This window comes from Xenopus tropicalis, chromosome 7 (genome assembly GCF_000004195.4).
Source record: "Xenopus tropicalis strain Nigerian chromosome 7, UCB_Xtro_10.0, whole genome shotgun sequence".
Classification (NCBI taxonomy): domain Eukaryota; kingdom Metazoa; phylum Chordata; class Amphibia; order Anura; family Pipidae; genus Xenopus; species Xenopus tropicalis.
The window spans coordinates 41,518,220-41,662,398 of NC_030683.2; the positions used below are offsets into that span (position 1 = coordinate 41,518,220).

General features: G+C 38.6%; 1 protein-coding gene across 1 annotated transcript; it reads right to left on the bottom strand.

The window, feature by feature from the left end:
* Positions 1-7,894: 7,894 nt before the first annotated feature.
* npffr1.1 (neuropeptide FF receptor 1, gene 1) lies at positions 7,895-111,561 on the bottom strand. The gene is made up of 4 exons (XM_004915786.4): positions 110,964-111,561; positions 83,598-83,897; positions 31,179-31,278; positions 7,895-10,906 (listed from the first exon to the last, which is right to left on the bottom strand). The coding sequence occupies exons 1-4, from the start codon at positions 110,968-110,970 to the stop codon at positions 10,021-10,023; spliced, it is 1,293 nt and encodes a 430-aa protein (XP_004915843.2). The 5' UTR covers positions 110,971-111,561; the 3' UTR covers positions 7,895-10,020.
* Between the last annotated feature and the right edge of the window lie 32,618 nt (positions 111,562-144,179).

Genomic DNA, 144,179 nt, shown 5'->3' on the forward strand with positions numbered 1-144,179 from the left:
AATCCTATTGGTTTTAATTACTGTTTAATTGATTACAGAATGATCTCTTATCTGAAAAACCCCAGGTCCCACACATTCTGGATAACAGGGCCCCATACGTGCACAGATTTACATTACATTACAAAGAATCTCATAATTTTTAACAATATCCTGCAGAATGCTCTTTTGAGAGAAACATATCCAGCAACATTTTCTTCACAGACTGTATCATTTGCTCTGAGAGATTCTCTTGGAGAAATCAGAACTCCTCTTAGGACCATTAGGAGGTTTAATGGGAGAGAAGTGTAAATCTAGAGCTTTTTGTGAATGACCTTGTACTGTACAGGTAGTCTGTGTAAATCCTAATAAGTATAATATATTGTTAAAATAATGGCAAGTGTAATTGTTATACACTACCACTCATTACAGAAAAGTATTTTTGTTTCCTGTGAAATATAGAACATCCAACAGTCAAAGTAGCCATTTTGCTGCTCTGCAGAAACCAACATACTGTAACTTCATCCATGTCTCTACCTGCATATAATATGATGTATTTGCTCACTAATGGGGAATAAGCCCAATTGAGTTTTCTAATAGAACACAATAGATCTCATTTATTAAGAAAGAGCTGCAAGAGCCAGACCAACTAATGTGGGAAGAGCCTGGGAAGGAAAACCTTGTTGCTTGTGCCTATTTTTGCACTTACAGTAATGCAGCTTTTATTTTTTTTTTAAAGAACTTACATTTGCAAAAAATAGAACACAAGTCCTGTTCATGTGGTTTAAAATTATAGAGGTTTTTATACTGTGTAAAAAATCATTTTGTTTATGCCATCTTGTATAAAGGAACAAAACCTAAATTGCAGTAGACAAAACTTTAGACTAAACAATATGATTCATTACAATAAATTAGGAATGCACCAAATCCCAGGTTCGCTTTAGGATTTGGCCAAATCCAAGCCTTTTTTGGTGGATTTAGATTTGTTAGGAAGTGATTCTGACACCCTTAATGGAGAAGAAAAGGCTAAGTCACTTGGGGGTGCCAAAATGTTAGACACCCCCAAGTGACTTTAATCGCTTACCTTTTACCCCGAGCTGGTGCTCCTGTTAGGAGAAAACCGCACCAGCCCGGGGTACCTGTAGCGAGTGCTTTCTTGTTCTGCATTTCTTCTGTGGCGAAATCCCTGGGCCGGCGCATGCACATTAGAGTGATAAGTCGACTTTCTTTTTAAAGTTTGGCTTTTCACTCTACTGTGCATGTGCAATGCGCCAATGCGGAAAAAGGAAGCGCTTGTAGCAACCCGGGGCTGGTGCTGTTCTCTCTTAACAGGGGCACCAGCCCGGGGTACAAGGTAAGCTATTAAAGTCACTTGGGGGTGTCTAACATTTTGGCACCTCCAAGTGACTTAGCCTTTCCTTCTCCTTTATAATCATATGATTTTTGGTCACACTACAAAGGATTTTAGTACATTTCTTGTCCTCGGTCCTTCCTGAAAGGATTTAGGATTTGTCTGAATCATAAAATAGTGATTTTGGTGCATCCTTATATAAATACAATACATGCACATGTAAAACAAATACTTACTTGCCAGTTATATCAACACACTGTATATGCAGGTATGCCCAGATGTATTTTTGCATTGCTTTGTCTCTCTCACAAAGATGAGAATTAGCATTTTAACTGGAAAAGAAACTATAAATCTTTCTGGATGAAACTCAGTGCAATAAAACTGCATCTGTTTAAGTAAAAGAAAGTAATGGCAGCCACTGTTCTACATAAAAATGTTCTTTTGCACTCGTAAATACTTTGTATTTCTTGGCACTTTGTATTGTACAAAAAAAACCTGCAAATAAAAATAAACTTTTAAACCATTGAAACCTTGTTATTACTGTAATTTTTTCCATATGGGATTCAGAAAGTCTTTGTTTCCATGTTTTACAGGGCCACAATACTAACTCAGGCCATGTTAAAACAAAGCTGTCCAGTTTAAGCTATTTAAAGGGCCAATTATAGCTAGATGAAATTGTCATAAAAATAATTCTCTGGGGCAGCTGGGAACACTGTAGCCCAAAATAAAAAGCTTGATCCACAAAAATACACAAACAAGCTACAGGTATATATAGAGAGAAAATACAATAATCCATTTAATATAACCATAAGGGAATACCAATGTATACAGGTGTGAGATCTGTTTTCCAGAAAGCTCTAAAATATGACAATGCTTTTCTTCATAGTGTTCTATTTAAACTTTTTTTTTTAAAAATTTGGCCAGATTTTCTTTTGTCTGTATTAAAAATACTTATGCTAGAAAGAAAGCTAGCATAAGTCCCCATCGATGTAAGAACAGTTAGTTCTGACTGTCCCCCATTGGTCCCCCAAACCAGTGGGGATTAGTCATATGTTCCCCATTGATTGAATGTATTGAACTAGCCTGCCTCCTTCCATGACAAACATTTTTTATACAGGATCTATCTATCATCTATCTATTCTAGCAGTCTGTCTATCATCTATCTATATTCTTTGTTATTTAAGCCAATGGTGCCTAATAAATGAGTTATACTTTGATTATTTATGCAGAATTTTAAATGGCATGCTTTCAATAACAAAAAGATGAAGGTGAGAAATCATCACAGGGCAGATTTATTAAAGGTCAAGCCATTTCTCCCTGAGACTTTTTCTAATATTTATCAATTCCCATTTTTGCCCAAATATCTCAGAAGCTCTGAGACAAATCCACACAACCATATGAAAACTGAGGAGAGAAATAGTACATACATTAGACCAAAAAAAAAAAGCAATCAGGTAACGGTACTCAAGACTTTTTTATGGTGAGATTAGGTGAGAAAAATATAGAAACTTTGAGATTTGTAGATTCTGTAGTATTTTTTCACTAAACCTTTGCTGCAACTTTTTTGTGTAATTAACAAAATGCAGTTTTGTATCATTATAACAGATAATGTAGAAACGAATCAATCTCTGATACCTATGTATTCACCAACATAGGAAACAGTTTAGAATACAGTGTGTAAGAAAGCAATTGTAGTAATGCTGCACCATTCTATCCCACCGACAGTTATCAGCAGGCTGCGCTGGTAAAATGACAGGATTTCACGCAAACGGAACGGAACGGAGTTTCTAAAATTGCTTGTTAATATCATCACCTGGCTTTTTAATATTTAACAGAATATCTTGCAGAATAGAGAAAGGAAATTTTAAAGAATCTTATACTTTGAAATGTCAGATGTGCTTTATAAATAGACTTTTGGAAGCTTAATCAGTTACATTAAGTGATCTGCAAAGTGAGTCTATTGTTTAAGTCTACAGTAGCGTAAGTGCCGGCAAATGATTTAAAGCTAGTTATCATCAAAGCTACTGAATAAAGGAACACAAAAGAAAGATATATTTTGCAAATCTGCCTTGCATGCTCAGGCATTACTGGTCATGATCTCTGCCCTGCTAAGTAGGTCATTTTACTACCCCCCAAATGTACATTTTTACTAGCCTTAGAAACATTAAAGGAACAGTAACACCAAAAAAATGAAAGAGCTTTAAAGTAATAAAAATATAATGCACTGTTGCCCTGTGCTGGTAAAACTGGTGTGTTTGCACTAACACTACTATAATTTATATAATAAGCTGCTGTGTAGCCATGGGGGCAGCCATTCAAGCTGGAAAAAAGGAGAAAAGGCACAGGTTACATAGCAGATAACAGATAAGTTCTGTAGAATACAATAGTCTTTTATCTGTTATCTGCTATGTGCCTGTGCCTTTTCTCCTTTGAATGGCTGCCTCCATGGCTACATAGCAGCTTATTTATATAAATTATAGTAGACTTTCTGAAGTAAACACACAGCTTTTACCAGTTCAGGGCAGCAGCACATTATATTTTAGTTACTTTTATCCACTTTCATTTTTTGGTGTTACTGTTCCTTTAAAGTGAGATTTAAAAGTATGTATGGGTTAAATAAGGGCAAAACATGGAGATGACAAGTTGATGTTATCCCTTTCAGTAATGTGTTATTATATTTACAGCTTCTATGGGAAGGTGGCATTATAGTTATTAGGGAAACACATTTATTCTAAAGTCTCTGCTTCCTGGAACACAATAGCAAGGTGTTTATCCTCCTGTCTAGTTTCTCAGCTCAGCGAAATAGGAATTATATTCATTTTTTTCAACACAAGAGGTGTGGAGGTATAAAGTTCTTTATATCAAACTAAACAAAATAAGACTTTATTATAATAAGAAATATTGGGGCCATGGGAGCTAATTTAACTGAGCAATTAGTATGAAACAACCCACTGGATGTTGGGTGGGTGCAAATACCCTGGACATACCCCACTTATACTGCACAACCATGTGTTCCAGAAAAAGAAAGTTTCACCATGTTTCTTTAAATGTTGACAATCAAACTACCTGCAGAGACATGGCACTTATATGGGTGCAAATTTAATACCCACCTATGATTATGGAGTTAGAACTTGGTGGGAGGAGTACCACAACTTTGTCTTTATCTAACAGCAGGTAGTCTGGGGGTTTATAGATGACCTCTTTAATCCAGGAAGAGAATGATACAGTGTTCATAAATCTGGTTGATATGTTTAATGGCCATGACTGAAACCTTTGATTTACCTAGTCATTTCATAAAGTTATAATTTTTTTTTTTCACCCAGTTTACAAACACTAGTGGCTTTATTTAGACTGCTTTATTTATGCTGTAGTTTAGAGTAGAGCAAGAGGGATTCAGCATTCAAAAATTGAACCTAAAGGCTTCTTTCAGAGTTGATTGAAAAAGTTGGAACATACCTGTGATATTGGTGAAGGCATCTTAGTTAATGAAGGCTCACAGCGAAAGCTGGTGATATTTTACGCGTGTCTGCATGGGTACACCATTTTCTTACCATACTCCAAAATGTTACCGTCAGGTTAAGTGCCTCTTGATAAAGCTGACCCTAGTGTGTGTTTGTGTGTTATGTGAGTGTAATAAGGAAGTTATAACTTTAAGGTCAACTGATGCACAGACCAATGTGAATGATACACTCCCTATAGGGGAGTTTGGCTGCTCAAACAATCAAACATTCTGACAAAGTGACACCCTGATTTATAGGGAGTGCATCATACACATCGGTCCATGCAAAAGTGTCAGTTTGTTTGAAACTTTCAGGACTGTCAGGAAAAAGAATCCATATTAACCCTTCCAACCATTAACTAAAGCATGTAATAGTAAATCAAGTAGTAAACAAGTATTTACAGAATGATTCTAATGCTTAATGTGATATCCAGACAGAAGATTAATACATTTGGCTAAAGGTGAAGAAATTTATGGAAAACTGGCCATACTCTTAAGGGCACATTTATCAAAGTACGCCAGGTCCGAAATACAAAAAAAATCTTATTTTTTTTAAAGGTTACAATTTTCTGCAACTTTTTCATACATTAGTGCAACTTTTCCGTACTTTGCGACAAAAAGCATGACCAAAAAGCCGAGTACAAAAGTTTCGGATTCATTCAAGCTTCGGTGTCGTGACTTTCCTTGGGCCAGGTTGGAGCTGCACAGTGCCATTGAGTCCTATGGGAGACTTTCCTTGGGCCAGGTTGGAGCTGCAGAGTGCCATTGAGCCCTATGGGAGACTTTCCTTGGGCCAGGTTGGAGCTGCAGAGTGCCATTGAGCCCTATGGGAGACTTTCCTTGGGCCAGGCTGGAGCTGCAGAGTGCCATTGAGCCCTATGGGAGACTTTCCTTGGGCCAGGTTGGAGCTGCAGAGTGCCATTGAGCCCTATGGGAGACTTTCCTTGGGCCAGGTTGGAGCTGCAGAGTGCCATTGAGCCCTATGGGAGACTTTCCTTGGGCCGGGTTGGAGCTGCAGAGTGCCATTGAGCCCTATGGGAGACTTTCCTTGGGCCAGGTTGGAGCTGCAGAGTGCCATTGAGCCCTATGGGAGGCTTTCCTTGGGCCAGGTTGGAGCTGCAGAGTGCCATTGAGCCCTATGGGAGACATTCCTTGGGCCAGGTTGGAGCTGCAGAGTGCCATTGAGCCCTATGGGAGACTTTCCTTGGGCCAGGTTGGAGCTGCAGAGTGCCATTGAGCCCTATGGGAGACTTTCCTTGGGCCGGGTTGGAGCTGCAGAGTGCCATTGAGCCCTATGGGAGACATTCCTTGGGCCAGGTTGGAGCTGCAGAGTGCCATTGAGCCCTATGGGAGACTTTCCTTGGGCCGGGTTGGAGCTGCAGAGTGCCATTGAGCCCTATGGGAGACATTCCTTGGGCCAGGTTGGAGCTGCAGAGTGCCATTGAGCCCTATGGGAGACATTCCTTGGGCCAGGTTGGAGCTGCAGAGTGCCATTGAGCCCTATGGGAGACTTTCCTTGGGCCGGGTTGGAGCTGCAGAGTGCCATTGAGCCCTATGGGAGACTTTCCTTGGGCCGGGTTGGAGCTGCAGAGTGCCATTGAGCCCTATGGGAGACTTTCCTTGGGCCAGGTTGGAGCTGCAGAGTGCCATTGAGCCCTATGGGAGACTTTCCTTGGGCCAGGTTGGAGCTGCAGAGTGCCATTGAGTCCTATGGGAGGCTTCCAAAATCATGCACAGAAGGATCAAATTCAGAAAGGTTTTCCTGACGTTTCCGATCGTTTGGATATGAAAATTTTGTGACTTTCAGATCGCCAATACGATATTATCGTGACTAATACGATTTTTTCGTAAGCATTTTCGTGATATTTGCGATCATCAGAAATCCCACCTTGAGCCAGGCGACATCAGGCTGATCTGATTGTTTGGTATATGAGGACCACAACGGCTTGTTAATGCGAATATCAACCTGACAGGATTTTTAAACCTGCCTGATCGACATCTGGGAATTTTTGCCAAGATAACATTTGGGCCAATAGGCTGTTAACTTGGTCTGGAAGGACTGTGTCACCTATATTAATCAGCCAGTATATGGCCACCTTAGCTATCCTATTATTTGTTGTTTTTTTCCTGTCTGTAATGACCTTCCTCAAAATTGTGAACACTAATGTCTATATTCTTGTGTTGCTGCAATGTAGTGCTATGCGCAGTGAGTTTCCTATTTAATAAAAAATAAATAATTAAATAATATTTAATAAAATAACTATGGGTTATATTTTTGCTTGCTTTAACTTCAATTGCCTCAACATTCTTGCACTACTTTTAACTTCCCCTCGTTCTTTTTTACCTCTTCTCACTATCAGGCTCCCTGTAGGGTAGTGAACTGCCTATGACTAAGTACCGTTGGAGTACGAAACGCACAAGGATTCGTATTTTGGGGTGCGTATATGTTTTTAATATGGATTTTCAAATAAAAATGTGATTTTATTTTTGAATTTCCTTTTTTTATTTTTTTGTAAAGTTTGGGATACAACTGGTATATTATTTGTTGTTTTTTTCCTGTCTGTAATTACCTTCCTCAAAATTCTGAACACTAATGTCTATATGCTTGTGTTGCTGCAATGTAGTGCTATGTGCAGTGAGTTTCCTATTTAATAAATAATAAATCATTAAATGTTTAATAAAATGACTATGGGTTATAATTTTGCTTGCTTTAACTTCAATTGCCTCAACATTCTTGCATTCTTGATTATTTTGGGATACAACTGGTATATTATTTGATTTGCCCTTTAATCTGGGGGCTGTGGCCCTGTAGGGGAAAGCCAAACATTCCAAGCTCCATCTGGTCCCTGTACAAACCTCCCAATGGGTCCCTGTTTGTAAGTTCTGCTGCACTTCCCCTGCTTTTAAAACCTGTAAGTTTAGACAACAATGGTGCCCTGCAACATGCATTGATGATTTAGTATTTAGTGATGCTGAATGTTCCATTGCTGACCACATACACAATCACAATCAGGCACAGTTGACAATATGTTGTGCCAGAAACAATAGCCAGAGCTTCAATACACAGGGCCAATACACAGTTTGTTTTACTGGTTATAAAAAGAGACATATGATAAATTAAACAGCTAAGAAACATCAATTGAAGTCACATATTTTAGGTATACTGTCGTATTAACATTTGCATTGACAACTAGATAGTAACGCTTTGTTTGTTACTTACATGCAGTTAGTTCAAGTGATCAGTAACAATAACAAGTAGCAACAATATTTAGAGAAAAATATACTCTATTAATGGGTATCATTTACCTTCCATTTACTTGCCATACCACAATAATTCAACACATTTTTTTTACATATAAATGGTACAGCAGACAAATGCAAGGCATGTGCCAGTATTTAAACCTTAGTTATAACTGACAGTTATTGTCAAATGTTGGATTTTATGAATATAACATACACAGGCCCTATTTCATATTAACATGTAACCACCAAGTGATAAACAAAGACATACACCCTAAAATAGTAAAGGCCTGCCATAGCATGGGGATGGGTGCCTGCATCAGGTAGAGACAACCTGTTGTTATTTTAGTATCTGGTGCTGGTACCCAGGGTCGGACAGGGCCACAGGGACACGGGGAAAAAAACCTGGTGGGTCCCAGCAGCCCAGACCTGATCCCTGTTGCCGTTTCCCCTGGCGGCCGATGTCCTACCCTGATGCAGTTCACTTATGCATGCTCAGGAGAGGACATCAGGCGGGTGCCCCTGCAGAGGGTTAGGGGGGGGCACAGTCTGACCCTGCTGGTACCCACTTAAGCTGTGGCAATGCCACCTTAACCTTTACAGGTAACAGCCGCCAGCGGCCATGTATTTGGGCAAGCAAGAATGCATACAGCCTGAATAGAGGGCAATATGTCTATACTGACATATCCTGAAAGGGAAGCCATCACTATAAAAATATAGTAAACTGTACTGGATTTGTTATATACCTGTTTCATGAACAATTATTTTTTTCGCATAGTTATGCAATTTCCTTTTGAAGAAAAGAAAAATACAATCTGTGAAAATAGGTGTAACTAAAGTTTGGGTGCACTGCAACAGTGAAATATAAAATATAACTGGGAAATTAGCTGATAATTTCTGCTGATTCATGTAAAAAAAGATGCTGTTTTCTTAACGAAAATGAGGGTATTGCAAATCGGCACAAGATCTCACCCCCACACTTCCTAGACTACATACATAGAAAAATGCTCTTAGCAATGCTCTAAGCATTTAGTGAGTGATGTCTCTGGAGTTTTAAATAGTCAATAACTGAAAAATAAATCATTCATTGACACTTTCAAATAATTTGGTAAGCAGACAACAAATCCCAGTTGTTTCTTGTTATATTTTTTTTTTATCTCTACAGTGCCTGAAGCTATTCCTGTAGATTCATGCACTGGACAAATCAACAGCAGAATCCTTTTCTGAAAACAGCAAAGCTGTATTAATGCAGTACTAACATTTTCATATACTGACATAGCACTTTTAAAATCACTATACAATGTGATGCAAGAGAACTTCTACTGTATGTCCATTGCGTGTGATTATTCTTGACTTTGACTTTGGTTCCCCAAGACTGTTGGCAGTTTTTTTGGATACTGTAAATAGCTTTTTTAATCATTTGAGGAATTCTGAAAAATAATGAAAATATTTTACTGCAGTAAAAAAAAATGAATATCATTGTATATTGACCATTCATGTCCTCTTTATAAATATAATAGCCATTAAATATAAATGATGCATCCTGTCCCTTTATGTACTGTTGATTATCCTCTCTAAAATATGCATTTTTATTCCTCATCCTTTATAAAAAATAAATGTGAAATAGGCAGTTGAAATTCGTTAAGTAACTGTCCACCTTATCAATGCCTTCGCATATATGTAGAGAAAATAGTGACTTTTCAATTCACAAAAATGTTTATTCCTAGTTTTAAAAGTGTTGTTCTCTGCTAATAATTTAATGTCACAGACAGTATGAATTTCATATTTTTGAAGCTTGATATCCAGGGAACAAGTAGGTGCTAAGTGGACAATCTGCGCAGAGTGGATGAGGAGTCTTTTTAGACTACACATAGTAAAATAAGAACTAATGTAGTATCCTTTGCTACATGTTTCCACTTTTCATTCAGTGACAAAATTCAAGGGCACATTTACTCTAGATTTCCCATGCTGGGACACTGACAGTATTATTAGAGCTTTTATTGTCTACATCTTCAACTACAAGGCCATGGTGAGCAATCCTCCCGCTCCTCAAAGAGAACATCCCACCCTTTGCAGTACTGTTGCAGGAATCTGATCCTTGGCCAGAGTCACTTGGCTGTACTTCAACAAAAATCCTGTTGCGAACGCCAAAAAGGAACCCACTGTTCTTCCTCTCTGAATACGTTTCTCTGTGCTCTCTTTTCATGGAGCAGACCTGGACTTTAAAAGCTTCCTGAAAACCTCTGCGGAAGTTTTCATTGAAATATCCATAAATAATTGGATTGACACTACTATTGAAAAAGGCTAACCAATGAGCAAAGGGAAACACATAAACAGCAATCAAATTGAGCTGATAATCACTGAGATGGCCGTAGTCAGTGAGGAGCATTAATGTCCAAAGTGGCAGCCAAGATAGTGAAAAGAATAGCGCTACAATAATAAGCATGTAGATCACTCTGACTTTCCTCTTGGAAACCCTCCGCCCTTCATTCTCTTCTGACACTGATCCTCTAATGGGAGCAGACGACTTGAACAGCTTGAAGGCAATGCGGGCATACATGATAACAATTAGCGTGAGAGGTGCAAGGTAGATGTGGGAAAAAAGAACAGTGGTGTATATCTTCCTCATTTCCGTATCGGGCCACTCCTCCCAACATGAATATAGAGGATAGTAATTGTTGTAGTCATCCACCATAAAGTGAAAGTCATCTTTTGTTACAGTTAGTGTAACAGCTGAGGGGCACATAATAATCAGAGCAAGAACCCAAATGATGATGATGGTGATTATAGCTTTCCTTAGGGTGAGCTTCTGTCTGAAGGGATATACAATACAGCGGAACCTGGGGGAGAAAAAGACAACACAAATTACTTGGAGTAACATTCATATAAAAGGCAATATTTATGTGCTGAAAAATATACAAAGAAAGATGGAAAATAATTAAGAAAAATACTTTACACAAAATAAAACATACTGGAATCCGCATCAGTCATAATATAGTAAAAATGCGTGTGACAGTATCTTCACTTACGTCTTACCTACAACTATATTACTGCCATTTATTAAAATCTATGAGAGATCTGGTGGCTAATTTGCCTCTGGGCGGTAACTCTGGCAACCAATCAAATGTTTGCTTTCTTTGGTTATCCTGCAGCTGCCTGAAAACAAACATTTACTGACTGGTTACTATGGGTTACTGCCCAAACTGCAAATTTGCCCATTGTTTAAAAATGAGCCCCAATGTCTGTTCTCCATAGCCCCCTCCATAAAGTTTCTCTTGAACATCCATTAAGTTTTCTCCATGATGTCTTAAGCATTTTTGGATGGGCACTTACATTGGCACCAGGTACCTGCCCTGCAGGACATTGCTCTGCATGGCCACTTAACATATGGTGGAGGGGTAGTGTACCACAAGGAGAAAGAGCCAAAGGTCAATAAGAAAATTATGAATTTAATTTCTCCTAAACAGAACCCAAAATAGGCTGTCATGACAGCAGACGAATGTATAGGGTTTTATAAGGTTTTCCATATTTATTTATTAATTTTTATTTTTTTGTCCTCCACTGCATAGAAAACACCCCTTAACAGAGGTATATAAAGTCTGCAATTATTCTTAAGAAACTCTCAGGCACAAGAAGGTGTCTTGTTTGTTTTCTATTTATTGATGTTTCAGAATATACACATACAATTTGCACATATGAGATATGTCTGCAGAAATCTATAGTAATAGGTCAAATCAACTGGACTTGCTGTGTTTTTTCTCTTGAAGGCGTTTCACTAGTCATCCGACTGGCTTTCTCAATTCAGAATGACTTGTACAAAGATCTTTCTGGAGTTAAAGACCCTGGAATATTGATCCAATCAGCATAATCTGTTTAGCATAACCAGCCCAACACATATGAAGTTCTAAGAAGGGACTCAAAAAACAGTTACAAGAAAAAGGTCATTGGCTGATAACATCTGAGTCTTTTTTGAGGGATGTCAGAGTCTCCTTTCCTGTAACATAAAGTTCGATGGAGGTGGTCTGGCACTGGCCACAGAAGAAACTATTTCCTACTGTTTCCTAAGATATTAAATCCAATGTAATGTGCATACCCATTGCAGAGGCAGCTGAAAAGGTGAGAAAACAGTTGCTACAAGACAATACCCTTGGCAACAGAACAGAACTTTACTCAGATCAAGTGTGTTCTTTCTTGGAGCTATGCCTGAGTACCACCTATTTCAAGTACAAGGATAAGTTCTACAGGCAGAAGCATGGCTGTGCCATGGGATCACCAGTTTTTCCCATTGTGGCAAACCAGTACATGAAGGAAATAAAAAGAAAGGCTCTGTATACCTTCAAAGAAATCACAGACAATCATTGGTTCAGAATCATGGATAACACCTGGGTTAAGATACACACACAAGAGGTAAAGATTTTCACTGAACACATCAACACAGTGGACCACTACTTAAAATCAGAGAGGATGAAAAGCTGGAAATAGAGGCCTACAGGAACCCAAGCCACATGCACCAGTGCCTGCAATTTGAATCCTTCTATCCAGTAGACCACAAACTGGGGGTTATCAGAACCCATACACCACAGAGCAGACAAGATCCCCACCAGCACAGGGACTAAGGCAAAAGAGTTGGAACATCTCAAAGGGGTACTTAAAACTTATAGTTATCCAGATTGGGCCTTTGTTAAATCCAGAAAAAGGAGATGCAATAACACCAAAACTACTGGTGTAGCTGGGAAGGGGGGGGGGGGGGCAGAAAAACTTTTTTTTTTAATAAAAACTGCATTCCAGTATACATTAAACCCAGCAATACACTAAGGCAGCAACTGGTTCACCAAAAAGACCCAATCCCAAAGCATAAGAAGAGTAACATCATATATACAGTGCAGTGTAGTGCAGTTACACCAATGTATAGCTCTGGTCAGGACTCTGTGTACCTACATGTAAAGGAAAAAGGACACATGTTGGAAAACTGTTCTCACATTCTGGACAGGGAGGATGCCTGGTTCAAAGAGGTGTTAAAGAAGCCAGGGCTTCATGTGTATATGTAAAAAAAGGGAAAAACCAAGCTTGAATATAGTGTGACATCTATTCTCTGCCACATAATATTTTGGCACCTCTCCCTGGAAGGTTTAATAACACCTCAAAGCTCCATTCAGCTAATACAATTAAAACTTTTCCTCCATGAGATCCATGATCCCATGCTGGGCATGCTAGACAGATTATGCTGATTGGAGCAACATTTCAGGGTATTTAAAATACAGTAAGTCCAGTTGATTTGACTTATTACTATAAATATACAATTGCCTGGATGAATGAAAATCTTCACAGACAATTCAGAAATCATTATTTAATAACACAATGTATATATAACAGAGATACTGCAAATTGTTTTCACTTTATTTTTTAAAGATTATTTACAGAAAATGTAATTATTAAACAGTCTCCTACTTTTTTCTCAATTTTTGTTTAATAAACTAAGAAGGGAGCTCAAAAACTTTGTCGTACGGCCTGAAGTATACATTTATAATGTTAAAATATGTGCAAAGGCTAATGATTCCTTGTTTGTTTTTTTTTCTGAAAAACAATAAAAATTGTCATATTTAAAAAAAAAAAAAATTATACACGCAATATAAACACCTTTCAATTGCAGTGTTTATCAGTAAAATAAAATGTACAAACAAAAAAAACAAAAAAACAAAAAAAAAAAGTAAACTTTGTCCTACCTACGTCATTGCTTAGTGTCAATGTGCGTTGTTAAGGAAAATGGCATGGGAATGTACGGGTTATCCTTGTAAATGCATAGCGTTGAATTCTTGTGGTTATTTAGCCATTATTTTGTTCTTTAAGGAATATACTGGTGCTAAATAAATACCTTAATAATAATATTGATGTTTTCTGTGTATTTTCCTGCATTTTGTACAGTTATATTTTGTTTATTGTTTCACGCTCTTGTTGCTGTTCAATGTCATTGCCATTGTTTTGCAAGAGAAAATATACTCCTGTTTGTGGAAATTGCCTTTCAGAAAAATGTCAGGTATTGTCCAAGCTGTTCTTAATTGTGATTGATAACAAACATTCAAGCATTCGTTGAAGGTTAGAGACAATCACGGTTTCTTGTTCCTGTGGTTTAATGGTTAGCTTCCTATAAAGAGTGGGATTTATTATTGTAAACAACTGTTACACTATTAGCTCCCTTTGTATGAGATACCAGCAGAAAATTCCTGGTGTCGATTTGGTTTGTGTGTATGTTTTAAAAAAGGGCAGTATGAAGCTGAGCAAGTGAAGTAAAATGAATGATAATAATAACGTTAAACATACATAATACAGGTATGGGATCTGTTATGTATGTATGTATGTATATCTTTATTTATAAAGCGCTACTTATGTACGCAGCGCTGTACAGTACAATACATTAATACAAACAGGGGGTTATTAAGATAATAGATAAATACAAAGTATTACAATTAACACAAATAAATAAAAGATATAGTTGCAATAAGATAAGAGTCACAGAGTCAAGAGACACAAGAGGATGGAGGTCTGGAAACCCATTATCCAGAAAGCTCTGAATTACAAAAAGGCCATCTCCCATAGACTCTATTTTAATCAAATAATTCATATGTTTAAAACTAAGTTCTTTTTCTTTCTGTAATAATAGAACAGTAGCTTGTAATTGATGATAACTAAGCTGCATGAATCCATATTGGAGGCAAAACAATCCTACTGGGTTTATTTCATGTTTAAATTATTTTTCAGGAAACTAAAGGTATGGAGATCAAAATTATGGACAGACCCCATATGCGGAAAACCCTAGGTCCTGAGCATTCTGGATAATGGATCCCATACATGTATATCAAAATTTAGACTCATATATAACTTTGAAGGGGACATTTACTAAGATTACACACATTTTCACAGCTGAATAACCAATTAAACATATCTGTACAGGTATGGGACCTGTTTTCCAGAATGCTCGGGACCAGGGGTATTCTGAATAAGAGATATTTCAATAATTTAGATCTCCATACTTTCTCTACTAAGAAATCATTTAAACATTAAATAAACCCAATAAGGATTAATTAAAATTAATTGGGATTAAGTTCAAGGTACAGGTATCGGACCCCTTATCTGGAAACCCATTATCCAGAAAGTTCCGAATTACGGAAAGGCCATCTCCCAAAGACTCCATTGTAATCAAACAATTCACATTTTTAAAAATGATTTCCTTTTTCTCTGTAATAATAAAACAGTACCTTGTATTTGATCCTAAGATATTATGAATCCCTGTTGGAGCCAAAACAATCCCTTTGGGTTTAATTACTGTTTAAATATTTTTTTTAGTAGGCTTAAGGTAGGTGATCCGATTTACAAAAAGACCCCTGATGCGGAAAACCCCGGGTCCCAAGCATTTTGTATAACGGGTTCCATACCTGTACTGTTTTATTATTGCAGAGAAAAAGGAAATGATTTAAAAAAAATCTTTTTTTCTGGATAATGGGTTTCCAGATAAATTGATCCCATACCTGCACTATTTTATTTATTTGTATTATTCTAAGATTCTAACATTTTCCATCTATTCATGAACTTCAGTGCTGTGTAACTATTTACACATAGTAGGAGAATTACCTGTCATAACACAGAATCTAGCCTGATTATATTAAAATGGTTTGTATAAAAAATTAAATGAAGCCATGAGAAAACTGCCACCATAAAAATCCTACTAAGGGATGTATCTGGCCCCAAATGAGCAGCTCTTATCTACTCAAAAGGTTGTGGTTTGTGTGTCCTTGGATTAAACAGGTTGTTCTACACCTTTTACTATCCAAATATTTTGTCAAATTTGTATTTAGGGTTGGTGCCGCTTGCTCAGCAAGCCTGCTCAGATCAGCGGACAGTCGTCTGTGACAGTTATATAGGCATATAGACCAAGCCTAGCCAGAGATTTAAGTTTGGTGCCAGGTAAAGCATTATTTTCTTGGAAACTGTATTTTATTCATATAACTTATCATATAAATTAGCTACAGTGTAGAATCAGTTGGATGTGTATTTTACCAGCCCACATGGTACCTGCAGATGTGCTCTTCAGTTTATGGAAAATAGAGCACAAAATAGAGACAATAAACACCAACCATGTCAGTAATAGGAAGATAGCTTGGCTTAGATCAACACACCAATTTTGATAAAGCCTCAGTAGCAGCAGGATAATATGAGATGCATTGCTTTCTTCTGTTATCTGAACTGCAATTGAGATTCTTATTAAATTAAGCTTTTACAACTGTTTAGTGGCAACAAAGCACATCAAATCTTGTTTTTACAAAATAAAGCAAATTCTTTTGTGTAGAACCAGCATGGGAAAAACATCATATTCCTTCCCAGACATGCTGCATTCCATAAGCAAAGTGAGTGAAACGGGAGCACTGCTTTGTGGCAAAGTCAGCATATGATGGAACATATGTTAGAGATGCAGTACATATAGGAAGAGACCACATTACCTTATGTTAATGAAAATTTTTACTGTAAAATTGGATCTGAGAGAGAGAAATTACATATAGATATCATACGATATGACTTCTTTGAATGCAAAAAGACCCATAGGCAGGGGTTGGAATATGTAAATAAAACATTGGTTTTGGAAGCGGTAACCATAAAATTGAGAATTTTTTTCATAAACCTCTTTCAACCTTCCTGCAAGCTTTCAATGAGCTCCATGAGAATTATGGCTTTAAAAAATGAATTATGTAAATGTGACATATTACACAGCTAGAAAGGAACTACATGGTGCTATGCTTCAGCAACATACAATTTACATATCATTTTTGAAAGTTTTTCTTTATTTCAAAAGGTAGGGGGAAGGGACAGTATAAGGGCCGTGGCAGAAGGGGAGATTAGTTGCCTGCGACAAATCTCTATTGTCACGGGCGACTAATCTCCCCGATATGCCATCCCACCGGCTTGAATGTAAATTGCAGGTGGGATGGCATGTGCGGCACTGCGATTTCCTGAGATTGCGGAAGTTGCCATGAGAGGAATCTTACGCGATTTTGGGAAATCGCGGCGCCGCGTATGCTATCCCACCAGCGATTTACATTCAAGCCAGTGGGATGGCATATAAGGGAGATAAGGAGAAGGGGGAATAAAACCATAAAAACAAACAAACAAAAGAAACATATCACAATGTTATTCGTTGTCTGTGTTCCATTAAAGGTATGGGAGCTGTTATCCAGAATGCTCGGGACTTGGGGTTTTCTGGATAAGGGATCTTTCCGTAATTTGGATCTCCATAACTTAAGTCTGCTAAAAATCATTTAAATATCGAGTCAACCCAATAGGATTGTTTTGCCTCCAATAAGGACTCATTATACCTTAGTTGGGATCAAGTACAAAACAAAGAAAAAAACAATTTGAATTATTTGCTTATAATGGAGTCTATGGGAGATGGCCTTTCCATAATTCAGAACTTTCTGAATAACGGGTTTCTGGATAAGGGATCCCATACCTGTAGTTGATAGTATACACAGATGCCCAGAAGTCACGTAGAAGCACTTGTCAGGAGAGCCAAATATCATTTATACCCATATATTTAGCCTACTCTAATGATAAATATGGGCAACAAGAATTTAGATTACTTGCATAGTGGCAACGTCTGGCTAATTACTAGGTCTGCTTTAGATCTGCACTTAGAATGGGGACTGGGCTTCGTTAGCTTTATTACATTTTAATTTGTTCATTGTGTAGGACAGCCCATACCCATAAATATCTAAATCTACACACATAATTGGCAATATATTATTTAAAGGATTAGTAAACTATCTGTTCATTATACTGCAGCACTTACAGTATGCCCAGAGAGTCACAAAATTCATTGGTGTAAAAGCTGGTATAGACCTTCCCTAAACCTTAACTCTTCAAAGTAGCATCTCCGTGTCAATTACAGATGCAAAAGGATTCTCCAGTGAGAATCTTCTCTACTACAACTATCAACCAACCTGCTTTTATCTATCAAAGTGAGATCATCATGCAATTTTTATTGCCAACATTACTCTATAATCAAACATCAAAAAGAATAAAGTTGTGCTTATTAGGTTTTTAGAGTTAAATAAATGTGTTTAAAGAGAATTTAAAAACTGTAGCTCAGCCATACTTATATACACACATATATATATATATAGTTATATACACATATATGTATCTAGCCAGGTACCCCATGCAGCATTGAATTTCTCCTGGCAGCCCCCATTTCGTTGCGCTCGCCAACCCAACCCCCCCCCCGAGCATGCATGCGCGAACAGCAGTCCGCACCACCCACCTCCAGAAGCCTACACTCGCATACGGAACAGTGGGTAGAGGTCCCCATTGCTCCGTATGGGAGCAAAATTTTAACATTTTGGTGCGGTAGGAGCGCCATGCTGCCCCCAAATTTGTGCTGCCCTAGGCTCGGGCCTTTGTGGCCTCTCCACAAATCCGGGCCAGCCTAGAGTAAGAAGCTGTAGGGCACTTGCTAATCCTAGCAAGCACAGTTCTGGGGAGCAATTATTAGGAAGTATGAGTTTAGGGTAGTGTATTTAAAGAAATGTTTTTACCAGCTGAGGGACTAGGTGATCTAACATCTAGTTAAAGGAATACCTTTTTTTTTTAAACACATCAGTTAATAGAGCTTCTCCAGCAGAATCCTGTATTGAAATAACACAAATCTTTTTATATTTAATTTTGATAGGGTTAGGCATATTGTTCTTTTCCCAGGGTGCCACAGCCACGTGACCTGTGCTCTTATAAACTTTAGTTACACTTTACTGCTGCGCTGCAAGTGAGAGTGATATCACTCCCCTCCCAGCAGCCGATCAGCAGAACAATAAGAAGGGGGCAAGATAGCAGCTCCCAGTAGATATCAGAATAGCACTCAATAGTAAGAAATCCAAGTCCGGCTTGGGACTCCTCCAGTTACATGGGAGTAGGAGAAACAGGTTACCTAAAAGCAGTTATAATGTGTAGCACTGGCTCCTTCTGAAAGCTCAGACTCAGGCACAATGCACTGAGATGGCTGCCTACACACCAATATTACAGCTAAAAAATGGTTAAAGTATAAAAATGTGTAGAGTGAATTATTTGTAAACAGTGTAATTTAGAAATAAAAATCAAAACAGGATCCCTTGTGACTATGTGACTCTGTCTCTGGCATGGGCAAACTGGGGCACAACCTTTTGGTCATCTACATTTGAGAAATATTGGAACACTTTGTCTTTATAAGGAGTACATAAAAATAAAACACCACATGATTAAGGATTAAAAACACCCATTATAAATAGAAGGTATTGTGCTTTGCTTTACAGCATGAGCACAATGTATGATAAAGGGTAATATATAATGGCTGTCACAATGATGCATACAGAAAATTCAAGAGAATAATTAAAGTAATCTTATCACCTCAAACACAAGGTTAATCCTGTACATTGGGTAGCAAGATAAAATTCATTTAAAGTTACAGGAGATAGACATGTCAACTTGCTTTACCCGTTTAAGAACAGAACTTCCATACCAGCTGACCCTATTTATACCACAGAGTTCTATGACAGTGGCTATTCTGTCACTCAATACAATGCCTTATTCACAGGGTTCCTTCCCCCACCTCCACTAAAGTGTTCTCCATACCCTAAACACCTGCCTTAGGTTTTCCAACAATAACCCCATGGAGTCCAGAGAGGAATTCTTAGGGGATGCCTCCTCTTTTAAGATTAGGGAATACCCATAACACACCCGGGGCAATAGAATCACATCCTTCCTATAAGGCCTAGGTTACACTACACAGGGAACATCATACACTAACTCTTTACTCCCCTACATTATTTGAAAAATATTAATGATTTTCAAGGACAAGGAAACGCACAGCAACCATTTCGCCCATCTGTTAGAATACCTAAAAATTGTCTATAGCCACTTGCCAAGCCCTAAAAATATGCGCTTAAATAACTATTCCACTACTTTTTAATTGCATGCGCACAAACATTCATCCTAATTTGCACATGTGAATAAAACTTCCTGTGCGCCTTTACATAGTTACATATAGTTACATAGTTACATAGGGTTGAAAAAAAAACCAGTGTCCATCAAGTTCAACCCATCCAAGTAAACCCAGCACCCACAACCTATACTTACCTATCTATACACTCACATACATAAACTATATATACAACAACTAATACTAACTGTAGATATTAGTATCACAATAGCCTTGGATATTCTGCTTGTTCAAAAACTTATCCAGGCCCCTCTTAAAGGCATTAACAGAATCGCCCATTACCACATCACTAGGAAGGGCATTCCACAGCCTCACTGCCTTCACCGTGAAAAACCACCTACGCTGCTTCAAATGGAAGCTCCTTTCCTCTAATCTAAAGGGGTGACCTCTGGTGCGTTGATCGTTTTTATGGGAAAAAAGAACATCCCCATCTGCCTATAATCCCCTCTAATGTACTTGTACAGAGTAATCATGTCCCCTCGCAAGCGCCTCTTTTCCAGAGAAAACAACCCCAACCTCGACAGTCTCACCTCACAGCTTAAACCTGCCATCCCCTTTACCAGTTTAGTTGCACGTCTCTGCACTCTCTCCAGCTCATTAATATCCTACTTAAGGACTGGAGCCCAAAACTGCACTGCATACTCAAGGTGAGGCCTTACCAGGGACCTATAAAGAGGCAAAATTATGTTTTTATAATTCAATGCCCTTTTTTATACAAGACAGGATCTTATTTGCTTTAGTAGCCACAGAATGACACTGCCTGGAATTAGACCTTGTTATCTACAAAAAAAACCCAGATCCTTATCCATTAAGGATACCCCCAACAAACTACCAATTAGTAGATAGTTGCATTAATAGATAAATGCATAACTTTGCACTTGTCAACATTGAACCTCATTTTCCAGTTTGCTGCCCAGTTTTCCAATTTTGTCAAATCGCTCTGCAAAGCGGCAGCATCCTGCATGGAACTTATAGAATATTTAAATAATCATTAAAGGACAGGGCTAATGATTTTGCCCATCAGATACAAAGCCCTTTAATGCACTTAATCTCCAAGTTTATATTTCTGAAAAGCGCTTCCTTCACTTACATTATGCTGCATACCTCCATAGGCGGAGGGTGACTTTTTTGTTTGGGGAGGCTAAAGACGGGTCATATACTGACCTACAGCTAATGTGAGACTTAGTGGATTATCTGCTGGTGTAAAAAATTAACCTTCCAACAACCTATTGCGGTTCCCACTGACTTCCAGGGATTCTGCACAAAAGTGCGCAAAAATGCTTAGGATGTAAAAGTATTTATTCATGCACTTCTGTGAGGGGTTCTCCATCCATTTGGCTTTGTGATCAGTTAACTTAAAGGGGTAGTTCACCTTTAAATTAACTTTTAATATAATGTAGACATTGATATTCTGAGACATTTTGCAGTTGGTCCTCTTTTATTTGTAATGGGTTTTCAGTTATTTAGCTTTTTGTGCAGTAGCTCTCCATTTGGCATTTCAGCAGGTATCTGATTGCTAAGGTCTGGCTGCTAGCAACCAGGTAGTGGTTTAAACAAGAGATGGGAATATGAATAGTTAGGGGCCTGCATGGAAAAATACGTAATAATAACAAATTACAGTAATAATACTATCACTGTCAGTGATTCCCATTTGAAAGCTGAAAAGAGGCAGAAGGGAAAGGCAAACTATAAAAAAAATTAATTAGGAAGACCAATTGCAAAGTTGCTAGGAATAGGCCATTCTAGTTAATACTAAACGTTAACTTAAAAGTGAACCACCCCTTTAGATGTATTTGTTAGGTTTTATAGAGAGAGAGGCAGTGGGTACTGACATCCCAGGCACATTATATACAGTGTAAATACAGACTGTTTTTACAAAACCAGCACATTATTTGCAGTGAGAAGCAGTGGGTACTGATGGCAGATATTCAGGCCCTGGCACTATAACACTGGCACCGATACACAACATTGGCCCCACTGTAACTAGAAATAAACAAAACAATAACAAAAGTAAAAAAAAAAAAATAGTAAGTGCAAAAAAACAACAACAGATGAACAGATGAAGATTTCCAGGACAGTTCAGAAACAGAGTGAGGGTTTTTTTTGTTTTTTTAAGGTGCCCAGCAGGTTTGGGGAGGCTTAGCCTCCCGTAGCCTTAGCCTCCCGTAGCCTTATTGAAAATCCACCCATGCATACCTCTAATCCTTTCCACGCTGCCATGATTTATGTGGTGATGTCATCAAGATGGCTGTCTGTGCGCGTGCGCCATCATAACCCAGCCTGCAGTATTACCCTCTCTGTATCAGCAGCTGATGTACTAATGAAATTATATGCAGCAGTAGTTATATTATATTTGTATATATAATATTTGTCTGATCCTTCTCCTATATCTGGTTATTTTTTTCTATCATACAAGTAAAAGTGAAGCTGTATGTATGTACTGTATCAGTTAAAGATTTTTTTTTGGAAAGTACTGTAGGTATTCATTAAATATTTGGGCCTGGACTGTTTGTTTGAACTATGCGGCAGAATGAGGTTTGGAAGCACCAAGAAAAGGGAAGTTAAAAAAATCATCAATAGTGTAGTGCTTAATTAGCTGCTGAACGCGGGGCTTGTTTGGAAATCATTTTCTTTGAACTCAGCCATTAGCCCTGGACATGGATGGTTTATTAGTTGGCCTCAGCTACAGAATAATATAACCTATCACTGACAACAGACACATCCTTTTGAGCTGAAACATTTTAAGACATGGAAATTAAATCAGCTTTACAATTTTTTTTACCTTTATTTATATAGTGAGCCAAAAAAACTCAAAGGAAACATAACCTTGTCTAAAACTGACCCTATGGATAAAAATCATTAAAGAGGAACTTTGGCTTCCAAAATTTGTTAAAGAGCCACACAGAAACCCCTAATATACATATCACTGAAATCTGACCCTTCAAAAAGTATTAATAAATACCAATTTTATATGCTGAAATCCAACTGCACAACAGTTAATCATTTTCTGCGTCATTAGAAATCCTGGCAGGGGAGGAGCGACTAAAACATTGATGTTCTAGATGTAACAACTTCTCCACAGCTTACAGACTGCATGCAGGAAATATGTAATTGTAAATTGGAAATGTAATTGTGTATATTGTAAGGTTGCACATTGTAGCATTTTATAAATAACTTACAAATACAGGTATATATATAAAAAAATCTGTTTATTTAATCACCGCATCTACGCGTTTCGATCCCCACAGGATAGGGGAGGAATGCCGTGAGTGCTCTCTATAAATGTGCTTTCTATTTTTCTAGTCAGCACCCGACGAGTGTTTTTGATGTGGTGAGTGCCGATTGTTGTGTACTATATATATATGTATATATATACAGTATATATATATATGTATATAGGTATATTGTGTTAAATTATATTATCCTACATATAATATATTGCCAATTACAAGGTATAATGTGTAAGTTCATCACATGTATCTTTGCAAAGGGGAAGAAGCACTCCAGTCTGTCTGCAATGCCTTTAAATCATTTATTTGCAGAAATGGACAAACAGCACAAGCTTTCGGGGGTGACCCCTTCTTCAGGTGCAATACACACAAGTGAACAATTTACTCACTAAATACCTTAACAGACCATGTGACACTACCATGTGACCCATTAACCCCATCTCGGCTGCAATGCATGGAAAAAAGGCTTGGAAGCGGCTGTGGAAGTTAAGCACCCTCTGAGAACATGTATGTAAGTGGTGTGCTGAAGATTTTTGTTTAAGTTCATCACATAACACTCTATACAACAGAAACTTGTAGAAAAATGGAATTAAGATAATTTCTGAGATGCTGCTATTTTATGAGGAATGAAGTAAAACCCAGCAGAAACCCAGAAAGTTTCCCTTTCTGCATCCCATTAGAGAGAGGGTAGGGCTGGCGAGGGCACAACCAGGGCCCAACCAAGAATTAATCATCCCCTTTTGAGATGTATTGCACACTTTATTAATAAATAAAAGGTGGGCAGTGGGATCTGACCTCAACTTATTTTAAAATTATAAATAATTCCGGTAATAACTATTTTTATTTCCTTACCCTGCACCTAATGGTAGGTAAATATCAAATACTGGGGTAGATTCCTAACCAGTGGTTAATAGATGTTTAACAGACATATTTAATAACCTGCAGTAAGTGACTTTCCATACACACAAAAAACAACTTGAATGGCCTTTTATATATTAAGCAGCTCACAATCTCATTTGGATCACAGACTGGACAAACATATCGACACATATATACATTAAGTATAAAGAAAAATATGCCTGGATCTTCACTGCAATGGTATCTTACAGCATGTGACCAGGATGAGAAATGTATCTGACTATTCACTGCAATAGTATCTAACAGCCTGTGCCCAGGACAAGAAATGTACCTGGCTCTTCACTGCAATAGTGTTTTACAGCCTGTGCCCAGGATGTATTTAGGGGTTAAGGCCCTGATCCTTTGTGCAAGAAACCCTGTACTAACTTTTTGTCTTTTGTTGCACAGTGCCACTATATTCTATTACAGTGACCCACAAGCATGTAATGGTACCGACACCCTCAACGTAGAGTAATATTATATTGTAATATTATAGTGTAGTGGATATATATATATATATGTATATATATATTATAGTGGAATATATGTAAAGTAACCCCTTATTATTGTCACTTCTTTGCTATTCATTGCCATTCAAGTGTTTATTTCCCCTTCCTGGTAAGAAATTAGTATATTCACAGTAGAAACCAAGTAATGATGCCTTTTGAGGACATATATACATACAACAAGTGTTGAAACATTGTGGACTCCATCGTATCATATTACCGAGACATCATCCATATGTGACAATACAGATTTTTAGTGATGAGTGAATCTGTATGGTTTTGGTTCCCCAGAGAAAAATTTAGGAAGTGGTGAAAATAATGCATGCTCCTGCTTCGCAAAAAAATCCACCAATGGCGAAACATGGAAATTTGCCGCCAATCTATTCCTGCCGAAAAATTTCACTCATCGATACGGATTTTATGTGTTTCTACTCATGCAGCTCTTATTGGGTCACATGTATTTCTCACTGAACTCAGTACACACTACCTGTATGGCATGTGTAGAAGGGGCCATTTTGCACTCAAGTGATTTTTTTCTCCTTCAAGATTCTGCAGGAATTGCAATACGACGCAGCAGTCGACTGGTGGTCATTGGGCATCACCATCTGCGAGATGGCCACCAGAAAGGTCCCGTTTGACAAAAATGACAGAGACAAGCTCATTCATTCGATCATCTCGTGTGAGCCTGAAATTCCTCATGGGCTGGATAAACATCTAAAAATCTTTTGACAAAGGTGAGTAGCTAAAGTGGGAGAGAGCAGAGGGGAACAGTATTGTAACGCAAATATGTTTATGCCCCATGTTTTGATACACTGGAGATCTGCCTCTGTCATTTATCGAGCCCCAGAAGGATAACAATTTCACCAGGAAACTGAAACATTGTTTCCTGCTTTACGCCTTTACGTCCCTCCTGGCTGCAGTAGGTATGTATTTGTATTTGTAATCCAGCCAGTAATAATAACATGCTGTTCCATCTTGCATAGGCAAATAAGATCAGAGGACAGGGGCATATTTGGGGACTTCATATCATCACCACCACCAGCTGCACAAGATCACCTTCTCTCCTTCCTTTAACATCAGGCTTAGGCACTCATCTGGGCTCAGGGTAAGTATAAGGTAAGTATAAGGTAAGTATTATATGTGAGCGAATGTGCGCGCGACTGTGTGAGAGAATGTGAGATACGAAAGGCCAAGGGTGTAACTAGAAAGCAACAGGTGCTAAGATCGCAGCCTGCTTTGCCTTCCTGCACATCTTGTCTATAGAACCCATACCTGTTAGTTATGTATATAGTTTTGTAATTTTTCCAGGTCAAGGTTTTTTCCCCCAGTTTTTGTTTTTTTTCCCTTCTCCTGGAAGTTAAACGAGCAAAGGGTGGGACTTCATAGACATGTGCATTTTAAGCCTCTTTTGTGTTTGTATTTGTTTGTGTCATGTTTGTCATGTTTTGTGTTCCATGTGAAATGACATCTCACTGAGGGGAACCAATGGCAAATTATTCACATTGGATCTCCCCTGAGGTGTTACACCCGGTGTGAATGGTGTGTGAATGCCAGTAACAGGGTTGAAGCCTTGACGTGGCGTTACTGCTCACATGTAGAAACATGTGCTAATTCAACCAATGGTGAGACTGTGAGTGAAGTGTTTTACTGGCAAATTTTGTTAAGAATTAGATTTATTACTAAGGCTGAACCATGTTTTAGATTTGGGACTGATTTTCTTACAGCATGTGACCAGGATGAGAAATGTATCTGACTATTCACTGCAATGGTATCTAACAGCCTGTGCCCAGGACAAGAAATGTACCTGGCTCTTCATTGCAATAGTGTTTTACAGCCTGTGCCCAGGATGATATGAAAAGGTACAACAACATGCAACACAATGTATTTAGGGGTTAAGGCCCTGATCCTTTGTGCAAGAAACCCTGTACTAACTTTTTGTTTTTTGTTGCACAGTGCCACTATATTCTATTACAGTGACCCACAAGCATGTAATGAACTATTTTCGTGAGGTATTCGATGCAATGCGCACTAATTAACGCAGTGCGCTACTTCTCGCGCGTGCTAATTAACGCACGACGCGCACGCCATATTAACCATACACACCATTACGTTTGTAAAACTACTTTTTTTGAAAATGACCATTTGGAAACTGGAGGCTACATCACTCTAGGGCCAACACATACTTGAAAAAAATCACACTGCAAAGTCCATATTGTTTTGCCAAAAGCTCATGAACTGTAGTTTTCTATAATTACCGCCTGCCCCAAGTAGGTGTTAATTTTCGCACAGACTAATGCGATATTTAGAGCGTCTAAGTGTTTGTGAATCATGCGTTAGTAATATTCCTGCGCGCTAATTAACGCAATGCGGTTGCGCGCTAATTAATGCACGCGATATGTGACTTAACGCATGGGATAATACTTTAGCGCATCGCACGTTTTTTTTCCCCACATCAATTTTACCGCAAAAAAGCATGCGGTATGCGTTATCGCACTTTAGTGAATCAAGCATAGGGTCTTCAAAGTGCTGATTTATAGAAAAACCTTTTGCACTAAGTAGCACCTATGTACAGAAAATCAATGCACTGTGATGTTCTGCAGTGAGACTCCATAAGGTGTTGCACTCCATCCAAACATCAGCTTTAAAATGGTCCCCCTTTGAAAAAGAAGAGATATCTAAATCATCTAAATATTCCTATCTATCTTTTCACTCCTAGAGCGACTATAACAATTGCTAACTGTGCTAGCTATTCTGAACTAAATCCTGCAGCCACCTCTCAGTGAGGTGAAGTCCCAGGGAAGACCTTATGCACAAACCAGTTCTCTCTTTTATACACTAACATATTGCCACCTAGTGGGCATTTCTAAGACAACTATCCAATTATGGTAACATTAAATCAGGAAGTATTTCCCACACATAGGATATGGGGTCACTTTAGGCGTCTACTCTAATTTATGGTCTACTTCGCTGGCTATGGCTTTCTAGGGGGACCTAAGTAAGGGGAGTTAAATCCTAGGATCCCTACATGTGTACAAATATAACATTTCTGACCCATATGAAGAAACCCCTATCAATATCTATAGCTTGGACATAGTAAGAGTGTCACCCTTTTTAGATGCTATGCTATTCACAGGGGGTTGCCAATGTGTTAGGCAAGTGCCCCCAAAAATATTACTAAACTGGCCCAGCATTCCTGTCTGCTAAGAAGTGCACTGGCCCAGGGTACTTGTCTGATGGCTTAGTCCTCCAATGGTTCTCTTCTTTCCTGGCTGGCAGAACACAACAGGTAGCCTTGGGGCCTTTCCAGTCAAACCCTGTACCACTAAAATATGGCGTGCCCCAGGGCTCAATACTATCCCCTTTGCTGTTTACCATATACATGCTGCCACTCGGAAAATCATTCAAAAACACAGTCTGACATACCACTGCTATGCTGATGACACCCAGCTATATATGTCATTTAAACCTGACATGACAGATCCTATCCCAAAAATAAACACATGCCTAGCTGAAACTGGCTCAAACTAAATGCTGACAAGACTGAGGTGGCCAGCGCCTAACAGCAAAGATCTTGCTAGCTCCAACACTGTGCGCAGCTTGGGTTTACTAATTGATGGGGAATTAAACTTCAGGAGCCAAATTTCAGCTGTGGTGAAACATTCCTTCTTTCACCTAAGGAATATTGCAAAAATTAAGCACCTCATTCCTTCTGAGGCTCTTCCAACCCTAGTTCACGCCTTCATCACATAACTGGACTATTGCAATGCCCTCTATGCAGGCCTTCCAAATAAAGACCTACACCGCCTGCAGCTAGTACAGAATGCTGCCGCAAGATTGCTTACAAGCCAACCCTGCCATTGCCACATAACACCAATCCTTTGCTCACTACACTGGCTACCCATAAAATGGAGAATCCTTTTCAAAATTGGCATGCTAACATTCAAATCCCTACATGGCCTAGGCCCCGGATACCTGAAGGACTTGGTGCAACTACGTCACACCTCCCACAACCTTAGATCAAATGGATCCAATAACTTGACCACCCCCAGAGTTCAACTGAAAACCTTTGGATCCAGAGCTTTCTGTCATGCTGCCCCTACCCTGTGGAATGCCTTGCCAAACGGGATCAAGACAGGTCCAACCCTGGACACGTTTAAATCAAAACTGAAAAGCCACCTGTTTAGTCTGGCATTTACGTCCACATAACTTTTCCTCTGCACACATAGATATGTACTGATCTGAGACAAGCTTATGCGCTTTGGGTCCAACGGGAGAAAATCGCTTTACAAATGTTTTGTTGTTGTTGATGCCCCACAGTTCCCCCAGTGAAAAACGCCTGATATCATCATCCATAGAAATAACTTGAAAAGACGTGAAGCAAACCACACAATGCGGAAATACGCTAGAAAACGCCTTAGCACGGATTTTTCAAGCGTTGGCCGAAATACGCCAGTATTTGCAAAGCAAGCTATTCCTATGTATACGCAAAGGCAGCTGCCAGACCTAGCGGAAATACGAAATACGCTGCGTTTTTTGCTATTTCGCACTATTAGCACCATGGAAACAGGATTTGCTTACGTCAACAGTACTAGGCTGAAAAACGCCATAGTCAGGGGCTGTGTGGCTTGTGCTGCGTTTTTAAGCTGAGAAAAAACGCAGAGGAAAAACGCCACGTGTGGCATCAGCCTTAGGTAAGAACACTTATGGTAAATAAATGAAAGACTGAGTGTTGCCCTGAAGTAAGGCATTTGCTTATGTAAAAATAACTGTATTACTCTATAGGAAAACAACGTGCATCTCATCTTCTGTCCAGAAAATTCTTCAATGCATAGTATGTCATACAACGAACAACTGTAAAACAACAGGTAAACACAAGAATTTGTTTCCCAACACAACAGTGTCTGTGCGGCCTCACAAAGGATTGGCGATCCCTACCTGAATTGGTTACAGAAAAAAAAAAATTGTAAATGGGCACCTAAACTTTAGGTTATACAGTAAACATTATTAGCTTCCCTAGAACAAAGAAGACTTCCATGTGGCAGGCAAGAATCAGAGGTAAAAGACAAATAACTGCTTTAATAGCTTTTAAGCAATAAAACGTTTGCATAATGTGGCCCTCAAATATCCCACCCTCTCTTTGAGGAAGCCTCTGGAGATGGTAATTGCAGAGTTTGCACTATTTCCCCCCTTGTAATTTGTAAAAAGATCATCCCAGGATTTCTTGTCCAGAAAGCATTATGGGAGTAAAGTAGTAAGAGTTTGCTCTAGTAACTCACAGCAACCAGGCAACAAACTGGTAAATGTTATATGTGATTGGTTGCTATGGGTTGCTAGACCTAGAACAAATTTTAAACCTATTATATTACATTTTCCCCAATATATAGTTGAATAGTTCTACTAATACATATATGCTTATTTAAAAATATTATTGCCAACTGACAATTTTTTCGTGAGTGTTTCTAATTATTATACTGTACTTGCATTCTTGTAGCAATTGCAGCAGTACAGGTATTGGAACTATTATCAAGAATGCTTGGGTCCTGGGATTTTCCATATAAGTCTACTTTCCTTAAATGAGAACTACAACCCACCCCAGATATAAAAGCCCCCTTGACTGACCTGCCTCGACCCCAAATCACCTCATGGTGCCCAGGTACGCAGCTGTGCTGCTCTGCATTTTTAGGTTGGGGTTTGCAACAGGGGCTGTTTTTTAAATTACAGAGTGTGCAATAAGGGAAAGGTAAGGAGGGGTCGAGGCAGGTCAGTTAGGGGGGGCTTTTATAGCTTAGGGGTGTAGTTCTTTAAGTCTACTATAGATCATTAAAACATCAATTACATGCAATAGAATTGCTTTGCCTCCAGTAAGGATTAATTATAGCTCAGTTAGGATCAAGTACAAGGAAATCATTTTTAAAAATAAGAATTATTTGCTTGTATTCAAATCTATGGGAGATGGCCTTCACTTAATTTGGAACTTTCTGAATAATGGGTTTCCAGATAACCAATCCCATACCTGTATATCGTTTTTTGTCAGATTAATTTAATAAGTACACATTTCAGAAACCTTTACTTGAATCCATAACTTAAAGCCACAATTCTGGGTGATTCTGCTGGTTGCAAAGAGTAGGAGTTATTCTCCTATAGAATGGCAGTTTGGAAAGTGCAAAATATTGGGGCAATTGGCTTGGTTTGAAAGAATAAAAAGTTCCCCTTTGACACTGTGTTTTTAATTATGTATAGAATCAATTTAAGGATGATAGGTGCCCTTTAAGCTGTAAGTCTGAATGTGGCCTCTCCTCCTACTCCATGCGCACTGAGGTAGTAGCGGTGTAAGAAACAATATAAAAGTATTAGGAATTCAGCATCGTAAAAATGAAGCTCCCCCTTCTAATCGCTGTAAGTCATTAGTTCACAGAAGAAGCAAAAGTAAGATGACAATTTGAGGAACTATAAGTGATCATCCTACCTCTCCACTGCAATAGCCACAAGGGTGAAAACTGAAGCAGATACGGACATGCCTTGTACCAGACCACTCATTTTGCACATGATGTTGTCAAAAGGCCACCCTGAAAATGAAAAGATAACATAATGTTAATGATCATTAAAGACGGATTCTTCTTGACCCCCATATATTAAATTATTTACAAGTTTTTTTTTTTAATAGGTTTTCTAGTCACAGTTGTATGATAATATTTGTTTAGAAAACATACCCATACATGGTGCTTTGGACTCTTTATATTTTGTCATATTTTTAATAGGTTTTCTAGTCACAGTTGTATGATAATATTTGCTTAGCCAACATACCCATACATGGTGCTTTGGACTCTTTATATTTTGTCATATTTTTAATAGGCTGGCCCCTAGCTGCAATTCACTGGGAAATATCTCTTGGCCAAAGCACTGGTAGGACTTTCGCTCCAAGGCCAACACAGGCTAACTTATAAAGCCTCATTTATGACCAGAAGTTCAACTGCAGCATGCACAAATGGATTCAATTTCGTGTTCATGTTGATGCCATTCATAAAAAGTACTTTCCAGTCTGCTCTGATGAATAGCGTGCCAGAGTGCATACTGATGCATAATGATGATGTGTTGTAGAACACCAAACAAGTCAGGATTTCAAATTTGTATTAGAGCTGCTGTGATTTTACAGCCACCTAAGAGTGTGTGAAGTGCGTGTCTGATTTGTGCTGATTCTTTTGGACTTTCCCCCTGATGTGGGTTTTGGCCGATGTACCCAGACCACTGACTGAGATCAGTGAGTGACCCATAATATGATGTACCAGTAACTGATTGAAGCAAAATGTTTGGGCATGGGCACCCAAACCAATTCTGAAATTTGATGAGCCCTTTGTATAAAGAGATTTATTTAAACTGAATCTTGAATACAAATGTTTATACTTATAGAATAGTTAGGTTTAACAGCACCCAAAGGCTTTTTCCAGGATTTGAATGTTGATATTAATGCTGAAGGCACTGGCATGCCAGAAGAAATGCATCCACACTCTTGTTGAGCTAGCCATAACTTGAGCATGATTCCTGAAAATGTGCATGTGTTGGTGTATCCAGCGCAACTGTGATGGATGTAGCTTGGCGTGCAGCTTCTAAAACTCTGGTTACTCACTACTCTTTCCTAAAAAATGGAACATGCCAATATATAGAATACCTGTTGTCACTACTGGATGATGAAATGCCCTAAGGCACCATTAGGACTGGATGTATTACTTTCTAGAATCCATGTGGTTAGATCATAGTGCAAGTGCTGCTCATAGGTAACTAATAGCCTTTGTTTCAATGTTTATTCATGATTCCTGTTGAACTGTCACAAAATAATTAAGTTTGAAAACAATAAAAAGCTATGTGAATTCATCAAAGCTGACCTTGCCCCAGTGCTTTCTTATGCTACAATCGATTCTGAGTTGAAAAAATAAGCAACAACAAATACAAACAAAGTAAAATCAAGCAATTTTCAGTGTTTCCTTGAACAGATGCAGCTTGCAAATAACCTTCTGCTTTATTATACCCTAAGTGATGTGAAATTCAGGTCTTGTACTCCTTGTGGGACAACAAATATGGAAGAACTAGAAAGAAAAGGGAAGGTGGAATATATGTTAATTCAACCATTTACGGCGGTGGTACTGCAGCCCCTATAATCAGAACTCAGCATGCATAACAGAGCTGAGATAAATAAATGGTGGACTGCTATGTATTTAGAAGGGCACATTAGTTTTATTGTGATAATAGCTCTGTGCAAATTTGCTACAGTCTAAATGATTTTACCCTGAACGGCACAGAAATAATAATTATATAGAATAATAATAAATAATGATGCAGAGAAGGCAGCAATCCTAACTTTTTCATAAAGACTCTTACATTTATACAGGTGAGGTCTTTATCTATGTCTTTCCTTCTCTGTGCTATGAAAGAATCCATGAAATTCTGTACCTACAAACATTTCTCCTTCTCCTGCTGGCACATACTCAGAAATGAAATCACTGTGCAGTGTCCAATTGCTCATGTAAGGTATTATGCAGGGTAGGACTGGGCTGCCGGGACACCGGGAAAAAAAACTGTGTGCCCCAGCGGCCCAGACCTGATCCACCAGTCTCCCTCTCCTGACGTGCTCCTTACTTACGCACGATCGGGGATCGGAAGGGTGGTGGGGTCGTTGTGAAGGCTGCTGCGAGGGCCCATTGGGGGGTGCTGGGGCCCCTGAAGCCATAGCCCCAGTGGGCCCTGCACCCACAGTCTGACCCTGGTGCTATGAATTAGCAGGAGTAAAGTTTTACCCTGATCTAAGAACCTATGGGAAACATACATACATTTTTTTACTAGTCTGGTGCAGTTAAAATAGCTTCTACTTTTATTTTACTATTATATAAATTATCTAACAGAGACATAGCCGTTTTCTCCTACTGAAGGAAATCCTGCACTGATTTCCAATTTTTGGCATCAGGGCCAGATTTCTACTGAGAGCGCCGGGAGGCTGGAATTGTTGCACCCCCCTCCTCCTACAGGATCACGCGCATGCACATCCTTTGTTCCTACATCCGGAGCACAGGGGGCAGGGCATGGGTAGATTCCCATAACATGATAAAAAAATGTGACAGGTTCCCCTTTAACCCATGATTATATACTGCAAAGTTAAGTTATACTGTATGTGCTCTTGCACAGCAGCGCACAGTGTGCAACAATGAATGGGAGCCCTTGAAGCAACTTAAGTAGCTGTTACCACCAGGCCAGGTTCTTGTTGTGTGTTGTATCTGTACACACAACTGACTTGCAACTATGAATCCCTTGCTATTTCCAGCTCCATGAGCACCACTGTGCCCCAAATTATATAATTTTCACCCACAATGACACAATCAAATCACAACTTTAACTTGCTTGTGATTTACTAATGTGGATGCAAAATGATGTGGAAGATACAGGTATGGGATCTGTTATTCAGAAACCTGTTACCATAAAGTTCTGAATTACTGGAAGGCCATCTTCCATAGACTCCATTATAAGCAAATACTTTTATTATTTAAAATTGATTTCCTTTTTCTCTGTAGTAATAAATAAGTACCTTGTACTTGATCCCAACTAAGATATAACAAATCCTAATTGGGGGCAAAACAATCCTATTGGGTTTAATTAATGTTTGGAGCATAGGATAAACATTTTCTTCAATTAGTTTTCTAATTAGTAACACTGTACATGAACCTACAATATCAGTGTAAATATTGGAAAATGTAGTGATTAACGAAAAATACAGTAAAAAAAAGCACAAATAAATCTATAGTGCCAATGAATACTTAGATTTATTTGTGCTTTTTTCATATGAATGAAGGTGAGCAGATGGCATATAATCTAATGAAAAAAGGTCAGATTAAATTGTCATATGCAACATTGTGCTGATGCATGCATAGATCTTTATGAAGCTCTAGGAAATGTAGAAATGTACAGGAGTGCCAGCCATATAAAAGCTAAAAGATTGAAGAGCCACAGACTGCCCGGCTGGATCTGATTTGCTTCAGGAGACTAAAACGTAAGGCTTAAAACCCTATCTAGTCAGTCTCACAATGAGAGATACTAGGGGAGTGAGAAAGAAACACCAGAGAAAGGTCTGCAAACTATACATACAAAAGTCTATGTAGCTGTACACACTGTTACCTGATGAGAGGTCTGTAAATCAGCTTCATTTTTTGTGTTATCCTACTGATGAAAGGTGTCTTTTCTTTTTTAACTGCCATTATTTTATGCATATTGCTGCTGGCTGGTGTTCTGTCAATTGCTCTGTGGAAACCTGCCACACATACATTAAAGGAGAAGGAAAGGTAAAAACTAAGTAAGCTTTATCACAAAGGTCTATGTAAATACAGCCATAAGCACTCACAGAAACGCTGCACTGAGTCACCTGTCAAAAGATTTGTTGTCTTTGTTTTCCTGTGCCAGAGACACACAGCTCTCTGCTCTCTCCACTTTCCTGCTTCCCCCTCCCTCAAGAATGCTAATAACTCACCCCCCCCCTTAGGAATGTGGATCTGAGCCAATCAGCAGGAAGCTTCCTCATAGTCTACAACTAACTGAGCATGTACACTGGTCTGGGTCTCGGTGCAGGAGTGAGGCATTATGGGAGCTTTCTTTACACAGCTCAGCATCTGAATGCAGAAATGTGGGGGGACTTAAGGACACTATTGAGAGAACTGAAGGTATGCCTGCAGCTTGAAATTAACTCTTTATTAGCTTTTCCTTCTCCTTTAAAACAGCAGGCCCTCTTGTGACTCCAATTACATTAGAGTTCTGGGAAAACACTGCATAGTGGAAAAACCATGGCACTTGTGCTCAAAAATGTACTTTGCTTACTGCACTTGTGGATGTACATGTACACTAAGCTGTTTTATCCGTGGCCCAGCAGTTGTGCTGTTCTATTGTAGCTTATGGGAAAACTTGCCTTCTAGCTCAACAGTTGAAAAAATGGCGTGTGTATTGAAGCAGTCCTTTTTAAAGTGTTTAAAAAGTGTTAAAGTGTTTAAAAGTGTTAAAGTGTTAGCCATTACATTGCTAGAGATGCTCTATTTTTCTTCCCAAAAAAATCAAAAAATTACAGAACGGATAAAACCTAATAATAACTACCACAATAATGACCTACTTATTATCTTAATTTCACTTTAAAGACCAATGTATATAACAGAAACACAAGATCCTGATTGAACATGTCTACATATATTTTACACACAGGCCTACATATCTGCTTTTTATATTTCATTATTATGATTGCCTAATGTGCAATAAACAATAAAATACCATACATTTTCTCAATATAATTATGCAGGACATAACATTTAATTCAATGATGCTGTATGGCACGTAGCATCAATTTTAGTAGAAAAAAGTTCTACATTTATGATGGCCCATAAGTTGCTTACTTGGGTAAGACCCAAGTTTGGGCCCAACAAATGATTTTTCTTGTGAACCTGTTATTATAGGCAGCTGATCAGCATTTACTAAGAAAGGTCTGAACGCTATTTTCTGCTTACATAGCAAATACTGATATTTAAAATGACATGTCAGCTGTACTTCCATACCCACCAAATGAATGCATTGTATAAATACTGTAATTATGGTCAATGTACAACTAGAACAATGATTATAGCACCGGAATCTGAATACAGAGACATTATAATGCAAATTGCTTTGAGTTTAGTATGTTTCCTGAAATTTGCAATTCGTTGCATTCTTGAATGTTAGTTTGGGCACATAGAAAGAATCAGCAATACTGAACAGCCTTACTATGATAGAAATAACTGTGCAAGGCCTGACACTGTAGCCTAACATTACCATGTTTCAGTTTGGGATCTAAAATTACAAAATAAAATTTTTTCATAATTATTCATTCTACTTACATAAAATACTTATATAAAATAAACAGCAAAATATATTAAGTCAGACTACACCAATAAAATTTTATATACATGTCTGGGATAAAGATAATTATTTCACAATAAATTCATTATATTTGATGAATACTGATACTAGTGCAGCCCCCCCTGAGCATTTGCAGTTACAGCGTGTACCAACTATAACTCACTGAGTACTGTTATTGACACATATTATATGGCAGAAGTAACGAACAGGACCATAAAGCTGACATTCTAATCCTGTACATGTCATTAGAAGCTTGCACTGTACTTAGTTTTTTAGGCCTAAAAAACAATTTTTGAACCTCTAGCCCCCCCATTTGTTACTATGAAGATGTGGTTAATAAGAGACATGGAGGCAGATTTACTAAAACTCTAAATTTGTCTAATTTTTTTTAAAAGTTGGAAACTCTTTCCCATGAATGTTTGACATTTATCAAAAAAGCTGAACAGAAAAAGGATGTGCGGGAAAAAGTTGTGGAAAAGCTGCAAAAATTTCAACTTTTTCTTCTTGTCACACAATAACCACAACTTTTTCGTCTAAAATCTGCAATCCTTTAAAGATTCATAGCAAAGAAAGATCTTCCAGGAAAGGTACCATAAGCCATTGACTTCTACATGATCTCGATAGGTTTTAGATGGAGTATTTTTGGATTCAGAATTTTCACAGCTCTGTTGCAAAATAAATCTCAAAAACGTTGTGATTTTTTTTTGGTGATGTTTAGCACTAAAAAATCCAAAAAGATGGAAAAAAAAACCCAACCATTAGTAAATGGCCCCCCATAAATTATCTAATTTGACTAGGAATTTCTTTTTTTTCTGCAGACTGATACTAGAGTGTGCTCTTCATAGAGTTGAGGTTCCTGGTCTCTGTATAAAAATCCAAGGTAAGCTGATTATGATATTGAAGATGATATGCCCATGTATGGGCCCTCCGACAGGCCACCCTCACTGATATCTGGCAGAAAATTGGTCAGATGTCGATTGGGCAAGTTCAATATTTCTACCCGACCAAGGACTACATTGGCTCATTGATGCAGTCCTCGCTTTTACTTTTCGTATCCCCTTCATTGTTAAAAGATCGTTTGGCCCTAGGGTAAAGTGATCACATTAGAACGAAATCACCCACCAATGGTGGGCATATCGGGGAATGATTTGCTTATTTGGCGACTTTGCCAAATGAGCTAATCTAACGTGTAAGACCACCTTAATCTAAGTAAACTTACTACATCCCATACTTTATGTATCTGTTTAACTTCATCACGGTTCCCATATCCTATTTGTTTTAATGCTTGGCACAGAAATTACCTTCATACCGATAAAGAGTATTCAGACATATCCTGGATGCTGGGAAAGTAGGTCAAGAGTTAGTTGTTCTGCTCTTCAGCTTCATTATGCATTAATATATGTCAGAATTGGTACTGGATATATAACGATTAATTAGACCAACTGTGCCATCCACTCAATTGCAGTAAGAATCTTATTTAGAAATATGATATGAAACTCATAAAATGTGTATAGGAAGGATTATGTCCATGTGCATTTCTTCCTTTATTTACAAATGACTGTATTAATGGTTGGTGAGAATATTATCCACAGTTAGGAATCTAATATCAAGGGCAACATCTGGCAGGTCCCAATGAGTCAGCAGTTAGCATTTACTGATCTATTTAATTCTGGATAATAAACACAATATTTGATTGGTTGTTCAAAACTCTTTGACACAGTATCTAGAGAATTTAAATATTAAAAAGCAACTATATATTACATTTTCCCACAGAATGGTAATTCATTCCAGGGACAACTGTATATACATAGGCTGTGCACGACCTGAAAGTGGGTGCTTGTGGGCAAATAAAAGCTGCCAACAGACCACGTCCTACCACGTCCTAGCTTATCAGCCCTCCAACAGACCTACCCAAATGATATCTGGGCAAAAATCTTATAGATACAGATTGGTCAGGATTAAAACATCCCATCAGGGCAAGGAGTGCATCACGTCAAGGTGAGCATATTGGGGAACAATCCACTCATTTGGAGGACCTTGCCAAATGAGTTGATCTTTCAACATCAACCCTGGAGAATTCTGAGTGGCCACAATATGTCTCATATAATATTCACGTCCCCTTAGTCACTAGGATGAGTTATTTGCTAGCCAACAAGCCTAATAGAGTGGTAACTTAGAAAGGGCTAAGATAGTAGCACATTCAGAGTAGCTGGGGAATACAACACCAATGAGGAAAATAAGGACACATTTAGCTCTAATATTTATATCAGAGAAATAAAAGGGACACCATCCCTTTGAAAATTCGTAAGATAAAATACCATTACAAAAAAACCTGAGAACATTTCCATGGCCATATCACTGTTTCAACACATATGTTTACTCATATTTAATGTAGCATTGTGATACTGTGATCTTGCTGAACCAGCAGCGCTGGATTTCTTGCAAAGGCGCCCAGAGGCCACCATCATTCTCTGCCCCCTTCCCCTTAGAATCACGCATGCGGAGCACTGGGGATTTTTTTTTTCATTAAAAAATTAGCATATGCTAATTTATGCTAATTCAGATTCCGTTTGGCCAGGACCGTGGATTTGGCCGAATCCGAACCCTGCCCAAAAAGGCCAAATGCTGGCCGATTACCAAATCGAATCCTGGATTCGGTGCATCCCTAGTCTGAATACTTTTGTCATGCACTATATTTTTACATTTTGTTTCTTATGAACTATAGAAATTTTAAAGCTTACCAAATCATTTTGCTGAAAATTTGAGTCCATTTTGAAAATGACCCTGAGTTAAAAGCACAACTTTGCAATCTTGAAATTTGCCATTTTAGACCTGTGATGATAGTGCCTCTTCCTGGGATGACAGGACTTTTGCTTTTGTTGTGCTTTCTGTTGATATTTTATCATCTGCAGCAGGGAATGAGCAGCTTTGTAATGGAACATGCAAAGTACAACCCTCTCCCTCTCCCCTTTATATATAAGAGCATATCAAAAGCACTGGACACTCTAGTAATCAATATGCTCAGCAAAGGGTCCTGCCAGTACACTGAAGTTTAGAGAAATCATTAGGCTACACACAGAGAGGACACTGGCACAGGCTGTGCAATACATAGCATGTAATTGACTAAACATGAAAAACAGTAGGTTTGATAAACAATAAATCCTGAATTTGAGCTATTTATTATCAATTTATACTCTGTGGGAGATTAGAACTGCAGAAGTCCCAAAAACATTTAGAATGTATTGATATTGCAATCTAACCGAAAAAGAGCAAATTAATAGTGTGTCTGACATACAGGCTTATAATCAACAAAGAAAATAGGAGGAAGCCAAGTTTCCTAACACATGCAGTCATGTATATTACTTCATTTTTGTTAAATGGTTTAAGCTAAACAATAGTAATGCAATACTTTTTTTAGATGTCAATGGAGGCATTTAATAATCAATGTTCCTTTTAATTGTTAAAGTTATAGTAAATAAGCTGCAAATGGGCTATCCCCTACCTACATAGTATACAGATAAGGTTACTGGATACGCAAAACAAAGTTGTCTAACGTACAGGAACAAGGTCTTCTATATATCATATCATGTACATTTTGGAGAGACAGTCTTATACACTGTTTTAACTGGATTGAATTAGAAACTGTAGAAGGAAAAGAGGGCACTAAAGACCAAAAAATAAACATTCACCTAGTAGAAAAGGTGATCCAGATGCATCAGACCCTCAGCATAGGAAAATGAAAATGAGAAAAGTGTTTGCATTTAGGCACTCAATGGATTTGACCTTTGTGAAATCCACACCTGACAGCCAACACTGTTCTCGTTTTTATATTAGAAATTGCAGTAATCATTTTGCTTCTCAGCATCCCCTAGAATGAGAGAACCATTTGCATGCCATCCTTGCTAGACAAATAGTCCCTCTGACACTCACAGATCTAAAATAGCAATAGCTACAAAGGAATACTGTCATGGGAAATCAGGTTTTTTTCCAAAATGCATCAGTTAATAGAGCTTCTCCAGCAGAATACTGCATTAAAATCCTTTTTTAAAAGCTAGACAGATTTTTTAAAATTAAGTTGGAATGATTTCACAACCCCCCCAACACTTCCCCCAGCAGCCGATCAGCAAACAGGCAGGTAACAAGTTAACAGCTACAACAACAACAACAAACATTTGTAAAGCGCTTTTCTCCCGTGGGACCCACAGCTCCCTGACACCTCTGCTAAAGGATTCAGCTGCCTGAAATGAAAGTGTCTACATTAGCTAATAGCACTGCTGGTACTGTCCTGAATTTTAGCAAGAGGGTAAGCAAGGCAAATTTGCTTATATTGTCCTAGTGGCTTCAGGCATTTCTCTGCCAGCTAAAATACACTATGCCATTAGCCCCAATTAACTTGTACAGTAAAGAATATATATATCTGTGCACAAAGTATGCACTTATAAATAATGTTACATCAATTTCTATGAAAAATAACTCCAGATCCTAAATACATTATACAGTGAGTGGCAGAAGTAGTGGCACCCAAAACACAATAAACACAGTAAGAACCAGTGGGAATTTCACCCAAATACAATGAATGCAAAAATCAGGTTTCCTGAGGGCTGGAGAAGATTTCAGCATTATAGAGATGAAAAAAATATCAAGAAACATTTGCACTAGTCTCACCTAGTGGTACACATGAGAATAACTATTATGCAATTTGGGTCCAATTGAAAGTATACTGAGCAGGAGAGACAGTTGGTTATCTGAAAGCAGTTCTAATGTGTAGCGCTGGTCCTTTTCTGAAAGCTCAGACTCAGGCATAAAATATGCGCCTACACACCAATATTACAACTACAAAAAAAAAATTGTTTGTTCAAGAATAAAGTATAAGCCTAGTTTTTCAGCACCCAAAATGTGCTGAAAAAGTCACCCTCGGCTTATACTCGAGTCGGTTGCCATGGGTCCCTCAAGACTAGCACCCTCTGTCCTTTGTGTGCAAATTAGGCCACCTGCAACCAGACCCTCCAGTGCCCTGGCCTAGGCTCCCACTAGCAATACTTATTTCCCCTTACATCCCTCCAGGACCGGGTCTGCTGCCAGTTTGCCAATGTGCAATGAGTGCGGGGTAGTACTCATATTGTTTTTGTTGACCCTCTTCTCCGCTTACAGAGCTAGTTTACTGTTTTTCTTTGAAATAAATATTGAAAAACATATACCCCACTGATGCCTCAATTAATGTAATTTTTATAGGTATTTATTTTGATTATTAAAACTTAAAACTAAAGCTGCATTTCCCACCCTATAGGCTTATACTCGAGTTTTTCCAGTTTTCTTAGGTAAAATTAGGTACCTCGGCTTATATTCAGATCGGCTTATACTCGAGTATATACGGTAGTAGAATAAATGATTTGCTATGTAAACAGTGTAATTTAGAAATAAAAAGTACACCATGAAAATCATGACAAAATCCCTTTAAGATACTTTTGGTGAAAAAAGAAAGAGAGAACCTTGCTCTAACACATATCAATAGATTTCAAGCTGCAAAACTTCTATTGTCTACCCATTTGTAGTTTCATAGAAGCTTCTCTAGGGTGAGAAGGAAGCAAAGGAATGGACTCCCCCAACTTTATTATGATCTGCTACTTTACTGGTGGTATACTGGAGGTATAAATCTTGTAGAAAGCATGATGCATATGCAATTTATATGATTGTAAGCAGTCAAAAAAATTATTTATTAAGCGGATTGCACTAAATATTGGCTGAAAAGTTAACTTCTTCTTTCAGTTTGAAAGCTGCGGGATGCTAAATGGTAATGTTACAAGCATTTTTTATCATTTTGCTTGACTAAACCTGTTTTTTACCTTTTTATAATCACAGGTGCACAGATGATTTCTCCGGTCTCCAGAAAATTGCATTTAGAAATTCTAGGCTTTGGCATTTGGGAGATGTATAATTTAACACCACTTAACATTAATAACTGGAAATGTATTTTACTTAGAAAGCTAGTGTTGCTGGTTTAAATGCCATGTATCCATAAATGAATGGGGATTGCAGCTTAATTAATCTTTTTCATAAGGCTTTTTTTACTTAGAGTTATTGGTTTATGTTATTTATAATCATAGGGAAAATATAAACAACCAACATATTATGTATACATAATGTAATGCAAATAGGTACAAATGCATTAACCCTTTAAGTGCCAGCCGAATTCGTCATTTCGGTTCCCCCCAGTGCCAGACGTTTTTTAAGCATTTTGTACTCATTCACTTTAACAATGTTTTTTGGTAGGAAAACCTCCACGAAACTAGGGAAATTATATATCGTTTTTTTCGTCACTAATTGGGCTTCGACATACATACCAAATTTTATAACTTTTCTGGAGATATGATGTGTATTTTGGGTGAAATATGTAAAAAAAAAAAAAAAATTATGAAAAATTTCTGTATATTTTGAGGTTTTTTTCCATAGAAAAGTTAATTTTACTCACTTTTTTTTATTGTTTGTAAAAGCCCTGATACTCCCAATTCCAACGATACCAAATATGTGGTGGTACCCCACAGTTCCTGTCCAGAAGTAACCCCCAAACTAAAGCAATACTTAGTACAATATCACACCAGAACAAAGCGGAAAAGCGCTTGTAACAGTTAATGCAGCATAACTTATATGTAAATCTAAAATATCCCCTCATGTTTGGTATCTTTAGAAACTACAGACCTTCAGGTTTCTAGGTGCAATGTAGTTTTCACTCAAAAGCCAAATACCTTTTGTCAGTGCATTGTGAAATTTGGAACTTTTTATGACATTTTTTTTTTTTTCTAAAACGTAAACTTGGACGCATGATCAAATGTGGATTTGACAAAAAAAAATCTCATAAAAATTTTCTAACAAAGGCATATTTGAAAGACAAACTTCTCCTGAATAAAATGATGCCCCATATGTATGGGTGCACATAAAGACATGGGCACCAAACACTCCAAAGCAGGGGCAATGCACAAGGGCAATTACAGCTAAAAATGTGGGGGCTGCGCTCTATGTGCACTTCCTGCAGTTTTTCAGTGTTAACCCCCCCTACCTGTGAAATAACCCCCACAAACTATATATTTCTGAAAAGTGCACACCTTCAGCTATTCAGAGACACCACTCTTCTCTTTCTACATGGAAAATTGTGGCCGCAGTCCCTTGCAGAAGTAAGCGCTTTGGTCAGAAATCAAGGAAAAACCAGATAAAAAACCTAGATTTCTCCCCAAAATCTCCATGGCAACTACCAAAAACTTACTAAACATCGATCTGCAAGTTCCCCTGAATAAAACGATACCCCATATGTATGGGTGCACATAAAGACGTGGCCACCAAATGCCCCAAAACAGGGGCAATGCATAAGGGCAATTTCAGTTGAAATTTTGGGGGCTGCGCTCTATGTGCACTACCTGCAGTTTTTCATTGATAACCCCCCCTACCTGTGAGATAACCCCCACAATCTATATATTTCCGAAAAGTGCACACCTTCAGCTATTCAGAGACACCACTCTTCTCTTTCTACATGGAAAATTGTGGCCGCAGTCCCTTGCAGAAGTTAGCGCTTTGGTCAGAAATCAAGGAAAAACTAGATACAAACCTAGATTTCTCCCCAAAATCTCCATGGCAACTACCAAAAACTTACTAACCATCAATCTGCAAGTTCCCCTGAATAAAACGATACCCCATATGTATGGGTGCACATAAAGACGTGGCCACCAAATGCCCCAAAACAGGGGCAATGCATAAGGGCAATTTCAGTTGAAATTTTGGAGGCTGCGCTCTATGTGCACTACCTGCAGTTTTTCAGTGATAACCCCCCCTACCTGTGAGATAACCCCCACAATCTATATATTTACGAAAAGTGCACACCTTCAGCTATTCAGAGACACCATTCTTCTCTTTCTACATGGAAAATTGTGGCCGCAGTCCCTTGCAGAAGTCAGCGCTTTGGTCAGAAATCAAGGAAAAACCAGATACAACCCTAGATTTTGGTCAGAAATCAAGGAAAAACCAGATAAAAACCTAGATTTCTCCCCAAAATCTCCATGGCAACTACCAAAAACTTACTAAACCTCAATCTGCAAGTTCCCCTGAATAAAACGATACCCCATATGTATGGGTGCACATAAAGACGTGGCCACCAAATGCCCCAAAACAGGGGCAATGCATAAGGGCAATTTCAGTTGAAATTTTGGGGGCTGCGCTCTATGTGCACTACCTGCAGTTTTTCATTGATAACCCCCCCTACCTGTGAGATAACCCCCACAATCTATATATTTCCGAAAAGTGCACACCTTCAGCTATTCAGAGACACCACTCTTCTCTTTCTACATGGACAATTGTGGCCGCAGTCCCTTGCAGAAGTCAGCGCTTTGGTCAGAAATCAAGGAAAAACCAGATAAAAACCTAGATTTCTCCCCAAAATCTCCATGGCAACTACCAAAAACTTACTAAACCTCAATCTGCAAGTTCCCCTGAATAAAATGATACCCCATATGTATGGGTACACATAAAGACGTGGCCACCAAATGCCCCCAAACAGGGGCAATGCATAAGGGGGGGCTGTGCTCTATGTGCTCTACCTGCAGTTATTTAGTCTAAACACCCCCATACCTGTGAAATAACCCCCGCAAACTATATATTTCTGAAAAGTGCACACCTTCAGCTATTCAGAGACGCCACTCTCCTCTTTCTACATGGAAAATTGTGGCCGCAGTGCCTTGCAGAAGTCAGTGCTTTGGTCAGAAATCAAGGAAAAACCAGATACAAACCTAGATTTCTCCCCAAAATCTCCATGGCAACTACCAAAAACTTACTAAACCTCAATCTGCAAGTTCCCCTGAATAAAACGATACCCCATATGTATGGGTACACATAAAGACGTGGCCACCAAATGCCCCCAAACAGGGGCAATGCATAAGGGGGGGCTGTGCTCTATGTGCTCTACCTGCAGTTATTTAGTCTAAACACCCCCATACCTGTGAAATAACCCCCGCAAACTATATATTTCTGAAAAGTGCACACCTTCAGCTATTCAGAGACGCCACTCTCCTCTTTCTACATGGAAAATTGTGGCCGCAGTGCCTTGCAGAAGTCAGCGCTTTGGTCAGAAATCAAGGAAAAACCAGATACAACCCTAGATTTTGGTCAGAAATCAAGGAAAAACCAGATAAAAACCTAGATTTCTCCCCAAAATCTCCATGGCAACTACCAAAAACTTACTAAACCTCAATCTGCAAGTTCCCCTGAATAAAACGATACCCCATATGTATGGGTACACATAAAGACGTGGCCACCAAATGCCCCCAAACAGGGGCAATGCATAAGGGGGGGCTGTGCTCTATGTGCTCTACCTGCAGTTATTTAGTCTAAACACCCCCATACCTGTGAAATAACCCCCGCAAACTATATATTTCTGAAAAGTGCACACCTTCAGCTATTCAGAGACGCCACTCTCCTCTTTCTACATGGAAAATTGTGGCCGCAGTCCCTTGCAGAAGTCAGCGCTTTGGTCAGAAATCAAGGAAAAACCAGATACAAACCTAGATTTCTCCCCAAAATCTCCATGGCAACTACCAAAAACTTACTAAACCTCAATCTGCAAGTTCCCCTGAATAAAACGATACCCCATATGTATGGGTACACATAAAGACGTGGCCACCAAATGCCCCCAAACCGGGGCAATGCATAAGGGGGGGCTGTGCTCTATCTGCAGTTATTTAGTCTAAACACCCCCATACCTGTGAAATAACCCCCGCAAACTATATATTTCTGAAAAGTGCACACCTTCAGCTATTCAGAGACGCCACTCTCCTCTTTCTACATGAAAAATTGTGGCCCCAGTCCCTTGCAGAAGTCAGCGCTTTGGTCAGAAATCAAGGAAAAACCAGATAAAAAACCTAGATTTCTCCCCAAAATCTCCATGGCAACTACCAAAAACTTACTAAACCTCAATTTGCAAGTTCCCCTGAATAAAACGATACCCCATATGTATGGGTGCACATAAAGACGTGGCCACCAAATGCCCCAAAACAGGGGCAATGCATAAGGGCAATTTCAGTTGAAATTTTGGGGGCTGCGCTCTATGTGCACTACCTGCAGTTTTTCAGTGTTAACCCCCCCTACCTGTGAGATAACCCCCACAATCTATATATTTACGAAAAGTGCACACCTTCAGCTATTCAGAGACACCATTCTTCTCTTTCTACATGGAAAATTGTGGCCGCAGTCCCTTGCAGAAGTCAGCGCTTTGGTCAGAAATCAAGGAAAAACCAGATACAACCCTAGATTTTGGTCAGAAATCAAGGAAAAACCAGATAAAAAAACCTAGATTTCTCCCCAAAATCTCCATGGCAACTACCAAAAACTTACTAACCATCAATCTGCAAGTTCCCCTGAATAAAACGATACCTATGTCTGGTTGCGCATAAGTACATGGCCACCAAACCTGAAAATGCATAATATTGGGGCTGCAATCTATGCACCCCTTTTTTTTTGCCTGCACCCGAATGAATGGAATACGCTCGGGTGCAGGCACATGTAGCCGATATACGCATGAAAACGCGTGAGAATGCAAAGTCTCGCGTTTTCATGCGTATATCGGCTACATGTGCCTGCACCCGAGCGTATCCCATTCATTCGGGTGCAGGCACAAGTAGCAAGCGTAGGGCTGAATTTTCGGCAAGCGTTTTTCCACTTGCTGAAAAAATCAGCCCTACGCCATGTGTGGCATCAGCCTAACCCTTGGCAATAGAAACTACCAGAACAATCTTAGCACCTCTGGACCTTTCTAGAACAACTGAAATCAAATGAAGTTAAAATGGAATAAAACCACTAAAAGCAATCAAAGAACAATAGTTGCAATGAAATCGGTAAGAGCCCTGGATCCACCAATGTCACTGCAAAAGCAACCTTTTTGGGGGCACTAAACACACAAAGAACAATGCAAAGATAAAACACCATAAAATCAGTAAAATCCAATAAAACCACCTAAACCAACAGAAGAACAATAATTGCAATGAAATCGGTGGTCAGAGCCCTGGATCCACCAACGTCACTGCAAATTCAGCACCCAATAGCAATAAAAAAGTTACAGTGCAATAGAATAATTCAAAAACAGAAATCAATTATGAAAATGCCAAAAAAACACTAAAATGCAACCAAATAAATCAGATAATTATAGAGCAAGATCAGAAATAAAGTTTTAGTAAAAAAAAAAGACTGCCAAAGAAAGCAAAGAAAGAAAGAAAAGAAAAGAAAGAAAAAAAAAAAAAAAGTGTAAGTGTAAGTGTGTGTGTAAAGGTGGCCATACACGCACCGATATTATCGTACGAAACCTCGTTTCGTACGATAATCGGTGCGTGTATGGCATGTCAGCGAGCCGACCGATATCGCAGGAAGCTGCTGATATCGGTCGACTCGCCGATCGGCCAGGTTAGAAAATTTTGATCGGGCGCCATAGAAGGCGCCTGACCAAAATTCTCCCTTCAGAGCTGAATCGGCAGAAGGAGGTAGAAATCCTATTGTTTCTACCTCCTTACCTGCCGATTCAGCCCTGAATGGTGTGTGGCGGATCTGACGATGTTTCGTGCGACCGACGGTCGTACGAAACATCGTGAGATCGCCACGTGTATGGCCAGCTTTAGTGTCTGTGTGTGCTTGGGAAAGTTGTAAATAAGTGTGTATGTGTACAAAAGTGTAATAATGACAAAGATAGAAGAAAAAATTGAAAAAAAAAAAAATTTTTAGACAGTTGAGATAGAAATAAGCAAAATAAACAGTGGTAGAGAGTTGTAGTTCAGCTTACCCAAGGCAGGCAGGCGATCAGAGGCGATCAGGGGCGATAAATCCAGCAGGAAGGCAGCAGGGAAGCTCCATCCGGTCCAATGTGCGCAGCAGGAGTGAGGGAGCCGACAGTAGGCGGCGACTTTTAAAGGGACAGCAGTGGACACGTCATCAATGCGTGTCCACTGCTGTCATTGGCTGGAGCGACGATCGGTGCGGCTGGGGGACCCGGATCGGTGAGTATGCTTAGCTTTGCTCGTTGCCTAGGGGGATCTGAGGGGTTTACAAGCGCTGCGCTGCTTTAAAAGCGAGCGCAGCGCTTGTAAACCCGACAGTGCCATTGGACGTAGATTCTACGTCCCATGGCACTTTGGTCCCTTGTTACCTAGGACGTAGAATCTACGTCCCTTGGCACTTAAAGGGTTAATGGCAAAGTTCCAAAAGTGCAGAAAAACATAATTGTGTATACTCTTAGGCAAAAAAACCCCAACATTTCCTGCAAGAATACTGGGCAAATCTGTACTTGGACAGTTAAGAACAAGTCACATCAGGTCTTGACTGGGATTTAAAATAGGCCCTGGTACACAGAGGCCCAAACAGCCCCCCACAGGCCTACAAATAGTGAATGTATATGGCATCTTACTGCAGCTCCTCTGGCATTTGCCAGAATCCACAGATTGTCTGTATGGGCAAGAGTCAAATGTTGGACTCATTGTTCTACCTGCAGTTGGCTGAAAAAGTTACTTCCCTTCTCCTTTAAGTCAATTTCATCTAACTCTACATATAAAAAAAAGTAACCATACGTACAATTCAACTATAAAATAAAATAGATCTACACTACAAGATAAGTCAGTTTATTCAGGACTGTTCTGATATCTTGAAGATGAAAATGTCAAAACAGGCATTGGTTGGATCTTGAAAGATGACAAACCATTCTGTGTACACTGGATAAGCAGGTTATTGCTATAGCAAGCTTTCTTTGCAAACACACATCTGGATTTAGAAAATAAAGTCAAACATGAAAAAATAGTGTTTACATTTGTACTAGATGGGGTTGAGAATGACATTTTTTGTACTAGAAGGGGTCGCTTTATCATGGTTTGTACAGTATAATGATTAAAAGCATAAGATAAAATTTAAAATAAATGGCAGCTCTATAAATCCGTGTATTTCGTTTTATGATGCCCAATCACTGTATTTATTGGCATTAAATTAATGGCAATGTCCATTCAAGTCAATTGGAAAAATTCAAGTGGCAAGTGCATTTTTGCTGTTTTTGTATTTTGGAAGATTGCTGTTTTTCAGATAGCTTTTCAAATATTTACTGCTTTTTATGCTGGAAGTTTGTGGTGAAAAATATAAATTACGCCATACACAGCAATGTCTGGCAACCAGACTGTAATGTGTGCTGTATTTGGTCACCGTTTTTTTTACACACTTTTATAAATAGACCCCAAGGATAACAGATATATTTAATAGGGAAGTCTTGTACCCCTAACACACATTTGAAAGTGAAAGTTTCACAGTTTTTGCAAGCTCCCTGACCCTAATCACCTCATTAGGCCTTTATAGCTATAAGAAGTTGTCACCTGTTGACAACTGCAGAGCTTAGTTACATAGTTACACAGCTATAGTTCCTCTAAGCAACTGCGTGGGGATCTGAAAATGAAGCTAACTGATGTCTACAGAACAGACAAAAGCTATAAAATGATTGCAAAACACTTCCAGCTGGCCATTTCCATTGTCTGTAATGTTATCAATAAATGGCAGTTGAGGGGATAATTACTGTAGGTAAAGGCAAGATCTGGAAGACTGCAAAGAATGTGCAGGAAGGTTTGGTTGACACAGGAGTGGTGTTGCACCATTTCACAATGCAGTGTTAGTTGCACAACCATGATCTGCATTGAGGAGTCATCAGGAAGAAGCCTGACATGCACCTTCATCACAAACATCAAAATCTGAGGAATGCCGAACAGTAGCTACACAAGCAAGAGGCCTTTTGGAAACAAGTACTCTGGGACTGATTAAGTAAACACTGAAGTCTTTGGCCACAATTACCAAAGGTTTGTTTGAAGAAAAGAAAGAAACATTTTTCGATGAAATAAACACTTTGCCAACTGTTTAACATGGGTGTGGATCGATTATGCTTTTGGGCTTTGTGGCAGCCAGTGGCACAGGATACATTGTTCATGTAGAGGGGAGAATGGATTACACTAAGTATGAATTAATTCTGGATGGCAGTGTGAAACAGTCAGCCAAAAAACTGAAGCTGAGAAGGGGATCACGCTTCTACAGCAAAACGATAATCCTAAACATACTTCAAAAGCCACCATGACCTTCATAGTCTCCTGATTTAAATGTTGAAAATTTGTCTGTAGATCTTTAACCTGCAAGACACTGGCCCAAAAAGAACTTACAAGTAGTGACATTCAAAGGAGAGTGGGCACAATCCCTGCAACAAGAATGTAAAGGCTCCTATCTGCATACAAATATATTTACAAGCTGTGGTCTTTGCCAAAGCTTGGGTTACTAAATACTGATTTAGTAGGATGCCCAAACTGCCACAATTACTGTTTTCTTTTTTCAAGATCTTATAACATAATCTAGAGTTTCCAATATTGTAAAAGTTCTATCTATATCTGCCTGTTTTATCCAAACAAAGCCATCATTCTGAAATTGCTGGATTACGAAATGTTCAGACTTAGTAAGGCTGTTATTAGTATATTTCCAAAGTTGTTAATTCAATTTTTAAGCCTGAAATATATCAATAGCTTAAAAGCTTAACACAATGAACAGATAAAAATAAGAACTTCCTCCGAGTCAAATATTATTGCATTATTATTAATAAAAATATATAAGACCATCAGATCTACTTCTGTAAGAAGGGATTCTATAAGACAGCCAATTGCTGCTTCCCTAAAGTAGAATACAAAGGTAGAACTCTATTGGACTAACCCATGAGGGCACAGGGACTGCAGATCTGTAAGTGCTAAAAGCAATTTTAAGTGCAATAGCTATGTTTTTTACCCCATAATGCAGTATTTGTTTTCCCTAAATTCCAGCATCATTGTGGTCCCAAAGGGACGTTTGGCCTGGTGCAACTGCACAACGCTATCACTGGAACTGGGGTGCGCATGTCATCACAAAATCAAGCACAATTGTGCAAAAGTCTGTCTGGCGTAATTTCTGTTTGCCATGCAAGTGACTTCTGCCTAGTGCCACTGGATGCAAAGGGAACCCTGGAGCTACCACCTGGTTAGGAGGTGGTGGTAGCTCCAGGGTTCCCCGGGTCAGTAGGTCAGATGTGGAATGGAAGGTAGGAAGGACAACTATATGGAAGTGCATGGAGCACATTTTGACAGAAGTAATTTTAATGAATTCACTATGGTCTTGCACCATCAAGACAAAGAAATTTGCAATTACAAAAACCACATTTCTATGAACTGTGAGTATTTAGCCCATCTTTTATCAAACCTCTTTTTTTCCCTTCTTTTTCACTTGTGACATTTTAAATTTGATTCAAACAAAACGAATATTAAGTAAATTATTTTAATAAAATATACACCAGGCCGATCTGGTATTCCTCCTAACTGCTTTGGAGACAACACATTTATGAGAAATTGTTTATTAAAAATATTGATTTTATTTACACCAAAAAACACTGTCAGGTTTGCTGCAAAAGAAATGCATTTTTGCACCAAAATACGCTTTTGTATCTGCAAACAGGCTGACTCCATGCCTAAAGGGTTCTATAATCACATGCTTTTTTTCTCTAATAATAAAAGGCTGTCTAATATCTTGCACATATAGGTTTTTGGTACAAAAAAAAAATTTAAAAGAATGACCATGTTAGTAGCCTTGTTATGTGTCCGGGTCCTTAGAAATCTGTATGAGCTCACCTGTATTCCCCTTTATGGATTGACCAGCGTAACTGAAAATGTCAAGGCCAGAAGAAAATGAGCCTCCACTGTCAGCCTCATCAAACGGAAATGGAACTTTTATCACTTTTAATAGCAAAGTCATTTTCAGCCCCTTGTTGTGCTAACAAGAGGTCATCTGTAACTCAAACAATGCTCCTGGCTTCAAATGGAAAAATAAGACCTTATCACCTCATAGGTTGTTCATTTCTCATCTTAAAGACTGAGGCTAAAGAGGCTATATTGTTAATATTCAAGAAGGTCAGATCCAAATTACCAATGTCTACTGCTAGCTCTAGTATCACCTATACATATGCTTTTCTACTGTTCTGTCTCATCCTTATCTGTCCTACTTTTGCAAGTAATTTGGATATTGTCAATAGTGCTAATGATTTTGTATGTGGGCATTTGCTTTTTGTCTCCTATTTTTCTTGCCAATTTTTGTATCTCTTTATTTTTACATTTCCCAAACAAATAACAAGAGTCTTCATAGATAATTAATGTTTATGATAAGCATCTTTTGCAAGACATGGTAAATAACATAAGGTAAGGAAAGTTAGTGTGGGGGTATAAAATACAAAGATGTCATGCACAGGGCAAGTAGGTGGTTGGTTTAGAGAATTTCAATAAACAGACTATGGTGGCCATATTTCTGTGTACTTATTAACTGAATCATCCAATATCCAAGTATCTGACTTATAATGAATACTAATACTATTTTGCAGGAAACATTTAGCCAAATTAATTCTTGCTGCTGCCATTATTTGAGTAAGAATTTATTTTCCGTTGCCTTCTTGTTTCTTCTTCTCCCCCCCCCTTTTCTTTCTTCCCAGTTTATAAAACAATAAAAGAGATACTTTTTTATTTTCATGTTTATTCAAGGACTTAGATGGGAATCCTAGAAGTGCTAAATGGATGTCTATTAGTATTTTATAGTATGTTGCCACCACAGAATATATGTAAGTAATCCCCAATGTCTAGGCAGGGGAAAAGTTATGTTTCTTTTTGGAGTGATATGCCACCTTAAATGTGGATTCTTTGGTGGCAGTTTCTGGGGAAATCTTACAATGCATGTCACATTATGGGGCCGATTTACTAAAGGTCGATAAAACGAGCACTATGTATAGCATGCGCTAAAAATGTCATCACTTCTTATTTTTTGCGACTTAACGCTCGATTCACTATAAGGACACTTGCGATAATTAAGAATCATCATTATCTCAATGCGTTATTTAGCGCATGCGATATGTGCGTTAACACATGCAAAATGACAAATTGTGAATCAGTACTTATTTATCGCATGCTTTTTAACGCAAAAAAACATGCGATAAGCGTTATCGACCATTAGTGAATCAGCCCCTATGTTACTAATGGGCCTTTTCCCAAACAATCTATATTACTTAAAAAAATATTTTAGTGGAGATTCTTGAGTTAATAATAGTTTGTACAATAGAGGGACAACCCTTGATTCTGCCAGATTGATGCCAAAACCTTTCTAAAATGTATGTAGTTGTGCATAGTTACATAGTTACATAGGGTTGAAAAAAGACCAGAGTCCATCAAGTTCAACCCATCCAAGTAAACCCAGCACACACAACCTATACTTACCAATCTATACACTCACATACATAAACTATATATACAACCACTAATACTAACTTTAGATATTAGTATCACAATAGCCTTGGATATTCTGCTTGTTCAAAAACTCATATAGGCCCCTCTTATAGGCATTAACAGAATCTGCCATTACCACATCTCTAGGAAGGGCATTCCTCAACCTCACTGCCCTCACCATGAAAACCCCCTCCTACACTGCTTCAAATGGAAGGTCTGTTCCCCTAATCTAAAGGGGTGACCTCTGGTGCGTTGATCGTTTTTATGGGAAAAAAGAACACCCCCTATCTACCTATAATCCCCTCTAATGTACTTGTACATACTTATAGTTTTGCACAATTTAGTGTCATCAGCAAAAATAGATACAGTACTGTCTATGCCCACCTCCAGGTCACTAATAAACAAGTTAAAAAGCAAAGGACCAAGGACTGACCCCTGCGGTACTCCACTAACCACACTGCTCCAATTAGAAAATGTTCCATTTACCACCACTCTTTGTAATCTATCCTTCAGCCAATTCTCTATCCAATTACAAATATTATGTTCTAGGCCAATATTCCTCAATTTGATCATTAACCTTCTGTGAGGTACTGTATCAAATGCTTTAGCAAAGTCCAAGTAGATGACATCAACTGCCATTCCAGCATCAAGGTTCCTGCTCACCTCCTCATAAAGGCGACTAAATTAGTCTGGCAAGATCTGTTACGCAATGTATTCAAGTATGCTATCCCTTATTACCCCTTCCAAAAGCTTTCCTACTACTGATGTCAGACTAACAGGCCTATAGTTTTCAGGCTGAGAACGGGAACCCTTTTTAAATAACGGCACCACATTAGCAATTCGCCAGTCTCTGGGCACCATGCCAAACCTCAACGAATCCTGAAAAATTATGTGAAGAGGCTTGGCAATCACAGCGCTCAGCTCATTTAATACCCTGGGATGAATCCCATCTGGCCCTGGACCTTTGTTTACCTTTACATGTTCAAGTCCTTTTGAATCTCCTCCCGAGTGACCCATGCGTCAGTAGCTAAATTACTAGAACTGGGCATATTAAAAGGGAAGCCTTCATTAGCTGGCTCCTCAGATGTATAGACAGATGAAAAATAAGAGTTCAAAATTTCAGCTTTTTCCCCATTCTCATCAACCAACTTACCCCCCCGTGATAATAAGGTTCCCACCCCTTCTTGCTTAATTTTTTTACTATTCACATAATTAAAAAATAATTTTGGATTATTTTTACTCCTAGCTGCAATATCCCTTTCCATCTCTACTTTAGCTTGCCTGATAGCTTTTTTGCATGCTTTATTTGCTTCCTTGTACCTGCTGAAAGTTTCCACTGTCCCTGCTAACTTGAATCCTTTAAAAGCACGTTTTTTCTTACCAACCTCGACACTAAGGGGCCCATTTACTTACTCACGAACGAGCCGAATGCGTCCGATTGCGTTTTTTTCGTAATGATCGGTATTTTGCGATTTTTTCGGAAAATTATCGTGACTTTTTCGTTACCAATACGATTTTTGCGGAAAAACGCGAGTTTTTCGTAGCCATTCCGAAAGTTGTGATTTTTTCGTAGCGTTAAAACTTGCGCAAAAAGTTGCGATTTTTTCGTAGTGTTAAAACTTGCGCAAAATGTCGCGCCTTTTAAGTTTTAACGCTACGAAAAAAGCGCAACTTTTCGCGCAAGTTTTAACGCTATGAAAAAATCGCAACTTTCGGAATGGCTACGAAAAACTCGCGTTTTTTCGCGCAAATCGTATTGGTAACGAAAAAGTCGCGATAATTTCCGAAAAGTCGTAAAGGCGCCGAAAAAATACGAAAAAGTCGCAAAATGTTCGTTTTCCAATCGGAATTTTTCCAATTCGGTCAGAATTCGTGTCTTAGTAAATCAGCCCCTAACACTTTTATTCAGCCATAAAGGTTTTGCTTTGCGATGCCTCTCCTTGCTTACAAGGGGAATATACTGTTGTGTATACCTGCAAAGCAATGTTTTAAAGATGTGTCTGTGTCTAACCCTATGAAAAGCCTTTCCCAGTTGACACATTGCAGAGATGTCCTTATACTGGCATACTTTCTAAAAATGTATGTGGATGGGTAGGATCAATAGCTCTAAAAATAATAGGTTGTAGTTGTTTAGAATGTTGTGGGTGGTGGATTGTAAATGGATTTTAAGTATGAAACTATACTAATACTAATATAAATGTCACAAGGAGATATTTGATCAATGCTGACTGGTCAGTGTATTAACAGCATTACTTTCTGATAGCAATTCTAATTAGACATGCCAGATATAAAAAGACAATGAGGCATTTAAATTATTTAAAAAAATACTGGGATAACCTTCTGGGCTGACTTAAGGGACAAAGAAAGTCCAATTCACTGGGACACCAATATGTTTTTATGTATATATATGATGCCAATATGCCCAGGACAGTTTTCGAGAATAAAGCAATGGCCAAGGGAAAATAGTAGCACAGTGCCACTCTGCCATTATATTTACCTTTTACAGGCATCACTAACACAGACTTGCACATGTGTAGTAGATTAAAAACTTTCTGACTTTGAACCTTCAGTGCATGATTTTGGAAGCCTCCCATAGGACTCAATGGCACTCTGCAGCTCCAACCTGGCCCAAGGAAAGTCTCCCATAGGGCTCAATGGCACTCTGCAGCTCCAACCTGGCCCAAGGAAAGTCTCCCATAGGGCTCAATGGCACTCTGCAGCTCCAACCTGGCCCAAGGAAAGTCTCCCATAGGGCTCAATGGCACTCTGCAGCTCCAACCTGGCCCAAGGAAAGTCTCCCATAGGGCTCAATGGCACTCTGCAGCTCCAACCCGGCCCAAGGAAAGTCTCCCATAGGGCTCAATGGCACTCTGCAGCTCCAACCTGGCCCAAGGAAAGTCTCCCATAGGGCTCAATGGCACTCTGCAGCTCCAACCTGGCCCAAGGAAAGTCTCCCATAGGGCTCAATGGCACTCTGCAGCTCCAACCTGGCCCAAGGAAAGTCTCCCATAGGGCTCAATGGTACTCTGCAGCTCCAACCTGGCCCAAGGAAAGTCACAATACCGAAGCTTGAATGAATTCTGAAACTTTCGTACTTGTTGTGACAAATACGATTTTGTCGGCCAAATTGTAGCAAAGCACAAAAAAGTTGCGTAATATGCACGGAAAACCAAAAATACGCAAAAGTTCTAAACTTTTTGTAATCCGACCTGTTGTACTTTAATGAATGGGACCCTAAGTCTAGGGATGACAGGAAAAGGTATGGTGGCTGTGCTGCACTGCATTACTTACAGATCCAGTAGAGGTTTTTCCTAAAAGGAGCACCAGCCTAGGGACAAAACATTAAGATACACTGATGGTTGCTGACATATTGGCACCCACTCAGTGAATCAACTTTCCTTGTCCTTTAATAAGTTGACCTTTAAAAGAGTATCAATATCCCTTTAAGTTTGCACTTACACATTGCATATATGTGTGAACTTCTTTCAAACTGTATCATTTTTTTTGTGGCTCCCTTTTTTTTTTTTATTAAACTGTAGTAATCTCAGTCTTGCTTTTATGGAGTCTTCATTGGAAACTTTGGGGTGAGGAACTCAGAAAATCACCTAATGCATTCATTCCACTCTGCTTTATTCTTTAACTAATCATTTGTGAGGAATCTCTACTCAATGAAATAGTTCAGTACGTGCTTTGGATACCATGTTTTTTGTTAGAACATAATGTAGCTTCCAGAGAGAAATCTGATATCACTATGGAGACTGCCTTTGATTTAAAATATGGGTATTAGAAATATGGACCTTTCAAGGTTATGCGTTGCTGGAGCGCCTCATATTTAATAACAAAATAAATAATTAAGATGGTACATAAGAGTACACATTGATCTGAAAATAAAATAAATAACCTAGGGAAGTCATCCCATTATTATTTTTATTATTTATTATTTGTATAAAAGGGATATTCATTAACATTAATGTTGGCTTCCAAATGAAATGCCAACGAAATAAGTCTAAATTGGCATTTAATAATGATCATTTCTACAATATCATTTCTTATTCATGTTAGATTTTTTTAATGAGCAACAGTTAATTTAAGGCAATAATTCAATAGTTTTTGCACACACGAGTTCAAATCCCGAATGGGAAAAATTCGGATTGGAAACGAAAATTTCTGAAGATCGCATATATCATGAAAATACTAACGAAAAAATCGTATTAGTCACTAAAACATCGCATTGGCGATCCGAAAGTCACAAAATTTTCGTACGGAACAATTGTAAACGGCGGCAAAACCGATCCCATTTTTTGCGCTAAAAATACGAAAAAGTTGCGAAAGCGCCAAAAAAGTCGCGCAAGGTACGAAAAAGTCACGGAAAATACGACTGGACCGATCGAACGAACGATCAGAGCGTTCGTGGATAAGTAAATGTGCCCCATAGTCTCAAAAAAAATCACTTCTGGCTGAAAAGTAGGCTTTCTACCTCAGAGGAAAAAAAGAGACGCAATGTGCAAGCCCTAACTAAACATATTTTGTCCGTGAATCTAGTTCTGCAGAGCTGTACAATAGACTGGTGTATATCACACCAATACTAATTGATACAGGAAGTTTAATAGAGTTAAAGTCTTTATTAAATAGTGTTGGCACTCTTTGATTAATTTACGTCTTTGCATTAGTAAATTCCTTCTGTTCAAATACACTAGGCTCCCTGTTATTGAAGGTATCCTTACCAGTCCTTACAAAGAGATACAGTATGTCTCACTTATGATCTTGACCAACAAAGAATTAGGCTAGAAATTATGCACATTTTGCACAGGTACATGGTACCAGCTATTTTAAAAAAAATGAGTTAGTTAATCTATGTAATTACACATCTGTACCCCTTCTTCTTTTTTCTGTGAAGACATAATGCTGCACAGGCTTTTAATGCCATCAGTATTTTTCATATAATAAAAGAATATTGAGCTGGGCATACCAGAGCTGTTTATATTTTCACTGGAGGATCCTCTTGAATTAACTGGGTCACTAGCTCAGGACAATGGTAAACGTTTTACTGAACATTATTTATTGCTTTAAAGAGGATCTCAAAACTTTTGCCCAGTCACACATTAATAAATTATGTCTGGGCTACAAAGTCCAGAATACTTTAAAGAAGACACATAGCTTCTGTTACTCCATCCAAATGCTGCTGGACTACAGCTTCCAGCATTTACAGCATATTATTAAGAATAAAGTCCTGTAGTCCAGCAATATCAGGGTTATATTAAGCAATATTGTTTGGTAAAACTTTTTTTAACATGGCCAGGAGCTCCATATAACAGAAACAAATCCATCAGTGAGAATCCCTAGTGATCCGTGTAAACCATGGTTCTGTATTCTCTGTTCTGCAAATTCTCTGTTCTGGAAAATGTTACCACTGTTTTTTGATTACAGCCACTGTCTAGCAGTATGTTGTCTAATATTTGATTAGAATGTAATATCTAATAATAATCTATAAGTAAAATAACAGAAAGTTGACTTTCTTACTGGTGAACTATCTTGCAACTATTTCAGTCATATATGTAAAAGAATTAGTAGAATTAATGGGACAGTTTTAGGGGAGCATTTACATCCCCTTTGGAAGGGACATTAACTTGCTGTAGCAGTGTTTCTCTATTCAACCATTGCTGGACTGCAACTCCTAGCATTCTGTCACATTTTATCAAGGGTTGAAGCATAATAGGGGCTGTAGTCCAGCAACCACAAAGATAGATTCATAAAGAAGTCAAATACCTTCCTTAAAGGAGAAGGAAAGTCACAATCACTTGGGGGTGCCAAACCCAGTGATTGTATTCATTTCCAAGACCAAAAGCAAAACAGAGTGCACTTGTCGGACTCCAATGAAGCAGATAAAAAATTCAAAAACTGTATTGGTGGTCTAGGCCTTGATCACCAATAAAGTTTTTGAATTTTTTTATCCGCTTCATTGGAGTCCGACAAGTGCATACTGTTTTGCCTTTGGTCTTGGAAAATACGTCTTCCTTTGCTGCGGGCCTGGGGCATGGCACCTGGGCCATCCCAATGAAGCGGTGAGTGAAACCTGTATCGTGTAACAGTGTATGGATATATTTTGTTTTGAATACGGAGTGAGAAAGTAATAAAGCGAGGGGTTCAGGGCATAAACACCCAAACCTACCATTTAATCCGGTGAGTGCGCAAATTAAGATATTTACTTGCTCCTCTTTTGTGGCTGCAACGCGAAGGATTGTGAGCCCCCGTACACATTATTAACTACTTAATCAGAGTGTATTCATTTACCTGATACCCCAGGCCGGTGCTTCACTTAGCAGAAAGCTGCCCCAGCCTAGGAGTTTTCATAGCAATCACCACACAGCGATCCTGTTCTTCCACTTTTTCATTCTTTAAAATCCTTGGGCAGACACAAGCAGTAGAGGGAAAAGCCAGCTTTGTTGTTAAAGTTCAGCTTTTTACTCTGCAGCACATGTGCACCTGCGCGAAGAAAGAGAAAACAGAAAAAGGATCGCTCCATGGTATTCACTGGAAGTACTATATCAGTCTCAGGTAAGTGAATACAATTCCTGGGGGAGGCTAAATTTGGCACCCCCCAGTGATTGTTGACTTATCATCTCCTTTAAGACTCTTTTGCTTCCCAATACAATACTGTAATCAACCTTCAGAAGAGAGAATATAGTGTTTAGGCATTTATAGGCAAGAGAAACATATATAATGCCTTTGGTTATGACCGTATAAAACAAGAAAAGACAAATTTAAACAGAGCAGGCAGTATTCTCATTGGAAGATCTATTGTTGTTCAGTATTGCTTTAAGAATCCAGCTTAATGGTTCCCGCACTGCAGCCCCCATCATGTTTTAATCTACTATAATCTAAAAATTAATGAGAGTTTTAGTCTAGCAGCATTTGGATGGAACAATAGTGCTTGGAAGGTACATCTCAAACTAGTACCAGGAAAGTTTTTAGTGGTACATGAAACAGAGAGATATTATGTCCTTCCACAATTACATTGTATTGTTACATATCCACATTAAAAGCATTTTGTGTTGAGTGGTGGTCTCAAGGGAGGATAAGCAATGCCTCTTGATGCTCTACTCTTATTGCTTCTTCTCAATGTGAATTTACTTGTCAACTTAGAGTGTAATTTCCATTGCAGATGCTAAGATATGGATTGTGAGGGAAATGTCAAGAACAGCACACCGTCAAATTGTTTCATCAATAGCTGTCAATCACAAATTAATGTGTGGCTTCATGTGCTGATTTATGTGTTGCTGGATAAACAGAGAGAATTCATGGAGGAATGAAAATAATTTGTTTTTTTTTTAAACTAATACATGGCCAAACCAATGTTTTAATAACATTTCCACCTTTTCACTAAGTCACTGGCCTTTGCATAAGTTTTTTATCATCGATGCAGCAGTGCTTCTGTAAACACCACTTTAGCAGGTACAGGTGTGAGATCCATCATTTGGAAACCCATTATCCAAGTTTCAAATATTGGGAAGGTAATCTCCCATAGACTTCATTTTAATCAAAATTTTAAAACATATTTCCCTTTTCTCTGTAATAATAAAACAGTACCTTGTCCTTGATCCCAACTAAGATATAATTAATCCTTATTGGAGACAAAACAAACCTATTGGGTTTATTTCATGTTTAAATTATTTTTTAGCAGACTTAAAGTATGGAGATACATATATATATATATATATATATATATATATATATATATATATATATATTTAGCACTTAACATAGTTGTTTAAAATTATTTGTTGGATTAATGGTTATCACTTAGCTTATAGATTTATTGTGTTATCAGGTTATCGTTCAGTATTTAAAGATAAGCAGTGTCAATTGTATGTACACTGTGACGTGACTTTCCTTATTGACATCACATGTGAAGGGAATTGTGGGAATTGGAGGATGCAGGCTGAGGTCAACTGACTAGCATTAGATTTTTTTTTTGGAGTCTCAAAGTAGTCAGTCAGATCAGCAGAACAGGGGGCTAGGTTCAGGTAACTGTTCCAAACAATACTATTACATTAAAAATTCATGATAAGGATATATATTTTTTAATTGATGTACATTGCAACTTGTTACTTGAAATTAAGCTTACTTTTCAAAATGTTTAAACACAACTTTTTGATGGTGTTCCCCTTTAAAAAAATAGAATTTTTCCTAATTTTCTGACATAATGCACTAATGAAAAAATCATTTGTTTTTTTTAGGGAACTCATTCACCCCTTTTCCCCACGTGAACAAGGTAATAAGCTGATATGTAGCCTTTATTAGAGTTTGTAAGGGGGATTATTTGTGGACTAGTAATTTGTTTCATCAACAAACCCAGAAAGTCATTTATTCTCTAACAAGAATTTAAAAAGTGTAAGTGGTTTCTGTTTCAGTTTGATCTTCCGTCATTAAACACACACAATTTTTTTCCTGTATGAAACATCTGTATTAGTACTAAGTCAATACATTTCATGTTCTCCAACGAGACATAGTCAGGTCTAAACAGAGCAGGCAGGATTCTAAACAGAAGATCCTCTTGTTTACCAATTGGGCCACTGGCCCTGGAGGATATAACAATGTGTATTCTATAGGAATTCAGGCTGGAAGTATATTTATTGTCATACCAAAACAATGTTAAGGGTTTTTGTGACGAAACAAAGTATACATAGGTCTTCATCTATATTTCAGAAAACCATAGTGACAATTAGCTTTAATTCATATGAATCCACACTAAATTGATGATGATCAATCAATAAAAGCACTGTATGGCAGCATAACCCCATTAGAAGTGACATTTATTCCAAATGTGCACTAACCCCATATGTAATGTAATGCGGTAACCCATAGCAAATAATCAAATGATTACTGTTAAATAGGTGATCAAGAAATGCTACCTGCTAATTGGTTACCGTAGGTGACTAGGCCTGTAGCAGACACTGCATATTTTACATGACCCCCTAAGAATTTTAGTGCTGGTTTACAAGCCTCCCACTATCGAGTGTTATATTGGTATGTCTGATATACTGCGGTCTTGTGGACTAGTCTGTAGGTTTTTTTAGTTCAACTTTTCTTGCGCTGATTGCCCTTTAGTCATCTAGCTAAATACCTTTATACAAGCCTGGTACAAGATTACAGCTTCCACCATCCATTGTTACTTTGACATCTCTGTACAACAGATCTCCACCTCTTACACAATATGCATACTTAGAATAGCTTTCTACATTCTTTCACACCAGATTACTGCATTGCTTGTAACCTATTGTTGAGTAATAGATGGGTACAATAGATAATGTTGGTGCAAACTGCAGCATTGACATTTAGTCTGCCTATGATGAATGCCTTGTGTGGGTGATAGATGTAGAATGGTAATGTAATGTCCTACTGGTGGAGATCATGCCTATTCAACATAAGGTTCTTAGATCTTACTAGAATGCAACTCCAACAACAAATAAAGCTAATAGGCACACAGATATCTTTGTGGGGTATAATAAAGAATGTACAGGTATGGATCTGTTATCCAGAAAGCACTGAATTACCGGAAGGCCATCTCCCATAGACTTAATTTTAAGCAAATAACTAAAAGTTTTAAAAGTAATTTCGTTTTTTCTCTCAGTGGCATGTAATTGCTCTAAACTAAGCTGCATGACTCTATCTCTATATTGATGGCAATAGAATTCTTTAGGGCTTATTTAAGGTTTACATTATTTTTTGCAGACTTTAGATATGGAGATCCAAATTACATAGAGATCCTGTAACCCTTTCTTGGCACACTCTGCAGAAATTGTACACCCACTTATCTGGGCTGTATTTACTTGATTAGTTCAGAAGATTTCCTGAATTTTCCTGCAAAAGGATACTGGGAAATGGGATTTACAGCACAGTGCCTCCATCTAGTGGACACTGAGCAGCACACCTTGGGGGGGGATTCCACTAGGAAAATAATCACACACAGTTTTGCAGCAAAGATAAACTTTATATTGTTTAACTAGCAGTTAGGCAGGTTATATATAGGCATCATGGTTGGACATGATGGACATGCGTCTTTTTTCAACCTGACTTACTATGTTACTATATAACAGTTTGAAAATGCAATAACTGTAAGATGAAAATAGTAATAAAACCTGCTTTGGGAAACCTGTGTGGTTTTAGCTAAACCTGTAGCTCAGTCTCACGCAGGACACAGTCCTGCACTCCCCTTCTGGAGGAAATACCCTTTCCCAGTTCAGTCCTGGCAAAGTCCCTTCCCCAGAGATCTTTAGTTTCCCCAGGTAGCGCCACCTGCTCCAAAGTACCTCTCCCTTTGGATAGACAGTTGCTCCCACGTAGCAGGCACACAATCAACACTTGTCCTCACACAGGGGACATACACTGGAGCCTTTCAGTACCTCTCCCTCAGATGGATCACTCCTATCCATTCTGGATAACAGATCCTATACCTATATTAAGAAGCTTAAAGGAAAACTATACCCCAAACAATGTAGCTGCCATTTCAAAGGCATACTGTCATGGCATTTTTTTTCAAAATGCAGCTTCTCCTGCAGAATTCTGCAGATTTTTTGAATTTAATTTTGAAATTTCCCATGGGGCTAGCCATATTCTTCATTTCCCAGGGTGCTACAGTCATGTGACCTGTGCTCTGATAAACTTCAATCATACTTTACTGCCACTTCTTCCTGTTACAGTTAGAGCTGCAATATTTCCTTTCAGGTGATCTCTAAAAGAGCATACAGCCCATCACTAAATAGTGGCTCATGGTAAAAGATGTAAAAGCACAAAAATTGCTGCTATTTATACTCCAGTTTGCTAAGATTCTTTAATAGGCCACTAAATATGGTATAAACTGTTAGTATAATATAAGGTATTGTTTTCCTTTAAAAGTTAAGTATGCAAAATTAGTTTGTGGTGTGCTAAAGTTTGATTGTGTTTGTGCAAATCCAACAAGCCCTTACGCTAGTCCTTGTGATTAGATCTCTACTGGGAAAATAAGTTGAGATTCGGAAACAGAATTTACCAACACATAGAAAGACTTATCATACCTGTGGAGAGGGGTGACAATAGAAGGAAAACCAGTTCCCCATCATGGCAGCAACCCATGGACACAGAAATAAATGTATAATTTACACGTACCTCATTTGTGTTTTATTAAAGAAATTGTGTTTCATAACAATTAGGCTTACATATCTATCTCCTATAAACCAGCACAGGGCTTGGGGCAACAAAACTGCTTCAGAAAACTTTATCCAATCTCTTAGCAGCCGGCAGCCAAGTTGATACAAGAAAACCTCCAGTGGGAAGTCTGCCTATTTCCCAACCAGCTGTGTATTCACTGTTCCTGCCTTCATCCCTGGAAGCAGTAGACATGTTTTTCTCTAGCAACGAACATTTAAAAGCACTATATACACGTTTATTATGTTTAATTAGTTGTATATTGACAAACAAAATCGCACATGAACCTCGCTATGTCTTATAACCCCATGATAATTGAAATAGCCCTCCAGTTATTCAGTAAGTAATGCTTGCACCAGCCTAAAAAAAGATCTAATTAGTTAAAGAGGAAGTATTGTCAAACATATGTCTATGAAAGTGTCTTTTTTTTTAAAAAACAGATTAGTGGTGCAATTTTTCAAGAAAAAAGTCCAATTGCTTCTGACTTAATTCCACTAGATAACAGTTTTTAAGGAACTAAAATCCAACAAAATAATCATTATGTATTCTGATGCTGATAGCTTCTGATGAAGTGGCCTTGAGCCATGAAACGCGTCAAGCTGGGGGGTTTCAGTTCTTCTATTTTTGTGATATGTTTTTAATTGAAGCTAGAAATAAAAGTTTATTTTATTTTTACTAACATAGCTGTCCTGGCGTGCTCCATCCTATTATACCTATTGTGTTGCATCCTACCACGCCTGGATCAGGGGCATTTTTGGATGTGTTAGCACGGGACACTATGTACGCGGAACCTATCTGGTGAGTGCTCCCTGTTTTTGTGCTTAGGATTATGTATTCAACACCTGAGTAATTGGGAGACATATGACCGATTGCACATGTGGTGGAATATCGGCCCATATTATAGGAGATTTTCCACTTTGAACTCACGGCAAGGGGACTGGAGAAGGAACAACAGGACAAGGTAGTAAAATGAAATTTCAGAATTCCCATATTTCATGTATTGCCAAAAGTCCAGAAAGGTTTAGAACATGTGGAGACCAATTAGCTCTGGCCCAGATAGTCTGAATAAAAATTTGTCTTGTCTTGTGCCTAGGGCAGCACCAGATCCAAATACACCCCTGATAGTAGACACATTACTATAACCTATTGCAAAAGCCCTGCCGTCATGTTTGAGGAACATGGGACACTATATACAAACTGATGAGGAAGGAGAGTGGGAGAAACATTATATATGGCATACCATGTATGTAACCAAGGTATACCTCTTATAGAATGTGTGCAGTGCCTTTTATAATAATTTGCAATCTGTGGAACTATGGGTAGGCAGAAGAGGCACATCAGTGAAGGGGTGCTAGGCAGGTACCTCTGTTACCAACCCATAGTCTGCACATTGTCATGCACATTGGGCACCCCTGATCTGATTTTTGTTAGTTCAATATATTTTTATTATTAATTTCTTTTTTTTACCAAGAGATTATAGAGTTTATGTTATGATATATAATTCCAGTGTTCATATTCAAAGCCATTTTTGTTACCTGCATACATTTAAATCAATAAACTAATACATGCAACCATTAGTTCTCAATCTTATTAGAGTTGCTGCAATGTTAAAAGCATGCAGCCTGCTTAACATATGTGTGTATTAAATAACATTTTAATCCATTTATGGAATATTTATTGAGATGTGAAAAATGGGTCTTTTAATTTTCTCACAGGAGAAAGTAGTTGTTAATCAAACTGTGAAATGAAAATTTGAAAGCAGCATGGATTAGCAATGTGTCTGGAACAAGAGCTTTATTAGGAGTAGGAATGCTTTACTTTGTACATATAGTTAAATATATTAGCAAGGCAAAAATGTAGTTTCCATAAAAACAAATTTACAGTCATATGACTGCCAGACTGTGAAATGAACATATGAATTCAGAATGGATTAGCAATTTGTCTGGAAATTGTCTTTGCACATTTCAGAAAAATTATAGTTATACATATTAGCGGGGCACAAATGTGAAGTTTCCAAAAAAAATAATTTACAGTCATCTGAATGCTATTTTCAATCATCTGAAACTATTGAAGGAGTAAAAAGAGATAAGATACCAAGATACATTTCAAATTACAATACTACAGGGCAGATTTGTATTTTACTTTTTACTGCGATTCAAAGTTTGAACTGTAATTTCAAGCTATTTTTTAATTTAGATTAATTTGGAACATGGTGGCCATTTAAAATAAAGGGCAGTGTATTTAAGTTGTTTTTTCATGTCTTCAAGATTTCAAAAGTCTTTTTAATAAATAAGCACAACAAAAACTCAAAAAGTAACATTTTTGCTAAAGCCAAGTTTGTGTCAGCATGATTTTATGTGCAACAGATCTTGCCATACAAATGAGGAGGTAAGCAGAAACCTAGACCCTGGTATGGCAGTGGATGTGGTATAATTAGATCTTCCTAAACCATTTGATACAGTAGCATACTGAACTTTAAATTAAGGAATATTGGCCTAAAAGATAATATTTGTACTTCTACTTTGTATAGAAAAGGGAGCTGATCAGTACTCAACATTGCAAAGAAACTATTTGGCTACATAGTAAATCCACAGTGCTTATCCATAAGGCCAGTTATATACATGAGTGGTGCTTCCATAGTGAGGGCAAGAAAGTATGCCTAACTGGTCTGTCACCTACAAGAGAACATTTTTTCATTCACAGTGAAGCCTTGAATCTACAAGGTCACTACTTTATATCATGGGACTGTTACTGCTGTTGCAGAAAGAACCTTTTATGCTATTTAATATCATTCAATTATCTATTATCATGCATTCTGGGAACTCATTTAATCTAATTTGATGGACTGCAACATTTTCTCAGTTACATATTACTGAGCTATACATTAAACGGCCCTTGACGTAGGCCATTATATATGGACAGAATTATATGGTGTTATAGGTAGCTTGATTCTGCAATACTATAAGAACTGCATAGTGCTGCTACTTATTTTATTTTACTTATTGGTTAATTATTTTTGGATTCTATACATTTTTTTTATTTGCAATACAATAATTATATTGGATTCCACTCCAGAATTATTTATTATACAGTAGTGGGCACTATTTTTTATGGCCTTTTATTAGCTGTAGCCTGTGAAATTCTACAGCAGCCCCTTTGCATTTTCCAGGTCCCACAGATTGCCAGTCTGGACTGGCCTAAGACCTCCACAGGTGTCACTTGAGAAACAACCCAAGGCAGTAGAGCTGGGATGTTAAATATACAGGTATATTAAATAATATAGAAACTTTATATAACAATACAGATATACAGTACAAGCTATCCTAGTATTCTAGTATTCTGGTATAAATTTACTATGTGCCGAAACGGCTAAAAATCTGAATTTGACAATTTGCCAGATTAAACTTGCCGAGTTCATGTAGTGTAAAAGTCAATGGCAAATGTCTGTTCCCTTTCCTTGAAGTTCTTTTTTTGTCTCAAAAAATTAGAGATTTTTTTGGGTTTTCTCCAAAAACTCAACTTTTTTGAATTGTTGTTGCAACAATTCAATACGTTGGGATTTTCACAAATAGAAAAAGTTGAGTTTTTGCGTTTTTTTAGTAAATACTAGACATTTGGGGAAACAAATTTAGTCGAACTTAAAAATAAGAAAATTTTTTAAAATTATGGAGTTTTAGTAAATATGCTCCTTAATGTATGGTGTTCCAAATTAAGGAAAGACCTCTTATCTGGAAAACCCCAGGTCCCAAGCATTTTCTTGGTCCCATACCTGTAAAATACCCCAGAGCAGGATAAAGAGCCAACTCCGTGTATAATACTCCAGTATACATGGCTGGATAAATACAGTGCTAATTTCATGTATAAAACCCCATGGGATGGAAGGATAAATGCGGAATAAAGGCACTGAAATGTGCCTTATCCAGAATGTTAATATGGCAGAATGTTTTATGTTTTATGAAAATATTTTCTAAAATATTTATGGAAAGAGGTCTTACAGAAACTAAAACAATGGTTATAAAAATAAAATGCAAAAAGGAGTAAAAGAAATGTATAAGGCAGGGGAATATCTTTCGGATCCAAGGGTGCCCCATCCCTTGCACAACCTTGCTTGTGCTCAGGGACACGACTCAGTGCAATACTTGAAGTGTGCTAAGCGTTCTTTGATTATTGGAGAGGCTCTCATTCAAAAGATCTTCTCTAGGGTTTCTTCTGAGCACAATCTATAGAGCCCTTGAGGGGTCAGATATCACTTAAGGAGAAGTTTGAATGAAACATTAAAGAGGACTGTATTTCTACCATTCCTTGGGATCACTTTGTTTCCCATATCTGTTTCTCATTTCCTCACACAGAAGCCATCCTCCGGCAGTTCATTGGAATTCAGGTCTCTGTATAAATTATAACTCTCTATGCAAATGGAAAAGAGAGGCATTTCACCTCAAGATAAAAAGCACCTGCAGATAATTTTTAGTGCCTTTGCGGTTCGTTGAGATTAAAATGGAGGATGTACAAGAGCCTGATAGGTTCAGCTCAGATATTTGATTACAGGGTAATATTAGGAAGGCAAACATGCACAGTAATCTCCTTATGTTTGATAACAGCAAGATGTCTTATGTTGTGCTTGTAAGCAGGACTTCCACTGGGGATTCATTTTACTTACATAATTAGTTTTGTGAAACTGCCCTGTTACTTCGCCTAAAATTCATGAAACCAGAATTTCTGTGAAATGTTAACAAATGCATTGAGTCAACAAGTGTTTTTCTTGTGCCAAATGTATTGGAGTTAGTGGATGTTTTTATTACTGCCAATTGCTTTGGAGTAAATAGACATTTTCTCTTGTGCCAAATGCTTTTGTGTCAGTGGGTGTATTTTTTCTTGTACCTAATCATGGGTGGATTTTCAATAAGGCTACGGGAGGCTAAGCCTCCCCAAACCTGCTGGGCACCTTAAAAAAACAAAACAAAAAAACCCTCACTCTTCTTTCTGCACTGTCCTGGAAATCTTCATCTGTTCATCTGTTGTTGTTTTTTTGCACTTACTATTTTTTTTTTTACTTTTGTTATTGTTTTGTTTATTTCTAGTTAGTTACAGTGGGGCCAATGTTGTGTATCAGTGCCAGTGTTATAGTGCCAGGGCCTGAATATCTGCCATCAGTACCCACTGCTTCTCACTGCAAATAATGTGCTGGTTTTGTAAATACAGTCTGTATTTACACTGTATATAATGTGCCTGGGATGTCAGCACCCACTGCCTCTCTCTCTATAAAACTAACAAATACATCTAAAGGGGTGGTTCACTTTTAAGTTAACTTTTAGTATTATATATAGCAGTGCTGTCCAACTTCTACGGTGTCGAGGGCCGGAATTTCTCTAGCGTACATGGTGGAGGGCCGCTAATGGAAGCCAGTTTTGACCACTCCCCTTTTTGAAACCACACCCACTTCAAACCACACCTATTTTATCACAATGGTGGTAGCACAGCAAAATCCCAAATGCTTGGTCCTTACTGTGGGGATATCAACCATCATTCATATGCGAAAGAATTCTCATATTAAGATATACATATATAATTCCATATGCCTCCTCCTCCCCTGTGGATAGCAGAGCAACCCCCAGTACATAATTACACACCTTAGGGACCATCCAACTGCTAACAAACTCCCACAAAAAACCCCTGCCAGGTTCACCTCCCACAAGCAGCATAGGGCAAGCAGAGTATGGCACACACAGGCAGCACTCTGCCTGTCCTATGCTGTCTGTGTGTGCCATACTCTGCCTGCCCTACCCTGCCTGTGTGTGCCATACTCTGCCTTCCCTATGCTGCCTCTGTGTGTCATACTCTGCCTGCCCTACCCTGCCTGTGTGTGCCATACTCTGCCTGCCCTACCCTGACTGTGTGTGCCATACTCTGCCTGCACTACCCTTCCTGTGTGTGCCATACCCTCTCTGACATATGCTGCCTGTGTGTGCCATATTCTACCTGCCCTATGCTGGCTGTATGTGCCATACTCTGCCTACAGTACCTATGTCTGAGGTGTGAAGAAGTGAACAATGGGAGTGATTACAGCCTGAGGCTGAGGTGTGAACACTGCAGGGGGTGAACAATGCAGAGATTAAAAGGTGTGAACAGTACAGGGGATTACATATTTAAACAATACAGCCTGATTACAGCCTGAATCTGAGGTGAGAACCATGCAGGGGGCCAGTTAATCTCAGTACTGATACCATTTAAAGCTTACTCAAAGGTAAGTCATCAAAGCAGCCAGACAGGTGGGGGGCCACACAGAGGGGGGTCGCGGGCCGCATGCGGCCCGCGGGCCGCCAGTTGGACAGCACTGATATATAGTATATATAGTAACTAGAATGGTCTATTCCTAGCAACTTTGCAATTGGTGTTCCTAATTAATTTTTTTTTATAGTTCTTGAATAATTTGCCTTTCCCTTCTGCCTCTTTCCAGCTTTCAAATGGGGATCACTGACAAAAAGCTCTGCGAGGCTACAATTTTATTATTACTGTAATTTGTTATTATTACGTATTTTTCCATGCAGGCCCCTAACTATTCATATTCCCATCTCTTGTTTAAACCACTACCTGGTTGCTAGCAACCAGACCTTAGCAATCAGATATCTGCTGAAATGCCAAATGGAGAGCTACTGCACAAAAAACTAAATAACTGAAAACCCATTACAAATAAAAGAGGACCAATTGCAAAATGTCTCAGAATATCAATGTCTACATTATATTAAAAGTTAATTTAAAGGTGAACTACCCCTTTAAGTTAACTGATCACAAAGACAAATGGATGGAGAACCCCTCACAGAAGTGCATGAATAAATACTTTTACATCCTAAGCATTTTTGCGCACTTTTGTGCAGAATCCCTGGAAGTCAGTGGGAACCGCAATAGGTTGTTGGAAGGTTAATTTTTTACACCAGCAGAGAATCCACTAAGTCTCACATTAGCTGTAGGTCAGTATATGAACCGTCTTTTGCCTCCCCAAACAAAAAAGTCACCGCCGCCTATGTGCATAATGTATGGGAATCAATGGGTATTTTTTCTCTTGTGCCAAATGTTTTTGGGTCATTGGGTGTAATTTTTCTTGCCAAATGTATGGAAGTGTATGGATATTTTTTCTGCCTCCAAATACATTGGAGTCAATGGGTGTTTTTTCAGTTTTTTTCCGGCGAGAAAAAAAGCTATTTTTTTCTGGCAAATCAAAATGCATGCCAAAATTCTTTTAGAAAAATGCGAGGTGCAAAAGGGGTCAGTTTATGTACCCTTAAAAATATTTTTTTTTTTTGGTTTATTTAATATTTATTCATTTTAATATTACAAAACATCTAGATGCACTCCACATTTCTTCAAAATCAATAACATAATGGAATTAGGTCATCTTATAAAACAGTTGGCATCTTGATGCCGAAAAAACATTTAAGGGAAAGAAATTAAAGAAAAGTTTAAAATTACAGTTGGAAAGAAGGGATTGTCTATAGTTGTGTAAAATTGGTGACTAATGTATAGAATTCAATACCAAATTGGGATGTCAGAATATGTTAAACCTGTTAATTAACCCTTTGTGGGTTATCAGATTTCCCTGAAACATTTACAATATATTCTCTCCAAGGTAACCAAGTGGTTATGTAATCCATATATTTATCATGTATTGATGCTGTAATTTCTTTCATGACATACATTTTGTGCACAATCGGATACCATCTATATGAATGCTTTAGCAGCCAACAGTAACTGGAATAAGAGATCACATTTGGTAGTGTTAGTAGGTTCAAATGTATGAAAAAACATTACTGATTGGGCATCTTACTTCACATGACAGCCATTTATCTCTGTACATATAGTAGAAATATGTAACCAAATATCTTGCCGTTTTGGACATGAATATCAAATATTACCTAAATTAGATTTCAACAGTCATTACAAGAGATTCAGTTCCATTTTTAGGTACAACAGATGTTTGATACCTTCTTGATAGTAATTTATAACAGTAAAATTACTTATAACAAATGAAAACATACAGTACTTATCATGTACTTATCATGTTTAACTGAATTGGTCAGCAAAATGGGACAGAAAAGTGGGTCAAAATGCTTAGGCTACATAGCACCATATCTTCCTTCTGCAGCTTAATCACAGTGTTATATTGAGTAAATATAGCACTGTAATTATAATATGTTAGATCATTCCCTTCCTCTTACATTTGTAATTAAGGTTTAATGCATATTTTAAACTAGCCAAGTTGTGTAAAAGAATCAGTTGTAGGGCAGAATTAATTTTTAAAGGGTCGACAGAGGTTCCTTTAAAGGGGACCCCTGGCTTCCGAACCAAAACCATTAAAAAGCCCCACTGTAATCTGTTCCTTCAACATACCTCCCAACATTTCATTAAGAGAAAGGACAAAAATTTGTGGCGTGGGTAGTGCGGCAAAATGTTTTGGCCACGCTTGCTTTGTGACCACACCCCCACATGCCACACCTACTTTAAATACCCCAGATGTGCCAGTATAATCACTAAATAAAAAGAATAAAGGACATATTAACTTCAAAGGTGCCAGTATGACTTCATTAAATTGATAAAGGTCATATTTACCCCAGACATGCCAGTAAAATTACTAAATGAAACTGATAAAGGGCATATAAACTTCAGACATGCCAACAGTTTCCAAAGTTATAAACAGGGCCAATTCCAGTGGTACATAAATCTATGTTATTTACTTCAATTCTTAATCAGTTGAAAGCAATACAATATTAAAGTACCACTAGAATTTCTAGCCCTATTAATAAGGCCAGCCTAAGGTTCCCAAACTTATAAGGGCCCCTTTTAAATGTCTGCTATATTTTATGAACGGATCAGCGATACCCCTGTTTTCTATTGTGCATGCTGTGCTCTGCCAGAGATTCCCAGGAGTGAGAGATATATGTTAGGGGTGGAAAGGTGAAACTGTCCAGCACACAAATAAAGACAGCAGCCTCTTCTGCCTGATAAAAGACAGAGCGCACTCCCAGCCCCTGACCCGGTGAGTAGGAGCAAGGAGAGGATAGTTGACCCTTGCCTGTCACAAATGTTCCTCCCAGGACAATTATACATCAAGGTAAACCTGTGAGCTTGAGGAAGTAGGGGAGATTCAAGAGTTGAGGGGGTGGGATTTTTTTCCCGGAGCAGAGCAGGCACACCAATCAATTAAATGGCAATGCTGAGAAGTGGGACATCTAACAATGAATCCGGGACAGCGGGCAGTGCTATAAATATCATGTCTGTCCCGCTGAAAGCGGGACGGTTGGGAGGTATGCTTCAAGTATGACTAAATTCCATTTTTATATGCTGAAATACAGCTGCAAAACTTTCTGCATCATTTGAAATTCTGGCAGGGGAGGAGGGCCTAAAGATTTGATCTTACAACTTGTAACAAATTCTCCACAGCTTACAGACAGCATGCAGGAACTACATAACCCATTTTCCTTTTCTTATTGACATTTTGTGTGCAGGGAATTATGGGATTTGGAGGCAGGTTGAGGACACTGTTACATTTTTTTTGAGTCTCAGCCAGTAGTCAGCCAGATCAGCAGGAGAACAGGGGGCCAGGCTTAGGTAACTGTTCCAAACTATATTATTACATTAAAAATCATGACAAAGCTGCATATTTTTTACTGGATGTATATTGCATAGTTCTTAAATGTTTGTTTACTTTAACAAGGTACATACAGTAGTTACCTATGTGCTTGCAAATCCAAACAGGACAAAAACAACCCAGCAAAACATTCTTTATTAGGGATTTTATCGCGACTTTTTCGTTACCAATACGATTTGCGCGAAAGAACGCGAGTTTTTCGTAGCCATTCCGAAAGTTGTGCAAAATCTGGCGATTTTTTCGTAGCGTTAAAACTTGCGCGAAAAGTCGCAATTTTTTCGTAGCGTTAAAACTTGCGCGAAAAGTCGCGATTTTTTCGTAGAGTTAAAACTTGCGCGAAACGTCGCGCCTTTTAAGTTTTAACGCTACAAAAAAGGCGCGACTTTTCGCGCAAGTTTTAGCGCTACGTAAAAATCGCCAGATTTTGCGCAACTTTTGGAATGGCTACGAAAAACTCGCGTTTTTTCGTGCAAGTCGTTATGGCTACGAAAAAATTTCCGAAAAGTCGTAAAGGCGCCGAAAAAATCGCAAAAAATACGAAAAAGTCGCAAAATGTTCGTTTTCCAATCGGAATTTTTCAAATTCGGATTGGAATTCGTGTCTTAGTAAATCAGCCCCTTAGACTCAATTATACACTTATACTACAATTATACTGCCACCTAGGGGCCAACCCATAAAGATGTATTATAACAAATTTCCCCTTTAACATTACAGTTTAGTCTTAAATTGTTCAAAAGTCTGGGTGACAGGTTTTACTGCATATGATTGCTATGTGTTCAATTTCAAAAGGTAGCTATGAGCATTAGAAATTAGAAATGTTGTAAGGGTCATTTACAACCACAAGTGCAGTAGACAGTGTTATTTCAAGTACAATTACTATGTTTTGTTCTTATAACAGAGTCACTGTGGTACCAAAGGGGCAGAGTACCTGATGCAGTTGCGGCTGATGTGCATGTATTAACACAATTGCTCTTGCACTTTGTTTTAAATCGGACACAATTGCGCTGAAAGTTTTCCATGTCCGGTATTCGGGGTGAGAGTGAGCATGCACTTGTTTCTTTAGATGCGCGTGTGCTGCACATGTGGATGCATGGTGCTGAGGAAACCCTGCAGCTATATCCCCTGGCCTGGCAGCGGTAGCACCAGGGTTCCTCTACATCACTACGTGCAGCAGCTCTCGATTCAGAATTAATGGCAAGAAGGACTAAGTGGTGCCAAGTGCAACAATACAAAAGTGAAAAGTAATGAATGGGGTTTTATTTACTGTAGGGTAATTTGCGGGACCACAACTGCACTTGTGGTTGTCAATGACCCCTAGTATCTCTTTAAATAGGACATTTATGCTGCACTAAACAGAGTGTCACTTTCAAGGTTATCCCAGATTGCCACCTCGTAATGGAGTTCATATGTAAACATTTAGGTTCCTGGATGTGAGCAACTGTTCTCTGTGTACTGGGGGAACTCACCATCTGCTCAGGCTTTTGATCGGAACAGCTAACAGCAGGTTATTACCAGCCTAGAAGTCTTTATTTGAGAACAGGGAATTAACAGAATACATTACAGGGAAATTAGTACAATCTGAATTAAATATGCTAAAAGGAAACAGAGTTGGATAAGAGTGAGCACATTGTATAATCTGTTTAGACTGAGAACAACAGAAACTCCAGGAAACAAACAAAAAGGAACAAGGATAAAAGATTTATAAAAGGATATATATACAGTATGTGTGTGTATGTGTGTGAAACATAAAGGACCAGCACTCCTTAGTTACATCAAATCTTCAAGTGAACACTTAAATAAGCTTGTTGTATATAAATACATAGATAATCATATAGTAGTCACCTCTAAGGGTCCGATTCCCTAAGGTACAAATCCGAATCAAGAAATCCGATCATTTCTGATGATCGCAAATGTCACGAAAATTGTTTTAGTTTGAATACGAAAATTTCGTACTTACGATCCAAAAAGGTGAACATATGAACGATTAACAGGGTGACTATCACAGATATGATATTTATGGCTAGTTATTTTAATATATAAGATTGGACTGAAGCAGTTTGAACTTTGACACAGAAAATGTGTCAGTAACTAAGTGGCAGCTAAGAGGGGAGCTGGCTGTAGAGGTAAAATGGGTGTGCTCCCACACCTATGGGTCCTTCCTTAGACATCTGATGGAGACAGGTCTATCCTGTGTTCAGGGTCTCACACCCCCCCAAGGGGCCCCTGCTGTGGTCCCCACATACACTCCCCTGGCCCCTACCGCCCACCCAACTCATTCCCCAGAGCTCGCACATTAGGCGTGTCAGGAGAGGGGGACATGGGGCAGGGATCGGTTCTTGGCCGGTGTGAAAACTACTTATCTCATGTGTGAGAGACTGTTCTATTTTTTATGCCAAATAAGAACAAGCACTTAGTCAATCTTTTTAGTGTTTAATTAAAGGCAATGCATTGTTTTTCCTGCATTTTTGGTGTCACTGTCTCATTCTCTGCATAAGAAATCCATTTGCCTACAATTATAAAAGCTAATCTTCTTACAAAAAACTATTCTTACTACAATATATATATATATATATAGCAATAAATATTGGACTGAAATATATATATACAGTGGCTTGCAAAAGTATTCGGCCCCCTTGAACTTTTCCACATTTTGTCACATTACAGCCACAAACATGAATCAATTTTATTGGAATTCCACGTGAAAGACCAATACAAAGTGGTGTACACGTAAGAAGTGGAACGAAAATCATACATGATTCCAAACATTTTTTACAAATAAATAACTGCAAAGTGGGGTGTGCGTAATTATTCAGCCCCTTTGGTCTGAGTGCAGTCAGTTGCCCATAGACATTGCCTGATGAGTGCTAATGGCTAAATAGAGTGCCCCTGTGTATAATCTAATGTCAGTACAAATACAGCTGCTCTGTGACGGCCTCAGAGGTTGTCTAAGAGAATATTGGGAGCAACAACACCATGAAGTCCAAAGAACACACCAGACAGGTCAGGGATAAAGTTATTGAGAAATTTAAAGCAGGCTTGGGCTACAAAAAGATTTCCAAAGCCTTGAACATCCCACGGAGCACTGTTCAAGCGATCATTCAGAAATGGAAGGAGTATGGCACAACTGTAAACCTACCAAGACAAGGCCGTCCACCTAAACTCACAGGCCGCACAAGGAGAGCGCTGATCAGAAATGCAGCCAAGAGGCCCATGGTGACTCTGGACGAGCTGCAGAGATCTACAGCTCAGGTGGGGGAATCTGTCCATAGGACAACTATTAGTCGTGCACTGCACAAAGTTGGCCTTTATGGAAGAGTGGCAAGAAGAAAGCCAATGTTAACAGAAAACCATAAGAAGTCCAGTTTGCAGTTTGCCACAAGCCATGTGGGGGACACAGCAAACATGTGGAAGAAGGTGCTCTGGTCAGATGAGACCAAAATGGAACTTTTTGGCCAAAATGCAAAACGCTATGTGTGGCGGAAAACTAACACCGCACATCACTCTGAACACAATCCCCACTGTCAAATATGGTGGTGGCAGCATCATGCTCTGGGGGTGCTTCTTTTCAGCAGGGACAGGGAAGCTGGTCAGAGGTCAAATACAGGGCAATCTTGGAAGAAAACCTCTTGGAGTCTGCAAAAGACTTGAGACTGGGGTGGAGGTTCACCTTCCAGCAGGACAAGGACCATAAACATAAAGCCAGGGCAACAATGGAATGGTTTAAAACAAAACATATCCATGTGTTAGAATGGCCCGGTCAAAGTCCAGATCTAAATCCAATCGAGAATCTGTGGCAAGATCTGAAAACTGCTGTTCACAAACGCTGTCCATCTAATCTGACTGAGCTGGAGCTGTTTTGCAAAGAAGAATGGGCAAGGATTTCAGTCTGTAGATGTGCAAAGCTGGTAGAGACATACCCTAAAAGACTGGCAGCTGTAATTGCAGCAAAAGGTGGTTCTACAAAGTATTGACTCAGGGGGCTGAATAATTACGCACACCCCACTTTGCAGTTATTTATTTGTAAAAAATGTTTGGAATCATGTATGATTTTCGTTCCACTTCTCACGTGTACACCACTTTGTATTGGTCTTTCACGTGGAATTCCAATAAAATTGATTCATGTTTGTGGCTGTAATGTGACAAAATGTGGAAAAGTTCAAGGGGGCCGAATACTTTGCAAGCCACTGTATACACACACACACACATACATACATACACACTTAGGAAGCCATGCTGAATTAGTTTAATATACTCATACATTTTATAAGAAGGCTGTGCTGTTTCTTTTAGGATCAGATAAGAAATATGAGATTATCATGTCAGCGGTTTTCTTACAGTTACAATATAATGAAGTGAGTTGCTAAAAATAATAGGTATGGGCAACTGATAAATACACTACAGCTAGGCAGCTAGTGCACTTGTCATAGAGATAATCCATTCTCTTTTGTCGACATTTCCAGAGAAGACAGCGGGGTAGTGCTTACTGAGATCTTGCATACTGTGTATTTGTATCATTTGCTTTCAGTGGCTACACAAACTGTATTTGTGTATGTTATAAGTGTTCCTCCTGCATCACTTAGAGTTGTGCATCACTAAATGTTGTTATTACATATAAGCAAACCAAGACAATATCATTTAGCTCCATCGTTTGCATCGGTATTTAAAATAATTCCCTGTTGAAATGTTTTCAAACACCTTTTTGCATAAGGAAACCTTTCCAAATATATTTGCTATTAAATCTTAAGACCAACATTACAAATTGGAAAGAGAAAGAATATCACAGGTAGCCTAACCCTTCTAATACTTATCTTTGTGGGTTATGTAATAAAAAGCAAGTTTGCCCAGGGGCAGTCACCCATAGCAACCAATCAGCAAGGAAGCATTTACTGGTCAGCTGTTGTATTGTATTGGTTACTATGGGTTACTGCTCCTGGGCAAACTTATTGCATTTTATTGCACATGGGGGTTTGTCTCCTTACATTGTTTTTGTCTATGTTTTTTGCCCTGTCACCATGAAACTTTTTTGCCCTGCGTGTTACTAACCAGTGTGTTGTAGCAAATGGCACAAATGGTAAATAGCACAATAATTTGTGCTCTGGTTCAGACTGGTAGGCAAATACTATAGCCTGGTCAAAGCGCAATATGTAGGACTATATATTTGTTTTGTGCTTTATAGAGAAAAAGGGAATATAATATAGGGAGGCACTATATTAACTAGCTTTGCTCTTCTTCTGACTAATTATTTATTTCCTGGTTGTTTAATAAATCCTTATTATACTTGTTCAATATGTTTTTACTGTGTTCAAGAATGATTGGCACTCAACAAATACATCAGAATCAGAAACTATAGATAAAAAGAGAGACATTAACTAACACAAACCTTTTTTATGACCTCATGTTCATATGTTCATATATGTTACCATATATTGCCATTTAAAATTCCACTGCATATATTGTTCTGTTTCACCATCTTTAATGTTATTTGTTGGGGCAGCACTAACTGTAAAAGGTTAAGGTAAAATCCAGTCCTTTACTGTATATCCAGTGGGTTTTAAAAATAAAACATTTTATCAATAATATATTTTTCAAAGGATGGAAAAATGTATTGTCCACAATGTTCTACTAGAATTACAGTATGTCTGCATCCATTTTACTTAATTATGCCCTTTGTACATAATTATCTTTTCACCCTTCAAATACTGTGTATCAAAATAGACAATGGGCACACTCTCATAGTGAAGATCAGAGGTAAGATTAAGTAAAGAACATGTTGAGAATCTATTATCCAGAATGCTTGGGAACTGGGTTTTCTAATTTCTATAAATGCATCACAATACCTTAATGGAAAACTATACCCCAAACAATGTAGGTTTCTATAAAAAGATATTACATAAACCAATTCATATGTAAAACCCTGCTTCATCTAAATAAACCATTTTTATAAAAGTAAACATTTGAGTAGTTTGTGCTATTGGGTAATCCTAAATAGAAAATTGCCATTTTAGGTACTAATGCCCGCCCCCTGGGATCATAGGATTCACAGTGCAAACAAATAAGCCAAGGCACACATACATGCTAGGCCCCATCAGCCAATGAATGGACAGAGTTCTGTCTTTTGCTTGCACATTACTTCCTGTTACAGCTGCATCATTTCCTGTCAGGTGATCTCTGAGGGAGCACACAGCCCATTACTAAATGGTGGATCAAGGGAAAAGATATAAAAGGGCAATATTTACTGATACATATATATATATATATATTCCAGTTTGGCGAGATTCTTTGATAAGTCACTTAACATAATATAAACTATCTGTTGGTTAAGTATTCATTCTGGGGGGTCCAGTTTTCCTTTAAGGGGTAAACTGTATGTATACATGCTGTGTAAAAAGTGGAGTGCAACATTACTGGTGATGTTGCTCAGAGCAGCCAATCAAATGCTTTGCTTTGGTTTTCTAACTGTTGAAATCTAATTGTTAATTGGCTGCTATGAGCAACATCACAGGCAATGCTTTACTCACATTTTACACAGCATGATAAATATACCCCTAAGTCTACTAAAAATAATTTATAAATTAAATAAACCCAAAAGTCCAGGGGGTACGCCAGTTTGGTCTTGGTGGATGGTAATCTGGGGTAACAGGTCCCTCCCACACTTTACTACACTTCCAGAAATCAATAGCTGGGCTATACTGGGAATAAAACATCTGCAGGACAAAGTAGATAACAGTGACTCAAGTCACTTCTAGGCCCCAAGAGAAAGTCACCAACTGCCACAGACTCAGCAACAATTCTGGGTTTGCTGAGCACTGAACGCTGTTAATCAATGTATAGTGAAAGGTTGCCTGGAATTACATTTTCATTAACTGCCGTCGTTTTCTATTCTGCAATTGTCAACTTATCAACATGTATGTATGAATATTTTTTATTTATAAAGCAGTTCTTGTGCAAGTAGCACTGTCCAGAAGTCATCATTCCTGCAATGCAATTTGCAATTTTATTGGCACACGTGAATGGTTTTAAAATTTCAATTTGTGTTCATTACAAAGAAAAGATAACTTGATAAAGAATAGCTCCTAATACTAGATGAAGAATATTTTTTTAATATTATTAACCTCCAGCTAATTACATAGCTACCATTCATTTTACTTTCATTAATCTATTATCCTCCTCCTGTTCTTAAGAACAGAATTTCTAATCCGATCCCTACTCACCATCTACTTATCAGCGTCACTCACTATTATAATCCTTTATTTATATTAAGTGCTCTTCTCATCTTCTTCATTTCCTGTCTCTAAAGCCCAAACTTTCATGTCCTTGTGTATTCTCTTGTTCCTTCTCCCCTTGTCTTAATCTTGTACATGCCCTGTGTTAACTTGCCTTTCCTCCAATAACTTCTATTTTGTAAATGAACACCCTTAACATACTGACATTAAACCCTCTATATGCTATGCCAATGGAAACAAACCTTTTGCAAAACAATACTAGTATAATGTATCTGTATTTTACCAGAAACATTATTATACAGTCTTCCTATTGAGTAATGTGGGATATAGACTAATTCAGTGCTGTCCAACTGAATTGTACAACTCTGAGTGGCCCCCCACCTGTCTGGCTGCTTTGATGGCTTAACCTTGTGTAAGATTGTGTGTGCCTGTGTGTGCCATACCCTGTCTGCCCTATGCTGCCTGCGTGTGCCATTCTCTGCCTGCCTTATGCTGCCTGTGTGTGCCATACTCTGCCTGCCCTATGCTGCCTGTGTGTGCCATACTCTGCCTGCCCTATGCTGCCTGTGTGTGCCATACTCTGCCTGCCCTAAGGGAGGTGAACCTGGCAGGGGTTTGTTCTGGGAGTTTGTTAGCAGTTGGAAATAGCCATTAAATAGTCCCTAAGTTGTGTAATATTGTGCTGGAGGTTGCTGTGCTATCCACAGGGGAGGAGGAGGCATATGGATTTAAGGGTATGTCCTAATATGACATAATATAATTCTTTCACATAGGAATGAAGGTTGATATCCCCATAGTGCACCAAGCATTTGGGTTTTTGCTGTGCTACCACCATTAATGTGGGTATGGTCTTAAAAGCTCTTGAGATAACATGGGTGTGGTTTGAAGTGGGTGCAGTTTAAAAATGGGGAGTGGTCAAAAATGGCTTCCATTAGTGGCCCTCCACAATGTATGCTAGAGAAATCCTGGCCCTCGGCATACTACCAATAGATTTGCCACATTAGTGCCACCTAGAACACTATATTTACTCTCCAGAAAGCATTACCATACCATACCTGAGTAAAGGGCCCTAGAAGCTTTCTCTGTTTGCTTAAGACTGCAGCTGCCATTTTAGATTGGTCTTCATAGCTTCCTGCGGTATAGTTCTATTATAGCTGAGATCACACATTCCTAAGCGAGGGGAGAGGATGTTCTTAGGGGTGGGGGAGCAGGAGAGGGGAGTGAGGAGAAAAGTGCGCAGACTCTGGCCCCAGGAATGAAGAGAGAAAATCAGACACCCAAAGAAATCCAGAGGACTCAGTGCAGCTTTTCTGTGAGTGAGTGCTTATGTCTGTATTTACATAGACCTTTCTGATACAGCTTACTTAGTTTTTAACCTTTCCTTCTCCTTTAAAAACCAATCTAGCAAAACAGATACTTTAGAGAACAGGACAGAGAAGTATATCTAGTGGAGCATATTGAGTTTTTACTTGAAGTAGGCTGGAGTTTAGATTCTTGACAGGAACACTATTGTGTCATATATTCTAGGTAGAATATTATAAGCTATGAGAAGCTTCCTTGAAAATGTTACTCTAGCAAAAGCAGCAGAGATATTTAAGATAGCTTACCTGTAATGAGGTTGTCCACTAAAGTAGTTGGCATACAGAATATTCCCACCAGCAAGTCGCTGATTGCCAGGTTCAGAATGAACATGTTTGTCACAGTTCTCATCTGTCTGTTCTTTAAGACAATGAAACACACCAACATATTTCCAATCATGCACATGAGAAAAATGAAAGTGTACGCCAGGATAAACATGGCGGCAATGGATGTGGAGTGCTGGTAGTACAAAGAGAATGTAAAGTTGTCTCTGGAGGCTTGAGTCGTGTTCCCATGTCCTGGGGAGCTGATGTTGAAAGGTAAGGGACCTGAGAAACAAATAAATATAGACCATGAGAAGTGAAGTGACATTGACTTCTTTAAAGCAAGGCATACAAAAAGAAAAAACCCTTAACAAAAGTCTTTATTCACTGATGCTTTCTTTTCCCCAAAGGAGTGGGTAGAGAGGTTTTGAAGATAAAAGACTGGGGTCTCTCTTTTATTCCTTTTCAGTAATACAGTTGTGAATATCTAATATTTATCCATTTATTTCATAAATATCTTGTGGCACAATAAGACTATTCTGTATATAGTAACAGAACACTTCACTGCATAAAACCCATTAAGGACTAAAGGGTCACCTTTCAATAAAGGACTTATAGCAAAGCCCAAATGTACAAACACCTTAGATTGGAGGGAAAACAACAATATAGAAGTACTATGTAAAGGCTCAGAACACTTAACAGAAAAACTGATGTATATTATTTTGTGTCATGTTTTCTCAAAACCAAATCCGTAAATGGATACTGTCATGATTTTTATGGTGTACTTTTTTATTTCTAAATTATACTGTTTACATAGCAAATAATGCACTCTACACTAAAAATGTTATTCTTGATCCAACAAATTTATTTTTTTTTCAGTTGTAATATTGGTGTGTAGGCGCCATCTCAGTGCATTGTGCACTACACCCTGTTATAAAAGTACAGTACCTAAGTGCCATAGGACGTAGATTCTATGTCCTGCTGCACCAGGTTTGGGAGCGGAGGAGCGGCTTTTCAAGACCACTCCTTCACTCCCCGCCCGTTCCCCAGCCAATAGGCAACGAGCACATGGGGAGAATGAGTGGCCCCTGGAGCGCAATCGCCCATGCGCCCCATAGCAAAAGCCAAACAATGCACATGGCTTTCACTGCTTTCCCTCTCCCTTTCTCTGCTCCCCCCTCCCTTCCTGCACCGCCCACTGACAGATCCGACTGAACATTTTCTGTGATTTTGGTGCATTTTTAGGTATTTTATTGCATTTTTAGCCATTTTATTGCATTTTCAGTTATGCATTGTTGTTATTCACTTGACTTTGTCTGTAAAACTTAGTTGCCCAAGCAACCCGTGGAAGCTCAAGGGTTCTCTAAGCACCCTGCGTCAATTGCTGCAGTTCAAGTGAACAAAAAGATTAGGGTGCATGTGACTTGCAAATGACTCAGAGGAAACACCCAAATCGATGCCAAGCAGACTTGCACTCGATTTGCAACAAGATGCACAAGCAATAGAGCCCCCCCTCCACTTTGCAACTGTGATGATGCTGGAATTCTGGGAAGAAATTGCACTTTGCTCACTGCACTTGTGGATGTGAATTAGCCCTTTTATCATTTTTTATTTGCATCTTTTCAAAAAGTGGGTACAATTTTCCTTTAACATGCATCTAAACCCTCCATAAAACTGTCCCGCCACCCATAGGCGGAGGGTGACTTTTTTGTTTGGGGAGGCTAAAGACAGGTCATACATAGACTGACCTAAAGCTAATGTGAGACTTAGTGGATTCTCTGCTGGTGTAAAAAATTAATCTCCCAACAACCTATTGCGGTTCCCACTGACTTCCAGGGATACCGCACAAAAGAGTGCAAAAATGCTTAGGATGTAAAAGTATTCATACCTGCACTTCTGTGAGGGGTTCTCCATCCATTTGTCTTTGTGATCAGTTAACATTGATATTCTGAGACAATATGCAATTGGTCCTCTTTTATTTGTAATGGTTTTTCAGTTATTTAGCTTTTTGTGCAGCAGCTCTCCATTTGGTATTTCAGCAGCTATCTGGGTGCTAGGGTCTGGTTGCTAGCAACCAGGTAGTTGTTTAAACAAGAGATGGGAATATGAATAGTTAGGGGCCTGCATGGAAAAATACGTAATAATAAAAAATTACAATAATAATAAAATTGTAGCCTCGCAGAGCAATACTTTTTGTCAGTGATCCCTATTTGAAAGCTGGAAAGAGGCAGAAGGGAAAGGCAAATTATTCAAGAACTATAAAAAAAAAATTAATTAGGAAGACCAATTGCAAAGTTGCTAGGAATAGGCGATTCTAGTTAATACTAAAACTTAACTTAAAAGTGAACCACCCCTTTAGATGTATTTGTTAGTTTTATAGAGAGAGAGGCAGCGGGTACTGACATCCCAGGCACATTATATACAGTGAGACGCAGTCTATATTTACAAAACCAGCACATTATATGCAGTGAGAAGCAGTGGGTACTGATGGCAAATATTCAGGCCCTGGCACTATAACACTGGCACTTATACACAACATTGGCGTAAGGAGTGAGGGTTTTTTGTTTTTTTATGGTGCCCAGCAGGTTTGGGGAGGCTTAGCCTCCTGTAGCCTTATTGAAAATCCGCCCATGCCGCCACCATATTTACACAAAGCGCATGGGAAACCCATCGCAGAACTCGTTGTAATGTAGCTGCTGATACACCTATTGCAGGACTGTGGATACAAACAGACTCATAAATTAGAAAGCCAAGTTTTTGTCACAAAAGTGTAGAACTGGTTTAATGTAGAACTGGTTTCTGGTTTTATTTTGTGTATAAAATCTACCATGTCTGATGGAATTATGGAAGTTTTATTGCACAAAATTATTGCATTTTTTTCTCTAACCGATCTTGAAATCATCTTGCCCTGTTCAGTAGATCTATTAGGATATGGGTCCAACACACAGCCCAACACAAGTTTAAGTGTATATTTGTATTTGTTCTCTACTCGGGTCTAAGTCAACTAAATAATTTATTGCTGCAGCCACTGGGAGTTAAAATATAAACCTAATTACAGTTCAGCCCAAAGCATCTCTCAGTTGCACAGGGGTTACATCTGCCAAATCGGGAATTTAGGCATGGTCCAACACAAAGACCTGTCAAAATCTGGCAGTTATGTATAATGAACCAGGCTTTATATATTGTCTCTATATAAGTACTGGCTATACAGTAACATAGTCATGTAGGCCTTTATTATGTGAAAAGATTTGTTGATAGGAAAATCATTCTCATGACTGTCTAAAATTAGCAAATAGCAGTAGGTTTAAGAGCCTTGTTTCTTGTTTTTGGACTACAGCTCCTAACATGCTTTTCTCTCAAACGTTGAGACCAAACAATATTTGTGTTAGGAAACAAGGCTCTAGATGGACTCCTGCATGGGCTTAAAACCCACATAAGCCACTGGTTTGCTTCATGTGGGGTAAGGAAAAAGAGAATCATTTCCTTCTATCACTCACAGTTTGCCAGTAGGTCAGGAAGGCAGCTTTAACTACTTGAAGTAATCCTATGCTTTTGAATAGCTGAAAAGTATTGTCAATAAAGATTCATTGTACTAATAATTTCTGGTAAGTTGACCCACTATCCATGCTGCACCAGTTGCCACATCTCAATCACATCAGTTCAGGTAGATCTGCTGAATAAAATATATAAGGTGGTTGCCAACGTGCTATTCTGCTTACTTACAGACAGGTTCTGTAAAGAGCTTAAGACTCTGTCTAGGTTTCAGGCCAGACCCATTTCTGTGCTTCTAAGTGAAGTAAGACTTTTTCTGGCAGGAATTTGCTTGGTCAAGAAAAGACTAAAACAATTGTCAAATGCCTGTCTGAATGCAGTGCTTTAGCTTTCAATCAGTGTATTCACTGGTTGCTATCTTGGAGCAGCCAGATCCAATTTTAGCAGTTTGTAAATGACTGAGAGCTCTGGAAGGAGACTATTTTTTTTTTTGTTAATGCAGAAAAGTTAACATTTAACATGGCATCTCAGTGAGCAGTGTTCCTACATGTGTTAATTAAAATGTTTTCATTGTATTTGAAGTTGTAGTCAGCTGTCCTTCAGTCAAGATTAGGTTTCCCACAATACCATGTACACTTCTGTGGTTATCTTTCTTTATGGAACATACAAGGCAAGTAGTCTTGGCTGGAGGGGAGCAGAATATTCCCAAATTCTTCTAATGGTACATTTAGTCAGGACCAGTAGTAAAGAGAGCAAGAAACAGACATATGCTGCTTTCAGGAGCAATGCCATTTACATATAATTTAATATAATTAAAATTGTTTAATTTATGTACATTGAAAGCTTCTTAGAATTAAATTTGTTTTTATTATACAAAATGTTATGCTTGGATTTCCCCTTTAACTTAAGGGGAAGTTTAGACTTGAGTTCAATTAATGTTGATATGTCTTGTGTGTGTGTTTTTTTTATTTGTCTATTCTTTATTAGGTTACCAGGTTTAGTGGCATGTGGCAACTACTTCTGTTTAGACCTTTTTTTTTAAAGTGCACCTATAGCCCCAATATTATTTCCCCCACCAGAGGTGCTGTCTAATAGAGCCCACACTCGGGTTAGGGTAAGCAATCATTTTTCTTAAAAAAATAGTCCCCGCCAGCACTAGAACGCCCACTCGGGAGGAAGCTTCCCGGCAGTGGCTTTTTTTACATTTCCCTTAACCCAGTGCAAGCATCCTTTAAAGCTTTACTTAAAATTATAAAATTAATGCCAACTATGACCCATCTCTCCATGGTTTATTTGCTGTGTCTGCATACTGCTGCCAGGCTCATACACCTCTCCAACCGCTCCTTCTCCATTGCCATGCCACTCTGCCAATTCCTGCACTGGCTTCCCCTACCATCCAGGATAAAATTCAAACTAATGACCCTCACATACAAAGCAGTTCATAACTCTGCCCCACCCTACATCTCTGAGCTTATCTCTAGATACCAACCAACCTGTTTGTTACGCTCCTCTACTGACCTGCTCCTCAACTCCTCTCTCATTCCCTCCTCAGACACTTGCATTCAAGACTTTGCAAGGGCTGCCCCCCCCTTCTCTCGAATTCCCACAACCTGTCAGACTTTCACCCAATCTCTCTGCCTTCAAGCGGTCTCTAAAAACGCATTTATTTAGAGAAGCTTACCCTAATCTAGTTTAACATAACCTCAGTGTGCTGCTATATCCTGTGCCACACCTCTCACAACTCTGGTCATGCCCATTCCTACACCTTGGGGCACATTTAGTAACCCACAAATGGGCCGAATGCGTCCGATTGCGTTTTTTTTGTAATGATCGGTATTTGGCGATTTTTCGGAAAATTATCGCGACTTTTTCGTTGCCATTCCGAATGTTGCGCAAAATCTGGCGATTTTTTCGTAGCGTTAAAACTTGCGCGAAAAGTCGCGCCTTTTTCGTAGCCATTCCGAAAGTTGCGCAAAATGTTGTGATTTTTTCGTAGCGTTCGGATTCATTCAAGCTTCAGTATGGTGACTTTTCTTGGGCCAGGTTGGAGCTGCAGGGTGCCATTGAGTCCTATGGGAGGCTTACAAAATCATGCTAAGTCTGAAAGTTTCGCCCGCCGCTTACGAGCGCTCAATATGAAAAAGTCACGACAAGATACGAGCGAATCGTAATGGCTACGAAAAACTTGCGTTTTTTCACGCAAATCGTATTGGTAACGAAAAAGTTGCGTCAATTTCCGAAAAGTCGTAAAGGCGCCGAAAAAATCGCAAAAAATACGAAAAAGTCGCAAAATGTTTGTTTTCAAATCGGAATTTTCCAATTCGGATTCGAATTTGTGTCTTAGTAAATCAGCCCCCTTGTGTCTCAACCCTTTTGTCCTTGTAGATTGTAAGCTCTTTTGGACAGGGCCCTCTTCACCTCTTGTATCGGTTATTGATTGCTTTATATGTAATGCTGTATGTCCAATGTATGAAACCCACTTATTGTACAGCGCTGCAGAATATGTTGGCACTTTATAAATAAAATATTAATAATAATAATTTAATAATATATCTTCAGGGCTGGGGGAATCAATGGTAAATGGTAAAAGAATGGTAAAAGAAAACTTTTGCACAAAAATTGCTGCCATGGTGGAAGAATTTTTCCTCCTCAGCTTTCTCAAGAGCATGTACATGACAGTAAAGAATGACACACCAGCAAACTGAAATCCCTCCTGACAACAGCCAAGTCAAGCACTGCTACATCTGTTATAGATTCAAGAGACATTATATTCTCCCTGGTAAATACAGTAAAAATGCAACAGAATTTCAAAATATTTCAAAATACTGGAGAATGAATGTCCTCTTTAAACATTACTGAACATCACTTCATTGCGATAAAAAACAAGACAAATATCTTTTTTTTTCCAGGCTTTGAATTACAGATGTTGCTATAGGTGTGCACACATTTTTAATTCATTTTTAGTCTGTTATGGGTTTGTGCAATCCCTGAGCTTCCTTTCTATTCCTTTTGGACAAGTTTGCACTAAGTAAGACTGTATAAAACGCGCTGAGATGCAAGTTTGAATATAACAAAGAATAACTGCACTCAAAGACTTGACAGAGCTTGCACAGCAGTTCCGAAGTTCATAATAAGATCTCCAACAATGCACAAAGTAAAACCCCTCATTATTCTCATTCAAGGGGAAGGAAGAGATGCATCTGGAACATGTTTTAATGTGCATCGAGAGTAAATTGGATATCACATTGTAAAGCCATCTATTGTTAGGGGTCATACCCCTGTAACTAATGGATGCGAGCGCTGAAACAGATAGTCACATTCCTTGAATATGCTGCATTCACAGGCATTGCATTATGTTCTTATGAGGCCTGTAATAAACTGCACTTGGAATCATTTGTTTCCTTTGAACCTATTAGGCTTTTTTATGAATAGTAAATGAAAGTACTAAAGTTTGCTTTTTCATTATAGAATCTCAGACATATTAGAATGGCAAAGAGATCAAGGGCTTATCTAATAAAATAGCGTATCATGCAAAGCCACTGCAATACTGCTCAGTCTAACACCTTGCACACCTGAACAGGAGAGAGAGTCCTATTACAGTTTTTTCTGATAGTTTAAACCCAAACTGTGATTCTTATAGCACAATTTCTAAAAATATTAATACTTATAGCAAAACCACTCACTGAGTTTGCAAAACTAAAAGCACAAACACTGGTTTGCACTCAGTTTGCAATTTTGTAACACACACTTTGCAAAACTGTAGGCACAATTCACTGCACAACACTCTTTTTTGCAGAACTTTAAACACAACTCACTGCTTACACTCAATTACCAAATTTCCAACACACTCCTAGCAAAATTATACACATGTATGGCTATCATTAAAACTATTTTGCCAACTGTCTGGCACACTTTCACATGTGAAAACTGTTTTATATAATTAGTTCACTTTGCAATCAGCCTAAGCGCTATAAATAAGCCACAGGTAAGCTGTCTATGTGGAGTACAATGGAAGGAGCAGTAAGAGTGAGAAGAGTGAGAATCAGAGGAGGCCGAGGAGGCCAAGGGAGAGGACGTGGAGGTGAAGAAGCGAGAGGGTTAGAGGAAGTTAGAGGAAGAGGACAAGGAGGAGCAAGAAGAGGTCGAGGAGGGGAAAGAGGAAGGGTAAGAAGAGTAAGAAATAGAATAACTGATGACATCAGAGCTACACTAGTGGACCATGTCATCAACCATGGGATGACCCTGAGGGAAGCTGGCCAACGGGTTCAGCCTAATTTGAGCCGCTACACTGTGGCAAGCATCATTAGGATATTTTGAAATGAGAATCGGTAAGTACTTTGTAGCACTGCCATACTCTAATGAGAAACACAACAGTACCATGCATGCAAAAATACTGAAATTGTTACTTTACAGAATTGCTAGACATCCAGATGTTGGGGGCAGAGGAAGAATGTTCACTCCAGAGCAAGAGACCCATATAGTGAACATGGTGATTGCCAATAATGCAATAAGACTGAGTGAAATACAGCAGCGCATAATTGATAATGACACCATCTTTCAAAATATACACAGTGCAAGCATTTCTGCACTAAGTCGTGTACTTGCGCGCCACAGAATAAGAATGAAGGAAATTTACAGAGTTCCTTTCGAGAGAAACACAGAACGTGTAAAGCAACTGCGATATGACTATGTGCAGGTAAGATATAGTGTCATTGGTTCTGAATTTGGAAGTGCATACTGTAGTGCTGTGCATGGGCCTGATGTGTTGCATTTGTTTTGTCTTGTCCAGAGAGTGATGGAACTAGAAGCAGATGCCATGGGACATGAGCTACTTTTTGTAGATGAGGCCGGTTTTAACCTCAGTAAAACCAGGAGACGTGGCAGGAACATTATTGGACACCGTGCCATCATCAATGTCCCAGGACAACGTGGTGGTAACATAACCATGTGTGCAGCTATAAACCAAAATGGTGTTATTCACCATCATGCAACCATAGGCCCATACAACACTGCACACATTATTGCATTCCTGGACACCTTACATGACATGCTCACTGTTCAGAGACCAGAGCATACCCGATATGTCATCATATGGGACAATGTTAGTTTCCATAGGGCTGCTTTGGTCCACAACTGGTTTACAGACCACCCATCCTTCATGGCACTCCTCCCTCCATACTCTCCATTCTTAAATCCCATCGAGGAGTTCTTCTCTGCCTGACGCTGGAAAGTGTACGACCGTCATCCTCATCAACAGGTAGCCCTTTTACAGGCAATGGAGGAGGCATGTGGAGATATTGACCAGCCATCATGTCAGGCCTGGATACGGCATTCAAGGAGATATTTTCCCCGGTGCCTTGGACTGGAGGATATCGCATGCGATGTGGAAGAAATTTTGTGGCCGAACCCAGAAAGACGACATGATGTAGGCTGATTGTCTTTTTTTTCCCTTTTTTTTTTTTGTGAAATTACTATTTTGTGTTCTGACTTTGTCTTGGTTTTGATGAGTGTGAATAAACACCAATACTTGAAGTTTGGATCCTTGTATGTTTACATGACACTAAGGGGCTGATTTACTTACCCACGAACGGGTCAAAATGAGTCCGATTGCGTTTTTTTCGTAATGATCGGTATTTTGCGATTTTTTCGTATGTTTTGCGATTTTTTCGGATTCTTTACGAATTTTTCGTTACCAATACGATTTTTGCGTAAAAACGCGAGTTTTTCGTATCCATTACGAAAGTTGCGTAAAAAGTTGCGCATTTTTCGTAGCGTTAAAACTTACGCGAAAAGTTGCGCATTTTTCGTAGCGTTAAAACTTACGCGAAAAGTTGCGCATTTTTCGCGTAAGTTTTAACGCTACGAAAAATGCGCAACTTTTTACGCAACTTTCGTAATGGATACGAAAAACTCGCGTTTTTACGCAAAAATCGTATTGGTAAAAAATCGCAAAACATACGAAAAAGTCGCAAAATGTTCGTTTTCAAGTCGGAACTTTTCCAATTCGGGTCGGATTCGTGGGTTAGTAAATCAGCCCCTATGACAAAAGTATGACCTCAAATTGACATCTGTACACAGAGAAAGCAAAAGCCAGAGGTGTTTTGTATTCATACCATCAGTGTGCAGTTGGCGCATTGTGTGCTTAGTAGATGATGGCTTGTGTGTACTGTTTGATACGAAAACACCATTTTTACAAAGGTGTGAAGGTGTGAAGAGTCTGTTCGCTTTTGCAAGAGAACTACAATGTTTTGATAATTGGGTGAAAGGTTTTCTTATTTGTGTGTAGAGTTTTGCAAAAATAGCCACTAGTTACAAAAAATGTGCTTAAGCAATCTGAAAAAACAGTAATACCTCCCTACCTCCTAGCACCTCCCCAGTGATTATAATCACTTGCCTGATACCCTGGGCCAATGCTCCTGTTAGGAGAAACCTGAATACCCCAGGCCGGTGTAGTCTTCAAATAAGGAGCACTGGCCCTGGTATCAGGCAAGTTATTATAATCACAGGGGGTGCCTTACATAGTCACCCAAAGTGACTAAACCTTTCCTTTTCCTTTAACCTAAGCCTCTGAGTTGTTTAGGATGGCTCTCTATGATCCCCTTTAATAAACTAAAATACACAATAGCAATTAAAACAAGGTGCATGATACATTTCAAACCAATTCTTACATTAATAATTTAATATTTGAATTGCTTTTGTTTCTGTTCAGTTTGGTCATAAAATGACATTTTTAATGATAATGAAGAGGTGTATATGAAAGTACCCCATTTAATGCTTAGCTACAACACTGCATGTGGGAATGGGAATCTATGTACAATACATCTCTAAAGAGCACTGCATAGCATTCAGTGCTGTATAGAAACAATAAGAACAGGAATAATTAGTTACAAAAATCTTATAAAGCAAAACACAAAAAAGTACAGAAGCAAAACACATTGTGAACAGAGGCGTATCCCAAACAGCTATTTTTTTTACAGAAAAAAAACAGATGTTAACTGCATGCATGTTGCTGAACCCATGTCTTATTTCAAAGGATAATTGATTCTATGGTTTTGTGCTTTCTTTTAGTTTTGAAGTGGAACATGTAGAAAGAAAATCACAATTTAACATGCATATTATGCCTGCTAATCAACTGATGTGTTTCCTAATCAAAAACCACATACAAATGTAATTTATATAGGCAGTTTTATATATCTATATATATATATATATATATACAAAAAGAGGTGACGGCACTCTCAGGAATTTTCACACAGGAGTCAAGGTTTCAGAAGAAAAAACTGAAGATCTTTATTTGTCCGACGTTTCAGTTCCCACTGGAACTTTCATCAGGGACCAGTCCCTGATGAAAGTTCCAGTGGGAACTGAAACGTCGGACAAATAAAGATCTTCAGTTTTTTCTTCTGAAACCTTGACTCCTGTGTGAAAATTCCTGAGAGTGCCGTCACCTCTTTTTGTATTGTCAACGTTATCTGCACTGGCACCCAGGTATCATTAGAGTCTTATGGTGTGCAGCTTCTCTGTTATCTACATATATATATATATATATATATATATACAGTGGAGGAAATAATTATTTGACCCCTCACTGATTTTGTAAGTTTGTCCAATGACAAAGAAATGAAAAGTCTCAGAACAGTATCATTTCAATGGTAGGTTTATTTTAACAGTGGCAGATAGCACATCAAAAGGAAAATCGAAAAAATAACTTTAAATAAAAGATAGCAACTGATTTGCATTTCATTGAGTGAAATAAGTTTTTGAACCCCTACCAACCATTAAGAGTTCTGGCTCCCACAGAGTGGTTAGACACTTCTACTCAATTAGTCAACCTCATTAAGGACACCTGTCTTAACTAGTCACCTGTATAAAAGACACCTGTCCACAGAATCAATCAATCAAGCAGACTCCAAACTCTCCAACATGGGAAAGACCTAAGAGCTGTCCAAGGATGTCAGAGACAAAATTGTAGACCTGCACAAGGCTGGAATGGGCTACAAAACCATTAGCAAGAAGCTGGGAGAGAAGGTGACAACTGTTGGTGCGATTGTTCGAAAATGGAAGGAGCACAAAATGACCATCAATCGACCTCGCTCTGGGGCTCCACGCAAGATCTCACCTCGTGGGGTGTCAATGATTCTGAGAAAGGTGAAAAAGCATCCTAGAACTACACGGGAGGAGTTAGTTAATGACCTCAAATTAGCAGGGACCACAGTCACCAAGAAAACCATTGGAAACACATTACACCGCAATGGATTAAAATCCTGCAGGGCTCGCAAGGTCCCCCTGCTCAAGAAGGCACATGTGCAGGCCCGTCTGAAGTTTGCCAATGAACACCTGAATGATTCTGTGAGTGACTGGGAGAAGGTGCTGTGGTCTGATGAGACCAAAATAGAGCTCTTTGGCATTAACTCAACTCGCTGTGTTTGGAGGAAGAAAAATGCTGCCTATGACCCCCAAAACACCGTCCCCACCGTCAAGCATGTGGGTGGAAACATTTTGCTTTGGGGGTGTTTTTCTGCTAAGGGCACAGGACAACTTATTCGCATTAACGGGAAAATGGACGGAGCCATGTATCGTGAAATCCTGAACGACAACCTCCTTCCCTCTGCCAGGAAACTGAAAATGGGTCGTGGATGGGTGTTCCAGCATGACAATGACCCAAAACATACAGCAAAGGCAACAAAGGAGTGGCTCAAGAAGAAGCACATTAAGGTCATGGAGTGGCCTAGTCAGTCTCCGGACCTTAATCCAATAGAAAACCTATGGAGGGAGCTCAAGCTCAGAGTTGCACAGAGACAGCCTCGCAACCTTAGGGATTTAGAGATGATCTGCAAAGAGGAGTGGGACCAACATTCCTCCTAAAATGTGCGCAAACTTGCTCATCAATTACAAGAAACGTTTGACCTCTGTGCTTGCAAACAAGGGTTTTTCCACTAAGTATTAAGTCTTTTTTTGTTAGAGGGTTCAAAAACTTATTTCACTCAATGAAATGCAAATCAGTTGCTATCTTTTATTTAAAGTTATTTTTTCGATTTTCCTTTTGATGTGCTATCTGCCACTGTTAAAATAAACCTACCATTGAAATGATACTGTTCTGAGACTTTTCATTTCTTTGTCATTGGACAAACTTACAAAATCAGTGAGGGGTCAAATAATTATTTCCTCCACTGTATATATATATACTGATTACCTTGGTTTTGGTTACTGTGCCAATAACATGACCAAAAATTTTACCAAAGCAGGGAAACACTATCAAATTGTCTTTTTTGATCCTCAATTTCTAAATATGCTTTTTGGCAGTCAGTAGATTCTGAGGAGACAGAAGTGCATATAACTGGTCTCTAAAGTGTTATCTCTGGGTCACACTCAGTGTATGAGAAATGGGTTAAGCACCTCTTATTCTCTAACTATCCCTGTATTAATGCATTTGGTGAAGACACACAGAGCTACTTAGTAGACGCTACTAAACACCAGAAAACCCACTGAGAATTGCCTCTGCTAAAATACACGTAAAGACAATTATTAGTACTCCCCATGAACTGACCCATACATCTCAAACAGCCCTTTAAAGACAACACCAGTGAATGGGACTGGGAAAAAAACAGTTATTTAACTTTAACTGCATGCATGTTGCTGAAGCCATTTCTTATTTCAAAGGATAATTAATTCTATGGCTGATTATGTCTGCTAATCAATTGCTGTGTTTCCTAATGAAAAACCACATACAAATGTAATTTGGCAGTTATATATATACTGTATATATAAGCTGATTACCTTAACCACGTGCTTGGGTGTAAAAAGTAACATGAATATGAAGAAGTATATGTAATATATATAGATCAGTGTTCAAACCAGGTAAAAAAATCTGTGAAATAAAATTAATAAGTAGCAGACATTAGGACACACAGTTGACCTCTGGCCAACAGGCAACATATTTACTTAATTGCTACCTGTGAGCAAATCACCAATAACCGCCTGCTTCCATTTGTCTGTGTAATTAAAAGCTCAACCTTATCCTTTGCCTGAAAATAGTGGGGCTTGAGATTTTGTTCAATTGTCTAACTTCTCGATAAAATACGCAAACAATCTTTTGGAGAAATCAGCAGCTATTTCCTATTGCTTATGAAGCAAGGGTGTGATGTGGTCATTCGACAGTGATGTAGTATGGCACTGTCTAACTTATCTGCAAATAACTGAGCATACAATTTAAGAGACATTCCAGAATCTGCTTTTCTTTAAGGGATTCTGTCTTAAAGGGATTTTTCTTTAAACTTACATTTGTTATTTGACATGGGGCTAGATATATTTTTAGTTTCTAGGTGCCTTCAGCCATGTGACTTGTGCTCTAATAAACTACCTGCATTACTTAAAATGCTCCCATGTTTCACCTAGTGGTAGTTATGAGAATAGCACTCAATGGTATAGAAATTCAAGTCCGGCAATGTACACAGTATAATTTAGTACACCATAAAAATCATGACAGAATCCCTTTAGGTAAATGTAATATAAAATAAAATTTGAGTCATGTATCTTAATTTTTTTTATCTATACACGTATATATATTTTTTTTAAAAAAACTATTCATTTGCTTCTAGCCACTAATCTGTGCTTATAGTATCAGTACAAAAATAGCATACAGTTACTCATGAAATGGGCAATTCCATGTGACAAGTGGATTAGCATACACATGAGACAGAGATTCAGCTACTGTACATATATAATGAGGCAACTGGGAATATTGTGAAATAACAGCGAATTAAGCAGTTTTCAAGCCATTATAGAGAAAAGTACATTCAGCACCATGGATAGCAGCACCAGTTCCACAGGAAATGATCTGAGTATGTTCAGCACAATGGACAACAGTGGTTTTTATGTTATTCTATTTTATTTTTATGTCTGTATGCCAGGATCTAAAAGAGTGTAGAAAAAGCTTTGTTTTCTCAAGACATCTGACATTGGTTTAACTTCTACCTGTTAGCAAAGTTTATTGCACTCTGCTCTGCTGGAAATGGATAACCCCAAGCCACGAGGAGTGTATGTGGCAAAGCTTTCTAGTGGGCATGTCATGTAGTGATAGTAGTGATGGGTAAAATAATTTGCCAGGCATGGATTTGCAGTGAATTGCAGTCTTTCGCCATTGGCGGTTTATTTCACGAAGCGGGTGACAAAATTCGGCGCATAAAAATTTGGCATGCAACAAATTGTCTCACACAAATTCGGCATGCAACTAATTGTCGCACGCTTAAAAAAATGCTGTGCATCAAAAAATGACACACACTCCATTTTTTGACGCTCGTGTCATTGTTTTGACGCGTGCGTAAAATAAACAACGTTCGCAACATTTTTGCCATTTTGCAAATCTTTCACAAATTTTTCTGCGCATCAAAATGGGACAGATTTGCTCCTCACTAATAGATTTAGCTAGATAGACATAGACTGAGAGTTTGATCAGGTTAAAAGCCATCATAGGGGTGGCCACAAGAGTCAACAACATTAGCTACATATTGTTCTTAATAGCTTTTTCCAAACCTATCTACCATAGATTACAATGATGTGCAGCCCACTAATACTAACAGATAATATCTGATTAAAATGCCATGTAATTTACTTGTTGGAGACTTGAAACATCCCATTCTATTAATGCTGAAACAGTAACTCAGGATTTTTATTGTTACTGTTACTGGGACCTTTACACCATTTCATATATAGGAACTATATAAGGATCTATTTGTCTGTAAAATGGGAATATATGTGGTTTTATTTAGAACACAAGCTTCCCACTTAGAGCAGAGATTGGTTTGGAACCAATGGGGCATTTTTATCCTTGAGAAAAGGACATTCTTCGTACAGTTCTCTCTTTATCACTGAAATGTTTTTCAGAGTAGTTTCATATAATCTCATAGAGAATGTGTCTCCTTGCTTCAATGACTTTGCACCATGATATCAGAGCATTACTATAGCTTATGTATGCAATCTCCATGGGAATGACTGAATTCATATATTTAACTGCGCATCTATCTGGCTGGCTTTTTTTCAGGCTGACATAACCTTATCCGCCTGTATGGGCAACTTAAACCTACAATTGATTTAAGCTCCTTTCGTCTAAGTTCTAATATTTTGATTTTACTTGTTTAGGAATAAAGGAAACATTAAGGAGTTTTCACTTTGCATTTCTCCTATGCAAGGCTAAAGCCTTATTATGTCTAAGCTGTGTCTATTATAAGAGATGGCAATTGTTTGCTTAAAGGGGTAGTTCACCAATACATACCTCCCAACATCTGAAAAATGTAAAGAGGGACAAAAAGAAATGCTGCGTGGTGAAGATTTTTTGACCATGCCCATTTTTGTGACCACACCCCCTAAATACCACTCATATTTTCTATTTTTTTCAAAATTTGGCAGGTTATTTAAAGTTTGAACACATTTCTGAGGGGTTTGAGGTCTTGTTTTATTGTTTATTTAAGCTGCAAGTCTCAGTTCCCCCAAGAGGCCTATTTAGCTTTTTAGTTACAACTGTATCTAAGTGCAGGTGTAGGCTCTCTGCCAAAAGCCTACATATTTAATTAAGCTTGAGAGTCCGGGACTGCAGGCTGAGCTGTTAAAATCGTGACTGTCCCACAAAAAGCGGGACAATTGGGTGGTATACGTTAACTTTTACTATGTTATAGAATGCCCTATTCTTAGCAACTTTTTAATTGGTCTCCATTTTTTATCGTTTTTGAATTATTTGCCATTCTCTTCTGGACTCTTCTAACTTTCAAATGGGGTCGCTGACCACAGCAGCCAAATTCCTATTCCTCTGTGAGGCTACAATTTTAATGTTATTGATACTTTTTATTATTATTATTGTTTATTACTGTCTGTCTTTCAAACCGCTGCCTGGTTGCTAGGTTAAATTGGACCCAAGCAGCCAGCAGGAGCACAGCTGCCATGAGGCGAGTTGAAGTTACCATGGGCGCCAAAAAGCATCTCCTGTTAATTTAAGAGCCGAATTTCCTTTTTTAAATGGAAATTCGGCTCTGCTAGTCCATAGAGAACTATTGCGCTCTCTACACTAGCGTTGAGGCTCCCCCTGGACCCACTCCAGCTCTGTAAAAGTAAGCGCGGGGGGGGGGTCGAGGGGACGGCATCGGAGGAGTGGCTGAGGGGCCAGAAACACCACTGGCAGCCAGCTGCTGAAATTCCAAACCAGAGAGCTGAACAAAATGCTAAATAATTCTAAAACAGCATATAATACATATAAATAAATATAGGCCAATTGTTTCAAAATAGCACTCTCTACATCATACTAAAAGTTAATTGAAAGATGAACAACCCTTTAATGATTTACTACATATATTATAAGTGGCAAACTATAATAATAACCAATTTACAGTTGCAGTCTCTTAGGGCCAAAAGAGATGTCAATACTCAGCTTTTTGCTATGATTATTTAGGAGAATATTAATCCTTAATAAATCTGTTATAGATCTTTTTAATTTTATCACTTTATCCCTTTTAGAAATATAGTTTTTCTAATGGCAATTGATTACTTCTCTCCCTTCAGTTTAAGAATTTAATCGATTTCACACAGAACAGATAGCGGCACATAATTCCATATAAATAGTTGCTTGGGAATATGTGAATGTAAATCTCTTATAATTGGAGCCAGAATAATCAAAGAAAATCTTAAGTGAACATTGCCATGGGGAAACACTTCACAGGCACTTGCAGGAACAATTTTGTACAAATAATGAAAGAATGGAATATTAAAATGGCACTTTTAATTGCTAAATGTAATATATTTAACTGGAAAAGTTTGGGATACTAATTCCATAATTACGACTTTGAAAAGTCAAAATTTGGACTTTTGGGGCACATCTACTAAAAATCTAACATTTCTCATTTTTTTTATTTTTGAAAGTTCAAACGAATTTCCATGAATGTCTGACATTTAATTAAAAGTCTGAACTGAAAAAGTCTGTGTGGGAAAAAGTTGCAAAACTGACTGACTTTTTCAAATTGTTGCACAAAAAAACAGCGTTTTTAACACCTCTAAAATTTCAAAGCTAAAGAAGAATCCTCCAGGGAAGGGAATGGACATCTCCGATTAAATTCGACATGATCTCGGTTTTAGCAGGTGAATTGTTGGGTTGGCTAAAAAATCCTAATTGGCAACAGAAAGTCTGACCATTTGTAAATGGCCCCCTTAAAGGTAAAGAAAAAGGCTACATCACAGTGACTTTAATTGCTTACCTGAAACCCCCAGCCAGTGCCCCTGTTTGGAGAAAACTACACCAGCCGGGTTGTATGTGGGCGAGTGTTCCTTCTTCGATCTTCGCACATTTGCAGTACAATGAAAAGCCGACTTAAACAAAAAAGCTGGCTTCTTTGCTCAACTGCGCATGCGGGATTCTGAAAAAAGAAGATGGAAGCAGAACACTCGCTCACATACTGTATATCCCAGGTTGCTGCAGTTTTCTCCTAACAGGAGCACCGGCCAGGGGTACCAAGCAAACTATTATAACATTTGGCAACCCCCAGTGATTTAGCCTCATCGTCTCCTTTAAAGATTCCCCACATTAGTGCCACCTAGAACACTATATTTATTCAGCAGAAAGCTTTACTATACCTGAGTAAAGAGCCCTAGAAGCTCCCTCTGATAACAGCTGCCATTTTGTCTTGGTCTTGGTAGCTTCCTGCTGAAGCTCTAGCCGTTGGAAGCTCAGATCACACATTCCTAAGGGTGGGGGGAGTGAGTTCTTATGGATTCTTATGGGAGGGGGGGAGCAGGAGAAGGTAGGGAGAGAGAGAGAGAGAGGAGAGAACTGAGCAGACTCAAGCCCCAAACCTGAAGGAGCCCTAAAAGAGAGGAAGTCTGATACCGAAGAACATGTTTCAAAAAAAGGAGACAAGAAATCCTGTGTTTCTTTTGATAGATGTGAGTGCTTATGGCTTAATTTATATAGATCTTTCTGATAAAGCTTACTTAGTTTTTACCTTTCCTTCTCCTTTAAACTCAACAACAGAATCTTGTGGTAGGAAGATTTAGATTTTTTTTTGTACAAAACCTGCTGTTATAAAATCATAATTATGAGATTAAAAGTCAAAATTTTGACTTTTTAAAGTCATAATTACGAGTATAAAAGCCAAATTTTTTATTTTAAAAGTCATAATTAATCAGTGCCCTTCTGTACTCTTCCGTAGATACTCAGAAGCAAGACAAAATATGAATTGTTCATATTATAATAACATATTTTTTATTGCTGCCAGTAAAATCAATACAGAGTAACTGAATAACACTAGATCTCTTTTTTTTCTGATTCGTGCTCTCATTATGGCTTTTTACCCAAACCCTATAACCAGTTAGTACCTTTACTTGTTTATTGCAAACTGCTGTTAAGGGCAAGGGATGTCTATTGTAGTGGAAAATCATGTGAAAAACCCTACATTCTCATTCTGAAAACTCATACTTGGCCTGAAAACAGCAAACACAAACATGGGAGGATTAATCAGTACCTCTCTATCAATATTTACATCAATGTAGATTTAAAGCCATAGTTAAAATAACTAAGGAAGGATAGGTTTGTGGATATTTATTCCCAGAAGAAAGGCATGGTCACTCCTTGGGTGCTCTCATTGTACAAGCATCTATGAAATAATTTAGCCATTTTGTCTCAAGAATTCTGCTACAGTAAGAATAAATTTCAGTTATTTATTTTGACATATTTTGATGTGTTTCTGGACTATTTCAGCATGTTTGCTGCCAAGCTTCTCAGTATGTTCCAATGTGCTTAAAGCCCCTAGTGAAATGATTAAAATAGCCGCTTGAAAATGATTGATTCATACATTGCCTCTGCCAAGCCTCTGTAGGTTGCCAATTTGCAAATCTTTCCAGTATTTTACTTATTTATGATTGTAATTGAAATTTATGGTTATTGTTTATATTGTTGTAAAATGAAAATGTATATGACCCCCTATACAGACACCTCAAACTGGAGGAAGGCCATCTCCCACAGAGTCCCATCTCCCACAGAATCCATTTTAAGCAAATAATTCTAATCTTTTCATTTTTTTATTTCCTCTGTAATAATAAAGTGGCAACTTGCACTTGATCCTAGCGAAAAAGATCCCTTACCTGGACCACACATTCCAAGCATTATGGATAAAAGATCCCACACCTGTACTATGGTTTCTCTTTCATTTTGCTTTTTAAGAGACAGCAAAGTATAAGGATACAGAAAAATCATCTCTGATTTTCTACATTTAAATATATTGCCTAGTATCTGTCTTTCAAACTGGAGGGGGATATGGTTGAGATTTGGCATAGAACTAAGTGATTTTGACCATAAACATTTAATTATAAACACTTGACAATGCATCACTTGCACATACTAGAAAAAGTTAGTGGTGCTTTCATTTATATTTTACTTTTACTCTAATGATTCTTTGTGTGATTCCATAACCTCCTTTGTACAACCAACTAAGGGGACATAATCCAACATATAGGACAAAAAAATGAACTTTGCATTTGTCCTTGTCATACAAATCAATAGATATACCATGCCAGGTTTATCCTTTCACATTTTTTAAGAATAACCAAAAAAATCAAAAGTTACAAATTTTGGGTTATTACTTGCAATCTATAAAAAGTTGACCAAATGCAGCACACATGCTCTTAAGCAATAATGATTTCAAACACGTTCACAAATCCAAATCCATCCAATGCTATGCACTGAATGGGCACCTCTCTGCCCTCTATTAAGGCTTGGCTTCAATTACTTAATACTGTGACCCCCTCTACAAATTAACATATGAAACCAGAGGCTCTCCCATCACGTTTAAAAATTTCAGGGCCCCTGGGTTAAATTGGACTTGACAACCTTCTTGCAGTCAAACTAAATTCTTTATCCCACTGGGCTTCCCCTATGCAATATCAACTGGATTGCCTTCACCCTTGTAACTCCCTACCTCCATCCATTCAATTTACTTACTGTTTAAGGTACTTGTCTTGCTACACTGTACTCCCCTTGCAATTGATAGCAGTTCTATACTTATCTTTATGACCCAAACTTCCAAGGCACATGTAAGTTTTATGTACTGATACAGATTTGAATTAATGCTGAAAGTAAAAGATCAATTTTTGAAGAAAATCCAAAGAGGGCAATATATTACCAGGTATAGGTACACATAGCAGCCAATGTGTGTGTAGTATATACTGGTAAATGACTGTAGGCCAAGAATGACTTTGTTTTTACAATGCCCACCAAAAGATATGTAGAGTAAAAAAAGGTTGATGACTTTCTAATTACTTGAATAATTCAAAAGACTTGGCAAATAAATGTCAGATAATAGCTAATATAGTTAAAGCATGGTATATACTCCAGAAGTATGATGGGGAAGGATGACTTATAGCACCTGAACCATATCAAACCACAGAAAGGTCTGCAGAAGAACATCCTCTTTAATGTGCATAATATAAACATACAATTAATGTAACTGCATTGAAATTTCAAGGGCAATTTCTACTATAGAACTCAGGGCCATTCCTGAGATCTAAAAATGCAAAACAAACATGCAATTGTGTTCTTTATTATAAATTCAAAAAATGTTGTGGAATTTCTTTCCTATGAAGGCAGAATATTAGGTGGTAGTTACCACCTAACTTAGTTTTTTGAACATGCAAGGAAAAGCAGAGCTGCACAATCTGATCCTTGGGGTCATGCGCTATATTGGGGCACACTGCTAACATGTGCATAACTCCAATATACATGACTTACAAAACTTCAGTTTGTGAATTGAATGACAACTGAAAGCTGTGTCTGTCTTTCCCTTCCTGTCAGGTCTATCTCTAGAAACAATGTCGCAGAAGCCAGCTAACTAATATACCTTCTGCTGCCTTGTCACACCCAGAGAACAGAAAGGGGTTAAACAAATACTGCTTTCTACTGAAATTATGCTTACAAATAACTTCAAAACCATTTTTCTAATTAATTTACATTGTAAAGTTGCAATGATTGTAGGGTTTGCATAAACTCTAAGGTTCTGTGGGAGTAATGCTTACCACAATAAGTGCATTTTAATGTGCTGGAACATTCATATAATACCCTGATTGCTAATTGACTGTGCTTATGGCTGTGCAGCAGATCTGCCCCCATCACGTATATAGGCAGGATTATTCACTGCTTTCAAAAAGCTTTACCTGAGTTTTGTTGAATACAGTCATCAGACTTAAATACATTTCCAGTCATTTCTAGAGGAGGATTAATGGCAAATTTCTATATGCTGAACAAGAAAGTTTATTTTCTGTTCTGTGCTCTAGTAATAATATCATATAAACTAGAAAAAAAAAGTTCTATTACTAAATATGATAAAAAAAACATAATATTGGTACCCTTTCTACCAAACACAGGGATTAAGAAAAGGAAGTGCGATCGTTGAAGGTGAACTCCACCCCAACAAAAACTTAAGCATTTTGAAAAGTAAACAATTTCAAGAAACTTTGCAATATCCATCATTTTAAAATATGCAAAAACACAAGGTAAAATGGTAGTGCTGTAATTTAAAAATTAGTCGGTCTCCTCCCTTTATGTTACCCGGTATTTGTTCTAATCCTACAAACACAGTGCCAGCAGGATCCCCATAGTGTTTCTTTATAATGATGTGGGACACTACAGTTCATTTTACCAGCTCTAATATTGCATATATGTTCACCAATTCTGAAACCTACTGCTCTTTTGGTTCTACCTACATAAAATATATTGCATGAGAAAACAATCAAATACACTACATAAATAGAGGCACACATAACATTATCTATTTATAGGATACCACTTCCAATGCCTTTTTTAGGTAAGACATATGGACATGCTACACACCGCTTACATTCACATCTAAAAGTTCCCTTTATACCAAAAGGATTGTGTGTATCATTCTTTCTTGCCCAACTTCTGGATGGGCCAAAATATCTTTAGGAGTGCGTGTCTTTTTAAAGCAGACTTTTTAAAGCAGGTTCACATCGCAATATTAGGTCTGCTGTTATTAAGTGCCAATGTATCCAGTTGTAATGGTAACCTTTTTTAAAAACACTCACTCTCAAAATCACTTTCTTTAGAGCAGTTTCTTTTTGCCCCTCAAAATTGCTATTTAGAAGTGTTGCGTATATAGTTGATATGGTGTCCACTCTTGTAACAAACCATCCCTATCAGTTGGTTTTTTAAAGAGCTTGCTGTCAAGTTTGCCTTCCAACACTATGGGGGAGATTTACTAATTCATGAACGCTCTGAGCATATTTTTCGCAACTTTTTCGCACCTTGCACGACTTTTTCGTTGCTTTCGTGACTTTAACGTACTTTGCCACAAAATTTGTGCGACAAAATCGGATTGTCGCACTGAGTACGAAAGTTTCAGATTCATTCAAGCTTCGTTATCGTGACTTTCCTTGGGCCAGGTTGGAGCTGCAGAGTGCCATTGATTCCTATGGGAGACTTTCCTTGGGCCGGGTTGGAGCTGCAGGGTGCCATTGATTCCTATGGGAGACTTTCCTTGGGCCGGGTTGGAGCTGCAGAGTGCCATTGAGCCCTATGGGAGACTTTCCTTGGCAAAGGTTGGAGCTGCAGAGTGCCATTGAGCCCTATGGGAGACTTTCCTTGGGCCAGGTTGGAGCTGCAGAGTGCCATTGAGCCCTATGGGAGACTTTCCTTGGGCCAGGTTGGAGCTGCAGAGTGCCATTGAGCCCTATGGGAGACTTTCCTTGGGCCAGGTTGGAGCTGCACAGTGCCATTGATGGGAGGCTTCCAAAATCATGCACAGAAGGATCAAAGTCGGAAAGGTTTTCCTGCATTTTACGATCGTTTGGTACACCAATAAGATATTACCGTGACTAATACAATTTTTTCGTAAGCATATTCATGATCTTAAGAAATTACTGTATCCAATCCGAATTTGTCCTATTCGGGATTCAAACTCGTGTTTTCATGAATGTGTCCCTAAGAGTTTGACTTCCAAGTAGTTAATGTGGTTAATGTGGTGCATATGGTGGAACGAACTTACTGCCCATCGATGTGCCTTTTAACTGTAAATAAAATGATTAATTCAAAAATTCCTGCAATGAAGTAGAAAGTTCACTTTCTGCTCTTAATTTATTACATATAGGTGCTATGCCCATTTCATGTGAGATGCTTGTGTATATAAGGAGGATACATCACAGGTGACCCATAAATAATCCCTTTTCTTCAGTATGTAATATTACTTAACTTAATAATAGATCAGTAGCATCCTGAACATGAGGCTTGCTTTATCCCTATATTCTATAAATAAAAATCAACAAACTCTGAAAGATTACTAGCTAATGAGTCAGTCCCGGAGATTATAGGCCTACCCGGTTGATTGACTTAATTCTTATTAATTGTGGGCAAATGGTAGTAAAATACTATTCTAGGGTCACTCCTATACAAATAATTACTGAATTTATTGGCATGATCATCTAACCTCATATATGTGTGTTTATCCCCCAACTGTCACATGGCCTTTTTCTTAATGTGGTCTTCCTTTTGTTGCATAACAATGCCTCCTTCCTTATTTGCTTGTTTTATGATAACGGTATCTTCCTTTATCAAACTTTGTATGGCTTCCCTTTCTTTTTCCAAATTATTACTAATCCTAGTGGGCCCATCTAGAATATTATTAAAATCTTCCTGTACCAACTTATATAACACTTTGACATACTTCCCTTGCGAATGCTTAAGGAAAAAATACTTTTATTACATTTCTTAAATCTTTTTATGATAACATCTGTATTTCATGTTTGCTTTTCTGTTGATTCATCCATGGTTTGTAAAATAGTTAATTCCTGGATAAACTTCTGTAGATCTATAAAAACTTTAAATTTATTAGGACCACTGCATGGAGCGAATTTTAAACCCTTATTAATTCCTAATTCTCATCAGTTGTTAATACCTTATTAGATAAGTTGACAATGTGGCTAGTTGTATCCTTTAAGAGTCTTTTCTTTTGAATGCTCCTCCATACTTGCATCCCTTTGTGTCCTCTCTTGCCTCCAGTATCTTGTTAGACTGGAAATCTAAAAAAAGTATTGTTTAGTGCTGTTGATGACAATTTGAACTTGGTATCCATTTTTTAGGTTTTGAAATATTTACACATTTTATTGTGCAAGTGTTGCTTTAATGGCAAATGGAAGAACCTGTTGTGTGCACTGCAGTCTTACAATTTATGTTTGTATGCACAAGCACTCGACTTATAGGGAACATTTTTCATGATCCCAAATTTAATTAACATTTCCTGCTCCACTGCCTTATAATTAGGTTGGAAAGAAAAGCAGAAAGTTAAGAAATAGACTGCTAAACCCTGCTCTTCTCATCCGTGGGGCAAAGGAAGTGATTAAAGGCTGTTTATTTTAATTAACAGATATGAGACATATGCACACACTTGCTCACCTGTAGCTGTGCAGCAAAATACTATACCCTAATCTTAGCAACCTGCTCCTGATAATCTAAACTCTATGGTCTGCACTGGGTTATGAAGTAGAAGTAATTATGGTTTTGACTGTATTCACAGCCATTCCTTCAACGTCTACATTGTTGTGCTCAGGGACACTTTGCCTGTTCCTCCTATTGATTCTATGGTAGTAGCTCAAGGATTCCCACAGCAGTCAGTATCAACAATTGTATGGTACTTGCGTCTTAAGAATCATGCACAGATGCTGAAAACCAGATAAGATGAAGTCTTCAGTTTGCCTTACTTGAAAATTGAGTGCAATGTGTGGCATTTACATAGAAGCACAACTGCATGTATATTGGCGTATCAGGTGCAATTGCACAAGGTGCATCTCCTCCTGATGGCTGCAATTACACTTGAATTCTAGAGAGTTTTTCCTCATCATTGTGCACCAAAATATCCATCTCTTTTTAGATGGATACTTGGAGATACCACAACAAAGGCAATATGGACATTTAAAGAGTCATCTATGGGTTTGCAATGTACAGTGTTCATACCCAATTTGCCATGTTGTTTTGCCCCACAATGTAATATTTTCCCACAGAATGTAATTGCTGCCATGCACCAGGCTGCCTATGCCACAAGTTGTGATAAAATTTCTTTAAATGGGGGTTATTTCCAGAACATTAAAGAGTGTGGTTCTTATGGCACAAGTCTGTTGATTGCTACTGATTAAGCTTGCTGAGATAAACCTAGAATGACCATCATGCCAAGGGTGGGGGCATCTCCAGGGTTTCCCAGTGACAATAGGTGCACTTTGCACTCTCAACTGTAACAACAACCTTGTAAATGTAACAGAAGCGTAATTGGACTATAGATATATTAATGAACCAAATGTGTAAACTCTGTACCTACTACATGATATGTACCATTTACTATTGCCTTTTGTAACAATCCTCTTTACATTTCAATAAAATGTAAGGTGGAAAAAAATAGGCGCATTTGCAATGGTGCTAGCTCTGCTATGCAAAAGTGCCAGGAGTGTGTTTGGATGCAGGTATAGTGTCAAAACCCAGAGTCAATTTCAGTGCAGCCTCATGTGCACTTGGGGTTGTAAATACAGTTGTCCTTATAGGTTTTAGTGATTTTCCCATCTAACACAACCATTAGTTAGTTCTTGGTAGTCTAATTAGAAGACTGTTCAGGTATCCACTTTTTGAGACATAAAGTTGCCAAAACAGTTGGCATGTATGTCTAACTGCCAAATCTTCAAGATTTTAATGGGTGTCATTTTTGGGGTTTCTGGTTGCTGCAGTATGTCTCTGGATAAAGCCAATGGCACCATATTATCAGCAATACATATACAATGGTATTAGGTTTAACCTGATGCAAAGTGACACACACACACACAGACTTATAAACCATTCACAGTATTTAATGGAAATGCATGCTTTTTTTTAAACAACAGTATTGGCTGCACCAGAATTATTCACTTTATTCACTTATCTCTATCTAACCTAATGCATGCCATTAGGCTAAGGCTAATATCACACAGGGAGTTCACAAGCAGCTAATATTTCATATCAGGACATAATAAGCTAATTGTCCCACAGAAAGCAATAAACCTACCTGTTAGTGGGGGCAGCTATTTATCCCTGTGACATACATCTAAGTGATATTCAATAAGCAAGCTAGGGCTATATATCAACAGCTTTTTGTCAGATGTTTTCCATCACTGTCATGGTGTGTGTAGTGTAGAGCCTATCCATATTATACATTATGTGTTTTAATGCACAGTTACATGAATATCATTTTCCCAAAGCCAGCCAATCATTACAGTAACAAGAGGGTATAAAACTCAAACAAGTACAGGTTATATGCACAAGTCTCTGGCTGAGGTGGAACTGCAGCAAGCTGGGTATAGAGGACACCCTCACTGCATATTGGTATTCAGCTGCTGTGGCTGGATGATATTTAGCAGAAACCTGTCGTGTTTGATCATTCTAACTGAAGAAACAAACAATTAAATCTATGAAGTTGTGTGAGGGAAAGCGTACAGGCAAAACAACCCGGGGCCAATGTAGCGTCGGGCGTTCTGTGCGGAGATCCAGCCGACCGAATGGCGCGGAAAAACACACGTCCTGCTCGGGAATCGGCACAGACAGAAAGCTAAAGCCATTCTTTTTTTGGTTTAGGACACAACTACACGATATTTTTGACAAAGTATTATAAAGAAAGAACAAGTTAATACACAAACCAATACTGTATGTGGGTGTTTTTCTGTAATAAATCCTCAAAATTATTTTCTGGGGGTGAAGTGCAAGGACTTGGGATACAAGCGGCAGACAGCTGTTCCGACTCCTACTGTATGTGACACCTTATGGGTGTAGTAAAATTATTTGATAAATAGTTGGTTACTCACCTTCCATTGCGACGGTCAAGCCAGCAGAGGGCAGGTTCCGTCCCCAAGCTCTTTCCAATGGGGAGAAGTAAATTCACTTGTGGGCGCAATGTAGTCTCAGTCCTCCAGCAGCTGCAGCAGCTTCCGCGATTGCACCGATCTAGGAAAGTGGATGCAGACTGCAATGCCAATGCCAGTTGTCCACATCCCACTGCATGAAGTGATCTGACATCCCAGAGGCAACATATGTTCCTGCCCCTGCTTCAAAGAAAAAGAAGTCCGAACATTGCCTTGAAAAGCTCCTTGAAAGTTTGTGCAGGAAACAGCAAAATGCAAAACTGCTACAAGTGAACACTGCAGAAGAAAGCTGAATGCTTGCTGCTGCTCAGGAGTCTTGCAATAAATGGTATCATTGGGATCAGGGATCGAGGGTAGCCACAATCTCTAAGAAAAGCAAATATTTAGAGAATTAGTTCATTCTTCATGGTGCATGAGCATTGGAGCCAGCAGGTTCAGTCAGTGATGATGTGCTTGCGCCTTCTCATTCACAGCCAAGTGTCTGGGCTGCCTCAATAGCATCTGTGTGACTCACCAGCAGCAGACTGAGCTACTTTCTCTAGAAGAGTGGGGTCTGCAGACTGATTCCCTCACCATCCCTCCACACATCCATTGCTATGGATACAAGAGGAAGACCCATAACATTATAGTGCAAATCCTCATCTCACAGATGAGCTGGCTCATTATCAATAACTGTGTCAATGGGTGAATGGGGTCTTGGATTCTAACCCCATTCCTGGCTGCACCTATCTTACAGTTGTTCTCTCTAAGCCAAATCAATAGGAATTATCAATTCACTTCCCAGTCTCTTTCAATGTCATGTCTATTTAATGTAAAGTGTTCCAGTAGCAGATTCTAATACATGTACGTTGATTAAGTTTATTTTCTGAATCAATACATTAACCTGAAAGCAGAGTTAAGATAACACTTATTAGTACATGGTATTATCTTTTTAATGTTTGTTTAGGGCTATTTAATTTTTATGGAAACACTTTTTTACATGTGACCACAATGTAAATAATCTTCAGTATGAAGCAATGGTCATACATTCAATTACAATTTAATAATTGGGCTATTCTAATAAATAGGTAGCTTGGACATTTTTTCCCATAACAAGGGATGGAGGCATCATCAGCTCTTTCACTAGAAAAGTTTATACAGATATGAAACCTGTTATTCAGAATGCTTGGGACCTGGGGATTTCTTTATAAGGGATATTTCTGTAATTTTGATCTTCATACCTTAAAGGAGAATGCAAGTCAAAATTTAAAAAGCATACTACCCATTTGTCCTCCTATTGTTTAGTAAAAACGCCACATTTTTGGCTTACCTAATCAAATATTTACTCAATCACACTTACTTCACATTTTCTATCTGTTTTCTTGAACAGGCAGCCATCTTTAAAAAGGTATTCTCCCTTCCTTTCCCTCCTTGCTTCATACTGCACATGTGTTTCATTCCCCCCCCATCTGGCAGATCCGCTTCTTATTGGCTGGTGGGCATGTGTAGCTCAGAACAGGAGACAGGATCAAGTTACACACATGTGCATTGCAGCCTACAGGAAGGGGAGAGAGATTTCAGTGATGTCACTGTAGTCTTCACACTGCTGTAGGCCATATCTCAGAGAAGCAAGCAGGGATCTGGGAATTTAGATATGCAGTAAGTACTTAAAAAGAATGCCTTTAGACTTACTTTTAATTTATATTAACCTTTGCTTGTCCTTTAAGTCTACTAAAAAATCAGTTACAACATTATTTAAACTTAAAAGGACTATTTTGCCCCAATACGTTTTACCTAAACTTATATATAGAAATTTTCTTCCCAATAAATATTTCTTATAAAAACCTGTTGCCTATAAAATATATTCATTCTTGTTCATGTCAGGGTTCTGCTTCCTTGCTTTTCAGTGCTGAACACAAGAGAGCCCATGGGCTGCTTTCTATCCTCATTAGCTTTAAGAAAGCTGGGTGACCAAGTCTATGGCAGAAGTGCAATTCAGTGGATCAGTACAGGGGCACAGGTACCATGTGGCACAAACTGTAAACCGGATGCCTAGACTGAGCTGGGAACTCAATGCCTTATTCCACTTGTTCACACAGCACCCGGCAGGTCAGCTTATGTACATTGCTATAAAAGGCATGGACAATCCAAAACGGGTCATTAGTTACCGCAAGCTCGATTGCTGGTCTGTAAAATTGGCCATAGTCAATTGTTGCATGCAAAATTCTATTTGTTAAAGCTACTATCATATAGTTGTGTCTGCTCTGCTGCCTTTCTCTTGCCTTTTGTTTCGATTTAAGCTCATCTCATCTTTGTTTGCTAAAAAAAAGAAACCCTGGAGCTACCACCAATCTAGATGGTAGGGCACACATGCCATTCTCTTGCCGAACGCTGAAAGTTACATCTAGTGATAAGCAAATCTGTCCCTTTTGCTTCGGTGAAAAATTCGGCAAAGGACAAAAAAAGCATTTTGACGTGACCATGCCTAATTTGACGCGCCTGCACCTAATTTGACGTGTCCACGACTTTTTTTGGCCCTCGAGGAATTTTTCCACGCCGAATTTTCACGCCAAGAAGCGGAATTTCACTGTGAATCCATGCCTGGCAAAACAAATTCCCTGTAACTGTGCAATTGCATCAGGGGCAACACCCCCTGGCAACTAACGAAAACATTTAATTGTCACTTCCATCGGGCCCAGTGTGCCCCTTAAAAATCCCGGTACCACTGTATTGATTGTGCATTGAGAAAATTTGTGTGTGGTGGGGTACTAGGATGCTTGTATAGTGCAAATGTAGTACTGTATTCTGCTTGCAGCCCCCCTGTCCCAACCAACCTTGAACTTAAAAAGCTGCTTGGATGAGAAGTGAAACATCTTTAATGGTTACTTAGCAATCCAGTTACTTTAGATTTACTTATACTAGATATAAACCACCCTCTAATTTCCCAACATATACCAAAAATGTAAGGGAAAAGGATGGCTTGAGATCACAGTAATTGACAATTGTCGCTTTATCTTCAGAAGATCTCTGTCTTTCTCCAAGCACATCTGAACGCAATCTAGTGACCAAGACATATACAGTAAATTCAAATGTCAGTATCCATTCTTTTCTATGACAAGGTTTTGCAGCAGAAGAGTTTTCAGAAGTTTATATTAAAGTTTTGTTGTTCAGAGCCTATTACTAGGGAAAATAACTGGAAGGCAGCTCAGGCAGCCAGAACAGAACTGTACAAGAAAGTGTATGTGTTGAGTTCAGTTCTTACAATGCTGAGGTCTATGGTATGAGCACATACAGTTGTACAGTGAAATAGATTCTCTTTGTACAGTCAGGATATGACAGACATCAAGCCCCTTTGTTTAACTCCTCAGGCTATTTTTTCCAAGTGTTGGAACATCCATCATTCTGAGGATCTGCCCCCAATCTGTTCATTCATCATGCAGAGCTTTTTCAGATGCTTTTATTGATCTGCTTAAAGAAATACGCAGTCTTTTTTACCCATTGTTTCATCATTTCAAAGGGAAAGTCATATAAGTGAAATGAAAAACATATTCTTTCCAGATTTATATAACATTCCCACTATAAGGGATTTTACATGTTATCTGTAAGTTGTTTTCCCATAAATAAAGTTGCTAGCAGAAGAGATTTCTAAATAACTAGAAAGTGAGCCAATAATTATATAATTTTATGTAATAAAACTGGCTCTTTATTATTACTCAAATTAATTTGCACTTAATTAATTGCACTGGTATAGATAGAATTATATGATGTTAAAACACATCCTCTCATAAGATACCACTCCTTGACTATTCTATTCTCTTCTTGCCTCCTGTCAGGGCAGAAACAAGTATGGGCACTATGTACTTACCATTTTTGTCTGACTGCCCCTAGTTCTGGCCCTTCTGTAACTCCTGCAATCAGTGCAGCGAGGCACCAGTGGCAGCATATCAGCGAGCGGGGGGGGGGGGGGGGGGGAATTGTTGTGCAAATTGCTGAGTGGAGGGGTGTGGGATAAGTGGGGTATGGGGTGAAAGATTACCTTGGGAGTCCTTGCCTGTTGACTCAGCACTGACCCTTTCCAAGTGATGCAAAGTGATATTTTTTCCATAGCAGTGATGCTTCACCCAGATGCTCCTGCACTACTGTAGCCACTATTTTATATCCTATTTTCAATTGTTTATTGGTTAGATGGTGCTTGGGGCAGATAATTGCCTTGGACACCCTTACTTGTTGGCCTGGCACTATATCCTGTAACCAAATAGTTAAGGTGATATATTTCTTCTATAGCAGTGTAGCCCACCTAAATAATACTGAACTACCTCACCTGCCACTCTATTGCATATTATCAGGGGTTATTGCATAACAGTAGCTGTAGTCCTTTACCTTTTTGTCAAGTGGGAAACAGTGGACTGGATATCCCCTCTACCAACTCAGGGAGCACAGTGGTTGTGATTTTAGTAATTCCTACTTCACTAGAAGCGAAATCAGGAGTATTAAAATCAGTTGTAAGGGTTTTGTGTGTCTAAAGGAGTTCTAAAGCATTCAAGACTAAACACTTTATACACATATACGACCATTCAATTGCAGTTGCAATTATGCAGAATTTCCAGGAACAAAAACACTACATTGTGGGCACAAACATAACAATTTGTGTTTGAACCACTGCACTTATGGTTGTAAATGAGCCTCACAAGTTTGTATGTGCTAATGCACCTAACTACATGATCTGCTTAATTTTCTGTTGAGTTATTAGAAAGCAGAGTGTTTCGTGCTGTATGTACATAACATATAGCATTCCTTGTTAATTGATAACATTACATGGAAAGAGATATGTAGAACAAAACTAAATAAAGGGGAGTTCCCAGAAGTCCTTACAGTGTGAATGAGACAATATATTGTACTAATGTACTGATTATGAAGCACCATAATTTTAATTGAATCCCTTGGTGCTAAATGCAACACTGTGTACTTTCACAATATCCTCACGGGAGCACAGGACCATGAATCAGAAGCAGAGGTAAATTTACAGTATGCAAATAATGTCTGTCCCTTATTGTTCCATCTTCGCTCCTCTGAGTATTTCCTAACAATGAGCTGTTTTACAAAAATAGATTGCCCATTGATTTCTTTTACTTATAGGATATCATTACACAGCTCAGCGGTCACATGTAATTACTATTTTATATTTGTCGATACTCCAGGGGAGGTATAAAGGTAGGAAAACTGTTGGCAATTTGTCGTCAGGATTTTTAAATTTACAATTAACCTTTAAAATTTGCAGTTAGTTAGCATAAGCTCCCATAAATTCCCAATGAGAGTGGAAATTTGAAGATGCATGTTTGATAATTTGCTAAAGCTGGCCAAATGTTGGACTAGTTTGGTTGTTTCTGACCAAGCTGGCCACATATTTGTTCCTGTGCTAGGTCATGTAAGGTCCCATCAACCTATATTTAACTGTTCCAGGTCATTTGGCTTTTAGCAGTACATTTAGGAGGACTTTGGTTAAGAGAAACTAAGGGGCTACATCTCTATTTCTTGGGCTTCCCATATCATAAAGGTTTTGGGCCACAGGCCAGTCAATAAGATGTGCAGTGTCATAATTTAAACATGTGGCCAAATTCAAAGCAATACGATTGCTAGAGCTTTGGGGTGTTCCAATTCCTGTGTGTAACTAGCCTAAAAGGTAAAATATACACACATACATATACAACCGCATTTGTTTTTTCCGGGAGCACTGGGGAAATAGGTGAGCAGGAGATTTCTTTTACTCTCCTGTGTGTCAATTCCTCAGTGCTCCGGGACCAAACGATGAGGAGCACGAGCGACGTGGGTCAGTGGGGAAGTGGTGGGGGGCGGACATAAGGAGATGAGCTACTGTGCATGTGCGGGGATGAAGGAGGGGCGTGACACAAGGTGGCCTGGGGCACCCAAACTATAAATCTGGGGCTGGTGACAACTAAGGCCAGTGCCACTCAGGGCGGATCCACAAGCAGAGAATCCGCCTATACACTTAAAAAAGCCTATTGATGTGCCTGCATCTGGAGACATTGCATCTGAGAATGAGGCACTGGCCTTACAAGTTTCAGTTAGTGTATTTTATTTTGCAGACTAATATTTATTAGGCAATCAGTGATGTGTGTGACTGTGCTGTGGTGGAGGGCTGCTGTGGTAAGGTTAGGGGTGCTGTGACTAGGGGATGGGGGGGCGCGGCTCTACCTAGGAGTGTTTGGTTGGGTTAGGGGGTGCTGTGGTGGGAATGTTGAGGCTATGTGTGCTGTGTTGTTGGACAGAGTTGCCGTTAATAAACATGGAAATAGCAAAATGGCTTTAAAAATGCTTTTAAAGTGTTGGTGGGCAAGGTTTATTACAACAGTGGGTGTGGCTTATAATTGTGGTTGGGCTTATATTTTGCCACACTGCACTGGTCACAGCACACATAGAATCCCTTTACTTTTTTACCCTAATTTAACAACTTCAGGGGACCCAATACTGTTGCAGTTAAACAGCAAGTGACACACTTCATTTTTTGTCTAAGACATTTTATTGTTTTAGAATTTCATTTTTTAATATAAAAAGAATGCTTCAATATGTATATTCAAAATGGAACTGTCATTCATTTTAACATAAACCTGAATTGTAGCAGGAGCTTAATTATTCTTTTTTTCACAAATAGCTTTTATTATTTTTTAAACATAAATGGTTTAGTAGTGTTCTTTATTATCCAATCACTTGTTTTCTACTGCAATCAACGTAACTATGTTGTGCATTGCCAATTGCTGACTCATGTTGTAAGTGCCAGTTACAGCAGGCGAAATCTGTAAGTGACTCATAGAATGTGTTGTTTACAGTCAGGAACTCACGGATAAATTGTTGAACATTTAAACAACAGTACAAAAAAAGAATAAAGTCTGTCTAACACATTTATTAAGTATCCACCGCAGTATAGTGATTTACTTTAAAAATAAAGGCAGTTCCCCTTTAATGATGGACCTGCTTACGATTTGATAAACACATCTGTCAGGTTACCATAAAGTTAATTCCAAGCATTTTCAATGTATAACAATTGGGAATATGTATGTTGCTGGTGGCCATGAAGTCAATCATCGGTTTTATTAACCTAGGAAATATATATCCGTACTGGAGGCTGCAAGTAACAGCAACAATGAGTCATATGCAACCATAGCATTATATGTGACAGGTAGGTATCAAGTCTTCTACCTGATTTTTTTTTTATAATGGTTGGATATTACTTTAATGGGACAATGCACCTTGTTAATCTTTCCTTTATTATTTAATTAATATAAAATCACATATAGCACATATAGCTTAAAGGAGAAGAAAAGGCATTTTGGAATTTTATTGGCAATAGATTAGTCACAATAGTACAAGCTAGAATGCTATATTTATTCTGTAGAAAGCTTTACCATACCTGAGTAAACATCACTAGAAGCTCCCTCTGTTTATGATAACGGCTTCCATTTTAGTTTGGTCTCAGTAGCTTTTGCACTGCAGCTCCAGCTGCTGGTAGATCAGATTACAGCACAGTAGGGAGGGGGAGAGAGAAGAGATGGGAGGGGGAGGAGGAGAAGGGTGGCAAAGAAAGGAGCAAACTGAGCAGACTTGTGCCATGTCATGAAGGATTTTTCTGAGAGAAGGAAGTCTGACACAGCAATTGAAGCAAGAAAATCTGTGTTTCTTTTGATAGAGGACTCAATGCAGCTTGTTTGTGGCTTTATTTTCATAGGACTTTCTGATAAAGCTTACTTAGTTTTTACCATTTCTTCTCCTTTATAGATCATAACTTTGCTGTGTATGTACATGTAAGTGGTATCTGAACAAAAATGTATCTTTAATAATGTCTCTATTGAAGAAAGACATATGCTCGTTCCCACTCATGCTATATAGCATGTCTGGGATGAGCTTCAAATTTGGTTCTGGCAGTTTGAATTTTATTTAATTTTTATCATGTTGTAGAAAGTGCTGTTCTAAAAACAATTTGCAATTGGTCTTTATTTTTTATTATATTTGGTTTGGAATTTTAGCAGCTATATAGTTGCTAAGGTTCAAATTACCCTAGCACCCAGGAAGTGCTATGAATGAGAAACTAGAATATGAATAAGAGAGGACCTTAATAGAAAGATAAGTAATTAAAAATAACAATAATTTTAGCCTCAAAGAGCAATAGTTTCTTGCTTCATGGTGTCAATGACCTCTGTTTAAAAGCTGGAAAGAGCTAAAATAAGAAAATAATTAAAAAAAATTATAAAAAATGAAGACCAGTTGAAAAGTTACGAAGAACTGGCCATTCTATAACATAATAAAAGTTAACTTAAAGGTGAACCACCCATTTTAATACACAGAACCCCCTATAGCCAACCCACATGCCCCATAACTAGTGACTGTCTATGGCATCTTACAGCAGCCCCTGCAGAGCTTGACAGAATATACAGATCATCTGTCTGGGCTTGTGTGTAACCAATAATAAGCAGTGAAGTTTTATCCAACACACATAATTAGTTAGATCATAATACAGTGCATTAAGTGGAAGACAAATCTAATAAAAATAATGCTCTACACTGTATTTACCTTTAAAGCAAGAACTGTAAACAGAAAGGCTGTATTCTTTAGTAATGGAATTAATCACAAGAGATTATCTACAGATTTCAGAATTTCATCTTAAAGCATAAAAAATTATTTTTAAGACTCTCTGACCTGAAAAGAATAACATTGCAAAGTCCTTTGACAAGGAACTAATAACTTGGAAAATGTGCCATGATATACTCTGCAAAGCCCATCCAAGTGTAATGTCTGAATTTCAGACTTCTCTTCTAGTCAAACAAGAAGAGAGGATGAAGCATAATCAGCCACATGTGCATGGATTCAGACACTGTGCCAAGAGGTTTTGTGATATCATATCATGCTGCAAAAATTGATCTTTCAAAATAATATATCAAGGAATCAGTTCTCAGTCCCTCTGACTGAACACTTATCCCATATGTAACAAAAGGCAATACGTTTGCCAAAGAGTAGTAACCCATAGTGACCAATAAGATGTTTGCTTTTAAACAGGTGACCTGTATATGCTGCCTGCTGATTGGTTGCTATGGGTTACTGCTGCTCGGCAAACTTAGTGCCTTTTATTACATAATACATGTTTAGCTTCATAAATGTATAAAGAATCCATGTGAATAACTAACATTACCAATGTTTGTAAAGTTTTGTGTTACTAAGGGGCATATTTATTATGCTGTGTAAAAAACGACGTGAAAATTCGCCACACATCGCCAGGCTTCGTCGTGTAAAAATGGCGTAAAAACTGCTTAAAAACGGCGTAAAATTGGCGTAATTGTTTTACGTGTTTTTTCTTCCACCGGAACTTATGGAAAATAACGGCGTAATATCCGGCGTTCAGATGGTGATCTTTTCCATTTATTTTGCACAGCTTTTTACTCCGTTTTTTCGGCGAATTAGTTTTACACAGCATAATAAATACGCCCCTAATTGTTTTGTATTGTAACGGTCTAAGGCAAGTGACTTTTTCCTCAAATCTTCCCCTAACTGGTTTATATACAACCCCTCACAACCCTGTATGGAAGTGTCACTGAGTTAGGCTATAGGATACAGTAACACTATTTATTTGTCTGTAATTATGTAATTCCAGTTGATCCACCACTAAGTTCAAATTCACATTGAGCTGCCTTCCAAGCTGGCAGAAATACTGCAGCCGGCCCCCGTGAAAACAGGTTTGCCTGCATTTACAGCACCTGTGCCCTTATTTTTTTGTCAATGAAATGGGCAGGTAAGTAGTAGCAGTGGATGCAGGTCAATTGGGGGCAGTATACTTACTGCCTGCTACATGAGCTTAGCTGTACCCTCTGACAATGGGCTCTGCAATTGTACCAGATTTTTTATACAGCATGAAGTGCTATGTATGTATGTATGTATGTATGTATAACTTTATTTATAAAGCGCCACAAGGGTACGCAGCGCTGTACAATCTTACAAAATACAAAATTACACACAGGGAGGACAAGTGTCATAATAAATAAAAAAGAGAGAGGGATTGATCAATGCAAATTCCCTGGTCCCCTGTTTTATAAGTAAATTGTCTATGCTAGTGCATTATGATCATAATTTTGTAACTAAAAACCCCTGTCTTTTGTCAATACATGCACTAGCATGTACATGCACTAGCATAGACAATTTACTTATGAAACAGGGGACCAGGGAATGTGCATTGATCAATCCCCCTCTGTTTTTTGTATGCTTGTAGTTCATTTGGCCAGATCAGTTGCACTTCCATTGTATTTGTATACACTATTTAGCCTTGGAGTGCTCCCACAACCCCTTTCTGTGTATCATAATAAATAAATATAATAAATATATATATATATATATATATATATAAATACACAGGGAGTAAGTGCCATGTGGTATGAGACACAGTAGAAAGGAGGTCCCTGCCCCGTAGAGCTTACAATCTAAGTGGTTGGGTAACATACAGGCACAAACTGGAAGGTAAGAGTGCACCAGGTATGGGCATTTGCCCTTAAGCGCAGGACTAGGCAAAATAGTCCAGTGCTCCAGAAGGTAACAGCTAAGCTAAGAGAGTGGGTCATGTTTTTTTTTACAGTGATTAGATATAAGTGGAATAGTGAAGCATTATATGACTGATATACCTTAATGTGCAAATCAGCTTTTCATTTCACAGTAGGGTCTTACTGAAATGACATTTTATCCTAAGTCATAATAAAATTCCTATATTGGATGTAAATCTCTATAGGGTTTTCCTTAGGGGGTTTTATTTCCTGGAATAGTGTTTAATTCAGCTGTGTTTATTACATGCTTCATATGCATAAATTACATTTTTAATTTGTTTGTGACATTAGTGTTGGTCCCCCCAGGGCCTCATGTGATGACAAACTGGACAAAAATAAACTAATCAACCTTTAAAATGTACCAACACCTATAGAACTCTATATTAACATACAATGGGATCTAAACACTTCTGCACTGCACTAATCAACTGCATTTTGGTCAGTTGCTGCTGGACTGCAAAACCCAGCATACTTTAACATGTTATCAAGGTTAAGGCATGCTGGGAGCTGTAGTACTATATTGTTAAAACAATATTGCTCAGTATAACTTTCCTCAGCTTTTCAGAGCCAGTGGCTAAATTAAAGGGACACTATCATCATTTTTTTTTGTTCAGTAAGAAGCTTTATTCATAACAAAAGAACAAGAATCACAAAATATCAAGCAGTGTTCATAGTACATCATATTGATCATAGTGATCATATTTCTTAAACTTTTAATTTTGCCTTTTACTTCTTAGGCTCTGTATGTATCGTACAATATCATTTTATAAGAGCATTTTGTAGTTGGTGCCAGATTTAGTGCATCATAGCACAGGACCCTTGTACTTTACTATCCTCCCAAAGACTCAGATAATACCTGTACAAATGTATGACTTTATGTAGCTATGTACCATCATGGGGGGTAGAGGTAGTTGTATTAAGGCAATCTATCCAATGACGCCAGATCTGTATATATTGTAGCATTTTTCCTTTTCTGTCGAGTATAATCCCTTCCAAAGCTGCCATGTCATCCATGGCTTTGCACCATTCCTGAAATGTTGGGGGTGTTAAATCCTTCCAGTGTAATGTAAGCAGCCTCCTGGCTTGAAATAGGGCTTTGGCAATGAATTTCTTGGTATGCAGGTCTACAGAGTCATTTAAGTCAATTGTTAGTAAGCAGTTTCTGGCATCTCCATTTCTCAACCCCGGGATGGTTGTTGTTAACCATAAAGTAATATCTATCCAGTTTTGCTGCAAGCTGGAACATCCCGACAAAGTATGCAATACTGTGGCTACTTCTATGCCACACCTGAGGCATTGTGGGGAGGGGAGTACTTTCATGGCATATAGCCTTTGGACAGTGTAGTAGGCTATATGTAGCAAGTATAACTGAAGTAGCCCATGTCTATATGAGTGTGCAACATGTTTTGGGGTGGTCAGGGCCCACTCGCATTGTTTGTTAGAGATCATTCCTAGATCCTCCTTCCACGCCTGAATATCAGTATCAACATACAAAGAATTGTACAAAACATTATATAACACAGAGATTCTACTTTTCTGACTAGTTACTAACAAATTATCTACCATGGGGGAGCTAACCACTGTCAATCCAGTACACTGAAGCTGTCCCGCACTGTTGTAACTCTATGGTGTGTTAGGCATTGCGTAAGAGGAAGTTGCTTGTTGCTATGTAACTGCTGTATAGGTATAACCTGGGCATTTTACAAAATATCTCCCAATGTAGTTAGGTTGAGACTGAACCAGATATTGGGTGGATTAAGTGAGGCAAGTGCTGCAAAATCTGCATTGGACCAAATGGGAGTCTGTGGTACTATCATGATTTTTATGGTATACTTTCTATTTCTAAATTACACTGTTTACATAGCAAATCATTTAAAATATTATTCTGGAACCAACAAATGTATTTTTTTTAGTTGTAATATTGCTGTGTAGGTAGCCATGTCAGTGCATTGTGCTTGAGTCTGAGCTTTCAGAAGGAGCCAGTGCTACACATTAGAACTGCTTTCAGATAACCTATTGTTTCTCCTACTCCATGTAACTGGAGGAGTCCCAAGCCGGACTTGGATTTCTTACTATTGAGTGCTATTCTGATATCTACTGGGAGCTGCTATCTTGCCCCCTTCCGATTGTTCTGCTGATCTGCTGCTGGGAGGGGGTGATATCACTCCAACTTGCAGCTCAGTAGTAAAGTGTGACTGAAGTTTATCAGAGCACAGGTCACATGGTTGTGGCACCCTGGAAAATGAAAGATATGGCTAGCTCCATGTCAAATTTCAAAATTAAATATAAAAAAAAAACCTGTTTGCACTTTTGAAGAATGGATTACAATGCAGGATTTTGCTGGAGAAGCTATATTAACTTGAAAAAAACATGTTTTCCCATGACAGTATTCCTTAATATGCTCAATAATCTCTCTTGATCTGTGTAAATCTGGCTCCATGTTCTTTGTTCCTGCTACTGGGATTGGAAGCTTTTTTTTCCTTGCACTGAACCTATAAGTTCTTTATCCCCATGTCTGAAAACAGTGTAGTATAATGAAGGTAAAATAATTTGTATGAAAGAAAACAACAAGATGAATGACATTACTGATAATTAAAACTCCAAATTCTCTTGCATCTATAATCCTTTGGTCAGTTCCCATAGATAACTAGTGGGTGCAGTAGGCCAATTCTATTTGGGTTTAGATCACCCTTAAATTAGCTGTATGTATAGAGGCATAATTCTGGTGTATTTTGAGTTAGTTTTGAAGCTAGTAGGGTTAACGTTGGGAGTGTGAATATAAGAGGGTTTTGTAAATACAGTATGTTATAGTTATGTGTAATTTCCTAGTTTGGTAGCAGAGGGCAGCAACCCCTAAGCTTAACTGGTTTAAATTTCTTAAGAACTTACTTGCAGAGAGGGAGGTCTGAAGCCCTGAACCCTATATAAGGTGGTGGCAAATGAAAAGGGCCTCTTTGGCCTAATATATCATATAAATTGACACTTGGAGCTAAGAATTAAGCTTTTCCTGGCAATTTCTGTTGGGTGAAGTCTGACCTTTAATAGCTAGCTGTTAAGTTAGACCTATAAGACGTAATTAGCTTAGCTTAGAAGGGCCTTAGCATATATATATATATATATATATATATTTTAATATATATATAATAGAAATGTCATAAAATGAATGTGGGGAAGGGATAGGGGGGATAACCCACTTAATATATTCATCTCATATGCTATAAGGTTTTTTGCAATTAATATAGAAAATGTGTTCTGGTGCTCTATTTCTATAAAAAAGAAAAAATATATAAACTCTTTTGATTCTCATCAGTGCCAGGCCATGCCAGACAGGCATCCTAGGCAACCCTAGTGTAAGAAGCACCGGGAGACTGGCAAGCATTCCTACCCCAAGCGCGCCAGTTACAGGCTTCTCTGTGTAGGCGTGTGTTCTCCCGTGGCATGCGCATGTGCAGTAATGAATTGATTTATATTTAATTTTTTTAAAATTACATCACTTAGTGAGAAACTCCCTTTACACAATATCCCTTTAAGAAATTGTAAACAAAATATTTTTTAACGTCAGTCAAACCTTATCATGTATTTTGTTGTGCTGTGTGTCCCCAAAATTAACAACATGCCTAAAGTCCATCAGGCATTAGAAATTTAAGTTCTACATTCAAAGTGACACCTAAAAAAAGCTCAAAACATGTCATGTTATATCTCCCAAATTAAGGGATTTGCGGTTTAATAGCACTGCTGGGTTTTGTCCTGATTCTGTTTATAGGATTCAGATCAGCAGGATGAGACTGCTGGTTTCAATGACGTCTGAAAGCTGTGGAGAGTTGTCTCTGCTGCCTAGGACTAATAATATTTCTATGTAATGGTTTAGTTACATATATTAGTGGATATAAATGGACACAATTAAGTCTATATCATAAAAAGAAAAATCATTTGTCTTCATGTTTTATGTGCACCATGGCAGTCAGTAAGGACAGGCCTGCCTAAGGGAATATCAACATTATGGCTACATAAATAATTCAAGTTGTCTTTCTCACTCTATTAAAATATATATATTTATAAAGAGAGTGAAAGATCAGTTGTACAGGTATGGGGCCATTTATCCACAATGATCAGGACCTTGGGGTTTACCAGATAAGGGGTCTTTCGTCATTTGGATCTCTATACTAAAATAGCAGTCTGCAATCTTAGTTGGGATCAAGTAAAAGGAAATGCTTTGTTATTATAGAGAAAAAAAAAACGTATTAAACATTTATGAAATATTTGAATTAAATGGAGTCTATAGGAGATGGTCTTTCTGTAGCTTGGAGCTTTCTGAATAACCTGTATTTAAATATATAAACCTGTCTCTGTATGTATACATACTGTACACACACTTCTCCAATAAGGGAGCAGTCCTCAGTGTAGCTAAAAACCATTGTCAGTTAGGCAGTCACTAACATGATATCCAAATTTATTTGTCGACCCCTTCATTAACAGTTGAAACTGAGACTCAAATCTCTAACTGCCTCCTGGCTATCTCCAATTGGATGAACCAACGCCACCTCAAACTGAACCTAACAAAAACTGAACTAATGATCTTTCCGCCTAAGCCTGGTCCTACCCCCCCCCTTTTCTATCTCTATTGATGGCACCCTCATCAACCCTGTTGATTCGGCGCGTTGTTTGGGGGTGATCTTTGACTCCAGTCTCTCCTTTTCTAACCACATTAACTCCACTGTCAAAACCTGTCACTTTTTCTTACGCAATATTGCCAAAATCCGTCCCTTTCTCTCTACTGCAACAGCCAGGCTGCTCATGCATGCCCTCATCCTATCCCGACTTGACTACTGCAACCTGCTATTAACCGGCCTCCCTAACTCCCATCTTTCCCCCCTACAGTCTATATTAAACACTGCTGCCAGAATTCTCCTCCTCTCATCCAGGAGAGTTCAGGCCCTTCCCCTGCTAAAGTCCTTATCGTGGCTTCCTATTAAACAAAGAATATCCTACAAACGCCTTCTCTTAACCTTCAAAGCCCTCCATTCCTCTGCTCCTCACTACATCTCGTCCCTTGTGTCTCCGTACGTTCCTGGCCGACTCCTTCATTCCTCGCAGAGCAATCGTTTGGTTGCGCCCCCCACTACTACTGCTGTTTCCCGCCTTAAACCTTTCTGCCTTGCTGTATCTGTATCTTGTATTTATTGTTGTACTTTGTATTTATCTATTATCTTATTAACCCCCTGTTTGTATTAATGTATTCTACTGTACAGCGCTGCGTACATAAGTAGCGCTTTATAAATAAAAATATACATACATACATACATATCCCACAAAGACAATATATTCTTATGACACTGTACCAGTGTGGCACATTCACAAACACAGAATTTCACACTAACATTCTTATACAAAGTTACTCCCTGTTCACTGAGGACACTCACTAGCAGAATATCACGTGGTCAGTTTATTCTAATGCTGCTTTAATCTGAAGGTGATGAAAATATATTGATGTTGTTTTTTATTATTTATTAAAAAGTTTTCTTTTTTAAAATGCTTCTCCATAAATCCAAACAAATCAATGTAAAAAGACCAGGAAGACAAGCTCCCAATTAAGATGCTTCTGAAGAGGAGCCATCGAGTAAAGAATTTAAGAATAAAGACAACGCACAAACTATCTGAATCAGCAAGAACAGTGAGTACCAATGTATAGGAACCTTGATGCTTTCATGTAATGCTACAAATTAAATCAGAAATACCAGACCATAAAAATTTGTGTTGCGCCAAATCCTGTCTTCAAATATGGAAGGAATAATTACAATAACAAAACGCTTATAGTGCATCTGAAACTGATATTGTATTCTGAATAAATAAGAAAATCGTGATAGCACAATAATTAAAAAGAAACTGCATGCATAGTTTATTTTTCTGAAATCCTGGATTGCAAAAAAATATTGAAAGTGATAATCTACCTTGATCATACTAGAACTGTCTTTCTTTAGTATTTTATAGAATGGCCTATTCTTAGGAACTTTTCAATTTGATTTTAATTTTTTATTTCTTTTTTTTCAAGGTTTATTTTTCTTTTATTTATAATGATAAAATAAACGGAATAACAAAATGAAATAAAAGCAGATTACATAAGTAGACATGGATACTTGGTACATAGCTCGGCTTCACAGTTTCACATTTCAGTTTTATTGCGCGGAACTGTAATGTTCAGAGTGGCCCTGTTGCGTTGGGTTTGGCATGGCCCTGTTCTAGGTGGTTAGAGGCCTGCTCGACTTGCACCACATACCCCATATTCTGTCAAATTTCCCCTGTGCCCCTCTGGTCTCGTAGGTTAGCTTTATGAGAGGTAGAGCAGCATTTATAAGTTGTTGCCAGTATTCAAGCACTATTACCCATCCACCTCATTATGACTGCTTTCTTTGCATAAAATGTGTGGGATCTAAATCTTGCCCTGGCTACGTTGGTGGGGAGTAGGTTCTCCACCGTGCCTAAGAGGCAGGTTATTGGATAGGTCACTTTGGGTAGTGCTAGCTCTGTCGATATAGTATCCATCACTACAGTCCCATGGGGGGACAGCTCCAGATTAAGTGGAGAAAGTCTGCCTCGGGGGGATTTGCACCTTGGACAGCAGTCGTTTTGTGCTTTGCCAAACCTGTAGAGCTTAGTGGGTGTAATGTACAATTGATGCAAAACCTTATACTGGATCAGCCTACCCCATAAGGATAAAGGAAAACCATAACAGCTTTCTGTGGCTTCCACCCACTGTTCTAGTGCTAGGAATTGAGGTAGTCCACAAGTTGCGGGCACGCTGAAACGGTTTGGCATTGGTTTCCAGGAGGTGTCTGTAGCTCCTGGATAGGAGCTTTTTTGTTATGGGTTGGTGCATTGTTGCCTCTAGGTTCAAGAAGACCAGGGTTGGGGTGAGGGTTGGAAACTGGGCCTGAAAGGCATGTCTGAGCTGTAAATATCTGAATAGGTGCAAGTGCACTTGAGGTTCATTGTCACGCAGCTCTTGGTGTGTGGGGAACTGTGCACCTTGGACCAGGTCCCCTAGTTTTTTTATCCCCAGCCTGGGCCAGACTACAAAGTCAGGGAGGTTCCTGAGATGGGGAAGTAGGGAGTTTCCCCATAGGGGCATGTGGGGGGATAGGTGGGGTAGTGGGTGACCTGTGAGTTTAATTGCCACTGCCCAGGCTTTGTGGGGGGTCTTGAGTCAGGTAGAACACCCCCATCATTGATGTGTCTGTAGGGGAAGTTGCTCAAACCTTCCATAGAGTTAAGGAGGGAGGCATGTAAGGCAGCAATGGGGTTGTATGGGTCGGGGCAAAATTTCCAGTGTAAGGTAATAAGTGTGGGAAAAAGTGTGGGAGGGCTAATCCTCCTTGTTGTAGTGGTGCTGAGATGCATGGTGTCTTGTTTGCCCATATGTATGGTATAATCAGCGTATTGAGCCTGCGAAAGAAGGAGCGTGGGAGAGGGTATGGTGTGGCATGGAATATGTACAAACACTTGGGGAGAAAGATCATTTTTAGCAGATTGATATGCCCCCCAACGTCAGAGCCAGTTGGTCTACCAATGGGTCAAGGTTGAGCGTGATGAATTGTGCGGGATCTGAGTGGACCCGGGTGCCCAGTTATTTAAAGGATTGGACCCACTGTAGTTTCATACCAGATGGGAGTGGGACTGTTGGTGTGTGATCTTAGGCGTATACTTGGGACTTATCCCAGTTGATTTTGAGTCCAGAGAATTTGAACCTCTTGGAGAAGTGCTGTGAGGCAATGGTTGGGGTTGGCTAGGTACACTAAGATATCATCCACAAATAATGATACCTTATCGGTTATGTTGGCATATGTGAGGCCTTGGATGCTGGGGGAGTTGCGTATCAGTATGGCCAGGGGTTCAATGGTGAGGGCGAATAGGGGTGGAGAGAGAGGGCAGCCTTGGCATCCCTCGAGAAAGGGCAAAGGGTTCTGAGGTGATGCCATTTACCCTAATCTTGTTTGTGGAGTTTCTCTATAACAACCAGACCCACTTAATGAAATGTTGCTCCAGGCCAAATCTTCTGAGAACCTCCCATAGGTAGGGCCATTCAACAGAAACGAAGGCTTTCTCCAAGGAAGCAATGACCCTCGACCCAGCATCCCTATGGGGGGGTTTGTAGATTTGTGAATAATCGGCGGAGGTTGATGTCTGTCGCTCTACCAGGCATGAAGCCAGATTCAGAGTACTCCTTGAATGTTTTGGTATTGGTCTCAGCTACTTCCCCATTTTTGAGCCACAGAGTTATTTCTTATCATTTTCAATTTATTTGCCTTACTCTTCTGACTCTTTCCAGTTTGCAAAAGGGAGTCACTGACCCTGGCAGCCAACAAACTATTGCTTTGTGAGACTACAGTTTTATTGTTATTGTTACTTTGTATTACTTATCCTTTTCTTTAGGCCCTCCTCTGTTTATATTCCTGTCTCTTTTTCAAACCACTGTCTGGTTGAAAATAGCTGCTGAAATTGTAATAATAAAAAAGGAAAACCAATTGCAAATTGTCTCAGAATAGCACACTCTACATCATACTAAAAGTTAATTTGAAGGTGAACAACCCCTTTAATGACAGTATTAGTGGTAGATTCACTTGGTGTAAGTCAGTTTTGACTAGTGATACAAACCAATAATAGAACAATGGAATTAACATCAGATCCAGGCTACCAGTAATTGCAGGGCTATCAGAAATTAAAGTAAAGGTAACGGCCCCACTGGTGAAAAAGAGTTTTTGTTTAATAATTGCTTTGCGATATAGTATATGAATAACACAGTGTTTCTCTTTAATTATATTTGAGTTTCACATTGTTTGCACTAATATATGCTCTTAGTGACAAGGTCAACTGACATTTATACTCTGGATATTGCGAGAATGGACTTCTGCAGAAATTTATATTGGTCTTTTTTGTATTTGACCTTTTAAAAAAATTGTTTTTGTGCTGAACTTTTTCACAAACAACTGACATTTATACTCTGGATATATTACTGTTTTAAAGAATAAGTAAACCTTCTTTTTTTCCATCAGTAAAATTACTCTAAACAGCCTCCAGAATTACCTAACCTTGTCTCAGCATTCTATGTGACCTGGTTTCTCAGTTAGAAGTTAATCGTTTTTCTTTGCTTCCTTGTACAGAGTGATGCCCTGCCCCCACTTCCTGTTCAGGTCTCTCATAAAAAAAAAAACCCTGCTAATGCACAGACTGGCTCCTTCTGCCTCCAGGCATGCCCAGAAGGCTCTCCAGGTCGACTACAGGTAGTCGATTGAAGAGAGAACTGAACAGGAAGTGGGGGCGGGGCTTCACTCTGCACAAGGAAGCAAAGAAAAAAGATCAACTTCTAACTGAGGAACCAGGTCAGAGAGAATGCTGGGACAAAGGTAGGTAATTCTGGAGGCTGTGTAGAGTAATTTTACTGAGAGAAAAAAAAAAGGTTTACTTATTCTTTGCTTTGTATTTTCACTGTGTGGGTATCTTGACGAAGGGATGGAATGCCCCCCGAAACATTGATTTTTTTTTTGGTACATTGGCATAATAAATGGCGTAAGCTCCCCGGGTGAAATTTTGCTCTCTCTATCTCTATTTCTGCTTTGTTCTATTAGTGTCAGGTCTGGGCTGAAATTCAAAATAGGCCCTGGCATTTCAGGTAGACAGAGGCCCAAAAAGCCCCCCCACCAGCCCAATATATAGTAACTGTATATGGCAACTACAGCAGCCCCTCTGGCATGTGACATGTGTGCTAATAGGTGCTTTGTGACTTGTAACTCCTGGCAATCCATCTTTTGTGCACCATAAATGGCACGCAAGAGAGGGAATGCCCACATCCTACCCATGTGCAGCACTTCATCCCACTCCATGTGATGATGTTGGCTGGCACAAGCAGCACGGCATACAAAGACAAACGCAAACCTTTGCAGTCCCCTCCAGCCATTGTTTTGTGCCTTGCCATCCATGATAAATAATCCTATAACTACACACACCCACACACATGTTTTAAAGCATTTATTGGCATTATACATTTTTCTTTCATTATCAAGAGAAAAAAATTATATACTAAACTGTTGTTATTAAAACTTAGCTTATTTATGTTGCTTCCTAGATTTACTAAATCACAACAGACATGTTATTTAGATCACATTTTAAAATCTGGAAACTGTTGTGATTTGATGTTTTGAACATCCCAAAGGATTCTTCTTTGCAGAAGAAAGTTAGATGTGATGTCTGTGCCATGACATTCTGTTATATAACGATTTATTTCTTAAATAACATTTCAGGAAAGACAGATTTTAGACTCTAAAAAGCATTGCGAAAGAATGTTCTTTCAGTGTATGCAAACTGTTCAGTTTGATGGAACAGACAGTACTGCATTGCACAGTTGAAGGCTGGCGGCACATGGAGCTTATTTGCCTACCCAGGGGAAGCAGTCAAAAGCAACAGTTTTGCCATGTATGTGAACAGGGCAAAACATAGCACCTTACTTCAATCACTGCTTTCTGCAATAAGTCCCCACAGTACAGGGAGCTGGACTAAAAAAGGAAAGGCATAAGGATATCATAAATCATATGTTAGAAGTTTTTACCTTCCTGCATGGAACTATACCAAACGCAACGAATGGTGTCACCTTTACTGTATATAATAACTTTGTTCTATCAGCGGAATAGTCATGCTGCATACTGGGGTCAGTAGTTGGGTTCTTCTTCTTCTTTCATTAACTTATACTCCCTAGCAACAATGGAAAGGGGCTTATTATGCACACCTCTGATCATTGTAAGCTGTACATTAATAAAAACCCCTGTGGTTTGCCCTTCCACGCTGGGTTTTGCATAAATATTCTGCTTGGTTAAGGGTTTTGCTTAGCTTTGATCTGCTTCCCACAAAGAGCAGAAATGCACAAGCTTGAGCCAAGAGTGCAAATTGAACCTATGCTTTTAACCACACATCTGCTCTGATGTAAATGGCTTTTTCTTTGCAGTATATGTCACTGTCAAAGAGGGATAGTTTTATAATGTAATGGATACGTGGAAATTTCCCAGAAACTATAAATCAGAGTGTGTGGTATATAATTTCCATCCATTATTATTATATATGTTATTATTATATAATAATAATAATGTATTTGTTACCTTAAGACAATATACATGTACATACTGATTAGTCACAAAGTGCTGAAGGTCCCTCTAAAGACTTGAAGGATAACAGAATAGCTTTCCCTTGAGTTATAGAAATTAGTAAACAAGACTTCTATTTTCTCTACACACCCAAACAGAAACTCTCATTTTTTTTTACAAAAAAATGCACTGCAGGCCCCTACTAGTTAGCTCCAAACAATTCATAGATAACAGAAAGACATAGTCTCCTTTGGGTTCCAACATCAATAAAACAGGCCTTCCATTTTCTCTACATGTCCAGACATGCAACAAGCATTTATTTAACCATAGAATCAATTGGCAAGTAATTCCCACCACACTCACAGAGTTGAACAAGGTGCCACATAACGCAGGTCAATGCAGCTCCGACTGATCTTTCTTCCTCTCTTTTTCTGTCCTCAGTTGGTTACACCAAGTCTAGAGTACTGAAAAGTAATGTCAAATTTTAGGTGTCGGTTATATGTGAAAGGTAACACAAAATTAAAATTATACTGATTAGTTTTTTTCTAATATTACCACACATTTTAGTGTGGCACACCATTATAAATACTATTAGATTAGGCTGGTAAAGAAATGAATGTCTAATAGACAGACTAATTCCACAGCCATGGCTCCACCTAATTTGTAAAACCAGAAATAAAGAAATTTACAAAGTTTAAAGAGAAACAGGTCATTTAGGACACCTGCTGCAAATGTGGCCATGCTAAAATGGGCCCTAATGTTGCACATATTGAAAGCATCAATTAATGCTACCTTTGTCCAAACACAGGTACCATTAATTGATGTGCTTCTGTATAGTTGCACCAAGCACCATTGCATCTTTCCTGCCTATAATGACTATAATGCCTATAATGCTGAATTGTGTGCAAATTGCACAGAAAACCAAATGTGCAAATGCATTGATTTTGATACATTGAGAGCAACAACACAGCGAGTGGCTGCAATAATGCTGGAAATATCAGAAAAATGCTGTATTGTGGGTAAAATATGACAAAAAACTACTTCTTAAATGACCCCATCTTTACAGTTTCTGACCTATTTTAATGCTATTGTTAAATATAATTAAAACTTTGTATCTTGTGTTCACAGTATACCTTGGCCCCAGGATAGGTTGCAAAGATTTACGGTGTAACTTGCACAGATGCAGCTTGGGCTGCCCAACATTTGGATAACTCATGGGCATCAAGGTATACACCCCATACTTTTGTATCATTACTGAAGTACACAAAAGAGCACCTGGGAGTGCAAGGGACATAAGGAACCGTGTAATTGCAAGTCATGTAGGGTTGCTACCTGTTTTGACCCAGCAGCCCAGTTTTCAGAAGGGCTGTCCAGGTAAAATATGCCTGCCAAGTTTCTCCAATTTGGAAAAACTGGCAGGACTCTCTGAGATTGACATGGTGATCAGCCATGACATCACAGTTCAGCCAAAGTGACATCACTGTCCTACCAAGTGACATTACACCCCAACCCCCTGCTCAGAGATAGCAACAGCAAAAGGTGACAACCCTAAACTCAAGGTAGCTTCTAGGTTCAGAATCTTGCTCTAGATGTTAATTATATGCGGAGTACTGTATATAGCAAACTAACAATCAAAAGTTTTGCCCCCTTAGTGCACAATTACTTATTCCTCTATTCTTTTTCTTGATCCAGAGAAAGGGAAATAAGTCCTCTCAGCATGGCAACTGCTAATTTAGCCACATGGGACAAGCCTTAACTCTACATTATGGCAAAGTACATTAGCCATGTGGCTTAACTATGCTTACAGCAACATTTTAATATGATAATTTTGACATCTTTCCATTTCAGCATTTTAAATGAATAAGAACCTTTCCTTTATACCCAGAAATAGCAAGTCAAACAAGTTCTCTCAGCAGGACTTCTGCTAATTTAATCTCACAGGCAGAAGACACCAAGAAAGCAGATAACTCCCAGCATCAATCTTTCTGTGTTTGACAATGCTGACTTACATGTCAATACAAAGTAACTGAAGTTTGGAAAAAGACACAAGTACATGTATAAGTCAGAAGAGATGAATAAGTGGAACGTTAAGAAACAGGATAAAGAAGATGGGGCTGTGAGTTACCCTTTGTTTATCACGTCATGCCAAAATGTTCCCAAAATTTAATATTTTAATAGTGGTGTGCAATAGCTTTATGTATCCTCCTAAATAATTTTCTTCATGGGCAATTAGCCTTTTGTAGGATGAAAATGCTTTGCAATTGGACTTTTTATTTTTTGTGGATTTTTCACTATTCTTACCCTAAATTGCTTAACTGCAGTTCAATATTAAATCAGTTTAACCAGGATCATAGCTTTCTACTGATTATTAATACTGGTTATTATTTATCTTTCTAATCAGACCCTTTCCAATGCATCATCTAGTCTGTCATTTAAACCCCTCCCCCTGAGTGCTGCAAAAGGTTAAATAACATTAAGTTAAAACAATTCTAATAGTCACAAAATTGCCCTCAGTATTATGTTGACATTATTAATTAAGGTGAAGTGTTCCAATTGGGAATCAACATCCTGAAACCTAGATAACTAATTTCTTATTTCTCTGTTTTTCAGCTAATTGCTTCTTTATCAGGGAAAAAATGGAGACTGTAAGGAATAGTTTACCTATTTTGTATTTAAATTTTACATTTAGAATTTCAGCTGCAATATGGCTGCTAGCCAGAAATGAAGGATAAGCAGTAAAAAAAAATAACCATAAAATTAAACCTTCTGGGTGCTGGGGTCAGTGGTTCTTACAAATACATAGCATTCTCAGTCACAGGCTGGACATAGGCAGAGTAGCAACACCAATATTCTAATACCATACAAAATAAATAATTAAAGAAAATTATTGGGTGGTCAATTTATAGTTGATCTTTATTTTTTATTATTTGTAGTTTTTTAGTTTTTTCATTTTCAATTTAGCAACCAGGGAGTGTTTTGGATCAGAGACCACTAAATGAATAGGAGACGGCCTGAAAAGAAATGAAAGTTACAAAAAGAAACAATAAAACTATAACTTCAGAGAGCAATAGTTTTTTGGCTGCTGGGGTCAGGAAGAGGAAGGCAAATAATAAATAATAACCAAAGGAAAAGCAGCTTAGAATATGTCATTCCATAACATAATACAAGTTAGCTTAAAGGTTAACCACCCCTTTGAAAAAATCCAATAGGATTGTTTTACCTAAGATATATTGCATAAACAAGCTCATATGTAAAACATCTAAATAAACTATTTTCATAACAAATATACTTTTTTAGTAGTATGTGCTATTGGGTAATCCTAAATAGAAAATTTACATTTTAAGAATTAAGGGCCCCCTCCTGGGATCATAGGATTCACAATGCACACAAACAAGCGAAGGCACACATACATGCTAGGCCCCATCAGCCAATGAATGGATGGAGTTCTGCCTTTTGCTTCCACACTACTTCCTGTTACAGTTAGAGTTGCATTATTTCTGGTCAGGTGATCTCTGAGGGAGCATACAGCCCATCACTTAATGGTGGATCAAGGGAAAGGATGTAAAAGGGCAATACTTACTGATATATTTATATATATTCCAGTTTAGTAAAATTCCTTAATAGGCCACTTAACATAATATAAACTATATGTATATATATAACTATATGACTTTGTATGGGGGCTACTGTCTATGGGGTCAATTGGGGGCACTGTGTATGGGGGCACTTTCTATGGGGGGTACTGCCTTTGGGGCATTTTTTATGGGGGCACTGTGTATGGGGGGTACTGTCTATGGGGGCACTGTGTATGGGGGGTACTGTCTATGGGGGCACTGTGTATGGGGGGTACTGTCTATGGGGGCACTGTGTATGGGGGGTACTGTCTATGGGGGCACTGTGTATGGGGGGTACTGTCTATGGGGGCACTGTGTATGGGGGTACTGTCTATTGGGCCATTGGGGGCACTGTGTATGGGGGGGGAAAACTGGTACATAGTTATAACTGCCTTCTCTCTATATTTGTATTTTATATGTAGGAGTTGCTATATTGTTTTCCTCGGTAGTACAGTATGAGGGTATAGCACATTTGCGTCTGATCCCACCATTTCGACTATATAAAAGGAGTATTTTTTGTTAAAAAAAATGGGGTGTGGTAATTGGGGCATGGCCACAAAAGTGGGTGTGGTCAAAAATTTGGCATGCTGAGCGCGCCAAGTCTTTTTGTCCCTCTTTTCATTTTTCAAATGTTGGGAGGTATGGTTAAGTATTCATTCCAGGGGTATAGTTTTCTTGTAATGCAGCCTATTTATAATCAAGTACAAGATACTGTTTTATTATTACAAAAATGTAATTATGTGCTTAAAATCAACTTTCTGGGAGATAGCTGCTCATAATTCTGAGCTGTTAAGGATATTGTGTTTCCAGATAAGACAGCAGTTATTAAATTCTTATTTTCCTGTTATACACAACAGAGCTGCACTCTGCAGCTCCAGCACTCTGCACTCTGCAGCTCCAACCCGGCCCAAGGAAAGTCTCCCATAGGGCTCAATGGCACTCTGCAGCTCCAACCCGGCCCAAGGAAAGTCTCCCATAGGGCTCAATGGCACTCTACAGCTCCAACCTGGCCCAAGGAAAGTCTCCCATAGGGCTCAATGGCACTCTACAGCTCCAACCTGGCCCAAGGAAAGTCTCCCATAGGGCTCAATGGCACTCTACAGCTCCAACCTGGCCCAAGGAAAGTCTCCCATAGGGCTCAATGGCACTCTGCAGCTCCAACCTGGCCCAAGGAAAGTCTCCCATAGGGCTCAATGGCACTCTGCAGCTCCAACCTGGCCCAAGGAAAGTCTCCCATAGGGCTCAATGGCACTCTGCAGCTCCAACCCGGCCCAAGGAAAGTCTCCCATAGGGCTCAATGGCACTCTGCAGCTCCAACCTGGCCCAAGGAAAGTCTCCCATAGGGCTCAATGGCACTCTGGAGCTCCAACCTGGCCCAAGGAAAGTCTCCCATAGGGCTCAATGGCACTCTGCAGCTCCAACCTGGCCCAAGGAATGTCTCCCATAGGGCTCAGTGGCACTCTGCAGCTCCAACCTGGCCCAAGGAATGTCTCCCATAGGGCTCAATGGCACTCTGCAGCTCCAACCCGGCCCAAGGAATGTCTCCCATAGGGCTCAATGGCACTCTGCAGCTCCAACCTGGCCCAAGGAAAGTCTCCCATAGGGCTCAATGGCACTCTGCAGCTCCAACCCGGCCCAAGGAAAGTCTCCCATAGGGCTCAATGGCACTCTGCAGCTCCAACCCGGCCCAAGGAAAGTCTCCCATAGGGCTCAATGGCACTCTGCAGCTCCAACCTGGCCCAAGGAAAGTCACGATACCGAAGCTTGAATGAATCCGAAACTTTTGTACTCGGCGCGACAATATGATTTTGTCACGCTTTTTGGTCGCACTTTTTGTTGCAAAGTACGAAAAAGTCGCAGAAAATGCGCAAAAGTTGTAACTTTTAAAAAAATACTAATTTTTTGTATTCGGATTTGTCGTACTTTAATGAATGTAAATCTATTACCTGCCATTTTGTTGCTACCTGCCTATTGTTTCAAGGGCAATACTGATATCAGTTTGCAGGGTTGCATTAAAGTAATACTTCATAATATTAAAGCACAATTCAGCAAAATGAGGGAAACCTGTGAAATAGCTGAAATGGCTTGCCTGCTGTATTCATTGTTAATATAAAAAGTTTGCAAAATTTACACCTTATACAACTGTTATGAAAGTATATCTTAATCCTCCTTATCTCCGCCACTCACATTTTTTAAATTAGCCTCAGACATCAATCACATCAAACAGCAGTGCAGTAAAAGTCAATGAACCATTCATATAAAGGGTAATGGATCCTGAGTATATATTTAGAATCAATATCAGAAATGGAGAACCTCTACCATTTAAAGCAATCTAAACCCTAAAAATTAATTGATGGACATTGATAGGCGCTTCTCTATTCCCTATTTAAATTTGCATTCATTTTCTATTTTTTGCGGCTTCTGAGATATTTTCATTTTTATTCTGCTAAATTGCTAATAGAAGGTTTTTGGCTCAACTGAGAACTAGCAACCCTAGGGTTAACCAAATACAGGAAGTGAAGTGAAGTTTTTTCACAATATATAATAAGTTGGGATTTTTAGCCTCAATGTAAATGAATGGGACAGTGTGAAATTTGTTTGCATGAAACTCTTTTCTGCAAAAAAGCCACCTGCAGACAACTTTTTTTTACAGGAAATTGAAAATTTTGAACGTAAAATAGAGGGGTAGGGCTCTTAGGTGGGGGGCCTGGTAGGAGGAGGAAATCTGGGGGGGCTGCCACCACTGGCCCTAAAAATAGCCTGAGGTGTCTGGATTCCCCTATTCAAGCATGACCTTATGTGTTTTTTAACCATAGAGAAAGGCAGAGACAACTTCCAACAAGAGAATTATCATTGCATATGTGATATTTATACGTTTATATTTACAATTTATTTTTCTTAACAGGAACACATCCAGTGAAAATGTAAAGCAAACAAATGATTCTCTCTCGTTAGTGCCTTCATTGGTAAAGAATTTAACACCCTGATGGTCCCTAAAACCAAAATACTGTTCATACCTCAATGCTCATTTACTAGCACAGGAGCAAAGTTCTAAGTGCATAAAATGATGCCTGCGTTGATGCTATTCAGAAAAATACTTGATCCAATGCATGCTAACTGCATTGAACTCCAATTTACAATCTGTACAATCTGATTAGGCCTGGACTGGCAATCTATAGTAGCATCGGCCCACCCCAGTGATGTCACTGCCCTGCCCAGAGACATCATTCCCCACCTCCCTGGGCAGGAGAGGGGGGAACCCTATGTGTAGCTCTAATACTGAAATCAAACACTTTAGTGCATCAGTATCAAATAATTGTAGGGACCAATAGAGTTAATCTTCCCCTATTGCTTTAAACCCTACAACTTTCTTATTTCTGCTGTTACTGGGCAATGACCCATGTAACTAGTTTGTCCTTTATTGGTTATTTGGGTTAATCACACCCCTTGCAATCCAATATAGTGTTTATCAGGAAGGTGTGGCTTCCTCTTTGGCCGCCTCTGTGTCTCAGGTGAAGGTCCACTGAGCCTCGGATCAGAATAGGCCACAGTAAAGCCTTATTGCCCTAGAGTACGCATTCTATACTCTAGTGAAGTCGGGTACAGGGACCCCGTGAACGAGGACCAGTTAGATCTCTCTTGGAGAGTAAGATAGAGAGGGTAAGAAGCAAGAGCAGCTCGGCTCCACCAAGGAAAGTAGCTGGAAGTACCCTTCTATACAGGCAATGTTGCCTCAGCATAGGGCCACAGGTTAAGACATAGGTAGCGGACTGTAGTGAGCTCTAAATTCACTCTTTGATAAATATACCCCTAAATATACCTTTTTCTTCCATCATAGAGCTAGAATTATAATGTTGTTTATTCTGCACTCAACTGTTAATTAGGTCTGAATTATACATTATTAGTGCATATAAATATATAATTACCCTTTTCTGTCTGCTTTTCTCAGGTTATGTTGGCTACACTAGGCGACAAGAAGCCCCACCTGTTGCCATCAAGATCATGAAGAAGAGATCAGGGTGCATTACCAACAGCATGCTGACTGAGGCCCATGTGCTACAAATTACCAACAAAAGCCCATACCTTTGCCCTGGGTATGCCGCATTTCAAACACAGGTACATAAATGGTTTATACCCTGCCTGAAAACCCCCAAGTAGGGAGAACTATATTTATTTAATTACATATTGTTTAGTTTTGTGCCAATTATTCTAGTGATTAATTCTCATTGTATTTGTCTGTGTAACCAACGGCATGTCTTCCTTTTTATGGAACATCTCAGTGGGGGCAGCCTGGAGGATCAGCTCAAACAGGGACCAATGGACATGACCAGAGTACTGTAAGTAGCACATAGAGGAATGTAGTGTATGACCATATTTTATTAACACTGGTAAGAGATTAGCTATTGTTCCATTATATTTACTAGTAATTTGCTAACATTTTTTGCAGAATATAAAAGAAGCTGTCATTCATTTAGAGGTGCAGTATTTCTCATACACCTACAAGAAGAGAAGAGTATCAAGGGATGTGCTAATATGAATTATTTTTTACTTCTTTTCAACAGTTTCCACTCCGCAGAGCTGGTGTGTGGTCTGGAGTTCCTTCACAACAGGGGCATCGTTCACCGGTCAGTTTAACTCCCCTACTTCTTACTATAGCTCATTTTTATATCTCTGTCATCTGATTCCTTTAACATTAGCCTTTACTTTGCAGATAACATTGCCTTATAGGGTTGTATTAATTCAAAACCGATTTCTTCATTTCCATTTTATATCTTTATTACAGGGATCTCAAACTGTCAAACATCATGCTTGACGAAGAGGGCCACATCAAAATAATAGATTTCGGCATGGCAAAGACAAACATATTTGGTGACAACACCATCACTGGCCTAGCCGGTACAATGGGATACATGGCCCCTGAGGTTAGGAATGCAATCCCATATCTTTAAAGGATGTTATGATGTAGGTACTTTTACTATAATTATGGGAAGGGAAATGTCACAGTCTTAAATTAAGCTTAGAGACACCATTTACTGCTCACCATGTACTTAGTGGCTGTTTAAATCTAATAAAATTGATTATTATAGTGACTTTCATTTACTCTAGCCATGCATGAATTCCTCATTGTCTCTATGCCATGACATATACAGTATTTTACTACATTTTTACCTGAGAAATCCTCCTACCAGAAATACAACAATATGGCAAATGTCCTGTCCATCACTTCTCTGTGTACTTGTTGCCTGGACTTCGTGATGTCTTCCAGTGGGGCAGAATTGCTGCTGGGTACAGTATGTGAAGGGCTCATCTCAGATAGAGTTTTAACCCTAAAAGTCAACTGATAGTGTAGAATTTTCACTTATTATATCTGGCCAATATTTTCAATGCAAATCTTGTTATCCTTTACTTTTGTATTCTTTAGATTATCTTTTTATTGGTCTCACAAAAGAAATGATAAACTCAAGCTGTTTTAGTGAAGATAAACACATTTTGCAAACTGACAAATGCTTTGTCTTTCTATTCAGATCCTGGAAAATAAGGAATACAATGCAGCGGTCGACTGGTGGGCGTTGGGTGTTACCATCTGCAAAATGGCCACCGCCGAGTCCCCGTTCTTGGATAGTGACAGCAGCGATGATGAGTACAATGATGACATCTATGAAGAGCCCAGAATTCCTACCTGGATTATTGAAGACCTGAAAGATCTTCTACAAAAGGTGGTGTAGAGAAATAACATGCACAGATACATTTATGTGCCAGATCAATGGCTAAAGCATTATATATATATATATATATATATATATATATATACAGTATATATATACATAGCAATAAATATTCCGTGGCCGGCACACCCTTAAAATTTGTCAAAAATTTAGTGAAGACATATTGTTAAAAAAAAAGATATTTCGGTCCTCTCAAGGTCCTTATATATATATACAACCAAATGTAAGGAAACGTACACATTTGAGTTCACTTTTAAGATAATTTCCCTAACTTGACTTCTTTTAGGAGTGTGTCTGCTACAACTATAATTTAGGTTCATGCAAATTGAATATATTTTGTGTTCTTTATTGCTCTTGTTGAGTAGTTTTTTTCCCTGTCCCTTCCACCTTAAGCTCCTGAAGAAGAAGCCTGAACAGCGCCTTGGTGTGTGTGGCATCAGAGACCACCCATTTTTTCTAGTATAGTTTGGGAGGAGCTGGAGAGTCAGAAGGTTCCTACACTCTTTCAGCCAAGAGCAACAGTAAGTTTAATACTAAAACAATAGAACCCTAGCCAGGAATTATTTTCACACTAGTGAAAAAGAGCTAATTATAATAGGGAGGGACCAATTAGTATAACTAAAATGTATTGTTTAGATATTAAAAGTCTCCAAAACAAACACAGCCATACAATCTCATGGAATACCTTGATACAAAAATTGAAACGATGAAGGGAATGAGAAAATAGATGGTGCAAAGCTAAAGGTATAACTTTTTACTTACCTATACTGCATGTTCTGTATCATCCTAACATTTCCTTTCGCTTTTCTGCAGCCAATAAGGGATCTATCGAAGCCAATCGAAGGTAAGGCTCTGTCTTTCCTGCAGCCCCAGATGACTGACACCACATCAGGGGACACACAGAAAACTTCAGGCTTTTTGTTTGTGAGCTCCACCTGGCAAAGGTAGGAATCTGAGCCTTGACACCTACAGCCATCATCCATGGGGAACTGGAACATCACCACCTGCTGAATAGAGACCACATCAGCTTCTGCAATGCCTGGCCATCTGCTATAGTCTCTCATCTGGAAAAGGTAAGTGTAAGGCTAAGTCAGATTCTTGGCCTGCATTTATTCACAGCCCCAGAATCAGCCATGTCTGCTTAAAGGTAAGTACATATCTGTTACCTTATAGAGACTATATATATATATATTTATATATGAATGAATGGTGTGTGACTGAGTGAGAGATATGAAAGGCCAAGGGCGTAACAATAAGGCAACAGGAGCTAAATAGCAGCCTGCTTTGCCTTCATGTCTATGAAATCCAACCTCTAGTTTTATTGCTTATAGTGCAATGTTGGTACAGAATAATTTTTTCCCCCTTCTTTGGCAGATTGGTGACAGCTTCAGAAGGGGTTTTTTTGTCTTCTGGATCAGCTTGAAATTTATTTCCAGTTATATGAGCAAAAGGTTGAATTTCATAGGCATGTCTCTTCTTAAAGCCTCCCTTAATATATTATTATGTTTCTATTGTTATATAAATCTTTTACTATTGTTATCATAATGTTATTCTTTGATATTGCAGCATGCTTTGCCTTAGTGGCAAATGCTTAGTTTTAATAATTAGAGCACAGTGTTGATACAAGAAGGATTTTTATCTCTTCTGCAACAGCTTCAGAGGGTTTTTTTTGCCTTCTTGATCAGCCTTTATACTTTATCTTTATAGGTATCTTATTAAGAGTATTGTTGTATGCTACATGGAGTGAGATTACATCTCACTCAAAGGGGAACCAATGGCAAATTATTTACATTGGAGCTCCCCTGAGGCATGTTAAGCCCGGAATGAATGGTCAGTAACAGGGTTGAAGCTTTGACGTGACGTTACTGCTCACATGTATAAACATGTGCTATTTCAACCAATGGTGAGAATGTGTTCAGTGATTATTAAAGGACATGTTAACCACCCAACCAAACATTTTAGCAGTGAAAAGCCTCACAGCATTCTTTAAATACCTGCCACTTCGGTCCCTCAAAAGCAAACAGTGAAGCTACAGCGATCCCTTGATGTTTCTCCCTCTGCATAGCTCTGTAACTCCCTCTCCCCCCTCCCTTCAGAATCCTGCTTGTCTGCCTGGCGT

Bases quoted from the DNA above. Each gene is read 5' to 3' on its own strand.
- npffr1.1 (XM_004915786.4), bottom strand. The intron at 31,279-83,597 runs GTAAGCTATCTT...TTTCATTTTCAG, and splicing joins AGTGGACAACCTCATTACAG to GGTGGCCTTTTGACAACATC. The intron at 10,907-31,178 runs GTAGGATGATCA...TTTCTCCCCCAG, and splicing joins GTGGCTATTGCAGTGGAGAG to GTTCCGCTGTATTGTATATC.